This window comes from Aythya marila (genome assembly GCF_965140915.1).
Source record: "Aythya marila genome assembly, chromosome: 11".
Classification (NCBI taxonomy): domain Eukaryota; kingdom Metazoa; phylum Chordata; class Aves; order Anseriformes; family Anatidae; genus Aythya; species Aythya marila.
Genome location: NC_139052.1, coordinates 4,157,553 through 4,301,731, shown reverse-complemented (window position 1 = coordinate 4,301,731; position 144,179 = coordinate 4,157,553). Strand labels below are relative to the sequence as shown.

General features: G+C 39.7%; 2 protein-coding genes across 3 annotated transcripts; one reads left to right on the top strand and one right to left on the bottom strand.

The window, feature by feature from the left end:
• Positions 1–33,495: 33,495 nt before the first annotated feature.
• On the bottom strand, positions 33,496–63,884 carry AQP9 (aquaporin 9). Of its 2 annotated transcripts, XM_082768819.1 has the most exons (7): positions 63,568–63,674; positions 63,427–63,475; positions 50,288–50,414; positions 46,524–46,661; positions 44,811–44,929; positions 42,925–43,142; positions 33,496–38,288 (listed from the first exon to the last, which is right to left on the bottom strand). In XM_082768819.1, exons 3-7 carry the CDS (start codon positions 50,352–50,354, stop codon positions 38,132–38,134), a joined length of 699 nt encoding a protein of 232 aa, XP_082624945.1. In that variant the 5' UTR covers positions 50,355–50,414; positions 63,427–63,475; positions 63,568–63,674; the 3' UTR covers positions 33,496–38,131. The 2 variants fall into 2 exon arrangements, with proteins under 2 accessions (XP_082624945.1, XP_082624944.1); XM_082768818.1 differs by lacking the exon at positions 63,427–63,475 and having other exon boundaries at positions 33,497–38,288; positions 63,568–63,884.
• A 10,357-nt stretch (positions 63,885–74,241) lies between these two features.
• Positions 74,242–129,907, top strand: ALDH1A2 (aldehyde dehydrogenase 1 family member A2). Its single transcript, XM_082769363.1, has 13 exons — positions 74,242–74,393; positions 97,395–97,499; positions 97,735–97,875; positions 99,337–99,466; positions 105,141–105,202; positions 107,849–107,977; positions 108,108–108,221; positions 117,387–117,489; positions 120,450–120,634; positions 121,330–121,494; positions 121,898–122,055; positions 122,842–122,916; positions 127,636–129,907. Exons 1-13 carry the CDS (start codon positions 74,277–74,279, stop codon positions 127,706–127,708), a joined length of 1,557 nt encoding a protein of 518 aa, XP_082625489.1. The 5' UTR covers positions 74,242–74,276; the 3' UTR covers positions 127,709–129,907.
• Positions 129,908–144,179: the final 14,272 nt, after the last annotated feature.

The following is a 144,179-nucleotide window of genomic DNA, read 5'->3' as shown; positions in this document are numbered from 1 at the left end:
CTCACTGCCCACCAGCCTTCAGGCATATCTTTGCAGCTGTATGCCTACGGCTGAAAAGCAGCCGTGTCCCTGAAGCTCCAGACTACATCTTTATTGCATCTTTTAGTCTTTGAGTAAGGTCTTGGCCATTCTGGACTAACTTGGGGGGTTCATATTATCTTTAAATTGGTAGAAAGTATATGTTAACTTTTACCAAGCTCTATCTAAATAGCTATGAAGAAAACACTTGGTCTTTCTGTGAAAATCCCTTCCTAATCTCTATGAGTATACGTGACTGACTTTCTCTCAAGAGCATAAACTCCTTGCTGACTACATTGCATGCCGGAGGGTGGTGGGTGAACACCTTCATCCAATACTCCTGAAAGCAGGACCGTAAATCCTCGTAGTTGCCAATTCCTTTCCTTCTGTTGGATCTTGATGGACATTTTCATAAGACTCTTGATTCCACATGAGGCAGAAATAGAAATAATTAATCGCCTGGGATAACCCCAAATCATCTTAGAGCATCCAGAACCCCAGTCAGTCGTCAAATTAAAATTGCAAAGGATGCTTTTCTTTCTAATCTTTGTCTTGGTAAGCAAGTAGAAGTAAAAGCTCCTAGCAGATGTCTGATTTGCCCTGAAACAATTCAATAGAAAACTGTTGGTCTTCTTGGGCATAAGACAAGATTACTATTTTAAAACAAATTAAGGCTTTTCAGTGTACACAGGACAGTATAATGACTGTTGGTTTTTTTGTTTGTTTGTTTGTTTTTGCCATACATTTTTGCATGGGTTTTATAACTGAGGGATTGCAAGGCATTTAATACAGAAGGAAAAGAGATGTTGAGTGCAGAATCTTTGTTAAACAAAGAAGTAGAAAGAACTTATCGAAAAAGGCTCGGAGGCAAACCAGTTACAGACCCATTGGCAGCAAAATGACCTGCTCATTCATCTTTCAAATTAAAAACAAAACTTAGGTCCATGTAATTTGTGGCCATTTGAAACACTTGCATATTTTTTACTAAAGTCTGAATGCTGTTAATTTTGGTCTCCTGGCCAAACTCCAAACAGAGTGATTATTCTGCTTACTCCTTTCCTAAATTACAGCAACAGCTTCATAGGGAACAAATGCGATCATAATTTGCTGACCTAAACTGCTCTTATATTGCTATGCACTATTAACAGTTGCTGTATTTCAAGCTATGGGTGGCTGCATTGGCGTGGTGGATTAAATGACCTCTGGGCAAAGCATGTATATCTTTCATTTGTTTAAAGTGCTTTGGGACAAAAGGTGCTGTATATATAAATGCTATCATAAAAATCATTTTAGACCCAAAATGTGTGGGAGCTGAAATGTGTTCTCTGAACAGGAGAAGCTCTTGGCATTCAGCGATACAGCTGGATAAAGGAAAGAGACTACGACTATTTGGGAACAGAGAATGTATGCCCATGGGCTGGGAAGCTGGTGGCCAATGATTGTCATGGAAAGGTGCTTTCACTGAGAAGCATTGCAAAGTTGCAGAGCAAAATGGGAAACAAAAGGAGAATGGAGATTTACATGAAACAGGAAGCGCAGTGCTTTGGGGATACCTGCTCCTGTACAATGAGGCTAGCTGGCAGGCTGCGTTTTGTTTTCAGAAGTAGAGGAAAAAAAAGTTGAGAAACCTGGTAAACTTTTTCAGAGATTCAATGCATTGTTTCTTAAGGTTCTATATTTTCTTCTGATTGTGTTGCAACTTCTTTAAAAAAGATCCATACTCTGCCTGGAAGGTGAGAGAAAGACTGAGACAGCTTAAGGTATGAACAAGAGGCTTTTACCCACTTATTCTTCATACTACACTGAAAAACGGAATAGTCTATGCACAGACAGTGAAGTGAAAAAGTGATTTATGTAATCCTGTTCAAATTGTGGGAGAGCCACGTAACAAAAAAAGCATTCCTGGTAATCCACAGAATGGCTATAGCAGCAGCAGATTTTCACCTAAAGACCTTGCTTTCATTAACTTTTGTCTCTGTGTTGGGAGTAGAAGCACTGGCTGCACTGGCTGATCTTCTCATATAGCTGAAAGTAGAGATTGTAGTGGAGAGGTTTTTTTCTTGAGTAACTTGAGTTAAACAAGTAGAAGGCAGGGCTGGGTTCCCATTCTCCCATTCTGCTAAGTGTAAGCAGCTCCTTTCTCCTTCACTCAGTTGCAGGCTTATGGTCAGGAAAAAGCAGAAATTTATTCCAGCACCAAAGCTGCCACTGAAATATATTTTTAAATGGATAAAAGTCAGTTGAGTACTTAGCAAAACTAAGAAGATAGGACCTTCTCCAGAAAGCTGGTGAGGTCTTGACACAGTGCTGTAACCCAGTGGCACTGCCAGTACAGGGTCCTGGAACTGCAGTGAACAAAAAATCACACATCCTGTGCATTTTAGCAGTCAGGGAGACTGCAGAGCATTGTGGATGGTCTCCTATCCTTACCAGAACAAAAAGTGTGTTTAGAGAAATAAAAGTCATCTTTGAATAGGCTGCTATGAGTAAAACGGATTCACTTTTCAGCAGACTTTATTTGCTATGAATAATTTGACCAGCTTTGTTTAATTGGCAGACACAGCATTAACCAACCATATCACATTTCCCACAGGCTCTGAATCATGTTAGAAGCCTTTTGCACTGTTAAATGATCGCTAGTTTTCCTGTTTCAACAATTATTTTAGTTAATCTTGCCAAGTATCCGTCCATTGATAGCAGAACATAATGTTAAATATTTTAAATTACAAAATATCTTTAGGATGGTGCCTGAACAGCATTTACCTCTCTCTCATCTTGGACTTTATTACTTTATCTATCAGGAAAAAACTTCAAAAGAAAATATAGAAAACTCTTAGTAAACACAGTGAGTACATTACTAACAATTTCAGCAGAATTACAGATTCTCATTTTGATTTTCAATAGAATGTAGACATCTTAATCACACAGGAAAATCAGCAAACCCTGCAATATTTGGGTCTGAGAGTGAGTCAATTGTTGATTGTTGACTTGAAGGACTGAACCTGGAAATTAAAACTAACAGTAGATTCCTAAGCCTCTCACGTGAACCAATTTGTGTTTTCACAAATATTCTCAGTCATATGTGACAAGGAATCTTATAATAAGGAATCTAATTTTAAGCTTTAATTTCTAATATCTCTGTTAAAAAAGCAGCTCAATAAACCAACAAGTCTGAACAGCATCCAGACCACCAGGTATTTCTCATTACATTAAAAAAAAAAAAAAAAGTGCTTACCTTGTGCCTTACTTGATGATATGTTCCACTTTAACATAAGATTTTTTTGTAAGACGAAAGTTGAAAAAAGACTTTAATGAAGATTCACTCCTCGGGAACAGTGAGTAGGTATCACAAGCTAACATTTCTCTGTCGTATGTCCTTTTCAACAGAAGACGCAACTCTCTGACATATTTGAGTGCTTGGTTTTGCAAAACTGGCATGTTCTTAAAAACGTTGCTAAATAAGATCATTGTGTACTACATTCATGTGCCAAAATACACATCCCCTATATAAATAAGACACATACGCATTTAGGCATCCAGGACAGGGTCTCAGAATTGGCTTTTAAACTTTAAAAATACAGGCCACTATTATGAGCTAAATGCTATTCTCTCTATAAGACAACCATAACATTTGTGTACCCAAAATCAGCAGAACTGGTTCTCTCAAATTATAGCAAACTATCAGAGACAGAAGACAGAAAAGATTTAGGCCCAAATCCTGGCCATTTATAAGTCAAAGGCTGATTTGTCATTCCTTTAAAAGAGACTGGTATTTTGCCCTGTAACAACCAATTACTTCGAAGCTGACTTTAGAGCAGAGTACAGGAACTGTGTATGAGATAGATCAGATTTCCTGTTATGACCACAGGTGCATTAGCTGGTATGCAGATCAAATATGCACAGTAGTCTTCTGTATACTGGAACTCATACGGTAAAACAGGTCCATGTAATCAGGTAGGAATTTGGAAGGATGCAAAAATAAAAATGAAGTCCTAACATGGGATTTAATTGATTGGATATAGGGGCAGGTACAAAACCACTGCTCAAGGAAAGGCTTAGACAGTATGCAGAAACAGTTGGAGTGGTCTTTGTTGCCTTAGCATCAATTGTGACTGAGAATATTGTAAGGCTATTTTGCAGGATCTCATGAAGGAATACCCTGAAAAGCATAATTCTGTGGAAGAAATGTTCTACCACATTAATTTTCTTGCTTTCTTAGAGGATACAGTGTCACAGCTGTGGCTAGCAAGGACGATACAGGGGATGTAATGCAGAGCATGTTGAAATAAAAGAATACAATTCTCTGCTTTAGTAAGAATTGCACAGCAGGAGAAAAAGCATGTAATGGATAAAAATCCATCTTTGAACAGGATGCTGAGTGTGATGATTAGAAAATGGGACATTTCCTTAAGGATCTGAGAGAGCTCTTCCATTTATCACTGCATCTAATTGTATGTGATGGAAATATCAATTTTAAAATAATCAATTGCTTATGAAACCAACATCGAATATAAAGAAATTGTGGAATATTGTGAATATATCCTAGGAGATTTATCTTTTAAAGATGATAGTGGAGCAAGGTGATCAGTGAATTCCAATACAAACTTAAATTAGGACTCCTGAGTTTGTGTAAATACATACTGCATGTATTAAGAACATGTCCAGAGTAAAACCAAACTAGAGGATTTTAAAAATTCTGTCTGCTTTCATCTTAAAAAAAAAAAGCACTTGAACAGCTGTCCCAGTGATTTAGAGGAATGAACCCTATTGAGGGTTTGAGGGGGAAAAGGGCTTAGCTGAGAGGTACTGAAAAATATGTTTCCTAGTCTAGGGAAATAATGCAAAAATGATGCTTGGCTAACACACAGTCATTGCTCTTGTTTGCTTTCTGAGGGGATTTTGCATTTTTGGTTTATATGATGGAAATCATGAGTGTTTAACCACAGTCCTGGAGACTTTGCTCCAGCACAAAATGTTCACCCCTCAAACTGCGGGCGTGGCATATCACTTTCCACATCTCATACAGTTTTTCTCCTGTTGGGAGCCCAATCACTGTGTATTTGCAAAGCAAAGTGCACCAAAGTCTCAGTCTCTAAAGCGCTTCAGAGCTACAGCTCTAGCAGAGAGATTCATGCAGGTGGGAAGGAAATAAAAAGTAAGGAGGGAGAAAAGACAGAGGAAAAGAGAGGAGGCTGAATGGAAATATTTATCTGGACTTAGTGGGATAAATACGGGCCACTTTGCTAAGTAGAAACTGTTCTATCTCTCCAGATTTCATGACAAGAAAGGAAACTCAGGTTTATTAAATTCCTATCTGTGGACTTTACTTCCCCCCTGTACTGCCCCCGTGTGGCCTTAGTTCCAGGTTAGAGGCGTAAAAAATGACACCAAGGGGTTTGGAGCAGGGTGAAGTCGGTGGCGTCAGATTTTGGACATTTGGATTCAGGTGATAATTTGGGGTATTTTAACCAATGCTGCTGCTCTTCTGGGCTAAAATCTCTTGCCGAAGATTAGAATCTGTTGCAGTTTGATCCGAACGGTAAGTCTGATCCTCAGCCCGGGTGCCCTGCCAGCAGGCCATACTGGCAGCTAAACGCCAGTGGCTTGCCCTGTGCCTCAGCCTGGGGATTTGTACCCTGGTTACTCTTGTGTGGCTTGTGTGAAATGAGCTGGTGGCTCCTGTCCAGCACAGGAGCCGGGCGTTTGTGTCACTGAGATCAGTAACTCCAAGCAAATGGCACGGCTGGCACAATTAGATTGCTGTCAAACAGCGAGCAGAGAGCTGAGGGCTTTGGGGCACTGGGGCTGCGCCGCTTCCAGGCATGCCTCCTACACCGTGGTGAAGTTAAACCCCCCCTAATTACAGACAATGCTGAATATATTTCACTGACCTAGAGAAGATTTTTTGTCTCCAACACTCATCTCCTTGCACAGCTCTAAACTTTCAAGAAGCACAAAAATAAATAAATAAATAAATAAAATAAAAAATCCCACACTCGTGGCTGGCAGGAGCCAGCTGTTTATTTTATCATTGTCGGTCACCATGGGGTGACTGTGCCCACGCCCTGGGCTGTGTCTGAACAACATCTGACTACAGCCACTTGGAGCCAACTGGTTGTGGCTGTGTGTGGTGCTGCAGACCATTTTCCTCTCTCGACCAGGCAGGGTTACCTGACTCAAAGTCACCTGTCCTTCCTGCCTCGTGCTCTTCAGTGTACTGCACCAGACCGCTGCCAAGGTACGGACCTGGCTTTCCAAGAATAATTGCTTGGGGTATCGGCAAATGTCACTCTAATAAAGTCGATGGCAATGCATTGGCTTACACTGAATTGTGCCCTGTAAATATTTCTACATCAGTGATTTGCTGGGCAGTGTTTTATTTTAACCACTGCCTTAACTAATACCAAAATGCAGCACGGAGAGGGCAAACAGCCAGAGCTCTGGGTTCTCTTCCTGGCTCAGCCGTGGTGACACTCTGTCTGTTTTGCTGTCTGTGACATGGGAATAATAATACTAAAATTGCTTCATAAAGTGCTTATATAGCTACAATGCACTATATAAGAATTAACTGTTATTACTGTAGACTTTGGGAGCCAGATTTTGAACTTTCCATGCGCTGATGGGTCATCAAATTACCATAAGCCTATCTGGAGAAATAATTTTAGAAGTGGACTGTAGCAGAGCACAGACTGCCAGAAAAACCTTACATTGCATGGCAAATTGAAGGCTGTTCTCCCACCATCAAAACATAACAGGAGGGAACAGACCCAGACCGCAGCAGGTCACAGCAGCCATTTCGTACCGACCTCTGCTGGGAGAAGTGAACTGGGGAGAGTTCATCTGCATATGGTCTGAAGAAAAACCTCAGGAGAAACAATGGATAAAAGAAACAAGTGTTGTGAAACTGAAATAGGATGACGCCAGTCAGGCCACATGACCTTGGATGCTTCCTTGTGTCCTTTCCTGCTTGTTTGTGAATGCCTTTTTCCTCCAGCTCAGGCACTCTTCTGTTTCGGCTAACACAAATGACAGCCTTCTACTTTCGGTCTGAGGGAACAACAAAGAAAACAGAAAGAACAAATGTAACTTTCTGTGAGCAACCAGTCTGATCTTTACCAGGCTGTAGCAGCTCGGAACAAAAGGGCTAATGCCTCTGTGACCAGGCTGAGTGCTTCCAGCTTTCCAGGAAGGAAAAGGCACAGCGAGCTTGTGGCCACACACCCCATGCTCTGACTTCCAGGTTCTTCTTGAGAAAAGGCAAAAGGTGCTGGTAGAATTTCCCTAGACATCAGTAACAGAATGTGAAAAAATAGATATCCCTTTTATCTAAGAGTCATGATTTTTCAACAGTGCATTCATTCTAGAATAAAATACTACCCAGCATGCCCTGATTACAGTATGCAGGCCTAATTAATCACTGAGGAAACATCTTCACAGTCATAAAAATGAATCTGCAATTATTTGACTGTGATCTGATAACGACTGTTTTGTGGAAAGAAGCTTAGATTTTGGCACCTCCCTCCCAGAAGATTTCCAACCTGGAAAGAATATGATTTGCAAATAACAATGATCTATACCTTCCAAATGTGTCAGAAAAGAAGACATCTGACATGCCTGGCTATTAAAGGAGAGATTTTACAGCTCTTCTTCTCTTTGTTCCCTCTAATTTTTGCAAATTTCTCATTTCCTATATTAGAAGCAGTGCTTTCCATTGTTGGCCCCCGTCCCCTTTTCCACTAGTGCTCTCAGATGTTCAATACAGCCTCCTGTGCTAAATTTTATGCAGATTGCCTTAGGTGCTTCTAACGTCCTTGATCACAGTGATTATGAGCAAATAAGAAAGCGGATTAGCAAAGGTTAACAATTAACTGAACACAGAAACATATGGAGAGAGCTGGTTAAAGAATATCTGCTCTGCTCAGTGAAAGAAGGTATATGGACAGATTCATGAGCTTTTGCAGAGATAAAAGTATGCAATGAATAAGTTATCATTGCAGAAGGTACAATTCATTCATCACTCGTGGCAATAATCTGGTGGCAGGATGATGAAAAATCTGCCATACATTTTCGTGTTACCTAGAATTTGTAGGTACTTGTGGATTCTTTTTGCTTTGTGCCTTAGCTTCTTAGGAAAGGCATGGAAGTGTGTATGTACCTCTCCTCCTTAGAGGTGGCCATTATTCTCGCTCCTCTCCTCCTTCCAACAAGCCACAATCAATGAAAAGAGTCGGTTCTAATGAAGGAACTCAACTATGGTGTGTGAATTTTAGATGGAACCTTAGCTACACAGGCAAGTTAAATCTGTTGATCCAGTGTGCATATTAACATTGTGCTAAAGCCCATAGTCAGCGTATCTGGACACTGTTTCATGCTCTAAGAACTCTGCCAGCAAAATTTTGACTAACTCCACAGCAAAGCTCAGTTTAGCTCTCAACAATCTGATCTCCGATATCTGGTTGGACTGTTCCTTTGGGTTCCGCTAAGTTTTACTTGGTCCTAAATTAAAGATCAGACTGGAAATGAGAATTTAAGAAAAGAAGTGCAAAGAAAGATTAGTATTTATTCATACCAGAAGGCATTTAACTCTGTGCTCAGAAAGGGAAGAGCCCAGTTTTAAATCCATCCTTTCAAGACACAGCTTTCCATGTTATTTTAAATTTGGATAGTACTTCGGTGCATGCCTAGGACAGGCCATCCCCCGTGTCTGAAGGAACGGTAAATTGCTGCGTCACATTTGGGCTCTGCAGGAGAAAGCTCTTCTGATTCTCTGTCCCAGTCCTTCAGCAAATTACAAGCTAAGGGACAAAGTCACCCTAAGCTGCTGACTGCTACAGTCCCTTTTGCTGTCCTCCAAAGCAGACTCCATTGTGGGCTGGGGTTTAGTGAACATGTAGCCCCAGTAACTCATTTTGCAGCAGCTACATGATGATTTTACAGGACAGAAAATATTCCCAGACAATTTTACCTTTTGGACTTTGGGCCAGATGCTGCTTCATTTCCCTGGTGTGAGTCAGAAATGGCTCAGTTACAACAGGATAAATTGGATAAGCCCATTGGCCTCAGTGGGACAACTGAGTTTGGCCCATTGGATTAGGCCCCTCACCTTATTAAAAGTCAGTCTTCTGGCTGCAAGGAAAGTTAAAAAAATAAAATAAAATAAAATTGAAATTCACATCAGTTGAGATGTGGTCTGGATGGGGTCGTAACAGGATAGAATATGAGATTTAATCCTGTTTTGTTCTACAGTACTGAACATATGTGTGGCAGAAAAAGTGGCCTCTCATTATTCTCGGTGCGTTTTGCAGCACACCAGGGCATCTGGGCAAGGAGACTCTCAGAACCATGGCAGGGCTGGAAAAAATTGCCTGAAATGAGGTGTAAAGATGAATAAAGAATGATTTCCTTGTTTTAGTTTGAAGAAGATTTTTTTTTTTTTTTCAAAAAGCAGAAAGATAAATTAGAAAGATTTGCATTTAATGTGAATGGTCTGTGTATCTCCAATTAACAGAAAAAAACTATGTAAAAATGTATGATGAATGATGCATCTGCTCAGTCCTTTTCTCATTATATATACATCTGAAGTGGAACCAATGCCATTTGCGAATAATTTAATTAAAATAATGGCAAGTATTATTTTTGTAGCATACAAAACAGTAAACATTAATTTAATAAGGCTGAGAATCATGAAATGCAATCTTAATTACTAGAAACTGGAATAATCAGCTGAACTGCGGCACGCAAGACAATTAACTTTTTAGAACAGAGTTTACAGCTGCTAGGGTGGAACTAACATACTAGGAGAGTTAGCAGTCATTGCTTTGAAGTGCATAATGTTTCAGAATAAACCATAAAAGCAACATAAGATCTCTTCATTCTGCATGTCTTTTAACTATTCTGAAGCCCTTGGAGTTTCTCACGATATTTTATGTTTCTGTTGTCTGCCAGCCCCAGGGCTTAACACTAATCTCTGCGCCAGCTCTCCTTCATAGGCATGGCTAAGCTGTCACCCAGTGAGAGTACAGACTAGAGAGGATACCCCTGGGTCAGCGCAGACATTTGTCTTGTGTTAGCCCTCTCCTACCTACACCTACTGTACCAGTCTGCCTTATAATGAGTTAAGTTTCTTGCATCTTGAACTCTCCCGGGAGGCTGATACAGATTTTCACTGTATCATTTAAAAACCTCCTGATTTCCAGCTCCTTTTTGTTGGGAACATTTTATAGCTTATTCTCTGCTCAGTTTTTTCCTGCTCACCCTGATATATTTATAGAAAGCTAGCATACTAGCTGGACAAGCAAGGAAGCTGTTAGAGGCTCCTCTTGTAAATGGACTCATGCTTCCCCTGATTATTATTTCTGGTTTGATAGCAGCTTTCCTTAATACCGGTACCAAAACTGCAAAGCTTTCCATTTGGCTGTAGAGGAGAACCATTTTCAAACTGGGTCACACTCAGCAGTGGTGAACTTTTAGTCCAAGTTTAAAGTCAAAAGCATCAGAAAGCTGAGAGTTATCACCTTTGGGATAAAATACATGGAGCTTTTAAGCCATAAACACTGTGCCTGACAGCCTCTTTGTTACTTGCAGTAGGCCAAATTATACCATCTGCTCTGCAAGTGACACTGCTTTTTTTCTCAGTGTGTTCATTTCTCTGCTTTTCATTCTCCACTGCATCATTTCTGACTCATCGTATGAACTGAGCAAGAGAAAAATGGGAACCGGTAGCTCAGGCTTCATGTTTTTCATTCAAAGTCACCACACGATCGCAATCTGTCAGTGCCGCCTGCCCATGCCAAGGGCCCGGTGTTTTCCAGTCCTGCCATTTTCTAAGTTGCGACAGAATTACAAAACAAAGCAAAAGTGATTTTGTAGGGCTAGAATACTGGTCCCAAACTGCAAATGTGGTAGCCAAATTTAGATGACATTTACACTTTCCTGAATAAAGGGAATGATTTCACCTTTTTTTTTTTTTTTTTTTTTTTTTTTTCCCTTCAATTTGCCACTGTGTTTTGAGAGCTCAGATTTGGGAATATGGAATAATAATCACTATTAAATTAGATAAAATATTCATCAGCATTACCGGTTCATTTAAAAAGGAAAACGATTTAAAAAGGGGATAAAATTAAGAGGTTGTGTGCTATAAGGAATAAAGCCCACAGACTTGAAAAATAATCTTAATAAAGTGACACCTAGTGGCTACAGAGAGACATGGCTAAAACCCTGGGAGAAGTTTGCCTGAGATCACGACTGTGTACGGCCTTGAGGAGAACCTGGATTCACAGAGGGAAAATAGCTACAATTTATAACAAGGAGAAGCTGGTTTTGTTGTTGGGTTGGGTTGCATTGGTTGTTTTGTGCCTTCTGACTGTTTTGGCTGAGCTTTCCAAAAAATCATTGATAAGCCCTTTACATGAGCCTTAGCCTCGACCTCTTCCTCTACAGATTTACTGCAGCATTAAAACATCCGTGCTCCTCGTTCTCTTCACCATCACTTCAAAGTCACCAGTCAATGATTTCAACTTTCCAAGACCTTTGTTGTGACTTGCTCTGTGAACATTGAAATAGCCAGCATAAATGTGGGTCAAACTGTATTGATTTGCATTTCTAGTTACACTACAACTGAATGTACAGAAGAGGTATGGTTGCACTTTTTTGTGTTCATTTTTAGTATTTTGCACACTTCCTCTGCCTTGTCTGTGCATTCTTCCTTTTGAACCAGATGGGTAAACATCTACTAGAAAAAAGCCTTTGGCCATAACATCTGTACTTTACATCTAAGCCAGTCTGGGACCGAGGAGATGCAGTTAAGATGCAGTTACGTTGCTGTGTTTGCCCCTGTGCACTAGTACTGATCTGTAGGAATACTTCATAGAAAGGATCCTGGGTCTGTAGTTCTTGGGGTATTTGAAGTTATTATTTGTCAGTTCAAGCCAATACAGCTACAATAATAAAAGCAAATATTATGTCATTTTGAAAGAAAAATATCTGAACATGGCTTTTTAAAAGCTCTGCTCTTTTCAAACACTTCTCTGTTAGAGCATAATGCATCCTTGGAGCACAGGGCAAATCCTGTTTTAATATGCTAAGTGGGTCCTGTTGCAGTCAGTGAAATATTAAAACTGACTTCAATGAGCAAGGATTTTTTGACCCCAGATTTTAATTCCAGGGTTAACGCTGCCCAACTGTGTGATCTAACTCCTCTTGGCTTCTGTTTATCTGCAAACTAGAGACAACACAGGGAAAAAACTGTTTCAGCATGGCTTTCTGGCAGCGTTTTATTAGGTCTGTTCTTACCAAATGTTTTGCTATTTTCAGATGGAGAATTCTACTAAAGAGTTTAATATTGTAATGCTTTTTGAAAAGTGTTTTCTAATGGCAGGTAATTGAATTGACCGTGCACAGGAAATGGAGAAGCTTGTATGCTGCTCTGATTAAAGGGGAAGAAAATGAAGACAGGTATTATAACAGCCTCATTTCTTCTTTCTCTCTCAGAAGTGATGGATTTGGAAAACTTTAGAGGGAAGAATTTTGATTTCACCACTGTCCCATGTGCACAAAGGGTATTGGTCAGCCAACACATCTCACCTTTAGAAGCTGACACACCTGTGTTGTGTAGCCTTTTTTTCTAAATCAGAATAGCCAGGTATCTTGCTCCATAACTTGACTGAAATGACAAGCATGCAGGAGTGAAAGCATTTAATGCACCGTGTACCAGCACAATAGAGCTATGCTATGCTACAGACAGTGACTATTGCCAAAGTCCAGTTTGCACAAGTTCCATGGTTATACACATTAGGAACAGCACCCAGCAGATCTGATCAGTCAGGACCACGGCAACTGTACACATCAACTGACACAGCTATTCTGAAAGACACGTGGGATGTTAGTGCTGCTTCTCTCACCAAATGTGCAGAACAGTTTGATGCTGCCAGGAAGGGGAAGACTTCCCATTTGTGTGTTCTGCTGAAAACTTCTTCTCCTAGGTTTATTAAAAATCTATAATTTGGTTTGGTTTAACATAAATTTTGCTACTCATGACATTTGTTGGGTGTATCAAAGTTTCCTTCCCTTTTTCATTTTGTATTTTTGTAAATTTTGTATTTTTGTAACAATAGTGGGTTTTTTTGGTTTTTTTGTTTGTTTGTTTGTTTTTTGTTTTGTTTTTGTTTTTTTTTTTTTCTAATGCATGTCCAACTGGAGGGCATATAACAGCAAGTAAAATTTGGGTGGTATGATATGCTGAAATAGTACACATTTCAACAATATATGAAACGTTTGGTGCTCCTTAGTTGGATGTACAGTGTCTTTAATCAGTTTGATGTCTTTCTGTGTGCATTCATCAGCTTTGTGTGTCTTCAGAAATGGCATCTTATTATTAGTAAGTTGCATTTGCCAGGAATACTGAAATTTCTTTTGCTAAGAGCAGTTTAATGCAGGGCTCTTAAAAATAGTCAGCTAAAAATATGGCTGTAGCTTACTAAATTTGCCAAACGTATATAACAGAACTGTTTTTATCTTGAAAAATTTTGGAGGTAGTTTCTATAAGAAAACCCATATATTTTTTTCCTAGACAGCACAATATTGTTAAACAAGCTTGCACACTAAGGATTAGATCTTTATTTCTGCTGGCTTCATGCATCTCTTACTTTAAAAACTTTAAAGACTTTACTTACTTTAAACAGTAAGTTTCAATGAGAATTGGTAAGATTTGGTAATAAGTAAGCTCTAATGGTAGAAAATGGAATTGTGTCTGTATATAGACAGACAACTGATTTCCTGATAGAAAAAAAAAAAAAAAAAAAGCTGATGACACTTCAGAACTGGCTGACTGGCTGATGGGGCTGTGTTTATACAGGATTAATCTATGTTGAATTACATAATTAATTTCAGACTTTGACTCAGGTTGAAGTGTTTTGTGCAGCTGTGAATCCATGGGGTTTTAGAGAGAACATTGTAGGAACCAGGAAATTTAGCAGGGCAGGAAGCATCCTCTTCAGAGCAATGAGAACCCAAGCTGCTTTGAATTTGTCTTCAAGTGTGAGTCTGAGACACACATTGGTTTTCATCTTCCCCAGCTCCTCCTATTTCATTCAGTTCTGATCATAAACAGAAACAAAGGCTTCATGTTGGGCCTATGCAGACGCATCCAGTTCTTCAAGTCTGGGTCAGGATTATGCTGCGTGGTTCTGGCCCAGTGCTTGATACGTTGGGGTGCTAGCTGAGTCGTTCCCTTTTAATCAGTGTTATGAAAATAGGGCAGGGGAATCAGTTTGTACAGCTTACATACAGAATATGCTGTAGTGGTGGCCAGGGAATTACTTAATGCTGGAAAACACAAAAGAGTAAGATTTAAAAGACTTGTGGTAAGCTGAGAACTTTCTATAAACCAGAAGACCAACGACTCAGTTTTCACTATCCTTCATAAATGGGAATGACCAATTTATTGCATTCAGTCTTTAGACAAATATTCAGTTCTCAGATATAACAGTACTGAGTATTTTATTGAAATTTGTAGACATCAGCTGGCACTCTCCTTATGTTCAGGGTTTTACAAGCTGTTTCCATTACCAGAAGAAATCAGTGCTGAAGCCAGATATTGGTTAAATCCTTTTCATTGACCAAAAAATGTAGGCAAAACACAGTTCCCCTCAATACAGCAAGGAGATCCCTTGTTTCTGCTTCTAAACCTGCTTTTCCAGACACCACTCTGTTTATAAAGCTTTCCCTGAGGAATATGATTCTCTCAGTCTCTCTTTATTTTTTTATCTTTCTGTTTTTTGTTTTTGTTTTGTTTTGTTTTGTTTTGTTTTGTTTCAGTTGCACTTCATTCATTATGACACGAGTGTTTTTCAGACATTCCAAACTTCTAAATCTATCCCTTTAAAAGACCAGTTCATTTCTGCTGTCTTCTGTGAAAAATTTCCTCAGTAGTGTATACTTTGCGTGGAACACTAGTTATTGCTGCTTATCACGGATCAGTAGAAAGCATAACATCCACTCTTTGTATAATTAGTGCAAGAGTTTGAAAGTTGCTGTAAATAGAAGATTATGGTCATGCTTTTCTTTCTTCAGGATGAGTAAGACTGGGCAAAACACTTCTCCATCCACAGGCAAAACGGTAAGATAGAACATGCTTCACAGAGTGATAGGTGTTATCAATGAATTTTATAGCAGGAGAAGCTGTCTGGAATGAAAGGTTCAGGACGCTAGTTGGGCCAGCTGCGAACTCTTCAGGCAGAAATCGCCCCAAGAATTATTCAGGTTTTCACATCAGTCATAGGTCTGCTGAAAGAGACTAAATTTTAGGTACACGAATAAGCTATACACAGGTGAATTTACGTTAACTGGTACTGAAAGTCAATGTTCAAGTTATTTTCATGGATTTTGGTGGCATCAGCTCGCCTAAATGGAAGCTGAACCAGTGGAAGAGAACTGGGAGCTCGCAGTGATCTTCCCAACATCTCATTCTGGACTGTGATGGTAACGTGCAGCATGAATGGTTGGCTACATTGCAGATAGGAGCTTTGACTATAGCACACACAAGCTTTCTGCACGGCAAACTCAGGAATTGTGAGGCTTTTACACAGGTTAGCCACTTGAGTTGCTGGGCTTCCCAAACGGCTTGCAGGGCCTGTGCCACTCGTACTATCAGCATCTGAGACAACTGATTTAACAGCTAGATGGCAAGTGCTGCAGCCACTCCCCGTGTTGGCACTGTGTAGGTACCCAGCTGGAACAGCTGCTGCTTACCTACCCTTCCCAAACACCGAGTGCTGCATCTCAGAGTGCTTATTAGTAACTGCTGGGAGAGAGGAACAGGAGATCCAGCAAATTAAGCATGATTTTAAGTGTGCTATGTCTGTCATAATTCTTTCCCCTGCCCTAAAATTAGAACAGCCTTACGTGTGAAAAGCCACCTCTGGGGGAACAAACATAAAACACCTCATTAATGATCACAGGGGTTTAATTACTATTATGGATAAGTTAATTTTAGTTCTAAACAAAAAAAGTAAGTCCATCTTGTTTGACTTTTCAGGGCTTTATAGCCAGCAGAGTTTGAAGTGACTAGTGATTTCTTTGCTTGTACTTTTGTTCTCCAAAGCGCAGATCAGAGCCTGCTCTGTGAAGTGGGGCAGGCCAAAGCCACGCTGCCGACAACGTTCCTGTCTCAAGCCCTTTTTATAAAGAACTCCCTGAACACTTTATCTCATCTTTCAGCATGCATGGTGAACCCTTTATCTGAAATACAAAGCATGTATTTCCCGTTCTGGTGAGCAGTGTCTCCTCTCCTTAAGATCACCTGGGAAGGTCAGCTCTGCCAGTTTTGCAGCTGTAACTCTGCCTTGCGAAATCTGACAAAATAAGTACTACGGTGCTCTTAACCACTCTGGCACTAGAGCTTTGTTTTATTTTTTAAAGCAGTACCTGATGCTCAAGGTAATCTAGATTCTATGTAAGATACATTTTGCTAATTAAAAATAGACTGTGAGATTTCCCTAGCTTGCTGTTAAGAAATCCATTTATCAGGCTAAAATGGTTGCAGAACTGTCTTAAAATTTAGGGACAGCAGAATGCACTTCAGTAAACAGAATTTCAAGTAATTCTTTAAAAGAAAAAAGGCAATTCAGAGGGTACAGTCATTCCTTGAACCTCTCCTGGAAAGTTCTTTGCATCACCCTTCAGCTGATTGATGCTGTGTGGGAGGAAGGGTTTTATTTAGAAAGGTGCAGCTGAAGGCTCAGCTCCCTTGCTGTTAGGTGTGTGCAATTTTATTTAAGTGAATGGAGTGCTGTGCAGGGAGCAAGCTTTTAGGCAACTGTAGCTTATGACATTTCCCAGTGCCTACAGAAACCCCTCCATCTTCCGGCCTCTATGTGAATTACAGAACAAACAGGGAGAGCAAACAAAAGGTACCTTTGACTCTCCAAATACAGCCAGCACTTGTTTGCAATAGGAGATGGCCTGCTCCAAGTCACATAGGCAAAAATAGGTAGTACCCAGTCCTTCAGAAGAGACCTGCCACTGGCTGGGCTGCACTGATTATCCACGAGAGGCCATACTGAATCAGATTTTCTTACTTCATTTGTTTAATTGAAGTGGAAAACTTTTTTTTTTTTTTTTTTTGTAATGGGATTGAGTGTTTACATTTGTCTTGATTTCAATGGTCTTTAAATCAGGAGCTCATTGTGTAATCAAACATGGAGGGAGGATGAGAAGATACATGTTGAATACAATGATTTGGGCTATAACACAAAGAATGAATTATGTTTTAAAAGAGAATCTGTTTAGCAGTTATGTTAGGTTATTTTATGTTTGCTTCTGACTTGGGAACAGAGAAGAGCTTGGCAAGGAAATTTTTAATTCCAAACCCTGGCAAGCATGGGCATACACCAAAAATATTGTTTTGTTTGCTTCTCTTTTTTCTGAATTCTGCAGACATCAGAAAATACCCATATGTGTTTGTGGACATTTATTCTGTTATAAGAATATAGATGATTGCGTGGAGATGAAATCAGAGAATTAAAAAACTAAGTATCACAGATCCTCCACACCTACATGGCACATACTTAAAGCTTTCTCAGTAAATAATCAGAAGAGAAAAATACCAAATTAAGTAGAAATCTTGCCTTGATTTTCCATTCACTTACATTAGTATTATACTAGTGCAACCTTAATGCCTTCATTGGGCTTACCCCTGGTTTACCACATTGCAAATGAAAACAAGATCAGGTCTATATGCTTTTGTGGACTTTCACTATTTTTGGTATGTCAGTGATTTAGTTGGAGAACCATAATCTCAGAAAAATAGGAAATGATCGCTGTGAAAACATCTCAACTTCCTGCAGACATTTTTCATAACTTATTTGGCACCTTGACCGATTTCAGTATATCTGGCTTTCTGTCCACTAGTACAACTGATCTATAAAGAGCTGGAACTGAGGTTTTATTAGAAACTTGAAACTGTATTTACTAAAGGTAATTTTCTTAATTGTCTTTGCAAATGCAGCAAGAGCCTGGTAATAGTAAAAGTTTGCAATGCCATCGTTTCCTACAGGACCTTTTTCTAGGATGTACTGAATTGGAGGGATTTTGTCTCTCTTTTTTTTTTCTTTCTTTGAGCACCTGAAGCAAAAATTAGTGAGAATGCCTCGTGATCCATGTTTACATAAACATCTTTAAACACCTGTCTATTGCTCCCTGAGGGAAAAACTGGCTCCAAGAATATAGCATTAAAATGATCCAAACAGGTATTTTTAAAGTAGCAGTACTTTCTGTGCATTATATGTACATTTTTATGTTTTCATATGTCTTACCCTGCAGAGAAACTCCACATTCATTTTATATTGGAGGTTGAAAGAAACTTACAGTTCCATCAGAATCAGTGCAAAACTTGAGAAAAAAATAAATAATCTTCATTAGAATGTTCATAGTTTCACATCTTAACATTGTTTGGGGGAGCTCAGATGTAGCTTAGGTTGTTCAAGGGATCTGAGCTCTCAACAAGCTAAAAACATCCTTTTAAGGTGGATTTAGTGCATGTCTCAACTGACCTGGCTGAGGGGAGCAGTAAGGTCATGGAGTCCGTGTCTCCACTTTACCATTTGAGTTGCAAGAGCGATTGCAGTATATTTCATTTCAGGGGACGGTGAATAATTCTGTTCTCTGTGAGAGAACTCTGTCTCTACTTTACCTTTGTAGTGATTTTGTAGTGGGGAATGTCCCACCTTTAGCATCTGACACAGAGCAATGAAAATGCTATGTGTGAGTATTTCAACAGCTTGTATAGCAGCTGGCAAACAATGTGTAGGAAGGTTTGTTCTCTTGTCTGTGTGTGTGCTAAATATTTACTGGTTCCCACGTTTTAGATGTGAAATACTCAATAATGAAAGTTAGTAGTAGAAGTTCTTAGGGATAATATGCTTGTATGTAATACACGTACATGCCTCATATTTCATTATGCAATGAGGATACACCCAAAATACTGGGACAGGACTTAAAATTTAATCTTCACTCCCACACTAAACATTAACTTGGACTGTGTGTGAATCCAAGCACATTCATTGAAATCAATCACCAAACATATTTAGAAAACTGTTGGCTGGCCAGCTGTCTGTAATTAGCAAAGGAACTGAATAATGTTTCAGTAGTAATGAAAACCCTATCAAATATTTGTATAAACAAACTGTAAACCTCAGCAAGTAAAAAATCCTGTAGATGGAAATTCTAACAATTATTTTCTACCACGTGGACTAAACTGGAATGATGAAAACAAGTTGTAGCACATGGGTTGAATAGGGCCAGTAAGATATGTAGGCAATGTAGTAAAGAGAAGAAAGAACAATCAGAGAAACCATATCTTTACATTACATTTATGACGAAATTATTCTGTATGAGAATAATCTCTCACATGTTTCTGAAGGGAAGAAGAAAGGTGCTGAAAGAACTGGCGGAGGAGCTGGCCAAGCCGCTTTCCATCGTTTATCAGCAGTCCTGGCTACTGGGGGAGGTCCCAGTCAACTGGTGACTAGCAAATGTGACACCCATCTACAAGAAGGGCTGGAAGGTAGACCTGAGAAACTACAGGCCTGTCAGTTTGACCTCAGTGCCAGGGAAGCTCATGGAGCAGATTATCTTGAGTGTCATCACGCAGCACTTGCAGGGCAAGCAGGCGATCAGGCCCAGTCAGCATGGGTTTATGAAAGGCAGGTCCTGCTTGACGAACCTGATCTCTTTCTATGATAAAGTGACGCGCTGGGTGGATGAGGGAAAGGCTGTGGATGTGGTCTACCTTGACTTCAGCAAGGCTTTTGACACCGTTTCCCACAGCATTCTCCTCAAGAAACTGGCTGCTTGTGGCTTGGACTGGTGTACACTTCGTTGGGTTAGAAACTGGCTGGATAGCCGGGCCCAAAGAGTCGTGGTAAATGGAGACAAGTCCAGCTGGAGGCCAGTCACTAGTGGCGTCCCCCAGGGCTCGGTGCTGGGGCCGGTCCTCTTTAATATCTTCATTGATGATCTGGACGAGGGCATCGAGTGCACCCTCAGTAAGTTCGCAGATGACACCAAGTTAGGTGTGTGTCGATCTGCTTGAGGGTAGGAAAGCTCTGCAGGAGGATCTGGATAGGCTGCACCGATGGGCTGAGGTCAACTGCATGAAGTTCAACAAGGCCTAGTGCCGGGTCCTGCACCTGGGGCACAATAACCCCAAGCAGAGCTACAGGCTGGGAGAGGAATGGTTGGAGAGCTGCCAGGCAGAGAAGGACCTGGGAGTGATGGTGGATAGTCGGCTGAATATGAGCCAGCAGTGTGCTCAGGTGGCCAAGAAGGCCAACGGCATCCTGGCTTGTATAAGAAGCAGTGTGGCCAGCAGGGCTAGGGAGGTGATCGTCCCCCTGTACTCGGCTCTGGTGAGGCCGCACCTCGAGTACTGTGTTCAGTTTTGGGCCCCTCACTACAAGAAGGACATGGAGGTGCTTGAGCGGGTGCAGAGAAGGGCGACGAAGCTGGTGAGGGGCCTGGAGAACAAGTCCTACGAGGAGCGGCTGAGGGAGCTGGGCTTGTTCAGCCTGGAGAAGAGGAGGCTCAGGGGCGACCTTATCGCTCTCTACAGGTACCTCAAGGGAGGCTGTAGCGAGGTGGGGGTTGGTCTGTTCTCCCACGTGCCTGGTGAGGGGGAATGGGCTAAAGTTGCACCAGGAGAGGTTTAGGTTAGATGTTAGGAAGAACTTCTTTACCAAAAGGGTTGTGAGGCATTGGAATGGGCTGCCCAGGGAAGTGGTGGAGTCCTCCAGTGGCTGGAGATCTTTAAAAGACATTTAGATGTAGAGCTCAGTGATATGGCTTAGTGGAGGACTTATTAGTGTTAGGTCAGAGGTTGGACTTGGTGATCTTGGAGGTCTCTTCCAACCTAGATGATTCTGTGATTCTGTTTTACCTAAATGCAACCGTTAAGTAAATCTCCTTTAATGGATTATAAATGGAAAATTATGAAACAAACATTTCACAATTTCTCATGTTACAAATCTATAAGGATTCACCATTTGTTTAGGGATACAGATTTCCTATTTAGTTGTTTGTTTGTTTGCTTGTGTTACAAAACAGTGAATGCTGATATTATTCAATGAGGGTGCTTCCTACTAGAAATGTCCCTGACAGAGTTACACCAGGTAGATGTAACTTTCAAACCCAGTTCCCTGGTGTTCCTAAATTCTTATTTGGGTTTCCTGCATTGACTCTGGACACGACTTTCTACCTTGGCTTTGTCTGATGTTTGCTGTGGTGTTGACACACCCAGCTGCTCTCCCAGCCCTTCTCTGCTTGCCCTAACCAGGTGCCATGGGTCACGGTCTGTGGTTGCTCACAGCTTCCCTCAGCAAACAGCCCTGCTCCCTGACAGTCACTTCAGGAAAGGATGGAAAGATCCCTATAAAGGAACAGGGGTGCTTAATAGAAAACTAAAAAAATATATATATTAATGAAAAATATATATGAATATATATGAAAATAATGAAAAAACATTCCTGAAAAGTGAGGGGAAAAGTACTAGAAAGTATAAGAAACATCCCCAGACAGCCTCTGTGAATTCCTAGGATGCTTTGTGAGAGTTCCACAAACAGGTAGGAAGAACATAAAAAGTATCAGGAATATTTCTAGAGTGTAGATGGGGAAGCCCTAGAAAGCTGTAGGGAAATTACTATAAGGCGGGGAACTAATTGCTGGAAAGCAGAAGACGAATTTCTAGAAAGCATTGGGAAAATTCCTGGGAAGCATGGATTTTTTTTTTTACTTTCTTTTTTTACTTTTTTTTTTTTTTTTTTTTTTTTCTAGAATTGCTAGAATGTAGCACGTGTTCCTAGAAAGTTTCAGGAATATTGCTAAACCACAGCAGAGGAACTCCTAGAAAGCTCTGGGAGAAAGAGAAATGGGAGTTCTTGAAAATTTCCAGAGGAAGGAATTCCCAGTAAGCTGCAGAAAAAGTCCTTGGAAGTGTCAGAAAATTTCTGCATTGGTTAAAGATCCTTTAAAAAAAAAAAAAATCCATAAAATGTAATATTTATACCTTTAAGTGCAATATTTTACTTTGTTTGAAAATTTGCTGCTTCATTCCAGCATAAGACATTTTTCCTTTTAATTGTTGTATTGCAAATGTTCTCTCTTTCATCATGAGGAGCTGAGATTTCACAGCCAGCAGCTTGAGATTTCAGATGAAGGAGAAGCAATTGGAACTAATGAACCTCAAGGAAAAAAAAAAAAAAAAAAGCACAAAACTGCCGTCATGCAGATGTTCTTAATAAATGGAGAACAGGGAAGCAGGAAAAAAGAACATAGGCTTTAAGCAGGCTCAGTAAGATTGTTTTGCATGACAAGTAACTGGTTCTTAATTACATGAATTCATTAAAAATACACTGCCACTTCTTCAGTGTATCCAGATACCTCCTGATATTCCATGCAAAACACAGGCCTAGTCTGATTTGAAATAATTTAAGAGGTGCCAAAATGGTAATCACATACAGAGACGTGAAGGGAAAGATGAATCTTCAAAGCAACCCCTGCCTAAACCTGCCTATTTGTGCCCATCAGTATGAAAATTCAGCACCTCTTCTGCCCTCTGAAGTCCCGTTGAGTGAAATACGCCTCCCCCTGTCCTTGTGTGGCAGCGTGATCCCGCAGCTCAGGGCCCGACAGCTTCTCTGCCAGGCCCTGCTCTTGCTGGTGACCCTCCGAGTATAAATGTTACCAACTCAGCTTACGTCTGTGGGTGCTTTCCCATTTCCCACCAAGCACTGTGAGGTTTGTGAGGGAAAAGCATGATGTGAATACTCGGTGGCTACCTACAGAGAAAGAAACCTCATTCAGAAATAATTCTGCTCGCACCAGTAGACTGTGCCTGAGCAGGCCCTGCAGGATATGCTAATGCGAACATTTAATATATACATGTTCCTTGGGGAACCTAATAACCAGGTTTTCATACCAATGACTGATGGAGGTACCATAGGGCTTGACCTGGCTAAGGGCACTTAAAATATTGGCCATGTTGAATAGTTACAAGCCGCCATATGAATCTCTTGGGGCGTATTCCTTCTAGATAGGAAGTTCGTCATTGTAAATGGTTTCCCTGCTTTAAGGCAACAGACTTTTAATTCAGCCTTTATTGCAAATGCATCTGGTTAATGTTAAATTAAAACACCCCGGGAAATCTGTACTTTTCACTGTATTTGTTATTTATGTAAATCTTTGGACAGCATCCATTGCTCCAAAATCAAGTTAATTAGAAACATAGAAACTCTGCTGGGACTGTGTTCACGCCTGTTTCTCTGTGTCTGAGGTCAAGGTATTTCAAACCTGATACTGAACTTTTATTCTTTGTAATTCTTCTAAGACATTCTCCAGATTTCCAGCCTGTGAAATCTTCAGGTGGTAGGTAAGGGCTCAATCTTTTATGCTAAGCCTGAGGACAAATCCTATTCAGCAAATAATTGTAAGTAAACATTTTAAGTCAGGTTGATGTAAAGTTGAAACTATACTTTGTTGACTTGAAGCTTTGGCCAGATTTTTGAGTAGATTCAGAGGCCAGAATCCACATCGAATGCTGCAGATACTGTGCTGATTTACTTGCCTCTGGCCTGTGGAATGTGATTCTTTGAAGGAATGACAATCCACCATGCAGACCTGCTGCCTCTGCGATGTTTCAGTGATGTCTGACACAAGGCTTTGTAGACTGCTCCCAGGTTTTGTAATAGGACAGCTCCCTTTTGCACAGTGTGTATGGTTTTCCCCACTGCAGATATGCAAAGCTTTGACAAAGCATTTCTCTGCTTGGCACTTACATTCAGCATAATGCAGCCCAGCATCTTTGCCCAGAAAGTGGCACAGCAGCATCAGGAAGTAACCATGGCTAGGGATACAGAGGATTTAGAAACTACCACTTGCCTGTGTTTACTTCGCCTCTGATGAAATGCTTTGGGTGAAATAGCTTATTCTACATTGACATACTTTTGCCAGCTACTTGCATCAATTTGAAGTTTAACAGTTCGCATATTATTTGCCTGCATGGTCAGGCAACAAAAGCTCTAATGGATGTGCACTTTAACCAAAGTGATAACCAACTTCCTATGCGATGAGACTGGTAGGTAGCATCATGTTTTGATCAAGTGATATTCGGACAGAACAAGCCACTGCAAGTGGATTTGGGGGACTGAGCTGCCCCACGTGTAATGTCCCGTTCCAATAGCAGAATTGCTTGAGACTCACAGGATTCCCTGAGACAACAAGACTGAGGTCCTAAGTTAGTGTTTGTATCATAACATTCCTCTTAAATAGGCCATGTGATGGCAGCAAGGAAGGAGGGTTGTTCTTTGATTGCAGGCACTGCCATGGCCGTCTGCAGATGTTAGTTTTCAGGGAAGGAAACTTCCATGGAAATGAGCTAAGCTTGCTGAGAGGGCATTTGCTCTCTGATCCTGGTTGTGATACGGGTGCACAGCTGAGAAGTGCGATATGCCAGAGGACAGTAATTAGGGTTAAGCCTTCAGTTGCTTTATCAAGAATTAGAAATAGTAGCAACAAGCAACAGCGTGTTTTTACTTCTTGAACACAAAAGTTACCTCAGGGTAGCCCAGCCCCCAAAGTGGGGCAAAGCAGTGGTGTCAGCATGGTGTTCCACCTTGGCCAATTAACTTCAGCATCAGGTGAAGTTAATGAGCCCCCACTGAAGCCTCATTAATGTGTCTGTATGCCTTCTAGGGCTCCCCCACTGCTATCTTGTATTAGATGCATGAAAGTGTGATCTTTGGAGAACTGCAGCTTCCTAAGGTAACAAATCCTGATCAACTGTTCTAGGACGCAGGAGCCTGTGTCAACTACTCAAAGTCTCTAGCAGAGCTACTTTAGAGGTTTTTTTTTTTTGTGTGTGTGTTTGATTTTTCTTTCCTTTCTTCAAATCATACAGTTGTTTCAAATCCTTTTGGTCAACAGCTCATCTTCCTTTCTTTGCCTTTTGGTACACGTGGCTGATCAGCTCTAAAAGAGCTGAGAGGAGGTCTCCTGTATTCATCAAACAGTTGCCAAATCTGATGAGGGCATCTGCAATGCTTTGTGTTTCCCTGTATTTGTATGCTCTAAGAGCTTTTCCAAAATACAGGGCAGCTTTTGGGTTCCATTTCATCATAAGTAATCACAATTTGAGTGATCACCGTCTCTCTCCGCTATTCCTGTGGACTTTCACTTTCTGAGGCATGCATCCTTGTTGTGACTTGCCTACCAGGATATGGGCAGCCCCAAGACTGAAGAGACATCTGTGATTTCTTCTTGGATGTGCTGTCAGATAAAAGGTATGCCTTTTGAAAAATAATCAGCACCTGGACTACTTCGTTGTTATTTAAAGACCTGATCCCAGTTTTTGATGAATTTTTCATTTTAAAGGCAGTAGGCTTTTGGTGGCCTAGATTTTAGAGGAATTTGAGAGTAGACAACAGGCTATTTTTATTTTTTTTTGTAATGAAATTCAAACTGTGAAAGGAAATACGAATTTTTATCACTTGTATCTCAAAACTGAATTGCCAAGATTTTATAATATATGTGCATCTTTTGTTTTTGTGCTCGTAAGGAGCTGAACATTATAATGAAATTACAATCTTGAGAGTATTGGGTATTTTTCCAGATGGGGGAAGATGAATATGGTATTTGAAAGTGTCTTGGAGGAGATCAAGTATGGTTTACATATATATGAGGGAATAAGAAACCTGTGTCAAGATTATTTGCAACATGTTTCACTGAGAATAAATACACCAAGTCACCAAATCTTTATGGATTAATGTTTATTTTAAAAGTATAAATTATTTTCAGAAAGAGTGCTATCTGCTAAGGGTTAGCTGGTAAAGAATGTCTACCTTTGTTTATAATTTTCTAAATATGGATTGTTAATAGAAGTGCAGGCAACTCCTTCAAATAGCGGACAACTCCAAATAGTTTGACCGAAGCACGTTATTCTAATGGCCTATTTACTGCTGATAGTGTTGGTTATTATTGTGAAATAAAAACATTAAATATTGACTATGTATGACATAATTATTGATGACAACATGTATGGCCAAATCAAAATAATCTAGTGTGAAATGATTGATTACTCACCCATGAAACATGTGAATCCCTCAGAAAATGCAGTTATCCTGGTAAGTATTGAGACGGAGAAAGGAGATACGTACATTTAGCTGTGCCCCTAGAGAAAACCTGAGCCCAAACTCACTGAATTCAGAGGGCTCACTTTCAGGGGGAATCAAGGCCTAAATTAATGCACTGCTTTACTTCCTCTAGTGAGACTGGACCTCATCAATTAATCATGACAGCAGTTCAAAACCACAACCACCTGACAGGTTCCAAATGAATGGGGAGATTTTTAGGAATTAAAATTCCAATTTATGTTTTGGATTTGGAAATATGCTCAGTCCATTTGGTATGACTCAAGATTTAGAGCATTTTGAAGTATGTTTTCATTTTCTTCTGGGAACTTCAAACAGTGGATAAGTTTATTTTTATACATTTACAGAGTTTAGGGAATTTTGGAGTATGTTTTCATACTCTTACGTGTACTTCATACCATGAATATGTTTGCTTTCACTCACTGTTATTAAAGCTGAGATGGATTTGTGTGAGCATGATTTGATTTGAGTTTTAAGCCTTTCTCTGAACATTATGCAAAGCAAAAAGAACTTCTGGAACACAAATATGCAGATTGTATTTTAATATTATTTTCAGCTATCCTGGGAACTCATTAATTTCTCGTTATATCTTTGGTCTAAACATAATTTTATATTAAGTAATTAAGCAATGAACTTGCTATCCTGTTTCTCATAATGACGTGCTTATGTATACATAATTTTATATTGGTAAATGCTACTGTGCAAACATTGCTCTGATTAAAATTCATTAGTTGATAAAAGAAATTACAATGACAAGAAATTTGTGGTCCCATAAGATCAAATGTTGTTTTGTAGCATCGCTAGGCAATGTACTAACACTATACATTTTATGGATCTTTCACTATTTGTCTTTCCAATTAGCCTATTTTTGATTGTAGGGTAATCAACACTTTTGATAAGTTTTCATTTTCATAGTGCTCCTAACAGTGTTCTCTACCAGGGTAGAGAACATACAGCCCAAGTTATCTCTTCATATTACCTAGGTCTCACATAACTTTTATTTTATTTGATCTCTCCAAGTTATTGTCTTTTGCTTGGTCAAGATATTCAATTCTTTGTCTCCTGAATTTGCTTTTTGAAACTTTTTGTCCTCAATGATGTACTGTTCACATTTTCTTCTTCTGTCGCAAAACTTCTTCAATATTGAGAAGATACAGAAATGATAAATGGAAAAAATACTAAATTAAGGAAAAGGTTAAAAAACTGTGTGGTATCCCTCTCTCCTCACCTTCCCCTCCCCCCTCCCCCCCCCCCCCCCCCCCCAAAAAAAAAAAAAAAAAAAAAGAAGAAAAGAGGAGAAAAGTCAAAGTTGTCACACTTAAAGTATTCTATTTTTGAAAATTGAATAGGAAAATACTCTGTTTTCATCCTGGAACTTTCTAATAAATCAGAAAATGTTATTTTAGATGAAGATCCAGTTTTAACACACATCGTCTAGTCGATGCCAAAATTTTAGCATAAATATCATTTTAGCAGTCATTTGTCCATATACTTCAATCATGCCAACAGCTTGTTTTATACCTGCAAAGCTTCCTTACTATTTTATATCTATTTCTGAGTATGGACACACATATAAACATCACCCAGTGTTCATAATAAAATGTTTTTGTTGTTGTTGTTTTTCGAATAAATATCTTGAGGAAAAGAGTTGTGTCTAGGCTTCCAGAACTTGAATGCTAAAATCAGAATGTCTTTGCAATTTGTCTGCAATTATTACATATTGCCTAACCCTCACTGCTATGGCCTGCACCTTTCTCCACCCTGTTGTGGAGAGCTTGTTTTTGTATTATTCAGGACACTGAAGTCATTTTAAGGGGCTACTCTGTTTTGTTTTGTTTTGTTTGAGCAAATCCCTCTCTTTAATATTTTAGCTTCTAACACTGCAGCAGGGGAAAAAAATAGTTATCCCTTAGGAAAGTCTCAGACATTGACTAAGGAGTAAGCTGCTACATCAGATCCTTGCTGACATGAGATATTCCAACCTGTTATTTCAATAATAAGCAGTTCCTTTGTAGCTCCAGCAGCTGGCAGCTTGTGCTGTAATGGAAGCACCCTGCTCCCCCTGCAGCCTTTCACATAAAAAGGTAGCTGTTATTTCCTATCTTAAAAAATCCTCCAGAACTGGTGACACATTTTTTTTTTTTTAAATAAGTACAACAAATAACCTAAAAATAGAACTGTAGATGGAATGTGAGCTACTTAGGATGGATTAATGTGTTTATTAAAAATCTAGGGATTTGGGATAGTCTTGTGAGATACACATGACCTTTCTATGATACTCCCCAGAGATACTAGTCATACTGTCTGAGAGTAGTATAAAGTCATTCTGCCTCATGCAAAAAATATAATTTAGGGCACTTGGAGTCTGGTAATGGAATATGGACATAGAAGTCCTGCTCAAAACGTTGTTTCACATATTCCACAGCTGTCAAATACTGCAGTTATTGATATAATTATTGCAAGGGACTTCTCCCTTTGGATACAAATAAGTTTTGTGCTTTCATTGCTAAATATAAATAATTCATTTCTGCTTTTGATAAGTTTGTGCTGAATTTCTCTCTGCACAAAAAAGGACCAGAATCTGCCTCTGAAACTCTGTGCATGGAGTATGGTGATCTCAGTTACTAGAAACATATCTCGTCATAAAAAGCAGCCACCAGTCTCAGCATTCATTGGATTATTGCATTATTAGCAGTCTCAGCAGAGAGGTCAAGGATTGCAGAAATGGTGTAGGGGAAGCTATCTCCCCCTACAATAAAAGCTTCTGAATTCATGGTTGAGGCCTGTTGCAGAGCAGCATGGAGAAGGTGCACTTCATATTATCATCTCCAGTACTACAGGGACTCATCGTTGTGCTTGGCATCATACAAACACCGAACAAAAAAAGTCTGTGCCTAGACCTTAAGGTCTAATAACCGTGTTCCATCTGGGCAGAGAGGATCTAAGTGCTCTAAATCTGGCATCTCCTATCTGCCTCACATTTGCTTGCTTTGTTTCAGACTTACACTGCTGCTGACTACAGAAGCCACCTCTGTAAAAACAGTGGAATCAAGTGATCTTGCTCTTACAAATTAATTCTTAACAAGCTGTTAACATTTGAAAAATGTTCAAATTAGGACAAGCAAACAGCTTAATAAAGTCAGATATGGTCCATGTATTTCAAGATCAGGCAGCTAAATAATATTTCTTAAAAATATATTGTGATCTTGACATACTCACACACTTACTGTGTATATTTTACATCAAGATAATATACATGTATATCTGCAGCACTTAGATCGCTGTGTCAATGTCTTCAAAAATTATATAGTAAATAATAGTAAGAAAGAGCTTCCTATACAAATAAAACGTGTTTTAAATATAAACTTTTTTTTTTTTTTTTTAAATCCACCGGTGAGTATAGGACTGGTTATTGAAATTTAGAAGAGCTGTGGCTTTTGATACACAACTGGCAAAGTATTCCAGGTGCTGTTGCAGTGCTGATGTTCTGAAAAAGAATGGGCTCTTCAAAGTGTGGCCTTCTGCCAGGAACTGCTCTTTGCCAGGTAAATGCTTATGGCAGCAGCCTCAGCAACTTCCATTCACCTCAGCCCTGCATTTGGAACTTGCCTTGGTCAAAGGTGCTCAGCAGAGGAATCATGTTCCTGAAGTACCTCCTTATGCATCGCTGCTGTCATCAGCAATGTTATATTTGCTATAACAGATTTTTTTTTTTCTGCCTCAGCTTTTATCTGACCCTTATTGCAGAACAACTGGACACTGCAAGCCTCTTAGGTGGGCTGGCCATCCTCTTCCTTTCCCAGCAGTGAAGCTGAGGTACCATTATGGCCTTTATGTTAGGCTTTTTTGCTTCTGTTAAAGCTGTCCTACAGAATATAGGGCTGTTCTGGCAGGGAAAATCTTCCCCAAACCACTGAAGCAGTAGGAAGGCTTGTGAGATCAAGCCTTCAGGATCTTCCTTAACAGAGCAGCTGCAGTTTTCCAGAAGCCCCGTGCATAATGGGTTGCTCGTCTGTGGTTAGACACCATATGCATGGAATCAGGAGCTTCCATGTATACACCAAAGCTGCTTTTTATTTAAAAATAAAAAATAAATCAGAAGATCTGGAACTTCAACACATCTAGAAGCACCAAGAAAAGTGATGACAGAAACAAAAATCTATAACGAGAGGCTGAGATGTTACAAAGCCATTAAGGAAAAAATAAGTTTTTAAAGCAAAGCAAACTGTAAAGCAAAAAATACTTAAGTATTTTTGAGCATGGTTATTTTGGTCATGATAATGTTTAAACGCTTTCAAAAAGGCTTAGATCATAGGGCTTCTCTTACAACTTTTCTATAAACTGTACCCGTTCCCTCCTTGGGGATGGAGTAAAGTTTCTATATCTGAAGATACATTTTTTCACAATGGCTGTGCCCCAAAAATTGCTTTTTATAATTTATATGGGATATATGTTTGTCTCTAGCTTTCCATTTTCTAGTGAAAATACCTGAAATAAGATGTACAAATAAGAACTGTGCTAGCCTTAAACACTTTCAGTGCAGCACCTGGAACACAAGCTGGTTCTTACCGATTTATGCATCCTATCCTGTGGCAGAGACTGCAGTCAGAGTGTAGCTAACTCCAGTTTCTCAGGGTCCATCCTCTATACTAAATAACAATCCACCAACACCGGTGTAGGTCTCTTGTTCTAGGGACTACCCTGGGGGACGTCCAGACCTATGTACTTCTGATGTTCCTTAGGGAGATGATTACTGCCCTGTCAGGTTGCTGTACGCAACGTGGCTGATCAAAGAGAGGGAAAAAGAGTGTCACTGAAAAGAGTGTCACTGCCAGATGAGTTGCTGAAAGCCCAATGTACGTTTGGAACTTGCATGGAACTGTCTGCATTTTGAAATATACCTGAAATCCCTCCTCCCCAATTTTTTTTCATTCTTCTTCATGGAAACAGAACATTGTGGGTAAGGGCTGATGCTCAAGGGGTACAAAAGACTGGTGGCACACAGTTGAGACAGGAGCCATGGAGAGAGAAAAAGAGGCCTGCAGCCAGTTGTATTAATAAAAAACAGATTAAAGACTTGGAGGAAGAAGAAAAGGATACAGCTCTACTTGCAGGCAGGATAACTATTTTAGGTAGATTTTTGTCCTTTGTTTTAAAGCTGTACTGTTTAGTTTCTTATGTGCTATAATTTCAAGGAACCACCTGCAATAGCAAATGAGGTTTATACTGGCTTCCAGCGTCCCATAGCTTTTAGCATTGTCTTGTGACAGAGCGGATTGAAATGTCTGTGTTCACATCCTTATTTTGTTCAGCCATAATATTTTCATTTCTGTTTTCTTGGATTGGGAGCTTTAGAAGTGCTAGTGGTGTTTGCATATGCATTTATAAATGGCCCGTGTCTTTGAAGTATTCTTCTGTGAGCAGCCTGGAGGTGTGAAGACTTTGCTTCTGAGTCAAGGTTTGTGTCTGTCATTCTTGAAGACTTGCAAGAGCAGCCCTTGCACTTGCTTTATCCCCTGGGATTACGTGGCAGTCTGGCACCTGGATTCACATCTCCTCGTTTACTTGTGTTTGATAGCTGTTCTTCACTGCCTGTATCTTCAAAAACCTGTGTTGTTTCTACCGCCTGAAAAACATAAAACCACTGGGGATTTACACATACATGAGATGAAATGCTGCACTGTAGCCAAACGGGCTTTCTTCCTTAGATGTCAGAATGGTTATGTAAAAGAAGTTTTCTGCAGTGTATAGGCGTCAGTTGCCAATATTTTGAACATCTGAAACAGCAGCACTCAAAATGCTGTCATCTGCCTGATGGAAATGAAGATAGAACAATCTTGGGTTTGGTACTGTGCAGTTCTAATGCAGAGAGCCTTACTGCCTCTTTTGAGGGGTTGGAGCAGAGTTCACAGAGCTGGAAATTAATTCAGGGAAGTTACTATTTCCCTCTCTCCCACTGAGATTTGTTTTTTGTTTGTTTGTATTTTTGTTGTTGTTGTTGATGTTTTTTCACTAACCTGAAAATGTTCAAATACATTTTGCTCCTTTACTATGGAAAACAACATGGTTACAGTTCAGTCCTTTTCTCAAATATCATATTTCTGAAGTCCATTTAATAGGTATTGATGAAACACCCGACCCTAATTTAGTAGTGTTTGCTGCCAACCACATGCTGCTTCTTTGGCTTTATGTTTGTTATTCGATGCCTCGGTCATGCCATGGAAAGTGTTGCATCTGTTCTGTTTTGGTTGATACTGGTCAGTTCCTTCCATTTCAGTGCTGACTTCCCAAATCTTAATATATTCCTTGCTTTGTTGCTTGTTCATTCAGAACTCTGTTAACATGTGGAAGGCAGGCAAGGTTTCATGAGAAGAGTCAACCACTGAAAGAGAGTACTGTTATTTCCAAGGATACGGAAAATATTCTTCACCTGTTAGGCTATTATGTGTCAAATGCTGAGAAAATAATAGTATTAATGAGTCCAAAATGGTCCTTCTGATAATACTGAGAATGTCTGAATTTCTGTTCAATTTCTATTCAAGATAGACCCAAGTTTTCTGATAGGTGAACAAAGAGACAATCTTCTGATCTTCACACTGTGGTTGCCTCTTTCCTTTGGTGTTCCCCAGTAAAATCTTCAGTATTTCCTGAAGTAACCAGGCTTTACGAGCCTTTTGGATGATCTTTCCCCAAAAGGGCTTGCTTTGTTTCACCAGCTTTTGAACTTCTATTATCCCTTTATTATCCCTTTATTGGTTGGTGTAGTGCCTAATTGAATCCTCCCTCTTGATTTCTGGATGGTTGGAGCAATGTTTGTAAAGCTCGATTTCCAACAATTTAAAGCAGGGTGCTCAGCCCCTAGGCAGGTCAGAGGGACAGCACTAATCTGTCCTCCCGTCGTGGGAAAGGATCTAGCTGGGTCATCTGGCTGGAAGCTTTAAGGGGATGGCTTAAGGTGCTGTAATATTTACATTCCCTCTCTTAGTAACATCAGGAAGCTGGGGTTCAGAAAAGAGAGAAAAAATGACATACATGTCTAATGTCTAGCTTTATACCACATGGATTTCTTTACTATTTGATCTAAATATATAAAGAAACACCAATGGCTATTTATCTACTACCTCTCCTCTGATGCTATGCCCTAAGAGTGTGCAAATAAGCAGAAATACACTCACAGTGCAGTAAGTGTAAATTTTTATAACAAGATGCAGGTGCAAACTAGAAGATAAAAAAAAAAAAAAAAAAAAAAAAAAATCCAAACTTTTAACTGCTTTGCAGAGAATATTTATTTCCTGGATGATCTTGTACAATTTTTAAAGCCTTCTTCTTTCAAAGTGCTCTTAAAAATAGCGCGTTTGAAACAAATGATCTATTATGTAATAACAATTGTGCTAAACAGAAAAAGAGCAGCTGTTACTGGAAGTTGCACTTAATTGTTGTATTTTCCAGCATAAGGTTGCTTGGTGGGAACAGTGTGGGGGAAAAATGCAAGCAATTGCCAAAAACCAAGCACGTGAGGTGAAACTTGAATTTGCTCTCATGAGAACTTCCTAAGATTCGTAAGTGGCTGAGAGAAGCATGCTGTATTTAAATCTCTGGAGATTACTGTATAGAGAGAGAGCAGAGCAGGCAGTGTTGGCCAGAAAAAGAGAGGAGAATGTAGAAAATCAGAAGGACTGTTGGGAAGGTAAGAGCCATCAGGATGGACGGAGGATAAAATGCCTGTTGCCACTTCATTTTTTTTTTTCTTTTGTGGCTTCCTGAGTAAATTTGAAGCTCCTTAATTGTTCTCTCACCTTTCATCCCCACAGAACAGCTTTATTTTTATTATTATTTTATTTTTAAATGAAAGGAGCAAAGCACATCTCTGTAACAAATATTAATCTTTGCAGAGTAGAAATCAGATAAATTAACTTGGGGCATTTTGTAAACAGTGTAGGCGAAATTTTGGTGTGATATATGCGTGCCTTAAAAGCAGTCTCCAAAGTAGGACTTAAGCAAAATAGCCCCCTAGGCTCTGGCTGTCCTCAGACTGCTGGGAAAGCCGTGGCAGAGGGCACCCCCAGGCAGGAGCAGGAGAAGGTCCAGAGGCGAGGGCTTGCATGGGTGCCTCCTGGCCCAGCGGTGGCCATTACTCACTCGTGAGCATTTCTGTGCTTTGGCACTGCTCTGACCCACAAAATCTGCCACAGGGAGTCCGTGCACTGGGAACGCAGCTTGTTAGTCAATGTGTTCTTGCAGCACGAGGCTGTAAAACATTGTGGGTTGTAACAGGCAGCTATTTATTTCTTAATATGTCCTTAGATGCCAGAGGGGAGATTTTTTATTTATTTATTTATTTGGTTACGAAAATAAAAATAGTACTGGAATGTATTTATTAGGGAATGACTGTATTTATTTTGAACACCACCACATTCATCCAAATCCACAGTCAAAACTACAAGAAAGTACAGTTTCCACAATGCTCCAAGCTTGATTCTCCAAACACCTATATTGCCCCCCGTTGTGAATAATTCCACTGGCTTCTGTGAAAAAGCATGCAGTAGCCAACCTTTCACCCAGTGCTATTTGCAGGATCACTCTCCAAATTACTTCAGTACTAAGTTTAGCTCCAGAGAACAAACACATTGCCCAAAAAAGAACAAATGCAAACTGAAAATTGAGCAAAGCTCTGAAAATGATTTTTTTCAACATTAGTATGATCAAGTTTGATTACTATTAATTCATTAACCACCATATATTACATCTGGAAAATCTGTTTCTTGTTGCCAACTGTGTTACATTGGTTCAGTATGAGTGTGACCACTGAATATCAGTTGATATTAGAAAATTGTACAGTTTATGCAAATTAACAATCATTTTGTTCTTTGCACAAAACCGATCTTGATGTCTGCAAAAGCTTAGAGTATGAGATGATAATTGTTCCCATTTTATTATGGAGATACTGGTCATGGCTCCATAGTTAAGACTCAGCTGAGTTTCGTCCCTGAAGCAGGAATTCATCCGTGTTGCTAAAAATGAAAATCACCACCTCTGAGGTAGATCTGTAACACCTTCCTGAATAAACTTCTGGCCTTTGTGAAGGCAAGACGAACTGCAGTATTGGTACCATGCATTTTCAAATAATTTTTGAACATATGTGATGATAAATTAAAGTTTTAAAATGAGTTCTTTAAGCAAACACAATTGACAACAACTTGATCGGAGCATATTTTTGATACTGCTGTGCTGTCATACCAATGTGTCACCACTTACAACTGGCATGTTGATCATTTTAGACAAGTAGATGTAATTTATACAGTAATTTGCAGCATAGGAATGGCCTAAGTAGGAGAAACAAGATTTAATGTTGATTTACAGGCAGAACCTGTTCTAATCAGAAGGACTTTGAGAAAACGTAGACCTTGTATACCTCGGCCAACAGCCACACAGCAAGTGTGGGCTGGTCACTCGGTGTGTCGTATAACCAAACCGTCCCTTTCTCATTCCTGACCTGTACTGTGCATGTGAAGCCTACTGACTGCAAAATTCTCACACAGTAAGTGATAAAACCTGCCTCTACCATTTTGGATAAAAAACAACGTCGGCAGTTTCTTCTGGTTAATTGGCTATTTGTCTCTTTGTATTTTCATGCACAGATATTTCATGTGAGGTGTTGGCATTAGTGGAAGAGCAAGGGCCTTTCAGATCCAGGGCAGCCTCTGCCTGTTCCTACCTTCATAAACTCTGCTCAGACACAGGTGGCTGGCAGTCACTTAGGGCAGCTACTGTCAGACACCACCAACACACAAGAGTGCCCTCTGCAATGGGGAGTAAAAGGAGTTTCAGTCTGCAACAGAACAGGTCAGAATCACTTTTACACACCAATTGGTTTTACGTAGTGCAGTGTATAGAGGAGAGATGAACCTGCTTGTATGTGCTGTCAATATAAAGCCTACAGTTATGAATAACTGCGACATTGTCTTGATTCTCCGGTGTGATCTCCTCAGATAAACAGAGAACTGATTCTGTGGACCTTCCTCTTTTGTTATCATGGTTCTCCAAATAATCCTACCTTTTCATATTCAGCTGCATTATATAGCTATATAAATTTTTAACCCATGTCAGAGAAAGGGTAAATCAAATCAGCATTTTGCACAAGGTTGGTACAGTGTCTGGGAAACCTAAATTCATTACAGTTCTGCAAGTTTTCTTCAAAAACACCATTAAAACGGGAATTATACTCCCTGAAGTATATAGCATCATCTGACTTAGAGATGCAGCAAGCAAAGCTTTGCCTGACCTGCTAATTCTATCCCTCTGCTGCCATGAATTCAGTGTGGCACACGAGGGAGCGTGATAAAGACACACAGTGACACAGGCATGACCTGCCCAAACGCTACGGCTAATTCTGACAACAATATTCTTCCAAATCACTTCTGTGGATACCTCACTGAATTGCACAGGCTGTTACTGACAACACGAAGGGTTCCTTCCTTCAGGAGTGAGATCAGAAAACAGTGTGGAATTCTAGGGAGCAGAGCTGTAGGAATCCAAAGGGAATAGGACCTAAAATGAGTGCATTGAAGAGTTACCTTGAAGTTTTGCCTTGAAAATAGCTCAGGAGCATCATTGACTAGGATGTCTATTTATTCATGATCACCACCACCAACCATGCACATGTATATACGTATATATGTAGGTATGTATATTAGAAATGAACTTTGAATTTATTGGATGCATTCAATTCACAATGCTTAAGCAGAAATAATTTCATTTTTCAAAGTTGAAGCTTGACTACAGTCCTGAAATAGCATCAGCTAAGTATTTAGGAAGTGGCATATGCCCAACTACTTCCGTTTAGCCAGAGAGAACCCATGCTTCAGAAATGTAATGTGGAGCTGACGCTTGATGAGGAATTCAGATCTAGGAATAGGTCTGAGACCAGTTTCTAATTTTAATTACTGCTACCTAAATAAAAATTATTCCCAGTAAGCAGATGAAATCCCCCCACGTAGATCAGCAGCAGCAGAGGGCCTCTTAAAAGCTTGTACAGACACAGTCCATGTGCTAACTTATACACAGCACAAGCCTCTGTTGCTGGCCCATCTCCACAGGAATGGAACTTAGAAAGCACAGCAGGAGAGACTCAGACTAATATTCTAGGTTAGGTTTTTAATATTGGATAACAAAAAGGTCAAGTAAATTGTTTTAAAATAACTGGATGTTATTGCCATGAAGAGCCTGTGCAGAAGTACAGCTTTATCTTTTTGGTGTTGAACTTGTAACACTTTTTTTTTTTTTTTTTTTTTTTTTTTTATCTTTCATGTTCATATTTTGAATTACTAAACCTCATCACTGATGAGCTAACTCCTTACTGTTCAACCAGTAGCAGCATAAAGATTTAGTAAAACTACTTCTATTGATGTTTAGGCAATTCAGGTATGGCTTTTTTTTTTTTTTTTTTTTCAGACAAGGCATTCTTAAATAATGGCTACAAGAAGTGAGATGTGCTCTTAATTCATTAATTCAGCACTGAACCAATTAACTACCTTTGCATGCAGTTTCATAACAATCTCATCTATTTTCAGTTAATTAGGCAGCATGATTAAGATCATCTGTGTTGAATTAACAGGTCAGTGTATCATCTCACTAAAATTTCATCTAGGAGATAACTGGATCTGAAAACTATGAAAGAAACAACAATTTATTCTTCCCTTCATAATTTAATTATCTGATTTGAATGTGATCGGCCCTATGTTTCATGAAAAGAAGTCAGTTTGTAACTTGTTTTCTACACAAATTTTCTGTTTTGAAATGTGAATATCTAATTGAGGCATATGGGTTTTATAAAATGGTCCAAACAATCATTTGCATAGAAAAATGATACAACATAACAAGAAAGAAAATTCTTAATTTCTTACTACATGTTTGTCAATTCAGTTTGTCAATTCATATTTATCGTATACATCATTTTCTTCTCCTGGATGAGTGTCTGAGTGATGAATTTCAATAAAAATGATATAGGTAATAGCTCCAAGTACTCCTCCCAGCATAGGTGCAACTATAGGGACCCACCACCAATTATTTCCAGCCCTGTAAGAAATAAACAAGAATTATCATTATCCATTACTCTAGTTAGTGCCCTACATTTTATTTGGCAATGAAGAAATATGTCATAGACCTTTCTGTTTTGTCTCAAATGTCTTTAAACGTGTGACATCCCTGTCTGTCCTGCCCATATTGTGAATGAAATACTAAGTAATAACGACCAGGGGCACAGGTCTAAGTACTGTACGTGCACCTTAGAAAATAAGGCCTCTTTACTGCATGGCTGTTTGGGGGACAGGTGATAATTTCTCCCTTGTGGAAAACAGACTTCGTTGACTTGCAATGAAATGAACTGGGATATATTTATTGCACAGCAATCCTGAATGATGCTATTGCCAGATGCTCATGAATGGGTTTTCAGAAGTGATTAATGCAATGCATGTTGCAGTAATGGGTTATCTCATCTGCATGGAGATCTGCACGTTCAGGCCTGCAATAGTATGTGCGGTGTTCCTCTTGGCAACCTATAATAGATTACACTTGATTCCAATGTGTTTGCCTTGAGGAATGTAATAAAATGCACAGACTGTAAAGTACTTGAAAAAAATACTTGACTAGAATGGTCAAGATTCAAATTTCATGATGTAGTGTCCTCTCTGTGTTTAAAATGTGGGATCGTTCGGTAAGAGGTAAACAAGTATTCACAAGTTTTATACACCTACAAATTGACTTTTCGTAAAACTGCTGTGCTCAGTTAAAAAGTCCAGCAGAATAATATTGGTTCCAATGAAATGTTTAAATTCACTTTGCACAATTGATAAGATTTATTTTAAAATGTGTAGAACCATTCTATGATTTAGAAACACTTTTTAAGAAAGAAGTCCACCATTAAAAGGTATAAAATCAATACATAACAGCCTCTTTCAACAAGCACAAGTCTCCTGCATAATTGCTCTCCCTTTCCTGGAGGCTGTCATTCAGACAGTAACTTGCTGACTAGTGCTTTTGGAGCACAGGCTTTCTTAACTGTACTGCTGCATGAAGGTGTTTTGATTCAATAGCATGCTGGATTAATTCAACGTCTGAGCCTGCAGTGAAAACCCAGCCACCTCAATTTCATGCACATTGAAAATGGAGAAGTGACTTTTTTTTTTCCTCCCAGAAATACCAAGGCACAAATTCATCTGTGAGAGGAACTCTACGGGAAGCTGCCAGGGAAATCTTGAAGCTGTACGGATAATTATATTGTGTAGATTTGTGCAGGAGTAAATGTGCTTGTTGCAATGCAAGAATAGAGCAGTGCTTATCTCACGGTGCTACTGATGGTATTATTATTCCTTGCATAAAAATGCCTTGTGTGCGTTTATGTGTGCGTATTTTGCCTTTAGAATTACTTAAATTTTGCCCTGCGGGTATAATGTAACTCGTGATATCGTTCTACCGAGTTTACAGATCTGTTTGGTGCTTAGTCATGACTGTTTGCCGAGCCCGAGTTTCTGGAACAAGCATGGACAAAGGTCTTACCGAATTAACCAGCGCAACACGCTGCACATCAGCTACCTGCGTATAATCCCTGTGTATGCGTGTACGTGTGGGCGTGTAATGAAGGTGTTTCTCAGCAGGTTTCTCTCTGTGCTTGTGCCACGGCCCGACTTGTGCCGTGCTGGCTCCTGCCTGACCTGCGGACCCCGGCCTAGGCTTGCAGCAGCTGCTCCCAGCTGCGCTCCAGCCATCCTCTGCTAAGGCGGCGGCCGCAAAGCCTTTGCAGAGCGCGATGCCAAAGCTGCAGCGAGCTGGGGGCACGGCTGAGCTACGAGTTTCCGCGACCCTCAGCCCTCCTTCGCTGCAAACAGGCGCAGGAGCTCCCTGCGGCCGGCACGGGGAGCAGCGAGCGGCGCTCCCTGGCGCAGCGCCGCCGGCCGCGAGGTGTCAGCGTTCCCGCGCCCCGCCGCCTCACAGGGCCCGGCCGCGCTCCGCCTTCCTCAGCGGCCGCGGCTTCGCGCCCACCGCCACGGCGGCTCCGTCGCGATAGTCGAGGCTGCGCTAACCACACGTGGGGTTTTTCTGAGCGTATTGAAGTGTTAGGGTAAGGAAGGCCGCTGTCTGTCTTCGTGGTCACGGGGCAAATCGCTAGAAACGTCCCCAAAGCCGGCCGTTGCCTCCCATGACAGGGACTCCTCAGGTGCTTCTGAGGCGGCCCGCTGTGCTGAGCTCTGCAGGCACCATGCAGATACCCGCACCCAGCCAGGTGCAGCCGGCCAGAACAGCTTCGTGGGAGCCTCTAACCAAAGCTAGGCTGGTCCCACTGCCTAGGGAAACCACGCCACAGCCTGTGTCACAACCCGGGAGCAGGTCTTGGGGAAACTGCTCCTTCAGGTGCGTGCCAGTAACAGCAACGCTTACAGACCCCACCTCAGCTGCCTCTCAAAGCCCTGGACAACACCGTGGTCCAGTGGGAGAACTCCCTCAGGTGTACTCACAGCTCGCTGCCAGATAAAAGTAGAATTTACTGCTCTGGTAAGCATGAAGAAGGGTAAAGTGGGCTTTCCTTGTGAGCACTGATTATCTCAATGTATGGAGCACAGCGTCAGAGAGTCTCAGCCTTCTCTAACCTAGTCCAAAGGGATGCTTTCGTGGTGGTCCCTGGCTGCTCTGTACACACCACTGAGCATTCACTGACCTGGACAGAGCGACTCAGTCACCCTGTGAAATGCTTCCAGGCAGAGTTTAATGTCTCTTCAGTATTTCCTATTGCTCAGTTTGTGCAACACTTCCCTCATGCCTCAGAAGAGGCTTCATGCTTAGGTCTCAGTTCCTGCCTTTTACCAAAGAGCTTAAACACCTGTCTCAAGGCTGTGAATCCTGGTTAGGCCAAGACATCCAAGGTTTAGTTACCAACTTTGGCTGTATCACTTAAGTTCCCTGTACATATGTGATGCCAGCAGAGTACAGGGAGGCTCAGGATCCCAGCTACGATTGTACAGACTTCTCATGTGGCCTCTAGCTGATCCAAGGCACCTAACAAAGCTCAAGTTCTTCCTAAGTCCCATACGGGTTTGCTCTGTAAATGGATGAGAAAATATTCATGTTGTACCACCCCCTTGAACTTAGTTATAGCTGTAGGATTCTAACTGAAGGTAGAGAGGAAAACTTCTTCCTCAGTTTATACTTCCCTGAGACTGCTGGAAGTTTGTTCTGGCCATGACCAGAGATACCATATCTCGCTTATTATGTTCCCATTTTTAGATTTCTTAGTATGGTTTTTACAGTGGGAATACATTTCTGCCTTGCATATAAATCCTAAAACTAATTTAGGGAAGAGCCCATGTTGGTACAGATGTAGACTTTCCTTGTAATTTCTTAAGTATCGTAAATTGTAAAGTCATATGATGTTACTTTAGGAGAGGAGTGCAGTTCACAGGTATTTTGTGACTAGATCACAGTACAATCAGGCTTTCAAACTTTTCAGCAATGTAATATCAAACTTCATAATATGTTACAGATTCTAACATGTAATGCTATAGTTAATATTATAGTAAACAACTATTAAGAGGTATTGGATGCTAGGTATGGGATATCACTCTGCAGGCTGCCATTCTAAGAAGTGCAGTCTAATGGCACAGTGGTCAGAGCTGCTGAGGAGGAAAATTTCAGAGGTAACTGGGCTAGAGAGCAGATTTCAGCCTCGGGCTCACAGAAGCTGTGTTATATCCCAGCCTTGGAGCTGGCCCGGGGCATGACTTTGTGCCTGTTTCCTCTGTTCGCAGTGTCTTGCTCTTTTGTATGAGAAAAGCCTTGCTACTGTACTCCTCTACCAAGGCACTTGATTTGTGTAGATGGAAGTCATACTACGTAAATACAGATTATTTGTACTTAGTGAAGTAGCTAAAATGAAATCTCTATTAGCTAGGGTTCTGTAGCAATCTACAGTACTTCTGGGGATTCCTACTTGTAAATAACCGGAAAAACAAAGCATACAAAAATAAACCAGAAGATTCAACTACTGATGACAGATTACTCTCACTTAGACTTCCTGGAGTGGTTTTACACTAGATATGTGTAAACTGTGGATTTGATGTTCAACTAATTAGCTGTGTGTTTGGCCAGCCAAGAGTGTGTGTGTGCCTGTGCACACATGCACAGGGATTTGAGAGTGTGCTCTGAAACGTGGGGAAATGAAGGGAGCTTTCTTTCATTTACTCCTTCACTCCCAGCCAGGAAATCAGGCTTTTAGGTTGTTGTATATTTCTGCAATAAGTCAGTAGTAATAACAGATTAAATCAGTCTGATACATCTATGTTTTTATAGCACACAGTATATATTCCCACCTAACTCTCTCATGATTTCTTTTTTTCACAAAAGCTGCAGTAGAAGAGAAGAAAGCACTTATTTTATATTTTCAGTGACCTCTAAGAATTTCTAATATTTTGGGAAGGGTCTGCTTGAAGCAATGATTGATATTAGAGATAATGTGTGTTTGATTTGCCCTAGAAGCAGGAAATCCTTTTTAAAGCCCAGTACCTAGAGCATGTCTGACAAAGTGCATGAGTAGTTTCTGGTATGCAAGGAATTACCTATATGTATATAAAGGATGACTTGGTACCATGTTGGATCAGGATCCTACTTTCCTAGGAAGCAATTTGAGCCAAAAGCATTTCACTTCATATCCAGGCTTACTTACGTGAATACTTCCATTCCCCATCCTGCAATGGCTGTGAAGAGCCTTGGGCCGAGGTCCCTGGCTGGGTTCATGGCACAGCCACTGTTCATTCCCAGGGAGCAAGTAAGAACTATTATAAGAAGTCCAACTGCAATTGGCTCCAGGCCCTTTGGTACTCTGTTATTTCTGGTGTCAAAAATAGCAAATATAGCCAGAAGAAGAACAGCTGTTGACATCACCTGGCCAATGCAAAGAAAAGAATATTGAATAAATATGTGCAGGTTGCTTCTAATAATGAAAAGAAGAGCTACAACATCTCTATGGATTGTGGTGGCTTAAAGCTGGTATTTAGATCTATCCCACTATACAAAGTATCACAGTTTGAACCCCAGTGTCTCTCTAGTTCACAGTAAGGAGGAATTTAGATATATGTGATGAAAGAAAAGAACAAGAAATGTGCTGAGTACACAGCAAAAACTCTGCAACAACCTGGTGTGGAAAAAATAGAGGATTTAAAAGGTATTTCCTGTGTGAGGTCTAATGCTTTGTTTCCACATCTTTTTTTCTGTTCAGTTCAACAGTTTGTTTTGTTTTGTTTTTTGTAGTTCTGCTCTGCCACTACACTGATAAAAAAGTGCTTTATGTGACAGTAGCTTATTCTAATAAATTACCAGACTAAATATGCACCTCTTTATCCAGACACTTCACAGCACAGGGGAAAAAAGTGAAGTCCACAACATCCAAACTGAGCAGCTAAAAACTTACCCAAATCACCTGAATTAAGGTTGCATGTGTAACTGTAACATGATCTCATGATCTCTCTATTGCATATACTAATTGAGCTGGTGAAAGAAATTTTCTTGGAATGACTTTCTGATGGAAGTGCTGCTCTGCTTAAATCAAATGTTTTGTAAATGCTGATTTTGCTAATAATTAACTTTATGGAAAAACAGAAAGAAGTTTCAGCAATGTCAAAACATACAATTTTTACATTGATTTTAAAGTGACAAGTTTGGGCTTTCTTTTGATTTGATTTTATTTTTTTTTGTTTGATTTGTTTTCTTTTTTACTTCATCTGGTTTTGATTTTAAAATATCCATTGGCAAAAGGATCTTAATGGAAAGAAAAATCTGCTGCCTGCTCCAAAACAAAATTCAGAACTTGTCACAAAAAGTCACAACAAAGGTGTTAAGGTTTGTTTTTGATTGTTTTTGTTCAGATTTCACAATTGTCCTGCCCTTTACACGAGGAATTGCTGTGCTCTAGCAATCCCTGGTTTTTCATAGCTCAGTTGCACAGTATTTGTTTCATGTATGCCTGAACAGGTAAATTGGTGAGAAGTAGTGAGGAGATATGAAACTGCATTTTTCACTGTTGGGTAAGTGGGACTAGAAGATACAGATGGAAATGAAGTAGAGAATTTTGGAGATTCAGTGATTTGAAAGAATAACAAATATCACAAATCTATTTGCAAAGAGAAGGTTGGAGAGGAGGTTTATGGTAGCAGAAAACTCTGGTGTTACACTGGCTGTTTAAGCATTTCTTAAAGAATCACAAAATGAGCTGCTTTTTGATGCAAATAGACATAATGCTGCTGAAGTTTATGGAGAAACACTGATTTATGCCAGGGAGAACCTCTTACACAAATCGCATTAAACACATGTAGAGTGCAACAATTAATATGATGTATGTGGAAAGAACAACTTGAAATTAACGTGCTTGTAAAATATGGCTAAAATGTAACCCCCGCAAACAGCATTGCATTCCCATTGCTGTTGTACGTAGTGATGTATGACCAAAATGGTGAGAGTCATCAGACCCGTTAAAGAGCTATGTATTTTTTATTGCCTAGTTTTATAGTTTTCAGTATGTTTAATTTGTAGAGTCGAGACAGCAAGTGCACTTACCTGATCTGCAAATCCATTTATGAGGGATAGGTATGGAGCTGGATATGTTGCAAAGATATGTGCTGTGGCATTAGGTCCTGTGACTTCAAGTGTTCCGTTGCTGTACTCCATAAAGGCGTCTGTAGAAAACAGCAATTACCTGGTTGCACTTCTCCATAAGCATTAGGTTTGCTTGGACTAGGATATATATGATAGACGTGTGCACTTCACATGCTCATCTGAAAATGCTTATTTTATCTGGGAGCATAGTTAATGGATTTGAGGTGATGCGCTCATTCCCTCCCGTCTCACCTCTCCTCCTGTGCATTGAAGGACTTGGTTTATGTATCACAGCCTTCAAAATGGGGCTTTTTTTTTTTTTTCCCTGCAAGGGAGAGTTTTCTGATTCTGAGCACATTTGCATTATTCTGTAAGAGGTGCAATATTTGGCACGATGCCCTGAGAAATGCATAGCATCCTGACTGTACTTTGTAAACTTTTGGAATTCCCAGCCAGGAGGAATTACTGCTATTCTCTTTGACAGTTGTGCAATGACTTGTTCTGGGTATGAGCTCTCCTGAGAGACCTCCTCTTCTAAACAAGTTTGAATTTTTCACTCTGCATGAGCTTAACAGCCAACTGCTATGCTGGTCATCCACAAGGGGAAGGGAAGTAGCCCAAAACTTCACTTCATAGTTTATTTAAGTTACTGTATTTGTAAATCCACATACATCTATGTTAGTATATTTTAAGTCTATTTTAAGTAGTGTAATATGACTTCTGCATCAGAATAATTTGATTGCAAGCCCTGAAGTTCCCAAACTCTAACACTAACCTTAAACAAACAAAACCAAAACCAAACAATCAAATAAAAAATACCACCAAGCCCAAAATAGTAACCACAGTCCCTAACTCTAACTTTTTTTTTTTTTTCTGCTCCTGATTTCTATTGGTACTGAGCACCTAACTGATTTACAGTAGGCATTTCCTTATTTTTTTATTTTCTTGCATCCAGACCCAGCATAGCTGGGGCAGAAGCAGAATTTTGGAGAAGGTGATTAAAGGAACTGATCTGACTGCATGGATTCATCAACTCAGGGACACCTGTGTATGTAAGTCAAAGATTTACCGAGTTGTTTTTCCCTTTGTGGCACACTATAAAATAGAAACATGCCTTAAGGATAGGGGTAATCTCTCCCTCCTCCCCCAGTATGTGACCCCTTCATCACTACCTGGAGTTCATTGCCTTGGAGAGTTCTCTGTCTAGGGTGGTCTGCAGTTTAGTCAGGAGGGACTTGATCTCATATCCTGTAACCTCAATGAATGGCATTGGTGATACTAGCCTACAGGCACTTGGATCACGTCTTTAATGTTTCTAATTTGCCTGGAAGATGAATAGCCCTATATCCTGGCTATTAAGTAATTTAAAATCCTTACTGAGAAATACATGATCTCAGAGTATCTGATTTCCCATGAATAATTTTTCTAAATTTCAGAACATTTCCTGCAGTATTAGTGTTTCAGAAAAGTTGTAGGATATCTGGAATGTTTGAGCCTTTTTTTTCCTTCAAATTCTTTATACTTTTTCCCTTTTTCTTTATGGTTTCAGCCTCAGTCCTGCCATTAGCTCTGTGTTAACAGTCCTCTGCCTGCTTGGCATTTATTGAAAAACTGGGGCCTTAGAGACAGCCTGACCTCTAGTTTGTCCCATGACCATGTCTAAGGTGTACTCACCGTAATAAATCCCAAAGACAGCTGCTGCTCCAACAAATGCTCCCAGGAGTTGTGCTAATATGTAAATTGGTAATTTGGTCCATTTTAATCTTCCAGTCACGCACATGGCTAATGAAACGGCTGGGTTTATGTGACCACCTGAAAAATAAATCACAAATTAAGTCATATGAATGACTCAGATACATGAGAATAGGTGGAGGATTTGTAAAAATGTGGGCACTTTTGAGCATGAGACTATGTACATGGTTTCCCAGAGGTTATTTCGTGACTAAATGCTGTTTGCAATTAAACTGAAATAAGTTGGATGAAACTGGGGAGGAGGAGGAGGAGGGAGCCAGTATCCACCAAGATGCACTAAGAACTTCCCTACTGATGTTCGCAGACTGTGCTATGTATCAGAATGCTGCCCTGCAGTATATAATCTATGAATCTGCAGATAACTTTTCTAGAAAAATCCTGAATCTGTCCTATTGGTTGTGATGGGAGGGTCCATCACTCTGCAGGTATTCTCTCTCCTCAATGACTTTAGCTTTTTATTCATTTTTAAGGGAGGACTGGAGCAGCAAAACATCGATTCAATTTAACAGTCATGTATTCAAAGTAAGGACTATTTCTGACTTGATCATATTCTGAATCTTGAGCTAGACCCTGACTACACTCAAGAGAAATGGATTTCAGTCATGTTCATGTCCCTCTCTTCAGCAAGGGGTTACCTCTGAGCTCTGTTTTCATGAACATAAAATAACATTAGGGTTGCCCAATTTCACGCTGACTGCTGGTGAACCATGCCCAATGGGAGAGGGGAAAGCAGTGCATAATTCTTTATCACACATTTTCATCAAGCTCTTATACCCTGCAGGAGGGTCCACAATGAGGGAACTGATAAGGCACCTGTACCAAATCAGAGAATTCCTGTGCAATTTCCCTCCTTCACTTTTAGGAGTAGCTTTACCTGAACTCACACATAGGAGACTTTGGCAACACTGGAAGTCTTTGTGATGGTTTTAATTTCTGAAATGCATTTATTATCATACTACATGCTAGTAACTTTCATCAATACCTTTTATCAACATAGGGAAAAAAAAGAAAAGAAAAAAAAAAAAAAAGCATTGAATGCCTTTGGAAAACTTCAGTTTTCACAAATACGTAGTTGATACTTAAGAAATCCAATTTTCTTGCCAAATAAATAAACAGATGTATTCCATGGTAAAAATACAGTAAAACGCAAGCCTTGCATGGATGTAGCAGGTCCATTGCTTACCTTCCAGGCAAAGTCACATTTCAGCCCATAGTGCTATCAGAAAAAATGGCCTTTGTCTTTAATAAAATAAATAAAAAGAGAGTGACCTTTGTCTGTCAAAGGATAGTGTTGGAGACAGGGCCTCTATGTACAGTTTCTGTGTTTGCTTGCACTTCAGGTCACTGAGTCATTATCTTTTGAAATCCAGGCACCTTTGATACATAAAGAACTGACAAACACAGATAACAAGCTGGATAAAACCTTCTTTGTATCATTTCCAAAACTCTGACCTGGTAGCATCAGTCTTGAATTAATTTTGAATTCCTCACTGTGTTTCAAATTCTTCAGTGCAGAGCAGATAGATGGATGGCACCTTGTTTAACAGCCCTTCATGTGAATTTTGATAAATTGTTGTCTTGTCTTTTGTTCTTTACTCTGGCTGGAATGAATCATTTTACTTTCTTTCAACACCTGATACTGTTCCCCACCTGTATATAATACAGGGTGATTATGATGGTCAGGACAAGTCATATTAATATTAGCAGTCTGATTAACATTAAATCTGCGAAGGAAAAGTCTTGTTGAAGGTTCTCATGCTGACATAGGGGACGTAAAAGATTCTTGGTTCCTGTGCCACTGGCAGTCTCATGATTTAAAAAATAAATAAAGTCTGCTTTGGAAACTTCCCCATTTTTTCTAGTTACAGTGAACACAACGAGTTTGACTGAAATGCTAAAGTTGAAAAAATGGTGGGAAATTATATAGAGATTGAGGAAAATGAGATGGAAAAAAAGCATGGAAGGGAATTTACCTAGATAAAAGAACTCAAGTTCACCAGGTGAAGACAATAAATTTTGTGTTACTGTGAATTTAGAATTCCACAAAGAGTTGATGCAAAATATTTTAGCGATATGTAAACATGAGACTTCATGGCCAAAGAGCCATGGAATTTGCTAACAAGGATATATGGGAACTGATATTCTAAAATGTCTACCAGTAATCAGATGTTGTCCCAGCCTATTGAAGTGTTTGTTTCTATTCTTTAATAGAGAAAATGCACTGCATGCAGAATCCTTTGTCGTGGGAAAAAACCTCAGGAAGCACAATACTGCAACCTCTGCAACCACTGTGACCTGCTGGAATTGAACTCTAATTTTCTGTATAATGGAGATGAATGCCCCTAGAGATGCCAATATAGGAAAGGTTAGTGTGCTTACAGGGTATTTTCATGATACTGTATTAGAAGGTTTTATCTGCCTGTGTGTAAACCAAGAGCTGCAGCTTAAAGTTGTTCAGATAATAGGAACATACTGCTGAACTAACTTTGCATTTTATCAATGCACCATTCTACTCACTTTCAGTGACAGTAGCAAGACTGTTTTGCATGTTTTGTAGTACCTCAAGCACTTTCTAATAGGAACTTAGAAACCTCCTCATGCCTGCTGTTTTGTAAAATAAAATGTAATCTCTTTAGAAGAGAGATTGCCGCAGTAGTTTCTGCTGTGGCAGCTATTTATTGATCCAGTTATACGTCCCTACAGATACCTGCCCAGATGAACTTTACCCCCGTCCTGAATGGTCAGAAATTCATCCATGACAACTGGAGTACAAGGGAACCATTTGCTGTAAGAGCAATATAAACTCCACATACAACATGGAGTATTATGTATTATAGTACATAGACCATGTATTATTACAACTCATGAGTTTCTGTTTTACAGGGAGGATTAAAATCTTAAAGCAGTTATACCAATGTTCCTGATATGAAGTGGGTCAAATTGAACAGTAGAGGTAGTACAGAATAGTAGAGAAGCAAGGCACGGCAAATGTAGCACACAAAGACATCTGTGGCTTAGCCATTCTTACGATTCCAACCCAATATATAGAGGAAACATTAAAGCAGAAACAAAGGGACAATGGCAGTACACTGATAGTGCATCACAGAATGTATCTCAAGTACTGAATCTTTTTGCTGTTTCTGCTTTCTCTGATCTGTTTTTTCTGAGAACAAACAAAGCGAGTTTCTTTTAAAATTTGGGGCAAGGAGAGGACTTGCTTGTTATAAAACATGGCAAGTTGAATTGTACTCCCTAAAGCAAACTCTGCTGCTTATACCCTTTCATGGGTTGTCCTGCCTCCTACCTGGCTGGCAACCATTTTCGTTGGTGAATGCAGGATTCTCTAATCTTTTCCTGGTTATTATTGACAGAATTCTCAAAGCAACACCAAGTAGATTTCTGGTTTGCTCAGATCACTGCTCATAAAGGCCAGAGGTGTGCCAAGGGTGCGAACTACCACATTGTAGTTTGGATTAGAATTTGTTGGAAGTGTTTATCAAACAGAAAAATAGAAGGAAACAAGAACACAAAATAATTACTAGCAAAACTCTGATGCAGATTCTGCTGTAATGGTGTTTGTTACTGATAGATACATCACTGTTTATTCCATGAATTGGAAATAATATAATAAGGTAGCCTTAAAATTGTGGCAATAAATGCTATATCAGAAAACAGAAGTCACTTACCAGAAATCCCCCCAGACACATACACTGCTATGGTGACTGCCATTGCAAATCCAACAGAGACTGTCATGGGCCCGCCATGTGCTCCTCGGCTAAGGACAGCCTGCGCCACACACCCACATCCAAGTGCCTGTATTTTAAAAGAAAAATGTGAAATCTTAAGCATGTCTGTCAAATGTTATTGGTTAGTTTGCAGCTCTTGCTGATGTCCAGGTATAGCTGAAAATGTTGTTTAAGTATTGAAAAAATGCTAGAATTTGCCATTAGTGGCATGGGTACCATTGTCACCTTTACCACAAGGAACATTTACTCTTATTTTCCCCTGTTTTGTGACCAGAAAGAATGTCTGGTAGTAAGAACCCCTCTGTCTCTCTACAGAAAACACTTTGCAACTATAATGGGGTTATACAACTCTGAATTTGGAGCCTATCTCACAGTCTCCACAACAAATCCCTGAATCTGAAAGTGAAGAGGGAATTATTTCTTTGTGGTAAGTTTCCAATTCCAGATTGTAGTTATAAGCAATGACACAAAAACAAACAAACAAACAGAAACACTATAAAATACTTTTACTATAAAAGTCATGAAAAATAGTCCAAAAATGCTTTATGTTTAATACTGAAACTCCTGAATGAGACAGCTGTCTGAAGATTAGAGTGTGTGTTACTCTTACGCTGCCTTGATGTCGTATATTGCTCTGTCAAAACATGAACTGCTAGACCTTACTGTCAGTGATTTTAAAATGAAGACAATAAATGAGGAAGAAAGCCAGAACAGGTAGTATGACTCTGAGCCATGCAAGAAGATTCAAGACTAAGGGCAAGAGAGATGAAAATCTAAGAGCTGTTATGGACCAAGGCAAAGAAAAGACAAGTTAGGGCAAATCATAGTGAAATCAGACAAATAACGTTTGTAGCATCATAGTTCAGACAGACTTAAAAGTAAGTGGTTACTTATACTCCTGAGGTATAATTTTTCCCCTTGCTGTGCTCAGCTAGCTTTCTGCGAATGCTGAGTGCAGGGTATGTTGTAGGGAAAGGGAGAGGAGCTCTGGCTGTGGAGCACAGTGAAAGTCTGGATCTGGCTGGTTCAGTGCTGTTCTAGGATGTACAGGAGTCAAGAAGCTTCAGGGTATTTCATGGGCTTTCCCATTTGAACAGTTAATTCAAGTGGGGATACCTGAATAGTACACGTTGGAGTATACTCAAGAGATTTAAACTAACTTCAATTTTATGCTGGTTCTTCCCAGAATGAAATTCGGCAAAACATTTAAATGTATGCTTAAGATAATCTTTATTCAGTTCTAAAAACCGTGCTTAGCTTCAAGTATGTATTTAAGTCCTATTGAGGTCAATAGGAAATATTTTCAAAGGTACAAAAGGCCTTTAGCTTAGGATGGACTAGGTGGTCTGTGTTTGCTAGAAATCAATTTGTCTCTTTGAAAAATCTCTTTTTTAAATATATGCCTAAGTATTTCTGAATAAGGACCCACCATTTAATGGAAGATACCACATAATATCTGTAATCTAAAGTCTTTTGCTCCTCTGCAGGTATAAGCAATCTGAATCATAACATTTCTGGGATGTGACGAGATTTATCTTGAGCAACATTAATTAATTTGATGTTAAATTAGATATTTATTTTCCTCCTTTTATGGTACATGGGAATCTGTTTGTTTTTTTTTTCCTTCTCATAGAAGTATTGCATCTTACCCAAGGCAGTTGCTTTGGATATCTCCTTGCTTCACTTTAGCATTCTGCCATTACTGCACGTCACCCATGACCATGTTGTAAATGACCTTCCTAACTATGCATATTTGAATACCTGAAATATAATTGTTGGAGAAAGGCTTGCTTTTAGTTGCAAGGCAGTTCCATTCAGAAATGTGTAATGAGAAACAATGTAATGGGAAAATCTCTCCTGCCTTAGAAACAGACTATACCAAAAAGATTTGGTGATTGAAGTTTAACAAGCAAGTCCTGCCAGAATAGATGGAATTTAAACAGGCAAACTCAAACTTTTGTTTCCATTATTTCCCCAAGGTTTTAACTAATTCCAAAATGCGATAGAGAAAACTCTCAGTAAAATTACTCTCAACCAGCTTTGCAATGCAGACAGAGTTTGTTATAAAAGTGCCCCAAGAATGTGTCGTTATACCCAGGTGCAGTTCGTGCCTTGAGGTTATAATCATGCGAGCAAACAGAGCACTGTATGGTGCCAAAGTATTACAGCTGTCAGGATATGTGAGGGTAGGGTGGTGTTAGATAGCAGTAGTTTATTGGACTGTATAATTGGAAGTTACAAGACATTCAAAGCTGCAGTCAACTGCTGTGCAATGAATGGATGACATAGGACTACGTTATGCATTCTCTCATTTCTGTTCATATCTCATACCTCGCTATTCCAATGTTAAGCACAAATGCACATGCAGATATAAAAGCAAAACAAAAAACATTTCAGCTGTTCACAGTTGAAATTACATGGTTTTTTAAAACTTCATATGAGAATTCTACACATCATATATTTATATATTTAATGAATATGGAAAGAACGGGTGTGCTGAAATTTATAAAGTTTAAGATTATGGCACAAGGCTAGAGGAGGTGGAAGTAGCATGCTCCAGCATTCATTTTTCCAGACTTCTCAAAGGGAGTATTCCAGGAATTGCACCAAGGAAGATTTAGTGAAAGGTATGGCTCAGATATGGAGGAGTATGGGATGGTCTGCGGCCCTGTGTGAGCTGGGGTACAGTTTGCCTTTAGGGAAGTAGTTAGGTCTACAACTATGTACTTATGCTTTGAAATGGCATGGACAAAATTTAGCAAATTCAAAAGAAAAGGCCATTGTTTTGAAAATAGCAACCTTTTCTGTAAGGGTGATAAAAAAAAAAAAGAGAACAGGAATGGGAGAGATGGTTGTAGAAAAGGATAAGGGACAGTAACCACATCTATGTACCTCCACTACAAATTCACATGAAGAGGGAAGGAAATAACAGAGGATGGCTGTGGCCTCCCTTCCCTGATTACCACAACCAAGAAGAATCATAGAGAAACAGCTGTGTAGTCTTCTTGCATAACAGCTACTGTTATACTCATTACAGGGAAATATGCAACTGCAGATGCTCTATTTTTGTGCTAACCGGTCTCAGAAAACTGAATCTGCAAACAAGAACGCATACAAGCCAGCCTGAGCACAGCTGCACTGGCTTTGTGCTCAGTGGATGTCAGGGAGTGACCGCCTGCTCATGTATGACCAATGAGGCAGGCACGGTCCGTGTGTACCCATTTGGAGGTGAGGAAACTGGGGACTAAACCTGCAAATCTGAACCACGTCACAGAAATACTTTACCTGCTGTCATTTTAAGGAGGAGAGAAAGATATATTTTTCTCATGCTTACTACTACTAGGCTGACATAACTGGAAACTATCACCTAATCATGTAATTACATGAGCAGCAATTTAATACCCTGTGAATCTCTGCTTGGCTGAGTTAAGACCAACTTGATCATCAAGTTGTAACTAAATATTCTAAGTTTCTAGGCCAAGCTCAGCCACCAGTGCATCCACACAAACCCAAGCACACAAATTTGATGGGACTGTAATTTAGAGTAGAATATAGCCAGGTATCTTTATCTTATCTTGTGTTATGTTACCAGGTTTTCATCTTACCAGTTGTCTATCTCCTGATCTTAAATTTACTGAAGTAGTTTCAGTTCTGACTTTTTTGTTCACAAAGTAATTAGATTGCTGTCATAAATAATATGTCTGGGTGTGGAATAGCTGTCTGCAAACTCTGCCAAAAAAAGTTGCTTCATGGACATTAGATCCTTCCCATTGTCTTGGGTAAGAAGGCTAATGTTAAGAAAGGAAGACTACTGGCCTCTTGTGAGCATAATGTCTTGTTATTCTCTAGCAGCTTGCAGAACTTTATCCCACTCAGACTGAAGATCACAGTTCCTCTGTCTGCACTGTTTTCATTTTTTATTTCACAAATGTGTGAAATAGCAGTTTTCAATGTAAATAGGATCTCCTGCAAGATTGGAATCCAGAATTTTAGGAAATCTGTTTTTCTACATGGCCTGTAAAGCCTTAGACATCTTAGAGCATAAAGTTTATGGTAAAAAGACCCCTTCTTATTAAACGTATCTACTGGTAACATGCATTCATAGCCATACACTCTAACAGTAAAGAAGCAGCCAAGTCTCCTGCTTTGTATCAGTGTGGAGGCAAGGATGTGTGTTTTTTTCTATCTTGGACATCACCAGTTGCCAAGCTCTGGTGAGTTAAACTCCTTCAGTGGGGTACCACAGATGTTCGTGAAGGCAGAGTATGGCCTCAGTGGCTCCACAACTGATGACACTCTGCTATAATACAAGAAATCAGTGTGATACAGTGAATCCAGAGTCAGCTGTTACAATAATAATAATAATAATAATAATAATAATAACAACAACAATAATAATAATTTATTTCAAAGCTGTACTCTTTCAATAGAGAAATATTAGAAAAATTTCCATTTTAGTTAGTTTCAGAATTTCCATTTTAGTTAGTTTTCATGACATAGTTAAACAGCTACAGGTAATTATGAAGAATCTCCAACGACCTCTCCACCACTTCACAATTTTCTTTGTTCAGGAGAGGCGGTAACCCTGCCCTTTCCCATGCCACACTCCCCGTGTTCCCCAGACAGGCATTTCCTGCTAGTCAGAGCCTCGGCTGCTCCCCTTTTCCAGACTGGATGGGCCTGCAGCATTGCTCTGGGTCCTGCTGCAGGTGCTGGGTTCCTGCGCCATGCTGTGAAGGGGACAGGCTCGGGTGCTGTGCAGCATGTTAGGCTAAAGCTGTGTGCTTGCTGCAGGCACTCTTCTGCTATCCCAAAGTTACCTCTCCTGAGCCTGCAGAAGCACAGCAGTACTGCCGGGACACTCGAGGACACGAGAGCAAGCCCTGGCATTTCATTTCTAAGGGAGATTGCCACAGGTTCTCCACACAGCCAGGCTCAGCACCAGGCGTCTCGGCCCTTAAAACAGGAACACAGGAGAGGGCTGGGAGAAGTGGTTGCATTTCCCCTTCACATCAGGTAGGGATCTCCCTGGCCAAAACTGCCCATGAGAACATTAGAGGGTTGATTGTGATTTTCTGTAGTTTTATGCAGGTTTTTTTCTCTGGCCCCATTAATATTTCTATGCATGATCACCCAAAAGGGTGTTGCTTATTAGAGTAGTAAATAAACTTTTCAGATGAAAGTCCAATTACTAAATTGATGGTGTCCTTCTAAAGGGTTCTAATTCAGAGTGTATTTTAGAACTCACTTTCATTTGTACTCTCTTATTTACAAACCAATTCTGATTAAGAATTTATCTGTTTGCATTTCATAACAAGGTGTTTTATCATGGATTAGAAAATCTTTACATACAGAGACATGGTTTTGCTATGTTTGTGTATTATGTATAGCCTTGATTCAGCCTGGGCTCTTAAGCATTCTTTCAACAGAGATAATAATAACAGATAACAATAGAGATAACAGATAATAGAGATAACAAAAACAGAGATGCATTAGGTCTACTGAAATTCAGGGCATGAGCTCTGCAAGAATTCAAGTCAGAGGAAATTCCCATTCGTCCAGGAAAAAGCAATCTTCATCTCATTTCTTGTCTAATATTTGCCATCTTTTGTTAAATCAGATAGTACTTAAAAAGTTTAAGGTGAGATAAAAATAGAGCTTAACAGGCAAGTAATTTTAAAATAGCTTAAAAGCACATGCCTTTTATTTTATCATTAATTACATATTTTGGTGGGGGCAGGGGGATTTTTGTACATTACAATTTAATCAAACTTGGAGTAATAAAAAAATCACTACATCCGTTCTCCTGACGATCCCCTGGGACACGACCAATATCCTCTTAGGTTCAAATGGATTTCCCTTTATTTTTTTCAGACTTACTGTTTAATAAAATAAAGGTTTGAAAAAAAAATCATTTAGTTAATTAAATATTATAGACATAAGCCTTCAAATGATTACCATTTTGAAACTTTTTTTAATGACGGAAAGCATTACTACTCGGAGACATGAATGTAAATTTAATAAGGCTTTGGATGAAATGTGTACATAAAGCTTTTAAAACAAAGATTTGACTCAAATTGCTCTGTGGGAAAAAAATAGTGAAAATATTGAGGTACAGACCATGCTCCGTTATATAAATTGATGCCTTTAAATTTTTATTACTGCTTTTGCACATGCAATAGGAGACAAATAAAAGCTTGAAATCACTTGAAATGCAAAGGTCTGCATTCTCTCATATTTTATTATGATTAATATTGTATTCTTCATCCTGAAATGCTAAAATGCTTTTCTTTCCTAAATTATACAGGGTAACTGGCTTGAGTCAATTTCTTGAGAGAAGATTGTTTTTATTTTCTTACTAAGTTTTAGAAATTTAGGAGAGAAAGGAAATGAAACATTTCATATTTAGATGCAAACTCTCAGGAGTGAAACATGGCCCCTGACGAAGGGGCTAGGAAGCAAAGATGAGGCAAGGGAAGAAAACCTTACCTAGTAGCCTCATAAGAAAAGGAGTATATTCAGGTGCTGCTGCCCTCCCAGGTTACTCTTACTCTTGAGCTGAGGTGTGCTGTTCTGCTTTGCTTCCTACACCAACTGAAAAGATTACAATCTCTCTAAACTAGTATTAAATGTGTTTAGTCTTCGTAATGGTGCTTGGAGAATGCAGGAGCATGCTTTGACATTTCTGAGAAAGGAGGTTTTCTATCATCTCTTAACAATATAAGCGTACATATCTTTGACTCTCATTTGGTGCAGAAGCAGGGCAGCTGGGGCTTTGCTGTGCCCTCATGTTCGAGGGGCATGGTTACAGGTAAAGACTCGGTGTTTTATTTCTAAGTTCTTTTCTGTTGGGGAAAAAAAATGTTTCTTTGAGCTGAATGCTTCCTCTTTTTTAGTAAAGAAGCCTTTTAGGGATGGGTTAGAAGGAACTGAATCAAATTCTCCTTTAAACCAGACCATGGACTGGAGACCTCACTAGAATGCATTTTTAGCCAGAGTGGTTCATTCATCTGACGAGTTGAGATCACAGAGACATAAACTCACTGTATGGCATGAACTGAATCTGTTATCTCTTCCAACAGTTTATGAGAGTTTTAAAAAGTGAATAGTTTTATTACTATTTTTTAATTTGGCCAAAGTTTTTTGGGGAAAAAAAAAAAAAAAGCTTGTAAGTTCCTCTGTAAAACCTAAACTGACATTTTACACTCTCATTCCTTCAAAGATTTCAACTGTGAATCTTCTGTGAGGCTAAGGGAGAGTGCCTACACTTCAGTTCTATAGATGCAGACTTTCGGGGGGAGAAAAAGAAAAAGCATCTACAGAAAAACTCACAAAATCAGGTTCAATTTACTGGAACCTCTTGGTTGAACAAAGAGAAACGTTATATGTTAGGGCTGATATTGCAAAGTTCAAGATAACTCTCTTCTAAAACTTTCATGCAATACAGAACATCTGAGTCACCTGAAAGTTTAAAATGTCATATACTGGAAAAAAACAACCACAATTTTCGCAGTTCAGTTTGTACTGAAAACAAAGGATTTCCAGTGAATTTTCAGAATTATTTGCTGTAATGAACACTTCAGGGTAAAAGAATGGTTGGGTAACCTTCCTTTCAGTTCCTTCACATTGCTAACTATTTATCTGAATTAAAGAATGACTTCAGGGAGATCTAAGTGTTTTCTAGAAAGAAAAAAAAAAGTTATTTGATAATGTAAAATCACAGAAATAATAGGACTGTACAACAAGACCTCCTTACACTGAGCCCACCTGAGGATCTTTGTCACCACTTTGACTTCTGTTTAGAATGCTAATCTCGTACAGTTGCAAGAAGGTGGAAGAGTTTGCACATCTTCAACAGAATCAGTAGCAAAATGTAAGGTCTTAGAATATATACAACCAGTAACTGAAACAGAAAGGACTCTGAGTTTGGGATGACATGGAAAGGAAGCCTCTTATTCCCATAGAATGAGCGGTTTTGGTCTGGACGTTCAGGATTAAGTTCTGTGACGTCACATTCATGAGTGACTTCAATTATTTAGTGGTTGTACTATAATATTACTGCTAGAGACCCTAATTTATGGATCTCTGTGGAATATGAACCACTTTTCAGAGTACAACCGTGGCTGAGACTCATGGTATTTGTAGCATTGTATAATATTTAAAAATCTGTTGAGCGATATATCACAATTATAAATGTTTTAATAATCTTTTTTGTCTACCTTTGACAAACTTAAGTTCATTGTCTAACAGGCAATTATATAAGGTCCTGTACTGCAGGACAGTCAGTGCTAATCTCAAACAAATTTGTTAGAGATAACTCGTACTTACTATTGCTGTAAGCCATTTCATTCTATACAAAGTGTCCATTTCACAAAAATTTAGAACAAGAATTTATTTTATTTGTGTAAAAATTCTAAGTAATTATGTATTAAACACTAAACGCTTATCTAAAGAGTAAATGATGAAAAGCTAGATTTGCTTTAATGTAATAATATGTAATAAGGATTCTAATGCATGCTTGGAATAATGGATATATATTATTGTAGTGTTGTAAGTAACATGCACTGGAATCTATGGCTACAAAAAGAAAGATGTTGAACAGTTGCTTAAACTTTAATCTTCTAGGCTGAACAAATCCATGAAATGTCACACTTAAAAGTTTTCAGGCAAGACTGAACTCCCCAAGAAAGCAGAAATGATAACTTACATGATGAGGTGGTCAGAATATGTAAACAAGACAAAAAAATTTTGATGAGCAAAAGGTAAATAGCCATTCTTCTAATTAGTTGGATTGTTTGCAGCAGGCAATGTCATGCACTCAATTCGTGCACGTGCTGCTGCACTGCAGCCTATGCACACACAAACGTTTGCTTCAGTGGGAGTTTTGCAAGAGGCTCCCTGCTTCCAGCTGGGGTCTGGGCTTCAGAATAGAAAAGGAATCCTTCTCCCTGCTAGCTGGCTTTTGTGTCCCTGTTTACTCTGGGTGAGGCCGTGCACAGTGAGAACTGTTGGAACATTCATTTAGTTTTCCACTTGGTACAACAGTAACAACTGAGGATGATTTAATTTGCTCAGTGTTGGTCATACTCACTTACTTGACTGTGTCCTTAGAGAAGCAATAGATAGGGAAAGTTTGCAAATATGCTGCCTACTGGTCTTTGTATGCTAAATGGAAGCCTGTACACTGCTCTGGACTCAGGAGATACTGGCTCTTGTGCAGCTCCTTTCCGGGAAACTGTTTAGTAAGATGCTCTTCAGAGTGAAAATGAAATACAAACTATGTTAGGTGAGCAGTAGCTGGTAAAGGAAGCCACATGGCCCATTTGGCTTCTCTTTTTGGAACTATTCCAATTCAGATATACGTAATGGCATAAGCCAGAATAAATCCCATTTTGTTTGAGAGCAATGCAGCCAAGTCCCAAAGGGGAAATATGGAGAGAAACATGATTAAAAGCAGAGAGGCACTTGGCTAGTTGAGTTCCAGGCAGACTCACTGAAAAGTCACATAAGCCATCTATCTGATTCAGCATGGCTTCTTTGTGCTGATACCCAGCTGGTCCCTCCCACAGTAACCCACAGGAGCCCTGAGAGGAAACATACTGAACCAAGAGACATGCTGGAAAACAAAAAGCTCCCCAGAGTGCTCTTTCTCAAGGGAGGCCTCGGGACAGCCCCAACTACAGAAGGCTGAGGCTGAGACTGGGAAACGTGTGTATGCACTGGCCTCTGAGCCCACCGCACTGCAAAGGGGCTGGCATTCTCCCGCCTGCAGGACCTGTTGCACAGGTGTGGGATGGAGGGACCGGTCCCAGAAGTTGGTTCTAAACACATTATGCAAAAACTACAATACTCAGTATCCACTTCATAGAAAGCGTCTTCATTTTCAAATGTTTGTTCAAAACTTTATAGGCAGATTGTATATTTGTGAGGATATTCATTTTAAATTACAAATGGCACAATGAAACTTTGCAGGGCGGGGGTTTGCCGTGGGACATACCAAGGCAAATGCAAGGCATAGACAGGAGCTCACAAATAATGTGCAAACAGAAATACCAAGCCTAATGCACATTCCTCATTGCCTATGCTCCAAGTGTAACCTAGTTATATTAAAAATGCATCGCTATGTTTGTTGTTTTGTTTTGTGTTTAATAGAAAACACGTATGTGTTTAAGCACACCATTTTCTCAGCTTGATGGCACCTCATAAAGTGAATGTGATATAGTTCAAGACAGTAACCAAAAGCTCACTATAACCAAAACCACATGCAATTTGCATTTGGTTACGGACTGAAAAATGGATGTTTTCTACTGCTCCAATTCTTGTCCCAGAATGTAACTGGAGAAGCTGTGCTGTGCCTTAGGGAATAATTCACGGCCTGATACTGAAAGAAATATTGTTCCCCTGGAAGAATAGGTCTAAGAGTAAAGTAGCCTAATCGCCAACAGGATTACCCAGCCAGGCGATAACAGCAGCTGCTCTGTATACCATTGGATCTGCCTATACAGCAGAGGACTTCCAGATTTGTACAGTTTAGTGTTGTTCACTGAACCCTCAGAAAGCCTCAAGTCAGATGCTTTGGTAAGCAGAGAGAGGGGCTGGCAGCAGCTAGCCCATAGTACCAAGGCATGCTGTGCAATATAAGCAGATCTGTGAAGCAGCCAGTTTAGAGGACCCAACTATGGACGTCTCAGGGTGGGGATTGTTTAGCCATATCTTTAGTCTGATCCAGAGGCTGAGCAGCTATTAACGGTCAGCACATTTGCTGTGCTTCTGGAGCTCTCCTTCCACTTCAGTTTCATCTGAAAAGAATTCAGTTTGCAGGCTCTGAGACCATGCTGCAGGGCAAACCACAGCATATTAAGCAGGGATGACCAGGAGATGTTATCCAAACTCTACACCCAGGGACTTTTTCAAGGCTTGTTGTCTCAACTCTGTTCAGCTCTGCAGGTGGAGCCCTTCTCACCTCCAGGGGAAGGCTTGTTATTTGCCTGATGTTTTAGGTGTCCTGAAATTAATCTTACAGATTTTACACTTTACAGTTTGGAAAATAATATTGCAAGACTTGAGAGTTACTTAGGACGATAACTTAAGCTCTTAATAGTGCATAGTCTGTGACGTTCTCCAGAAGAAATAGAAATAGGTGATTTGGGGGGTGGAGTTTCACCCAGCTGGCTTCTAGAGGTACTGGGCTGATCACAGGTTTAGGTACCATCAGTTAACACTGACTTCCAGAGAGAGCCTGTGGATAATGGAAGGGCTCATCACTGCCCCGCTCCCTGGCACAGGTCCTCCGTACAAGCTGTAAAACCCATCCCAGTGGCAAAAACATGGCTTTCAGGAAAGATTCAAATGAGCGTGAACTCACTTTCAGTTTGTAACAGGAATAAAACATATTTGTAGTATAGTGGAAAAAAGCTATCACTTCTTTTGCATATATAGTCTGTTTTTCAAGGATTTCTGCCTCCTGACTTATCAGGGTGCCCCTTTGATTAGCTCCAATTTAAGTTAATAAGTTTAATATTTGTCTGCTCTTTAAGAGAAACAACTTACTAGCTGACAGAGCCTAAAAGCAGTAGCAATAAATAACAGCAGAAAAGTCCATTTCTTCCCAATAAACTTTGTACTGCTGCTAACTTGCACAGTCTAAAAATAAATCAAGGTATCTGAGCACTTTGAAAGCTTCAGTTTAATCCATGTGAGTATCTTCTCTGCTTTAAGCCAAGGCTAAAACTAGAAAGGGTAAAATAGAATTAAGAAATTCAGTCAGATTATCAACAACAATTTTAAAGCTTCATCTTCTATATTCATATGGGGAATATAATAGAAAATGGACTCCGTGTTTCCATTTCCTTCTAGTCGTGTGCAGCAGGACATTAAATAATAGCATTTGCAATCTAATCTGCACTTTAATACGTTTTCTTCACTTGCTTAATTGTATTAATGGACAGAGGAGGATGATCTTGTGGCGAGGACAGAGGACTGGAAGTCAGGTGATCTGGGTTATATTCAGAGTTCTGCAACAGGCTTCCTGTGCAGTCTGCTCTAATCAGGTTTGCTAATATGTAAAATGAAGATAATGACATTTCCCCTCCTTACCAGGGTGTTGTGACACTTAATTCATTAATGTTTGTAAAGTGCTTTGTGGTCCTTTCTTCTAAATGTGCTCCTTACTGTAATGTCTTATGGATCGTATTAAATTTGAGAATAATGTTACTTTAGTGCCTGTGCACTTCAGTTGGCTGAAGTGTAGTAAAGACCATTATTTTCATGTATTTTATGAGCTACTGGAATTTTTTAGATGGCTTACTTGAAATTTAGCTAATATAGTTACAGTTATAAAATATACTATGTCATTCCTCTGCCCGATTTTTATTTTTTCCTGCCCTTTCACTATGATGAAATATTTAGCAATAAGCTAGACTGTCTTGTTCAGACTAAGAAGAGGAAGAAAGAGTTTGGCATAAATATTCTAGCTGCTTGACTTCCAGCTCTGCTACTGAGCCTGCTCTCTACCCTGGTAAATCACCAGACAGCTCTGTTTCCCAGTGCAAAATGCACAGAAACCTTGAGCAAGAAATGAAGTTAAAAAGCTTTGCGGATACGAAAACGTGGAGCTTTGTTATTTACCTAATATTGTAACAGCACTACAGAACCAAGCAAATGTATAATTTATGTAATACAGTTGAAAACAAAACCAAAAATAGTTAGCTTACAAAATCTCTGAAGATTCAGCAGTGTAACTGCATAAATTCACTACGAGTCACATGGCTAAATCTCCATGTAGCACAGGAAAATAACTCAGCTAAAATACTTTTAAATGTGCAATACAATAGGTTTGTTAAAGCAAATGAAAGTTGTGCATACAACTGAAAGTAGAATAAAATGCTGAGTTTTTAAAAAACAAATGCAAGAGTATTGTTAGTATTCACTGTGTATATCTGGATGTTTTAAAACATAGTTGTTCAATGAAATTCTGCTCCTATAAAAATCAAACATTTATCCTTTGTAAGATATAAAGCTATGAGTTTTTAATAGCCAGTGATAATTACATCATGTGAAGAAAGGAATTATAAACTTACCAGAAATAGAAGCAATTCATTCAAGGGTGTGCAGGCAGTAACCACGCTGCTGGTATAGTACAAGAAAAAGCATACATGTCCCCTTACAAGCACTGTCCAACATTAAATTAGTAGGAAGGAAGGAAAGCAGCTGACACTTACTATCAATATAAAAGTTCCCAGGAATTCTGAAAGGGCTTCTTTAACCAAGCTGTTCTTCAAGGCAAATTTCTCCTTTAAACTCCTTTTGCTTTTCCGGCTCATTTTGGCTTCCTCTATTGCTCTGGTGCCCTAGTTACAAATACACACAAAATTTGCTCTGTAATCGTCCCTGCTTCAGCTGAACTTTGACACTTTTACTTATACATTGAAATATGAGATTTCATCCTGTACAGCCAGTGAAATCATCTGACTGCAGGCATTGACAGAACCAACACAACATGCCCTAACAATTCATCATGAGTTTTCCATCGTGTGCCTTGTCTGAGTATGCTTCTATTTATACTGGTTAGATAATACCAGTAAGTTTACAATCAGAACTTTTCTTTTTTCTTGCAGAATGGATTAATCATTACCTTTCTGGCTACATTACTTTTTTTTTTTTTTTTTTTTTTTTTTTCCTTCCTGGTAAAAATGAATAAAATGTTCCTGTCACCCTAATTGAGATGAAAGGCAAAAAGAGAAACCACAAAGTAAGGAAACAAAATATGGTTGAAAAATTCACTCTGACCTAAATTGAGATTTAAGCCATGCTACCACTGGCTGTCTGAAACCTTTTCAAGAGAAAGTTGTAAAAGAGAGTGAATACTTGTGAGGATGCTATGCTCTACCCTGTAAATAAAAGCTCCTACCTGGTTAGTCCTGAGAGATTTTAGTGGCTAATGAGGAGTCTTACCTTGGTTGTATGTTGAATTTGTATATTCACACACGATGCTCTTTTTGGACTCAATGCCTTGCTCTCGAGTGACCTGCCCTGTTTACAAAAGAGCAACGAGGCAGAATAAATTAGGAACATTTAATGAAATCTGCTTTGGTCCAGTGGCTCTCTATAATACAGTATAGGCAAATGAAGCTCTGAGAATGACTGTATGTTCCCAATTATATTCAGCTTAAAAGCGCATAGGTGCTATAATATGAAGCATTATATTATTATTGGCCATTATCTTAAGACCTGAAATTGGTGAATATCTCAAATAATTAGATTTCCTAGAGAAAAATATTACACTTTTAATCTTTTATGCATTGTGAATGCATTTATCAGTTATGATACTAACCTCACTGACATGTCATCTGGTTGATTTACAAATATTTTCTGTCATTTGACTTAACACCAAAGGCTTAGCCCAGTTGTGATAGGTTATTTTAGCATGTGTTGTAGATGTCCGGTGCCTCAGTTTGTATCTGTCCTCTTCCTTGTTTTACCTTCCTGGCAAATGTGTTTAGGTCTGTCAGTACTGCCCTATTCAGCTGTGAATAGGACAAAGACTTAGGGAACTGGGCAAATGGGTCACTTCTACAATCCCATCAGTGTTCGTCTTTTCCTCAGTCTAGGATTTGTTGAATGTTCACTACACCTGTAGCCTCTTTACCACCACCAGTTTCATCCCTCTTACCACCCAGTTTACCCTCACTGTCCAATTTTAATCCTTAAGCCTTTTTGCATGTTCTTTTCGCTATCTCTGCCTCAGCATTCAAACACCACTTCGCCGTTAGCCGCTTCAGAAAATGCTGGCCTCTGGAGAGCCACATAGGTGATGAGCTGCAAGAAGACTGCATCTGTCCTGGTGCTGCATGAGCTGGGGGTGCACCTATGCAGCAGCAGGCACACACAGATGCAGAGGTTTATTCCGTAGTGCAGGCCTGCACTTGCACAGAGATGGCTGAAGCTGCTTCTGGGAAGCCACAGAAAACAGCTTATGTACTGCAGTTTGAAAACCTTTACCCCATACGGCCGCAAAACAAAGATATTTTTCAAGACCTTAATTATCACAGGATGTTAAAGCATATGTTTATTATGTCTGTGAGAGAATTTGTCTTGCAGAATTATGGGTAGAGTAGAGCTGAGGGAGGATCCTGAGGAGGCCATTTATTACAGGAGGAATGAGATAAACTGCTTCCTCTCTTCCAGGAAAATGAGAAATAAATAAATACATTTATGAAAGCAATTTTTAGTTGTTTGTCCATAGCAGATCTTTCTCTTGTGCAGATGCAGGTCTCCCTCACAAAGTAGTATGCAACTACCTCTTAGTTTAGTCTCATAACAGGTGTGAAAGCATTAACTATTTTTCAACTAATGACATCAAAGTAACATGTCAGTGACAGAGACAGAATCCCCTACTCATTTGTCCAGATGATGTTGCCTTTCCCATATTTTTTTTTTCTTTACAGGGTGGAGAACCAGGTTCCTGACACAAGTATGTACCGTTTACACTTGCCTTCATCAGATTTTCTTCAATAATTTGGCAAATCTTTCCAGCTTTTGGCAAAATTTAAAGTCACTACTACACTTTTAAATATTTTTTATTCAAATGCAAAAAAGGGGCAACACATAAAATTTGAATTCAGTATATCCTTTCATTATATTCAAAATGAGATTCTAAAGACATTTCCCAAATGTAATAGATATTTACATGGCAGTATGTGAAAGTTGAGTGAAACGTAAAGATGAAAGAAATGCAGGAAACCTTTGACCTTAATTACTAATCCATGTTCCCTGATACTGCCTTTTTGTCACATACAATGCTTGGACAACCTGGCTGAACAATGGAAAGAAAATAGCACAATGATTCCTGTTCTCTCTGCCAAGCCCCCTCACCTGGGCCCTGCTCCCAGTGTCACAATGGTAAGGATAAGAGCTTTGCCACCAGTAAGTAGTAACAGCTGTGTAGTCTGAGGGAAGAAGTTGCAGACAACTTTCAAAAATGGAGGTCATATGTAAACAAGGATCACAGAAAACAGTACAAACTGTCATCTTAAATGTGGAATCACAACAGGTTACCAAAAAGATTTTAAGGAGCACCTGGACTAGAACGTAGGAGTCATACCAACTTTTTCAAATTTCTTCCACAGAGGAGTCCTGGAAGAAAGTAGGTAAAGCTATAGAGGATGAAAGTGTAGAAGAAGCATTTAAGCTGGTCAACTCAGCAGAAAAGCTAAAAGATTTGGTTTTGACTTGCTAAAGAACCAAACTTCGGGTGGGCTGAGCATGAGGAACTGTCCTAAAATGAATTCTTGGTAGGACAGAATATAGGAGAAATTGATATGTTAAACAGTGCCTAATTGCTGGAGCTGTGCAGAATTCCCTCAAGGAATTCCAATGTTCTGCTATTGAAGTGCTAGTACCAGGGAGTTGGTTTTTTGCTGAATCCGATCTTAAAGCCAGCAAACTGGAACATAGGACATTTAGCACCGATCCACTGGTCTCTTAAGAGAGGGCTCCAAGGATGATCATGGGAACTACAGAACTGTCAGTCTGACTTCCATACCAGGAAAGTTAGATGAACTGTAGTAAAGAAAAAAATCAATAGACACAGATAAAGCTATCTTTAGACAATAGACACAAGATAAAGCCCGTAGAAGCATCAAATGGTTTCTGTTAAGGGAGGTTATGCCTCACAGATCTATTGGCATTCTTTAAAGATGTCAAGAAGCATGTTGATATTATTGTTCATGCTTGAGTGTGTGACCTTAGATCAGAACACTGAGACCCTTAGGATCCTTACCCCCAAGGCAGTCTGAACTGAACTATTTCTTCTCCTCACCTGGATTTAAGTGGAGTAGGAATTCAAACAGTGTATATAACCTAACAATTTTTATGAGTAATCTTCACTCCTACAGAAATAGCAAAGTAGAGAATAATACACATAGCTCCCACAGTTTGAATCCCATGAGTAACAGGATATACTGTACTAAATTTTTAAAACTACATTATTCGGAGTATCGCATAAATTGTTGTTAGTGATGTAATAAAACCTAAACCAACACAGCTGGGGACACCAAGGCTATAAATATAACGCTTTTTTTTGTACCATAATAATATGTGCCAAATTATTTTTGTCTAAATCTGCTGATTTTAGTTGAATTGGATAAAATCTGAATGAGTATGTCCACTATAATACATGTTCCTTTACAAATGCCTTTGCCTAATTTATATTTATATTTATATTTATTTTTTCTACAGAAACTGCTGTGTGGTACTTACAGGACATTTTCTGTTTTATTTATTGATCCTGCTGCTGGGGAACTCAAAAAATGTAAGTGAGCATGATCTGAACGTACTGCAATTCAGCATTCTAATGTTTTTGAGTACAGAAAAAAAAAAACAACATTTCTTTAGTTCCTATGCTTTCTGATCATCTTCTGTCTCTGGTCTAGTCCCTGGTGAGTAAGTGCTCACAGAAGCAAGCATCTGCAATGTGAAGCTCAGGTTTAGCTGGGCCCACCTTGGAGGGAGCGGTAGGGCACACAAGGTGACCCATTGAGAATTTCTTTGTATTTTCTTCTCTGTTTCTGTATTCTCAGCGTCCAGATAAAATATTTTGTCCAGATCATGAATATGAGATCAAATAGGCACCACATGTGTGTTTCAAACTTTCTGCCAGTAATGTGTGAGGCCTCCTTCAAAGCTTATTGAAGTCCACTGTAACTGATGTTGATTTCAGTGAGAATTAAACTGGTCTTTCTCTAAAGCAGGGCCTAAAACTTTTCTTTGTTCTTGATTGGCTGGGCACACTATCACACCTCAGTGCATAACTGATATGTTGCACAAGTATACGTTACATATATTTGTACATAATTGATGATAGTAAATTTCAACAGTTTTGTGAAAAAATCAAAAAAACTGTACAGACATGTCTGTGTATAACAGGCCCTGAGTTTCCTCGTTGGTTGAATCTCTGCAATAGCTGTGTGATGCACTGCTGCACTGTGGAGTCCTGCTGGCACCGTGGGAACAGATAACATGCCCCACTGAATGGCTCTGGGATAGGACTGTCAGTGCTGCCAAACGGGAAAGCGTTAGGGACATGCTGCACGGGTGGTTACATGCACTGATGTTACCTGCTGCACTAGGCTGTGCTTCCCTCTGCACGTACTGGATATGGTTCTAGCATAAGCTTCTCTGGCAGGTGACAGTATGGGCAGGTCTGACTTTCTGAATGCATCTGGGAGAAAGCTATTTCAATACAAGAAAAATACTGCCTTTGGAGAATAGACCAATTTAGGACAGGCACTTCATTATAGCCTATATAGGCACTTCGTTATAGCCCTATGTTCCCTGCTCTTTTTTCCTGCGCTTTCCCTTTTTTGGAGCAGTTAATGTACATGGAAAGTAAATGCAAGGAAAGGTGATTGACAGCATGTACTTTTTAGAATAACTTTTTCTACATCATGTTTCTTTATAAAAAGCCCTCAAAATTAATATTGAATTTTTAAATTCAGCTTTGCTTTTAAAAATAATAGATATCTTGGTAACTGTACCCATGCTGTATGAAGAAAAGCTCAATGTACATCCTATGGGCTTTCATTGATCTAAGCCCTATGTTTTCTTAACATGGGATACATTGCCAAAACCTTTGCCCTTTCTACAGGGCACACATTCCCTATAGCAGCAGACACCCTGTGACTTACCATGGCTACCAGTAGAGCTGTAGGGTTGTGAAAAGCAGATCTGAACCTACCTAAATAATAAAAAAGATATATAAAAGTCAATGGTAATTACAGATTTGACTCCATTGGCATAAAGACAAAATAATATTTGGCAAACAAAGAAATGTAGCTAAGTATGACAGCAGATTCATGGTTCTGAACAACAGGAAAATGACTGTTTCCTTCCTCTGACTTGCCCTCCCACTCCAAGTGCACCCCCCAGCTTCATTGCCATCTAGCCACATTTCCACACTCCATTACAGAAGTGTTTTCTGTAAGAGATGCTGGTCCTGGTGCTTTCTTGCCTCAGTCCCACAAGGAGAGTATTTGTCTTGCCTCCATGTTATAAACATTCATCCCTTGTCCTTTAGTAAGTGAGGTGCTGTTCTGCTTGTTTTTCATTATTTTAATTCCCTTTCAGTCAGAATGACTCACTTTTGAATGTTTAAATCCTCTTTGCAGAAATGTAAGCTTTGCTTCTGGGATTGTCTTTTCATAAGAAATGCTAACAATATAGATGATAAAACCGTCTCGGGCCCCTGTATAGGAATGTTGGATTGTCAGGCCCAATTCCTTTGGAATTCCCCAGCCAAATTTTTTTAAATAAAAATAATAATAACGTAATAATAGAAAAAATTGTTCTGAGGTTCAGAGCATGCCTGTTATAGAGTGTACTTAGAAGCACATCCTAGCAGCAATCTTTTGGTACTTCTGTGCTGTATCCATATTCATTAAGTTAATTAAGCTATTAATTGAATATGTAAGTTCAGGTAATTAAATATAAGACTTATTTCTTTAGTGTAAAGGGTAATAATAAAAAATTTAAACTTGCAAACTAGATCACACATTTAGTGATGATAAATGTGACCTGGAAAGTGCAATAGTCCAATATGAATTAGCTAATTGCATCCATTCATTAGGTAATGTACATTAGCAGAAGGTCAATCCATTTGAGGCTTGGTGTGTTTTACAAATAATAAATTCAAACAGGTAAATTGAAGAGAAATTCACAATAGGAGGGTGTGTTATGTATTTAGACTCAGGACAGCGTTCCTACAGCTCAGAAGCATGTTGCGTGTTATCTTCCCGGTTATTGGTGAGTGTTCTTTACACTGCCCTGAGGCACAGCCCCTCACCACCTGCCTGCTCTGTGGGAAAAGACGGGTGCTGCTTTGCAGAGCGGGTGGTGAGCTGCTGCATGGTGACCAGCCAAGCACTGTGGGCTGGATGGGCTCAGGAGGACTTCAGACTTGAGGAGCCGCATCTTGGGTTTACTCCATGACAGACAAAACGGGCCTGCACAACTGTCTGATGTGGGACATGCTGCATTTCAAGTGTGGACTTAAACCGTAATATTAATTTTTGAAATGGACTCATTTCTAAAAATGAGCCAAACACTGACAGTCTTTCCAAGCACATTCTGTTTCATCATCGTCGCTGTAAATGAATTATGTGTGGCTTGCTTAAATCCAAGTTTAAATTTAGGACTGAATTTACCATAGCAGCAATTTACAGTTCTACTGGTATAAAATAGCCAATATCACAGGACAGAAAACTGATCTGTTGGATTTATTTTTAGTAAAAACTACATTAAATCAAGTTTTCTTCACTGGCCATTCCTAGATTTTAAGTAATAAAAAATGGTTGTTCTTGATATCAGCTTTTACTTTTTTTTTTTTTTTTTTTTTTAATGTTAGGTGTAATGTAGAAATAAAGAAAATAAAAGTAGATTTTAGAACATAAAATATATCCAGACCCATTATTAACCAATTATTAACAAGACTTATAATATTAAGGCAATGAATTAATTGGGATATTTGCAACATTTCTGTCATAATATCTTTATAGGTTCATTCTAGCATTACGGGTGCTACTTTACAGATGATGTTGCTTATATGTATTACTTTTTACCTTCTATGTATAAAATACCTCTATCTGGAGCAAGGACTGATACCACTCTGTGCACAATTCAAGGGCCATAATTCTTAAAAGATTTCAAACAGTGAACCTCTTTCAAATGATCAGGCTTAGAGACATTTAGAGAATTGATTCAATTAACTTAGAGGAAAAAAAGTGCTATAATGTGTGATTTATATTTGCAGATAAATTAAAATACAAGTATCTCCTGAAGAGCATTTGCTGCCATCATAGTCAGTAATGAAAATAGCAGGCAATTAAAATGGGACACCTGAGGCTGAAGCTTTTACTGTATATATCAGAACAAGAAGTTCAGATTTCAAAAGTGCAAATCTGAGCTGAAAAATAAGTTAGTGGAAGTTTTTCTTTGGCCCCTATTTTTCCCCCAGAATTGATTTCTAAAGCACACAGGAAATGGGAGGGACATTTACTGATGCATACGGCAAAGGGTAAAGAGGAGTAGGCTCTCTCAATCAGTACTGAATTTGTATGAGGAGCCACAGATAATGCTGCTAAACACCAGAAAGACAGCTGAGAGAGAACTATGTATAAAATAAAACGTAGGGGTCAGATCAAAATCACTGGGGGGCAGGTTTTGAAGTTGATCTAGAAATGAGTCACTAGAAGTGTCTGACAGAAGATGTGATTCAGTTCCTTTGTGTCTGTCAGTGCTTAGAAAGAGTCTGGAGCTCACTAAGGAGCATAAGAAATATTAATGGAGCAAGGAACTGAAGTAGTGAGAGAGAATACCTCTGTAATTTTGGGGTCATTGTATCCACTGTCCATTTCAGTGGTGTTTTTTCTTCCACAAATTAGATCATTTTACCCCTGTATTCATTGTTATTACTAAGTTATTGTCCTAATGTCCAAGGCAATAGTGGTAGCAAACCCTCCTACAAAGAAATTGCATTAAATATTAATAATTAACCATTAACTTGCACGATCTGAAGCCATATCTCAATTTGCTATCATATAGAAGCCAGGGTAGTGTTGCAGGGCTGAACCAGCTCACCAGGCTGGATTCCCAGTGTGTCCCACACCGTGCCACAGACCTCGCTCCAAGTGCAGTTTGGCAAAGCTGCTGTTGCACTTGATGAGAACCCAATTGCAATCTTGGCTCTAAGGCCTACAGCGTTTGTCTTTCCAGGTGGAGGCAGAGAAACCCCAGTTGGACACCCGCTGTTGGGAAGAGTGAAGGCAGGTGTCTGCCACGTTCTGCTGGCTGTAGACCAGGAGCTGCAGCACGGTAAGTGCAGTGCCATTCGCCACTCGGGGAACGCTGGTGGGGTTTAGGTGGCAGTTAGTCTGCAGGTGAGTGAGCTGTGAGATCTTTTGCAGTCTGAATTGCTTTCAGGCGTAAGAGAAGCATGGTTTGTACAACAAAGAGTCGCTGGGGACTCAGGATATCAAGAAACAGATAGAGTCACAGGAGCTTCGTGACAATTAGGAGCTTACACTGCTAATTACGTGGGTTTGAACTGCATCTCCAGATGCACTAGAATCCAGTCTCACCAAAATCTCCTGCAAACTTCATTGTCTCAGTTTAAGAATGAAACTGTTGCACAGTTCTCTGGTTCCTCAAACCTGTTTAATGCAGTCCGTTTTTGAAGGAACACATCCCCACTCTGATTTATTTTAAAACAGCTTTTAGAATGTGTCATCCTTGTGATGAAGTGTTAGGTCTTGTTGCCAGGGTGCCATTAGAAACTGAATTTCTGACGTTTAAAAGTCTCACTTATCCCAAGTGTCACAATTTGACAGCTCTGCGTGTCACATTACAGCACAGCGTTTTGGATCCATTTCCTCTGTTGGGGGGGGGGGAAGAACTATGAAAAATGACAGAAAGCAAAATCTGCAGTTTCCTTCTTCATTATTGAGCTGGAGATTTACAGAGGTACACGTTAACGCTGAAATGCCTTAAAGGGCACTCTGGATCCTGCGCTACATGCCTGTGCAGGAGCAATCTTTGTCCCGTGCTCCTGTGCAAACACTCAGGGTGCGCTGCCTGCCTTTCTAATCCTCTGTGCGCCACTAACCAAGGAGCAATGAATATCCAGGGACTCAGCATAAAGGATATTGTAACAAAATCAAAACGTGGCCAGATCCTCTTGTTTATTCTGGACTAAGTCAGTAAAAAGGTCGTGTGGCGTATTTCTTCTTGCTTTGTTTGTGCCAGCCTGGGACAGCTGCACGCTTGGGTGTCCTTTCTCTGTTTATCTACCTGCAACGTTATAACTGCAAACACACGGTCTGCAAACACGGGATCCGATCGCTTTCAAAACCTTGGGCGTGTTTGCAGCAGGAAAGCGAACTTGGTGATTTTGCCCGAAGTGCCAAAAATCGCGGGCACCTCGCGTATTTTCTGCCTGGAAGTTCCGACCAGAGAGAGCGTCGGGCTTCGGCCGCACGGTGCCGACACCCATCACCCCGCCGGGGCACGGGCTGCGGCCGCCCGCTGCTGCACCCAGCGAGCTGGGCCGGGGGCCTCGGGGGTGGCCGGGGCACCGCGGGAGGGGAGCGAGCCCCGGGGCCCCCCCGGGCGGCAGCGGCGTGCGGGCGGCGGGGGCCCCCTGCCGTAGCGGCGGGCGGCGGGGGGCGCGCGGCCGGCAGGGGGCAGCAGCGGGACGGGGACCGCGAGCGGCAGCGGCCGGGCCCGGCGGGGCGGCGGGGCGGCAGGTAGGGCGGGCAGCGCCGGGCAGCGCCGGGGAGCGGACAGCAGCCGGGCTCGGCACTCCCCTCCCCTCCCCTCCCCTCCCGGCCGGCGCGGAGGGGCCGCGGCCCGCGGGGAGAGCGGCGGGAGGCCGGGGGCGGCCGCCAGCCACGACCGGGGGGGGCGGCTCGGAGCCCGAGGGGACGCGGCAGCCACGGGGAGCGGCCCCGGCGCCGTGCCCGCGGGATGCCCCGGGCCGGCTGCTCCCGGCGAGCGGGGAAACCGAGCCTCGGGGCTCCCCCCGCGGCGTCTCCCGGCCCCCGCTCCTCTGGAGAAGCCCCCGGCGGGCGGTGCGGGGCCGGCGGGACCCCGGCACCCGGCGGAGTCTGCGGGGAGCGGCGGCTGCGCCGCGCGTGTGAGCGGGGCTGTGCCGCTCTCGCCCTAGGTAGGACGGACCTGCCCCCCTGCCTCTGCCCCCATGTCCAATAAGAGCAGCCCCGCCGTGACACCTGCCTATATACAGCGGCCGGCAGCAGCATCTTCAGCGCCGGGCTCTCGAGGCGGGGGGGGGGGGGGGGGGTACAACCCAAAGCACAACACAACATCAGGGCAGAGCGGGGGGCTCGGCTGTACTATAACCCCCCCCCCCCCCAAGACTATGACTTCCAGTAAAATTGAGATGCCAGGGGAGGTGAAGGCAGATCCTGCAGCTCTGATGGCATCTCTGCATCTGCTGCCTTCTCCCACTCTCAACCTTGAAATCAAATACACCAAGGTAAGTTGTGTTCATTTGTTCTGGCAGGGAGATTCATGGCTTTCCCTCCAAAGAAGGGATTTTGCTTAAAATCAATTTCAGTCTGCCCTAACCAACTTCAGCTCTGAGATCAACAAACAAACAAACAAATAATAATAATAATAAAAGGCAAGGAAACAAACAAACAATATATATATATGTATAAAGACTGCCTTGAATCTGTAATATGGGAAACAGATTTTTAGCCCTCTAATCATCTGAAAAAGCACAGGATAATAGAAAATCAAATGAGATCTGTTGGGACTGGCTTTGCCACTTCTCTTTAAATGTAGCGTTTTCTACAGAGCTGTTGGGCTTTTTTTTCACAGTGCAAAATCACAGGTCCTCTAATGTTTTGGTTGCTTTTGATGTAATTCAGAGGAAGTTGCTATACGTACCCATATTTCTCAATCAGAAAATAAAAATGTTTTCTTTCTTGAATTAGCCTGTGTACCCAAGGGACTCTTTTACAATTCCTCGAGGACTCTTAACACTGCCAGGTTGTTACAGCACTGGAACAGGTCTCTTTACTAACTTCCTGAATAAACCTTGAACAGTATTGCGAGAGGGGATATTTTTTCCTACTAACATTTCAGAGTAATTTTCATGAAGAGGGGGTTAACAATCAACCCATTGGGTCAATGTAGAAAAATCTGCTGCTTTTCTATGTTATATTATGGGACTACATTGATTTTGTAGATTAAAATGGACTTTAACAATGGTCATTTGTTTGTCAATGCAATTTGAATGTATAAATTTGTTTTTATGTTTTGAATCTTTGCATCTTCAGTACCTTTAATTAAAGAATAATTTCATTTCTATTGGAGAAGTTTCAAATGTGTGAACAGGTTACATTGTGTCAGACTTTGTTTCTAATTGCTGAGAAACTTAAAATAAAGCACATCAGCCCTGGGAAAAGGTGACAACATTTTTATCTACTGGAAATACAACTTCAGGAGCTTTAAAACTGATAGGAAATTCATTTTGACCAAGGTAGTGTATTTTTTGTCTTCCTTATCATCACTTGGAAAGCTTTTCATCTTTTCTCTTTTTTTAAGTGGGTGCCAAAATTAATTTGTCTTCTAATTTGTTACAGCTATATCATGTTCTAGAAGCATGTTTCAGAGGAAAATCAACTCTTAGATTTCGTTACATTTTAATGAGAACTGCAATATGCAAATTTAAAGATGCAGGTTTTCTTGCATATAATTTATTTGAAAATGGTTTAAATAAATTAGGAATGTAGTTATTTGAGGTTGTGTGGTGTTACACTTTGGGAACGATGATATTATGCAAACAGTACTTGGCATTAATTTTATTTATTGCTGGTTTCAGTTTAAAATAAGCCTCAGTGGGTAATATCTGCTAGTAGTATCACAGTCGGTTTGCACAGAAAGTGTACTTGCATTTCTTCATTTTAAAACTAGAGAATTCGTTCAAAAATCTTTCAAAATCAGAGCAGTCATTAACAGCCATATCTTCTTTGTGAGGATGTAAGCTGGACAGTAACCTTTAATAATTCATTGTATATACTGCCATCATCTCAGAAATATGTAAGTTGTTACACATCTTATCCTACTGGAACAAGTAAAAAAAAAGTTATTTGTTTTCAATATTAAACCAAAAACAGCAGCAACACGTTTCTTCTAGACTTAGTTTTGAGGTATCAGGTAATTCCTTCCTGCTTATGAGAGAATGGGGTTTAGGACAGGTATTGAATATTTCACTTGGTATATCCTCTGTCTCTGTTTTTCTGTCTCTTTCTTCCCTCCTTTTTCTCTGCAGGAAACACAAGTGATTTATAGATAATAGGAGTCTTCAGTTTGGAGTCTTGTCTTGGGCAGGACTTTTATCCAGGATCCCCTTTCCCACCTATTACAAAGAAAAACAATCAAAAATGAAATAATGGATTGTAACTTGATTCTTTCATTTGGGGGAGTGGTCACTTCATGTCTTAAATGCCAAACAACTGCCATAAACAATAAATAACATTAGACTAAAGAAATTTACCAAAAACAAAACCAAAAAACCTCAAACCTTTTAAAATCAGACATCTGTAAGCATTCCTAGCGGCCTCTCTCCTGCTTGTTAGCTGAGAATTTTAAATACACACCCAGGACCCAGAATTCTTGAACTCTTTATTACAGCTGTCTCTGAATGTAAAATCTTAGCCATTTGGGATATAATTCCTTTAAAAAAATAGAGGTACCTGTGGACATTGAAACAAAGTAAAGTAATTTTAAAAATATGCTTTGCTAATTAAATGCAATTTTTGAAATTCTAAAATTGGAAAATAGTTAAGACAATTTTGTTAGGACAGAACGTATTAAAGTTCCAGGAATCCCTAAACAAGATTTGTTGAGATGTGTAATGTACAGTGGAAAAAAAATAAGACTACTCATTAACCTTTACAATATTGCAATATCCTTGCAAAGACTATGACAGTTTATTTCAAGAACACAGATGGAATACTTCCCATGTATTTGCAGTTTTCATGTATTCGATTATTTAGCAGAATTAATGGAACTTCTGTGATATTCCTCTGGGCTTTCTGAAATGAGCAGAAAACTGTGTTAAGTCCTTCTGATCTGTTATACCTGATGTAGGACACCAAGGCAATGTAGTTTTTCATTGGTCAGAAAAAATGTATCCAATTAGTGATGAAAATTACATGATGCCTGTTTTTATATTAATATGTGCAGCACGCTGTTGTGACTTCAATATTGGGAGTCAGTCTGTGCTTCTTTAAAAAATGAGACACTGGAAATATTTTTCCCACATTTTAATACTTTGGCATGGTCTCTGATAAATAATGCATTTTAGATGTGCATAATAATAATTGTTGAATACGATATGCAAAGCCACATTCTGCACAGGCGTGAAGATCAGTGTTCTGACACACAGTTAAGTTTTTCTGTGTGGCTGACAAGTACTAAAACTGATACATGCAAGATTCTCTCCTCTTCATTGTGATGACTCTTTAATTCTTTACTTCTTAGTATTAATATCTGCAGAGGAATTGCTTCTACAGTACAGAGGATCTTCAGTATTGTATGGAAATAGATTATTGCACAGCCTTGTGGCACACTGAGCCCCTCTTCAGACCTGTCAGGAGCTTGTTGGCAGTGCTGTGCTCCATAAAGTGTAGGTAGGAAGGCTTGCAAGGGGGATACAGCCCTCTCCCTGGCAGCAAATTATACTGCTACAAGTATCAACTTTGTGCCAAAAACTCTCCCAGAATGGGCTGCTTCAGAATTATCAGCTGGGTGAGATCCACCACAGCCTGAAATCCAGCAAGGACAGCTACTGGCATGTTCTGTACAGCAAGCCCTCTTCTGAATTGATGGCTCTGAGAACCTCCTGGCTTCTGAGGGAGATCAGAGGGTTCCAAGCTTAGCATTATATTGTTGCCCTGCTCCTTCATGTTCTTACGAAACTCCATTCTGAGACTTGAATGTGTCCCATGTGTCAGACAGTAGACATGGAACCACTCCTATGGCTAGAGCCCTTTGCAGTGTTTTCTTCCCCTAAATTCCTCCTACCTCCAGAGGCAAGAGGTGTTTTTGCACGATGTGGCTATCCTTCCAGTCTGACGGTATATTCAAATCTGCTTTATAAAGTACTTTCTTAATAGTTTTAATAAGTGATACTGACTTTAAAAGACAGCTAGTATAAAGTGAGGACCTTGTGGTTCTGTTGTGTTCCTAGCTCTGTCACTACTTCATCTAACTCAGTGAACAAACACACTCAGCTTGCTTCATGTTGGGGACACTAATCCAGCTGGGTATTTTAAGTTTTGTTTCTTCCTTGCCAACTGATCTAGGCCTGAGAAAAAATACCTGAAGAATTTTAGCGTAAGGAAAAGTTTAAGAATTGCAGTCTTTGAGAGCATTTTGTAAAAAGTGCTCTAAAGTGATGAAGTTACAGCGCTGTGGCAGTAAAGAGGTACAGACCTGTTTGTATACTAATAACCTGTGAGATGATTGACAGCCGTATTTTCTGACCAGTGTAAAAGGGTTTGCCTCTACTCTTACACCATCGGCTGAAACCAGTTCAGTTTCTAAACACAGAGCAGGTAAACTAGCCAGACTGTCAGCTTACCCAGTGCTGAAACTAACAGTAGACAGCAGTTTGCATTAAGTGTAGGCAAACTGATCCTGAGTAAACAAGAACTAACAAATACATTTCAAATTCTTGTATAATAAGCATTATGGTTTGACCTGTTTTGTTACTAAGTTTCTGTTTTCATTCTCATTGTGCTTTATTGGCATTGCCAAGAAATGAATGTTATAAAACATTGCAAATCCTTTTCACCAAAATTTCCTGCATGTGTTTCCCAGATAAAATTCTAGGCTGACATTAAGATAGGTGGTGAGAAATCTGCCTCATTAAAAAAAATGTGCAGAATCTTTTTCATTTTCTGAACTGGAGACAAGTTTTGGCAAAACTTATTTAAGTAACTGATGAATATGCACTATTTCCACCTGTCTTTCCCTGAAAAAGCTCACTATTTGAATGCTTTTCTTTTGAAGACAAATTCAGTGAGTGATAGTTGAAGAAATTAGCTAGCTTTCTGGTTAGCTCGGTGAGCACTGTCCGGTTACAAGAGAAGCACAGAAAATTAGAGATGGTTGTATAAAAAGTAATCAAATAGAATAGCTACTTCCTTCACTTTGTGGAGCATTTCAGCACCTATGCTGACACTATGTGTCTCTCTGTATTGTAATATGTTAAGTTTTATTGTATATACTGTATTTTCATTTACCATTGTTTATGGCTTAAATTTCTCTTGTAGTGTGTGTGTACTTTGTGGTTGGTATTACAACACATCAATCCATACAGCGATTGCACACTACTTATGCACTTCATTCCAATTAACAGACTGAATATAGGACTCTCTCTTTCCTCCCCACACTACTGTAGATAACTAGTATATTATTGAGTAGGTAGCTGTTGTAGCAGTGGCCTCTCACTGTGCTGAATATTAAGGAAAGATTGAATCTTCAAAGAAAATGCATACTGGTTCAATGCATCAAGCTGTACCGGACAACACTGCTGGCTAGGGGAAATTATCTTCTCTTTGTCCCGGGGATAATGTCAAATGACACACTGAAAGATAAGAGCTATGTAGTAGGTGTTTTTCTAATGTTTGCAAAAATGTTTATAATTTCAAATCTCCCAATACAGAAGTTGTATATATTTATTTGCACACCAAAGCCAGGAGGTCAGTAATAATGAAAACACATGTCTGAGTTGAAGAAGAGCCAAATTCATACCTCTTTTCTGAAGCGAACATAGCAGAAACTTGAGTATGGATCCCTACTTTCTGACTGTAGGCAGGTCCCAGCTTTGGCTCTGTCCATCCTTGGGAAGAGTCTCTCATTCTCTCCTGTTGGATAATCCACTTGTAATTACTTATTAGGATGGAACTTGGCAGCCCAGTGGGCAGGACAGTCATGCAGGAAAAGCAGAATTCAGGTCTCTGCTCCCGGGATACTCTTGATGTCAGACAGAGCAAGGATTTGATCTAAAATCTATAGATATGTATAGATTGGACTACTGAGTTGGAATAAAGTGTCTTGAACACACAGTTTAATTCTGATAAAAATTATCCATTCCACTCTGTCTTTCAGAAACTTTTCCCACAGAGCTTCATGAAGCGTGATACATTTCCATATTCAATTTCTGTCTTGATGTGTCTGCATTTTCTGATTTAAAAAAGTCCCAACAGTCCCAGAATTCCTGATAATCTGGGCTCAGCTAGCCCATCTCTTTGTCAGTGCGAGACTGTTCCCTGCAGACCTTAGTGGGCTCTGCCAGTTTGAAGTTATTTGCTATCATAAATTGCTTGTTCCTGCAAGCACCATACACTGGAACCACTCTTACCTATTCCTCTTCCCTTCTTTACAATGCATGTTAACAGTTGCCTTCAATAAGCGAAGTGTAGACATTGCAGCTCATTGGGAGCATATCACCATCTAAAAGTAATACGAACCCTTCCTTCCAACACACTCTGCCTTGCACTTAGTACCTCTGGCAAATTTTATCTACCCCCAAGTTGTCCAAATAGCTTTTAATTTCAGTACTAGCAGTCCTCTCTTCGGTACTCAGATTAGTCTGAGTATTTTTATCCACAAGCTACGTACCTTACTATTAATGATCTGCTAAAGCAGGTGAACCATGATATCGATTGCTAGTCACAGTAATGAAGGGGCACCTTGCTATTAACCTCTTTCCAGGGAGAATTACCCATTTATTTCCAGTCTTTTTATCTTATCTCTTAACCGCTTTTTAATCCATGGCAGAACTTTATCTTTCACCATATGGTTACTAACTTTCCTTAATAGCCTCTTGCTAAGGACTTTATCATCAAAAGCCTTTTTAAAGTCTAAATAAATTATACCTGCTGATTCATCTCTGCTCCTCATTTAACTAACTATCTTCCAAGAAATCTCACAGGTTTACAGAGATAAATGACAAAAGATGAGTTCATTGGTCCATATAATAAATTCTTTGTCAGATCCTACATGAAGTCACATTTCTTCTATTATAGTTTTGCAGCTATCTTTCTGCTAAGACTGAACTGTACTATTTTGCTATTTATTTTTTTGCAAATTGTTTGATTCTCTCAATTTCTAAAAAACACAACTTTTTATCTTTTTTTTTTTTTTTTTTTTTAAAGAGTAGAACTTACTCTCTGAAACAAGTAACCAAAACATCAGCTTTAGTTCATCGGAAAGAAATGCATTCATAAAATGGATTTACACAGAGACAGCATTTTAAGGAAGCTATGTAAATGTAAACATAAGTATGTTTATGTTTATAGATATGAAAAATGTTCAGAAAGTTATCATTTTGTCCAAGATTTCTGAGGATTCTGCTGAGGAATCCTCAGACAAGTGCTAGCATCCCTATTCAAACACAAATAAGTACATAAATAGCTATGTGAAGACTTATTACCAAACATATATATGTATATATACATAAAGAAAGATGAGGTTTAAAAATTATTGCCATCTAAGGACCCAATCATTCATTACTTTTATTATTATTTAAATGAATTGATGAATTCCTGTTTGGACTGCATACATGTATTTGCAGTTGGTGTTTGTGGTTTTTTTTGTTTTGTTTTGTTTTGTTTTCCAAAACACAAGTTCTGCGTTTCAGAGTTTGTCTAAAAACATATTTCTAACAACCAGCATTGTCTGTTACTTTTAACAGAAATCTACCTCCACGATGTAAACGTGACACATCAATTTTAAGTTATACAGTGTAACTAAGCTTTAAATATAGGAACGTTTCATCATGAGAAGTATGATACAGGAAGCCACATCAAAGTGTTGGGCAATATCATTGCTCCAACTGTCAAAAGAAAAAAAAAGGACTCAGTTCTCGTTCACTTGAAATCAGTTCCTCTCCCAGAGAGCCTAGTGAATTAGATTTTTACCTTATGACTTGAAACACAATGCATTCCAGCTTTGCTGGACTGAAGTGGGAAAACATTTCAGAGCAGAGAACTATCTACATCAAATTCTGTGACCCACGTGAAAATTTTTAAGGTCAGTTCAATCTCAGTTGACCACAGCTGGAGGTTAAAACACACGGACTGCGCTGACCGCTCAAGTATATAGACCTTCATCTGTGAGGGATTCGTGGGTAATCAATACTTTGAATTGTACCCAGAACCTAAAGGGAAGCCGGTGGCACAGCTGTGCAGAGGCCAACAGCAGGTGTTGTGGTTACAGAAAGGATATACTTTGCTAATTTCCATGTGGATTTCCAATATGCCCCCAATTTAAAAGAAGTGAGTTACTAAAATTCATTTGGACAGTTGAAAAGACATAGGAAGTGGTGCATGGAAGAACAGGCTGCGGCCTCAGATGGAAGCAGGATGCCAGGAAGACACTATCCTCATGTTGTGCTTTGGTCATCTAGCAATGATTACACAAAACCCCTCAGTTTTGACTCTAGTTCTTAGAAGTGCTTTTCCTTATTGAAATTTAAACACACATATTTACACAGGCAAAGGCTGCACTCTAAAGTGAAACTGATTTATTTCCAAAGCAGAACTATTTACTTGTTTTTCAGGTAAATGGAGGTGTTATTTAACAGTCATATAGAAGCTAATCCTATCCTCATGTGAATAGGTCAGCTAGCCTTAAATGTGGCTTCAAGTGATTAGACACGGTCAGGTCTGATGGTCTACGTTTCATCTGAAATAGGGCCTCTGCACACAGAAGGACCTCTCAGGTCTGTGCTGTAGCATTGCTCTCTCATGCTTCAGTGGGAAGAACACCACTTAATACACCATCACCATCACCCTGGGATATCTTTGGTGGCTTTCACGCAATTCCTGATGCCTTAGCCTTGTAAAGTGGAAGAATTGAGATGAATTGGCATTTGGGATTTCTTTAAGGAACTGAAATTTGACTCTGCAGCACACTTGAGACTGAAGCACCCTGATCTTGGGCATGGTCTTCGGTGTATTGTTGTTGTTAGATTTTTAGTAAAGATGCATTCCCAGAACAAGCATTTTACCTGTCATCTGTGTACAAACTCGTGGTTCTGCTTGTCTTCCCTTGGCCATACAACTCATCAAATTCCAGCCAGAATAATCATCTACGTATAGATGATATACGTATTATATTTGGCTACGAATAGCCAAATTAGGACACTCCAAATGAGCAGCAATTTCTGGAAATATTTTCAGTCTCCGTTCTTTTACCTTTCATAACCAGGTTGTTCTAAAAATCCAGCTGCTCTCCCACAGACTGAATTTACTTATTTGTTAAACGTAGTCTTCTCTTGGCTGTTTAATTGTGTTATCTTTTTTGTATATTTTTCTTCAGTATATTTAGTAACAATTTTTCATTTTCAGTTTGTACTTTGCAGCCTTTTAAAGTTAGCACTTTCTTTCTGTCTTTCTTTTGGCCTGCATTTCCTCTGGTATCTTTCTGCTTAGCCACCCCATTTGTTTTCTTGCTTCTGCTTCCCACTTTTAGTCTTGGGAATGCAAATCTTTGACTCTTTCACATTCTTAAGCCTCCATGCTGATTCTATGGATTTTAATTTCCTAGCTTCAAGCAGGGAGTTTCTAAGTTACTTCCTTTAAAAAAACCTCCCCTTCTTGAAGTTTAGTATCCCAGACAGTAGGGCTTCTTCATGTGTTTCTCTCCTGCAATGAAGCTGAAATTATTTATGTGGTAACCATTTCTCAGGGGTTCAGACACAATTTTTAGTCCTTGACAGGACAATGTCAAATGTTGTTTAGATTAGGATATAGAGAACTGTATGCCCACTAGACACTCTCAATGCAGCTCTCACTGACCTAACATACAGTTACTGTTGCACTCATCTTTTATTGCCTTCCTGTTCTTTTTCCACTTCAGCGTCCCTTCAGTTGTTCTAATCCAGAAGTCAGTATTGGCTCCTGCTGTTATACTTCACGACCTATGCTGCCTCTACATCCATGGATGTATGTTATGTCTCTGGCTCCCAAATATTTCTGTTCCATAGAATATCCATGGAAATCCTTGCATACAGAGCTAATCCCCCCTCTACAGAGCCTGACTTGTCCTCTCTGCCTAAGTTTATAGCTAGAAATCGTGGTATGTCTCTGATAATTCGCATCCCCTTATGTTCAAAAAAGGCTATTTCTTTTTCCTCTCTGTGATACAGTCCAGACCACCCATTTTCACACTTAGGTTTCTTATGCCGGTTTATTGGCACTTGTGCTTTTATTTCATAACTGTAAGATGACCTAGATGAAAATTGTTATCTAGTTAGTTGAAAAACCCTGTAAAGTCTTTTCAGCCTAACCACTAAAGCACTTCCCATGACATTGCACCTCATTCTCATTTACCACTCTGCCAGTGTTAAAAGTCCTTAAAATAGAAATTACATTTAAACTAGCTTTAATACTTCTTTACACTGTCAAAGTCATATGAGGAAGCATTTATGTAACTGACAGTTGGATGCATAGAATTATTTTTTTAAGAACAATTTTGTTATTTGAAACTTATTTGGAGTTTATTTTAAATGTTCTTTGCATCCAGGCATAATAAAAGCATTGTCCTCATTCCAGTGAGTATTTTCAAAACTTACCAGTATACCATAACATACACTTTTTACATTTACTCGTGTGTCTTTTTGGTTGTAACAGAAGTAGTTTATTTTTGAGTAGTTAGAAACTATCAAGAAATTACCATCTGCCTTTCCAAATCAGGAGGTTTATTTTATTTTCTCCAGTTTCTTTGGTTGTGACATATGGTTGCAGCAGTCTTGTACCAGAATGGCCTGCACAGACCTTGAGAAACATGCACAGGTTTTTTTCAGGACATCTGGCTAAGCTTTCACATTTTCTATCAGTGTTGATGTTTTGTTGGTTTTCTTCTCTTTGTCTTTACCACACTTTTTTTACTACAGCTACCTAACGGCCTCTTCTGTCTTTTGTGATGTCTCTGGGATGCTGTTGTCCTAAGAGGTGATAATCAAGCTCTGTTTTTTCACTTGTCCTCTGAATCTGTGATATTAAATTAACACTAAATGTGCTAGCTGTGCTGCTGATGACCTCGTCTTGGTGTTCCAGCCCTTCGAGAGCAATTTTAAAGTCCATTTCTTACATTAGTAAAGACATTTTTAGCTAGCATCACACAACTGCAAACGTTAATATTCATCTCTTTCCGTCAAAGCTTTTAGAAAGCATGAATTGATTCAGTCTCACTGTAAAACTGGTGACGAAGTTTCTTCACGGATGGGGGAGTTTAAAATTGTGGGAGTGTAACCATGACCATCTGAGACAGTAGGTCAGTGGCAGAGGCAGGATCTCTTGCTAAACCAGCCAGACTACTAGAACAGAAAAACCTCTTTTTCTCTGTGCACTATTCTGGGGAAATGGAAATACAGGTGAATTTCAGAGGCAGTGTTTACACGTATACAATTATTATGCTCTTTTCTCTGCACTCACCTATGTATGTACACACAATATTGACAAAAAGATCTCTTCATGCTCTTTGCTCTCTTTCTTTGTCACTTGGAGCACTGGCTGTATCAGTTGTTGTCTCTCGTCATTCCCTTGAGTGTTATCTGGGAGGCAGAGTCGTCCTTGCTAGAAAATCTGCATTATGACTTGAGGTGAAGCTTGCGGCATTGCTTCCTTCTGTACTTTCCTCTTAGGAGAAGGATTTCCATCAGTGCAATGTGGAAAAAACACTGAAAGACCAGGTTGTTGCATCGGATTAGTTTCTTCTCACAGGTTTTGTTGCAGTAAAGCACTTCAACACAGAGAAAGAAGGCAGGCCCTGCTATTTAGATGACAATCGTGAGCCACGTGCAGAAGCTGCCCAGCAATTGGTGCAGCATAGCTCTCCCTGCCATCAGCCAAGACAATGGCTTTTAATGTTTGGATTCTTCTAGCTGAAACACAAGTGTGCTCATGCTCTTGCTCAGACTCATTTCATTTCTCTCCTTGAGGGAGCATTAGGACCAATCCTTGATAACTTATTTCCTGGTTAGAAGCCTTTACTTGCTTTCCTAGAGTGATTCCCTGTGACTGGGAACCTCTGTAGTCAGCTCTTCCAGCTGTTTGCCTAAATGGTCTTCAGGGAGACTAAAAGCAGTGAACCTGGAATAACAACATTTGACTTCAGCTAGGTCCCATGAGAATTTAGTTATTACTTAATGGATTGAATTGGTGACATATCTTATACCAGATAACTGCCAGAGGTTGCATGAAATTAACCTTTAACAAATTGCTAGTTATTGGTATACTCTTTACAGAAAGCTGGGTGACTTATGTTTGCAGTCATTAATACTGTTTTTCGTACCTGTACATGCCAACAGTATTTGCAATGTCTGGGTGAAAAATATCTCAGGTTTAAGTCCTGATGGTGGTTTTTAGCCATGTGTCATTGTGTTCACTACACTGAGCATAAATCCTGTCTTGTAAACAGCAGGGAGACTAATGAGATTTGCCCACATTCTGGTATCATTACAAGGGGCTCCAGCAGAGAAAAAGGGAATTTGGTTCGAAAGGAGAAGAGAACCACAAATTTTAAAGGAAATGGGGAAAAAAAAATCTCAGAACTATGTATATGAACATTGTTTTTAAGGAAGGCTTTTTATTGACAAGACTTATAACTTACTTTGCTCATTTAAGGAAATCTCTGTGTAGTTAGACTTTGTTTTTGCCTTAGTCCATGTTTTTAATGCTTCATGTTTGGCAAAAGGTGAGGGTCGTGTTTTTAATTTACATGCTCAGAGTTACTGGTCTGCTTCTATTTAAAGATAAGTAGATCTCATTTTTCATGCAGGCCTACATTTCTATATGGAATAGCTTTCCAACCATATATAAAAATGTGAAACTCTATTAAATACTGGCATTATTTTGCTACACCCTGAAGTGGTTTATTTGCTTGGGACTGTAAGGACACATCCCATTTTAGTCTTAGCACCACAGTGTACTTTAGGGTGTAAATTTGTCAGGTACCCAAGCACAGCAGGATACTTTGACAGCTTAAGCCCGGTTCTCTCCAATCAGTCTTATGAATAATAAAAAGTAGAACAGCCTATTCCAGTTCTGTATGTGTAAAGTCAGTGTCTAATCAGCAGAAAGAACTGCAGAAGAAATAAGAACTGAACTCTGAAGCAAAGGAATCTAGTTAAAGACTGCTTCTCTCCAGAGGAATATCCTCCAGTAAATAAATCAAGATTTCCCAAGCCTTTTTATTGAAAAGAATTTACAGCCTGAGAGATTTCATTGCAGTATTGAATAAGAGGAGAGGTGTAGTGTTCCTTTGCATCTTCTTGAAGAGCAAAAAGGTTTATAAATCAGACTTCTGGGAATTGTTATCTCACAGCTTCTTCTAACAAACACAACAATTTGTTTTAAAGGCTTTCACCAGAGATGTCATAAGTGGTAATCCCTGTGTTGTAAGTAGGTACTTAATGTGATTTAACTTAATGCTGATGATGCAAAGCTATTCTCCCCCAAAAGCCCATTAAGAACATCCAATTTTCTGGTAGACTAACACTCCTGCTCACTATCCTTGAGATAAGTGACTGTTTAACCAGGATAATAAGGAATAGTTTCAAACTGAGGCTGCAAGACTTGAGCAACATCTGGTCTTTGTGAAAGTTTAGACTTGAACACAAACTTCACAAGACAGATTTTTATTCTTTTAGGAGTAATTTGAAGTTATATGTACAGACGTGCATCCAGGCACTTACAATCACCTCAACGAGTGCAGTAGTAAATACAGTTATTTATGATACCTATTGGTAAACATGGTTTAGACAGAAAAGGGACACTGCAAACCATTTATGTAAACCAAATACATTGATGAGTACAGAGTTTGATTTCATGTAGCCTGAAGCGCAGGTTATCCAAGACAATGCTTCTCATAGTGCTTGGTTATTTGTTTGTTTGACTTTTTGTGGATTCTGTATGTGCAGAATGACATGAAAGGAAATGTCATTGGCATCATTTAACAAAGCATTCTAACAGTAGTATTTGAAAATATTCAGGATGCAAAGTACAAGTGAAGGCAAACTTACCAGGAGCTTATGGCTGCTCACTTGGGTCTAATATAGAGTTAGCACTTTGCAGGTCAGTGGCTCTGCTATTTGTCTCTGACCTAACAGATCTGGAGTTCTTCACATCAAAACCAAGTCTTGCTGAGCTGAGATCAAACGTGTTAAGGTAAGGATCTTGCCAGTGATTTATCGTGCCAGGGAGGGTGATCAGGCCATAAGGGGCCACTGCAAATGAAGTTGACATTCCAGCAATTTCTCATGTGTAAGGTAATTTTCTCAGATGGAGCTTTTAGGTTGAAAAGTATTTGTCCATTGTATTTTTCTGTGTTGCCTATAGTGTGAAATCCTAGGAGGAGTATATATTTACACAGCATAGCTGATTTCTAAGACCTTGTTCTTTGGTGATGAGCATTTAAAGGCAAACAGTTACCTAGAAATAATCTGCTACATTCTTTTAAATGGCAGAACGTCTCCCATGTACAAATAAAAAGATTGCCTTGTTTTATGTTGCACATAGTGAGCACACAACACCTGCAATGCACAAACAATGCAAAACACAGGAATACTACAGACTAATATTAACCTTGTTTATACAAACCCCTCATTCCCACAGTCTTAAATGAGTGCTTGTGGAAGGGTTTCCAGGATCAAGTTCTTAATAGTCACAACTTCATTAAAGTCCAGTGACAGCTCAATAATTGATTCTGTAAACAAATACTCCCTCCCCTTCTCTCCTGGTTTAATGGATTTGTAGAAATCTTTCATTATTTCATTTTTAAGTTGCAGTAAGTGCCACCAAATATCATATACTGCATAAAAGCACCACCATCCTTACCCATGTTGTTCAGTGATGGCTTTTCTTTGTTATCAGTAGAAAACCAGAGCATATACAATTTTTTAGGCATCTTATCTTCAGGAAAAAAAAAAAATAAATCTGATACAGCACAGAGCAAGACAGTATATGTTTTTCTTCAGCAATTAAGGAAAACCCCACAAGTGAAAGGATGAGTGAAGCTTGGGAGCTTAGTTTCTTAGGAATGCATAAAATATTACCTGAGCTACAGGAAACTGTAATTGCTTCTGTATTTTGCTACTAACAGTACAAAAAATTCTTCCTTAACTGAAAAAGAAAAAAAAAATTACTTTGAAGTTACTTTGAAAAGTAAAAATTACTTTACTTACAGTCTTTATGTGCTGTAAATAGGGCTGTGTTTTGTGGTTTTGTTTGTTTTGTGTTTTTGGTTTTTTTTTTTTTTCTTCCCACAAGTCTTAAGAAGACAGCCAAAATGAATGAAATGTTTGTGGTGGGTATAGTTCAACAAAAAATACAATCTGAAGTTTCTTCTCTTTAGGCTAATTTCCTCAAACAACCGGATGCAAAGTAGTCCCTTCAATGAGACTAAATTGAAATAATGGATGCTACATCAGTGTGGCACAGTGAGAAACTAAAATAGAAAAGGATATCATCACTGTTTGGTAGCCTGAGTTTTGTGCAGGACATACTTATGGGGAAAGAAAAAAAAAAAAAGAAAAGCCAAGTAAGCATGCTACTGCATGTTGTAAAGACTTATTTAATCTCCTCAACTAATTACTCAAACTTCCTAATTCAAAATCATACAAACAAAAACGTTTAGATAAGCCATGAGTCTTTTTCAAATGGGTGCCCCCTACAGCTTAGAAAACAAACATGACAGGTTTCCCCTGTCTGATGTGCTGCCATTTGCAAAAGAACAGACTCAACTCCCAGAAAGACAGAAGACTAATTAAGGCAGGAAGATAGGCAGATCAAACATTTGGTGTGAGGGACTTGGGACACAGAGGAGAAAAAAAATCATGTTACATTCCACTTTCACAGCAGACTGACAGGAAGTTTCGAGCCTTTTCTGATTCCATTTGCTGCACAGTGAACCTGCATTGCCCCACATTTCTCCTCCCACTCACACCCGGTTCCTAGCATACCGTTCCCAAAACATACACCAACTGTGAGTGGCTGGGGGCACCTGCGTATTTGTCCTTAAACACCTAAACAAAATGTCTGGATTAGCGGGCCAGCGCAACAATTGCAGTCCTTGGGGAATGCCTCCCTCTCCTCCTGCCCCGCAGGGACAGCAAAGAGCCAGAACTTCCACAGCAAGTGCCATCAGGTGCTAGACCATACGAATCCTCCAGCTTTGTGTCTGAGTTCATTTACACATGCTGAAATGTCTTGAGCTTGATGCAGTCACCTATTTTAAATACTCAGCTTCTGATCCAAACTCTGCTGATGTCAAGGACTGTTTGTCAAGGACTGATTTCAGTAGGCTTGGCTCAGGCATTGTTACTTGGAAGTTATATCCAGAGAAGATGAACACCCCATCTTCTCATCCAGACATGTACCCAGGGCACAGGACTCAGGTTGCATAGACATAATTCTGCCACACTGCAAAATACCTCTGCACTGACAGTGAAACCAGAGCAGCCTCGTTCGCTTTTGTGTTTCCTGTCCACTTCTGCTTTTTTGATCCTCCTGCTGTAGTATGTTTGTAAATGTTTAAAGTTCTCCAGGCATCTCAGTACACTCTGAATTTTAGACTTTCTTAAGTGAAATTTCTAGCTTCAGTTTATGAAGGAAACCTTCATTTATAGCAGACCATGTGTAGAGGCTATTGCATGGTCCTTCTGACTCCGGGCACCAAATGAGTTAAAAGATACAATCATGACAAATCCCCAAATACACACAGTTTTAGAAAAGAACTCTCTTTTGAGGGCAGGTGAGGTAGAGAGAGGGAAAGAGCCACGATGAACTAGAATGTCAGCAAAGAAACAGAAACGGGCAAAGAAGAATAAAAATCAGTCTGTTCTGGTTTTGTTTGGCCTTTGCAGACCTCACAGGCTCTGGAGTGGGTGTCAATTCTCCAGTGAAATAGCTTTGTCTCTGAGTATAAACACCCCTCCGCAGGCTGTTGCTGTTGCTTGATCCAGCTCCCACTGAAACCAGTTGGAGGTTTCCTGTTGATTAATGAGGAACGGATTGGACCTTTAATAGCTGAAAACCAGCTATAGCCATAGCAGAGTGCTTGCCAGAATTAAACTTAGTGCAAAGGTCATTGTTATTCATGTTCACTGTTACTCCTCTCAAAATAATTATAATTCCTCTACATTTGAACAGTATCTCATTACAAGAACCAAAGCCTGGGTCACTATTGCAGGAGCGATATTGCTCTGTGGTAACTGAAATGCAAACCATGATAACCATTTGTGGTTGTGTGCTCAAGCCAGAGTAAGCCTTAATATAAGCAGGAAAGTGATGCAGTCTTTGGCACTGCCCGATGAAAGGCTCGCGTGCTGACTGCCTTACGAAGCAGGACTCAGCACTGACACATTTGGGAAGGGCTGGCTTCCGAGTCCAATTTGTGAACTGCATGGCAAAGAGCATCTCAGTCCTACTGTTGACCTGAACGATCCCCTTCTAAACAGAGCACTGCTGCTATTCAATTGCTGACCAGTCCTCAGTCAGTCTGCTTCAGTTGGCTTTTGCTTTCCTAATGCTTGTTTATAAACCAGGTTTTGCTGGTTCTGTAGCCAGCTGTTGGTTTCCAGTCAATCCCAAGAGTGCCCCACAAAATGCTCTGGCTAGAAAGTAAGAGATTTGTTGTATCAAGACAGCCATAAAAGTGGAGGAAAACAAAGCCTGAGAAAATAAACAATCTGCACCTCTGATTGGCAATCCCTTCTACTTCATTCCCTTGCAATTGTACTAATCATTAGGGCTCCTGAATTGTTTCCAAAGGAGAGGAAATGAAATTGCTGTGATGGGAAAGGATATGAAATTTCCTGACCAGACTGAGGCACAGGTGCCCGGTATCTGTGATGTTATGAAGTATTTACCAAGGGAAATGCTGCTGCTGGATTTTTTGCATGCCTCTAAAATGGTTGTATGTCCCCCACCCCATCACACACACACACAAAAAAAAGCCTTTATATGTATTTTTTAATGCCTCCAGCTATGAGAAGATGCTGAAGGCTGAACAGCTGTGATTCTTTTATAAAGTACTTTGGCATCTGATGCCCCCTCCCCCATCCTCGCAGATTTAATGTCAAAGGCTCTCTAAGGAGGAAGCCACATATGAAAAAAAGATCTTTGATGGAATGAAACTATAACCAGCTACTAAATCAATTGAGTTAGGAAATTCCCATTCATTCCTCCATTCATCCAGAACCATATCTCCTGTGGGAAGCCATTATTATTTGGATGTTAAAATCTTCTTCCTGTACCAAAAAAACATTTCTGGAGCTGCAACAGTACAAAAACATTGTTTATTAAATTCATGGGAAAATAATTCCACCTCTAAAGAGCTGAAGGCTAGGCCACTGTCTGTCCACTGGCTGCAGTTCTTACTTATACAGCTGGAGAGTCTGAAGAAAATGTCTGGTGACATCATCACTAAGCAATATCAAATTAAGAATGCAGATCATCATTTCATTTGCACATCATTTGAGAATATTTTCAAGGAAGGAAATGAAAAGTTACATTGTTGCCACCTGTGTTGATTGCTCTTCTGACTTAAAGTAACCCAAATTACTTTTTTTTCCTATGTTGTTAGAGATGATACAAAAAAAGAGAGCAAGCAGGACTCCTCAATGAATTTAAGAATCAGCCCCCCCTTTCCAAATCCAGGGCTAGCCCCTGGGTGAATATAAGATGGAATTTGTAGTGCCAGAAAACCAAGCTAAGAGCTGTAAAGGTGGTATTATTTCTGTGCTGCATTTTAATTCTGTATTTATACACACACACGAAATGATTGTTGTATTGTACTTCCTCACTGGTAAATAGTGATGAAAACATAAAATCCTGCATATTTCCTCCCTGCTGTAAATTTTGCTACTACGGCATTGCAGATGTTTTGTACAAATCCCTTTCTCTTTGACTGTTTATCACTCCTATTTAGAAATGAATTACCTCCATAGTTTGAAATGAACACTAAGTTGCTAACCGTTAGCAAGCCAACTGGGTCAGATGGCTACTTATACAAGATAATGTATTTGCTTATTTGCAAAGCTTTATTTGCTTTGCTTTAAACTAAAGACACCTACTCGCGGCTTGATTTCAAAGATGATGATCGTACAACAATGCTATTGAATTCAATGCCCAGTGCTTTTTAAATGCAGGTCTTACTCAAAGTACAGTATATGATTTCCTTCCAACTACATTTCATCAGAGTCTCAAGTAACTTGAATTTTTACATGGTAATTCTAAATGTTCTTTTTCCTTTGTACACAGGTTTGTATGTTACGGTATCTCGTAAGCTCTGAACAGTCATGTACCCTATATGATGAGCCAGAATGCTTCCTTGGTTAGTCAAGTGCATCTCTTAAAGGAATCAGCAGTGGCTGTATATAAGTAACCATGGGCAGAATTTGAATCTAGCAATTACGTGGTGGCACCATTATCTTGCAAAGTTCTAAATACCAAAAAGTCTATGTAAGGCATGTGCGTATGAGGAAGAGGTTATTAGAGCCTGGGAGACAGTGCCTGTTCTTTTAGGAAAAGCCACATCCTCTCTACCTTTCATTTGGAGGGGAACAGAAATTACCAAGATACCTTTAGGATGGGTTACCTGTTGTGCTGTGAGGTACCTGCCTGCTAGGCTTGCCCATCCTGTGCACATACACACCCACCCATCCACTACCCCAGCTACTGCCCTGTCTTGCAGGGTGCCTCAGGCTGCACTGCTGGTGAAGAAACAGTGGTTACCCTCCTCTCTAGACTACTGGACACCAGCTACATCCAGATTCCTCATTTACAGGAGGCAGCGTCTCTCTGCCTGTTGGGTTTGTTCTTAGCCAAATGCCTGTGCTGACGGGGACACCTCAACAAAGCAGAAGGGTTGCCTTTTCTCTTACTGGTTGGACATTACTGCAGTTATTGGCTCTTCTGAGAGGAGATGGCAAACTCCATGTTCCTGTGTTCCAAAAGTTTTCAAGCGTTTCCTTCTTCCCTTTCCATTTTGGCAAAGTTTTGTTGATAGCACCCAACAGGCCAGATTATTTAACTACTCACAATACCGCATAGCAAATACATGACATACTATACACTTTTTCTTTTCCCTACTGCAAACCACAAAAGGTAACACTAGGACTCAAACAAAAACAAATTACCTCAGTAACTCCTGGAAAACTCAAGTGGTTAATCAGTTACCTTTTATTTACATATATATGCTTAATGCTGAATTAAGTTGTAAAAACCAAAGGCTGATTTATAGCCCCAGTCAGCCTTAATTAACATTGATTCCAGGGGAATAGTAAATGTGAATAGCCTTCACAATTGAGGTTGAACAATGAACTCACTGGGTGTTGTCCAATTTGTAGCATGATTTACATGGAAGCAAGCCCTTCTTTTTTCTGGGGTTATCCTTTTTTCATCTGGTGTTTTGGATGGGTTATATATAATCCATAGATAGGAACATTTGCTGTCAAATATTCTCTCTGATTTAGAGTTAGCCTTTACCACGGTCACTATAAATAAGGGAGGAAAAAAAACAATTTGAGGCTTTGCAGGGATTCCTTGTTCTTGCAATGTGTCATCGCTTGTCCATTTCATGGCATTTTTACGAAGTGGCCATAATGAAAGTCAGATTAAATGTACAGGATATATATGTTTAATCAACAGCCATTGGAGCCAGTAGTGCTGGAAGAGTTATAAAAGCCCCTGTGAATGCAAATTTATTGCAAAAGAATCTAAGTCTTGGTGGTAGGAATATCTGCTGAATGGTACTACCTGACACAGAACACCTAAAACTTTCAAAAGTGAATTATTTAAGTGTAAGGTTTTGCTTGTAAAGCCGCCAGCTGCTGGATTTCAAGACTTGAAACCATTCCAAAACATGGGACTAGGTACTTTATATGTGCACTAGAGTAAATACTCTGATTTTACTGCCAATTTAAATGTGCTCAGTTTACAGTAATGAGCTTGTATAGGCAATACCTTGTTTATAGAAAGTGGAACAGGAAGAAACTAACATTAACCATTAACAGTAGCAATTTCTCTTGCCTTCAACTCTAACTTTATGCCAAGTAGATCTTTCCCATGTCCTATCTGAAATATTTGCTATTGCTATTCTTTTTCTAAGCCTGTGGGATAAACGGAGTATTCAATAAAATATAGTTCCAGTCAACTTGCATTGCAACACTCTTGTGCAATTCCAAGGCACTATTTCTTATTTCTATGGTAAAATCTACTTCAAGAACCTAAACATGTCCTTTGTACAGGCAAACCTGATGATCAGGTGTTCATCTCAGCAGAATGTAGTTAACATTTATAAATCTCTTTAAAAAAGAGCAGATCACTTCTGTATAGGAAGAGCAGTAAATTGCAGTTGCCTTCACTTAGGTTGTTTCACTCAACCTGTTTTATTCTTTCAAGACAAGAATCTATTTCAAGAGATCACACAAGAAACCTATGTGTTTATGTACATAATGTAACCTTAAACAAACATCTTTACATCTCTTTTGGCCATCTGCTCCTGAAGCTGCAAGCTCTTCTCCCTTCCCCTCCCTCCTCAGTGTACTCCCCTACCATGCCTGTGTAGTAAACTCCACTGAACTCCACAGAAAGGATGTTGGTAAAAATCCTTCTTCCACGCAGGTCACAGATCTGAGTTCCTTTGTTTTCACTTACATATGATCTAAAAAATGATGGTGATACGCTGGAGGATTTTTGGCTTATGGTATTAGTCACTACAGATGACACCAATGATTCTTTTGTTGACTTATTTTGGCTGGTTGGCTCCAAAACTCATTTGTCTGGGTTAGCTCCATTGGTCTTATCAGGGACCAATACCTCAATTTGAAAAGCTGTGCAATCAATGAGCACAAAGACACTGCCCATAGTCCAAGGGGCTTACAGTTCAAGGACATGAACAGGTTCAAGGTAAATACAGTGTTCAAAGTAGGCAATAGATGGGAAATGATTCAGTGGGTCCTGGGTTCAATTACCTTCAAAAATACAAACAAAAAAGTAGAGGGAAGATGGAGGATAAGTTTACTTCAGATGGACTCTGAAATGGACAGAAGGACATACAGCAAAATGGTTGAGGTTAGAGGTACAGATACAGAAATGCAATGGAAATGTAACCATGCAAGTAAAAGTATGTCATCATTAGTTTCTGTGTGCAGTTGTTATATCTGCAAGGTTTTTCTGAGGCAGGCACAAGCTCCTTCTGTCCATGTCTTGAGTCCACTCTGAAGCGGAAGCTACATGTATGTCAATGCAGTTAGTGGGGCACCAAGCCTGAGCCCTGATAAGAACACAACTACATGGCTTCCATTTGGCTTGGAGCAGGCTTAACAAGCTCATGTCTCGTAACAGAAAACTCTACAAATGCATCTCTGGCTTCTCATGCAAATATGAGTGTGTAGCCTCTTCACTTTCTTTAAAATGCATGGGCACCCCCGTGTCTTCATCGTGATCTTTTATTTTACAGACTCATTGGTGTTGCAACTTTTTATCTTGGACTTTCTGACCATGTCTTCTTTAGTGGCAAAATTCCCATTGATATCAGTGAGGTCAGGGCTTCCCCTTCAGCATTTGAAGCTGTATTTCATGGCATGCAGCAAAACAACATCAATAGCTGAAATCCAAGGCAGCCGTATGGTTCCTGAACTATGTGAACAGGTTCATTCTTTCTCTTAGAAAGATTTCAAGGGCAGGAAGACTCTGAATACCAGGAAAACCTTTCACTTGGTCATTTTTCTAGAGTGCCTTATTTCATATTTGCTGATAAATAATTGCATCCTGTTCTTGAAAGTCATTCAGTAGAACACTTGTATGTCCGTAGTCACCAGTAAAAATCTACCGTAACTAAATTTGTCGTTACCTCTGCCAAGACAGCTGTTGTCATCACCATTAAAATTCAAATTTGGTTTGCCTATGACAATTAAAATGATGTCAACATGGAGGGAATTTAACCATTTCCATTGCTCCAAACAGATAAGCACATTAATTCTGTGCTGCAAACCATCACTGTAGCCATAATCAACTGACTGTGTATTGAAGAATGGTGATGTTTGAGATTATTCAGTCTTGACTGGTTTGTATCAATGACCAAATGTTTACTTACTGAGATGGGTATTGAATGATTACTCCAAACCCTTGTCTTCGCTCCAGCAGTTTCAAGGCTTTTTTCTCTAATACCAGTATTTCTTTCTTTAGTTTATTGCTTACAGTGCTTGAATTAAATTTTAATGTCAAACTAGTTATTTAGAGTTCAACGTTGCTTCTACAATGACACTACCACAGAATACAGAAAGGCATCATGGGCTGAGCCTGAACTCTTGAAAACTCTAATTCTCACAGTCATAAAGAAGCTTTAGCTCTTTTGTATTAGGATCTGCAGCCTTTCCCAGAGTTTGTTGTTGTATGCTTTACTGTTTGTTTATGCAGGGGGACTGATGACTTTTCTCCTTTTCTAGATTTTTATCAATAATGAGTGGCAAAATTCTGAAAGTGGGAGAATATTCCCAGTATATAATCCAGCAACAGGAGAGCAGATCTGCGAGATCCAGGAAGCTGACAAGGTAATGCATCCCATGAACTGGTATATATGTATACATGTATGTTGATATGTGTGTGTTTTTTAATATATATATATGTATGTATCATAGCAACAGTTCCAGACTACCACTGCTGGACAGTTCTTTTGTTAATCCCAGTTCAAAAAGCCATCATGTGACTAAGAGATTGTACAAATGCAAATTTCATAAGCCTAGTAATCTTATTTACCTTCATTTGTTATTTGTTCCTTCTTGACAGGTTGATACGGACAAAGCAGTGAGAGCTGCTCGCCTCGCTTTTTCTCTAGGCTCAGTTTGGAGGAGAATGGATGCATCGGAAAGAGGCCATCTTTTGGATAAGCTAGCAGACTTGGTCGAAAGAGACAGGGCAACTCTTGCTGTAAGTGGCACACAAAAATTAACAGTCAAATCACCTGTCAGTTTTACATTCTGAGAGCAAATTAACTCATAAATGTGTTAGCATGAATAATATTTGAATACTACAGTTAGCTTGATGACTGACTGGCTACTCAAGACCTAACCTGATCCAAAGCTCATAAAAAACAACAACCTTTCAATTAATTACGAGCTTTAAATTGGACGCAAGAGAAATGAATGGTTATGTGTCAATGTGCACGCACATATATGCCTGACATGGAAACTTGTGACTTTTATAAAAAATAAATAAAAATCGGAAGACTGAGTGATTTGTGCAGATATTAATGAAAAATCAGGTGTAATGTTTCATGATAACTGAACTGGTAACATGAATTCTGGGTATTGCGCTATTTAGCTCACATGTGAAGCCATCTAAACGGTGGCATTGTTAATGTTGTTTTCCGCATGTCAAGTGCTTTGAACTAAACTGCTGAACATCTTAATTCCAGCTTTGTCAACACTTAAATCATCTTACCACCAGTGTATACTGTAAAATCACCACAGGGAGAAGGAAGTGCACAGCAAATCAAGTTTACTCTGCTTGTCATTTGATTTGTATTTCCACAGCCAAGCTCTTTACTGAACTGCACCACAGGCAATGCCATTAATTGCTCGTGGGGATGTTAAGTCAGCACAGAATTAGGCTTCTATTCTTCTCTATTGAAATTCACTTGATGGTTGGTGTGTTACACATGGGCGTACTTCACCCATTCTTAATGATTTCTTTTAGGCAGCTATTGAGAGTCAGTTAAGCTACTCCACATCTTAGGACATTTTATTGCATTCTTTTTGCTAAATGATCTTACGGAACCCTGAGGATAGCTTATAAGATACTTTTAAAAATAGGAATATTAACTTAAAAATAAGGACATCAGGCTGTTAATTTATGAGCTTCCCTAGAGGAGAGTTTGTTTATTTGATGGCAATAAATAAACTGGCTGTACATTATAGATATCTCAGGCCTCAGCAGGAGTCTTGGCAGCCATATAGAGATTTTTTTATATTCACATCAATTATATGGAGGGATATGTCCATTCTTCTCTTTATGGATTCAAATCATTTATACGGGGTTACAAGGAGCCCCTTTTCAGCTGTTATCATTAACATAACAGAACCTAGTTTGACAGGCATTTTTATCTTGGCTCCTGATTAAAACAATTTAGTGTTTATATATCTGGACCAAACACAGTGGCTATTAGGTCGAAAATGCAAACGTGCATATCTACATGGATGTGGATACACGCACACAAGTACACAGGACAGACAGACACAGACACACATGGATGCACATGCTTAAAAATCATAGTCATTCTAGAGTAACTGGTTGGTCTTCATGATTGAAGAGCTGTTGGACAGTGAATACGGAAGTACAATAGACTAAAAATGCTACTGTATTTATATATTGACTTTTCTTGTTCTCTAGACTATGGAATCACTCAACAGTGGCAAACCTTTCTTGCAAGCTTTCTATGTAGACCTTCAAGGAGTCATAAAAACCCTGAGGTATTATGCTGGTTGGGCAGACAAAATCCATGGAATGACCATTCCTGTAGGTAAGAGAGATTACAGCATCGGTGTGCACCTAAACCTTCTGATTAAGGCCAAATGCCTTAATAGATTACTTCATTAAAGACAGAAGAGAAGCTTCTTTTACTGACTAAGATGAAATCAGATTGTTTTTTTCCAGTGTGTAGGATGCTGCTGAAGCAGATATCTGAAAGTTAACAAGGGCTGGGCCTGCTATTGTTCTGTCCTACATGCACATTGCAAAAAGTGTTTTGTTTTTTTTTTTGTATATGCCCATCTGAGAAGGAGATGGCTCAAAATCTGCAATGAAATACTGTAATACTTACAGAAATAGATGAGAACACCAAAAATATGGTGTTAACAGCCTGATTAAGAACCAGCGTGCTTACCTATGTATCTTGTTTATATATGTCTTCCTATTGCCTATGCAAATCATTTTACTTGAGACTAACACTGGACCCAAACTAATGTATACTTTGAGAGAGTTTGCAGTGTTACTGTAAAGAATTGTACATGTGTATCAGATATATTTTGTTACAAATGCTTCCTCAAATCATGTGGTGGGATGAGTTTTATACTTTATGTATGAGAGTAATCTTTATGACTGCTAAGAAACTAGTTATTCTGCTCTGATTTTTTTGGTACAACGATAACAGAAGAAATCCTCAATGTTATTTTTATTCAACATGTCTCTTCCTCCTCCTGCTCCTCCCTCCCAGCTGTTTAACAAATACAGGCTGAATTTTCTGTTGCAAAGAAATTCATTTACAGTCTGGACTAGATATACCAACTGCTATAATTATGCAAAATGGCACATGATAGCAAAGAATGATTTCATGCAGGTGCAGTCATTGAGATAAATGACTTATCTTTTACCTACATAAAGTGAATCTTTGGGAGAACGGTAAGGAAAACCAACATTTATTCTATGGATTTTCAGCTTCATGGTGCACACCGTTAATTGCACGTGCATGTTAATTACACATTACTGAAGGAGACCAAAAAAACCCACTCACAAGTAAATGAATTTGTCATTGTACAGTACCAATTTCTTTAAAACTACATAATGTAACCTGATAGCTGCAGTACAGTATTTTGTCTCTGTACAACAAATCACAAGATTACCAAAGCAGGGCAAACATCATAACTATCACAGTGTTAATCATCATGGTGTTCAGCTTATTAAAATGTCAGTGTGTACTGACTGATGTTTATCATCACTAGAATATATTCACCCAAGAAATGACAAAATTAGTATTTCTGGTGTAGCCTCTCCTGTAAGGACTCGTGAAGATTTCCATAGCTATTTAGGCTGAGATTCATAAATCCTGGTTTTGCTGCTTGCGTTTTCATATTTAAACATGCAGAAGTGCAGAGTGCACCATAAATTCATATATTCAGCAAATTTCCTGTTCCCTAATCCCTTTCTCCCTGGTCCATGAATACCTCCTTCTCACTTGTTAGCCCTGCAGGAACACAGAATTTAGGTTGGTCACCAAAAGGCACTGCCAGCTTAAGGAGAATAAATATTGTCCTCAAATGGTGAAACAGATGAAAACCCTGAATTTCTCAGTGTTGATGAGCTATGCAAGGGGAGAGGAAGCCACATTTTCAGCAGGCCTTCCTAAATGCAACAGTGCTAACACAGGTACCAGTGGTGTGCAATCATAAGTTATGATTTTTGATATTCACAGATTTTCAGGTTATCAGTTCTGAAGGCCAGTGTTAAACAATGTGCTCTTTACTTTCACTTACTATCAGCTTGTCAGAGGAAACCAAACAAGACAATAACAACAAAATAAAGCCCAGATAGATTTTCTTTCTGTTTAGTATGTTGATAAATCTGAAACCTCCTAATCTTTTATGTTCCTGTTGAAGGGTTCTTTTCCTATAAAATAAAAATAGGCAAGTGATAGACAAGTAGAAAATAGAGGAACAGTGGTTTTTACAGTCACATTCCTTTTGCTCCAAAAATTGCTAAAACCATCAGACTGCCCTTTGCTTGCTCCCATTCATAAAGGCTTGATAATTTAAATTAAAACATAAATGAGGTTAGACTAAAAACTGTTAAACTAATCAACTGAATGCAAGTGTAAAGGTATCTTCACATACAATATATATGGTATAATATAGCTTAAGGAACCAGCTCTGCTCTCACACACTAGTTTGCTGAGTGCTGCTGTATGAGGCATGTGGCTATACTACGATTGTTAGGCAAATAAAATATCTATTACAGAGAAATCTGATGGAAATCTCAGCAAACACATCTGTAGAATGTATTGCTGTCCCAAAGTAAGATCCCTGGATAAATGAGGCTTTCTGTTTAGAAATTACAAATCTCTGGACCAGGTGCTAAGCAGCTGCAAATTGATCAGGCTCTATTATTATCAATGAGGGCTAAAGAATGCCAATTTACGTCAGCTGAGAATGTTTAAAACAAACAAACAAACAAACAACAACAACAAAAAACTACAAACCTTTTAGAAAAAAATTTTAGATCAGACTGTCAAAACCTTCTCAGGCAATGTCCTTCTGGCTGCCAGCTAGCTAGCAGAAGGCTAAGAGTAACAAGAATCAGCAATAGCACCTTAGACTGTGTCATTAGCATGAGTTGTATACACAAATAAGAAGAGTTTTAGAAGTTCACTCTTCACTCATTTCATTGTGCTCCTTCATTTCATCCCTGTGCTCACTCATTTCATTTGTGAGCACAGGGAGCTTTCCATGCTGACTGTTCAGAAAAAAATGATTCACTTCCCCAACTTGAGTTATTTTGCCCTGTTAACAGCTTACTTTACCTTATGGACGAGGCAGCTCTTAGATAAATCTTTCACTTGTCCAGAGACATCTGAAGCTCCTGAATAACTTGAAGCTATGTTCACAAACGTAGTGTTAGAAAGCAATCTAAAAAAATCCTGTCTTAATAGTATCTGTGGATAATGAACTTTGGAAGTAGGTTTCAAAAAGAGCAACTGTCTACAGTCTAGTGGAAGAAAGCAGGACAAGCAACTCTGCATGGAATTAATTGCTCTAAGGAAAGAAAGTTCTGCCCACATTTGGTAGAATTAACCACGATTTGTCTGACTTGGCAACCAGGTTCAACTTATCTGTAACTTTATGCTATGAAGCACACAGACATGTGGCAATGATTATGGAGTGACAATCTGAAGTCAATACGGTGCTAACCTAACTGTGTTACTGTTATGTTGTCACCATCCTTCTGGCTGAGAATCCACCTCTCACAGTAATACCAATTACAAGCTGGTATTTTTAGCAGACTCTTTTATATGCCTCTTGAGCACTTAGACAATTTTGCCTGTATATGATTTTGACTTCTACTTTACTTCTGTCTGGTCTTATGAATCTTCTCATGGTATGTGAACCCTATCTGTGAAATATGAAAATCAAACTGATCATCTCTACTTGTGAAACAACTATGCTCATCTCCACAAGGAAGCTGTTAGGAATCATGAGATTGAAATAGTACAACGACATTTTGTCAATGCAGAGCAAACTGACGGACTGTTTTCTTGCCTGATGTGAAACTCCTTTCTGTTTCCTCTGTTGTGTCCCTTGTCTTGGTTATACAGTATTGGTACCTGTCTCATAACTGTTCTCTTTCTAGCCTCCAGCTGATGTATTGTTAGCTACTTTAGCTCAGATTTCTACTGAGAAAATTCTGTGGCGTAGAGGTACAGAAATGAGCAAACCTGAAAAGAAGTTATTTCTAATCAAACTCAATTTCAAGTCTGTACTTAAATGCAAGAAACTTTATAGATTAACCCATTTGCTGTCACCAGAAATACATTGTAGCAGGTTCCCAAAATGTACTCTCCACTGTGAAGTTAGGTTTTCACCCAATACTGAACAAGGCTGTCTGTAGCTCCAGACCTGGGTAGAGGCCACAAAGCTGCCCGGGTGCTCTCATGCCATGTGAAGGGAAGCACATGCACCTACCTGCACTGTGACAAGGGGAGCAAAAGCATTGTAACTGCTCCTCCTCCTATTCCCGTTCTCCCTCTGACCGTTTCCTGTCCTGGTAAATCCTCTTCTGTGATTGATCCCAGGTAACGTTCTCATTGTTCTCAAATGCTTTCTTAGTTGAAATGCTTTTTTTTGAAGTAAAGAGAGTCAAATTTATCAAGATGACCAAGCACTGTCAGCCTAGGCACACATTTGGGTTACACCTTTACTGTAACCCTTCCTTCAGCTGTAGCCTCACTGAAAAACATTTGACCTAAATTCAGAGGTAGTGTGTCTGGGCTAGTTTATACAGCTACAAGAATTGGTTTAGGTACAAAAGTGATTAATCTACTTTGCACAGAGGCAGGTCATGCACATTAACAAAGCTGATGGTTAGTCAATGCCTTCACCAGTCCCAGCACGCACATCAATTGAGAAGAAAGCTACATCACTACAGTATATATAATTGCAGCACGTACTCCTGGACCACAGGCAAGGGCTGAGGCAGCAGCCACCAGGCAGCTTTGTGAAGGAGTATGAACTCCATCAGCCCCTATACCAGCTGTGCAAAATGAGCCAGCAGAGACCTGCTGCTTTAAGCAGGCCAGGCCATGTGAAAGGTTTCCACAGACCACAGTTATGACCCCAAATCACAGATCTGTTTATTTCATGACCTGACTCAGGCTGCCCTGAGCTCAACAGTGTTTTCTTCAGTTACAGACTGCAGATCTAGCATAACAGCATGCGCTTTAATTAATGATACGTCTCACCTCTGGATATTGGTTTTTGCCATTTTTGTTTATCCCGACCTTAAAAATAATTACCTGGTCAGAAAGCTAAGTATTTTCCTCAAACCTCACACCATCCACACCTGTTCGTGGGTGTCCATTCTGCTTTTCCTGCATGTTTGTTGTTAGGATCTTTATTAGTCCATAATCTTACTTCTGTCAGAAGCCTGTGAGAAAAGCTCAGAATTTCCAAGTTTCCAGTGGCTTTATCCCTTCATTTATTTATCTACCTCTATCTGTCCAAAAGGTTGGTGAAAACTTTTCTTATTCTCTCATCATGTTTTCCAGCTGCATTCAGCTTTTCCCTGTCAACTTAAATTGACTGCCTGTTTAGCTTGAGGCCACCTCTGATCCAGGCCTTGTTCTCCAAGGCATGGCTATGTGATGACCCCATGTTCTCCACAGTGTTGAGTTCTGCAGTGAATTGTGCTCAGTTACACATCGGTCACAGGCTTACCACCTTCATTCCACATCTACGGACTCTGGTGTACCATTCCATTACTTTCAACTCCCCTTGTCTTCCATGGAAGATGAAGGAGACGTATGTCACTATTTTCCCATATCTGCTTGTATTATTTGCCTTTATATTACTTTATTCTAGTCCTTTCAGGAAATTGACTTTGCAACTCCTTTTTCTCTCATCCCCAAATCAGTAGAGGCCAGTAAGTGGTTTCCTTGCTGCTGCCCTTTTTTGTGCTGTACAGCTTGTCCTCCTTCCCCAGGAACAAAGCAGGCTACTTTCTGATGGGTTGCCTGCTCCCTTTGTTCTGCAGAAAGAACAATTAGGTTGCTCCTGAACCTAGGTTTCCCATGCTAGCTCATGAAAAAACATTTCCATGAGTTCTTTATTTCTTTTACTGCCATCAAAGGCTGATCCTTAGAGCTTTTTTTTTTGTTTGTTCTGCCAAGTCAAACTGCACTTGAGAGTAACCATGCTCATCTGTTTCAGATGGAGATTATTTTACGTTTACAAGACATGAACCCATCGGAGTGTGTGGACAGATCATCCCTGTGAGTATCTCTACCAGCGCCTTCTATTTATTTTCATTTAAACCAGCTCTCTTTAAAGACACATAAAACATGGTCCTCAGCTATGTGTGTTTTCCATTACGAAAAAAGCTGAGCTCATATTGTTGACATATCTTTAACAGCCTCCCTGCAAATGCTTATTTGAACATGCTAATAGGGTTTAGGCTCTGTTATTAGGAGTTAAGTTCTCAAGTCATAGAATTCTCATGATTAAAACAAGCAAAGCAAAACACAGTGTTAATATGCTGGCTGTGGTTATGGATGTTCACACAACTTATGGAAAATTGATGCTTTGCTGTGGCAGTCTTTTTATTTATTTAGTTTTTACTGTGATTTAACAGGCTCCTCAGTTCCTGGGAGAATGTGATGCATTTTAATTCTATTCTTTCCTGCTATTTCTTTTACAAGGCTGGAAGAGAAGAAGAAACTCCAGGAGACATATCATTACAATTAACATTGCGTAGCTAGTAAGAGACATTAAATGTTTATTTTATTTGTTATGAGAGAGGAACACAGTGTTTCATCAAATATAATATTGCCCCTACACTCCAATATACATCCTTAACACACTGTTGCTGAACGTGACATGGGAATTACACTGAAAAGCTAACTTTTTCAGAAGAACTAGTTAACTGGCTTTGGCAGAAATTTCAATGGGAGGCTCATATAGAGCTATTAAAATATTGTGTGGAAGCTTTTTTCCTTGACAAAGCATTGGGGAACTAATCAAGACATTCCTTGAAAATTTTGTTCATGTTATTTTGTTCATGTTAACCACAAACCCACTTAACAGCAACATGCAGCATTTCCATTAAATGAGGAGCAGCCAGAAAAGATTACTTCAACAATGCTAAGCCCGTTTTCCCTATTTATATTTGTTGTTATTTTATGCCTTTGTTAAGGCATAAAACGCTGCGGCTACAGCCATCCTGCAGACGTCTATGCATTATCCAATTCCATTCACAAGTCATCTTTATGATTTCACACCTTTGTGGCCGTTGTTCAATTCAGTACATGGATGCAAAATAGCAACCTCAACAGCTAACCCCGAAGTTGCTAGACATTTCTTTGGATTGTCTCATTGAGCTTAACTGACAAATCTTGTGAAGAAACCTTGGCCAAGGGCTGAAGCAGGATTTATTTAGTTTAGATCTGTAAAACTCTTTGTCTGGTGTACCCAGCCATCTACCACACTTGTTCATTCGCCCCCCCCCAGTTTCTACTTTGAAACTTCTACATGGCTGTCATACACATCTACTCTAACACTACTGCTAATCTGTTACATATTTCCTCCACAGCTACCAGTCACAGAGTAAAGCCCCAGGGCCGCTGCATGCACTCAGCCATTACACTACCAAATATATTATTACAAAAATAAAATTAAACAGCAAGCCTAGCACTAAACTCCTCGTCTTCGTTCACATCCTAGCTTCCATCAAAACATACTCTCTTTGGCAGCTTTGTAGCATAAACAGGGCTACGTACTTCCCTATAAAACTCGTCAAAGCTCTCCTTGCAATACCATTACAAGTGCAGGCTGTCAGCACGCTGTTGGCCCAATAGCTCCCCTCCTAGGTTTATATACTAGAGATGGAATTAAAACATCACTTTGTCTCCGGAGTTTATAAACAACTGAGGGAGTAAAAAATTGGGTGTTCGGTGAAGAAAAGACAGTTGTGTATTTTTTCAAGCTAGCCAGGGGCTAGAGAGATGTCTATGAGAGTGGCAGCTGATATGCATCAGGCAGTAACATGTTCTGGCCAGTGGCTGACTGATAGTTTCTATTTTCTTTCCAAAGGAGATTATTCTATGCCTTTATGAGAGTGCCTTTATTTTATTATGCTAGTATTTTCACCAAAATCACTGGAACTATCCACTTAACCTGTTGTTAGGATCAGACCTGGATGCATAAAGCCAAAGACTTGTTACACTTATCTTTACCCACAACTTGTTTATACACCAAATTAATACAACCCACTACATTTTCTGCTGCAGTTACATGAAGTTGAAATTAATGGTGGTGCAGAATTTTTATTTAAGCAATTTTTGTCAACTTTGCACTGTCCTTTTCATACCTTTCATATAAACTTCAGGGTAAGAAATTTTTGAGAAAAGATACCAATGAAATGCTTTCACCTAATATTGACATTTATAGAAGAGTTTTACTGTAATTTCATCATTTAGTGATTATATAATTTGAGTATAAATCTTCTGTCTTAAGATGTATTCTAAGAATGGAAATGTACATCTACAAATGCTTCAGCATGAACCGTTCATTCTGAATGTATCAGTAGTAAGAACCATTTGTCGTGAGAGTTAAAAGTGACAACTGCAAAACAGTAAATGAAAAAAAAGCTGTGAGTAAAAAAATTAACAGATAGCAGAAGATTCTTTTATAAAGACTGCGGGTCAGGTCTTTATTTCTTTGAACTGAAGAAAAAAAACTGAAAGGTCACTGTTCTCACTTTCTTAACGGCAGCAATTAAAAAAAAAAATCCTTGCTTTGTGCTGGGCAAGATTTATGTTGAGGATAGGCCTGAGAAGTAAATGAGGTAGCAGCTTGACATCTTGAAATCAAAACACCACTGCAATATTTTTCCATCTATCAACTTTTATTTTTTCCTACAGTGGAACTTCCCCCTGCTGATGTTTGCATGGAAGATTGCTCCAGCTCTGTGCTGTGGCAATACAGTAGTTATTAAACCTGCGGAACAAACACCACTCAGCGCTCTCTATATGGGAGCCCTCATCAAGGAGGTAAGAATAATTGACAGGAATAATGTCCATCTCTCCTTATGGAGAAGGAACTACCAGCACATGACTTGTTTAACATGCTCTGTCAGTTTTCAGAAATCATGCTTCCCTGCATTCATTCCTATTTTGACAGGCTGGCTTTCCACCAGGAGTTGTCAATATTTTGCCAGGATTTGGTCCAATTGTTGGTGCAGCTATAGCATCTCATGTTGGCATTGATAAAATTGCATTTACTGGATCTACTGAGGTAAGTGTTTCCAGATAAATACTTAGGGAGATAGAATTAAGTCCTTGCATTACATTTTTTACTGACACTGAATAAAAGAGATGCATTTCTGTACCACCGGTCTGTCCCTCCCAGCTAAGCTTATATACTGTAGCACTATCACAGCATAAGTGGCTCTTTTCCTCCAGCTCCTGCTGTGCCCAGCACCTCAGTACAGCAGATATGGCTAGAAAAATATTGCTGGGATTTCCTGTGGGCTTAAGAGGATGTGAATCACACGCAAGTAAGCAGAACATCCAGTTTATATCACAGCATACATAAATTCTGCTTTAGCATTCATAATTTGTGTATCTTGGCATACTTGGGGAAAAGGGGAGAGGAATGGGGCAAACTGGGGCAAATACACTTCAGCTTTGATGCTGCTTTCAAGTATACTGAGGAGGAGGAGGAGGTCTAGAAAGGAAAGATTGCAGGAAGGAAATTGTCCAAGGTGTCTGTTCCCAGAATGATGGAAAGACGCTGGCCAGAAGATGACGGAGACAATGGTCTCCTGGATGCCAGAATATCTTGCAGTGATTCGATGATGCAGACGTTACAGAGGAAGTTAGGACTGAAGAGTAAGGCTGTCATCTGCAGAAAGAGAAACGAATCCCTCAAGTCAGATTGTGCAAAGCCAGCTGTTATCAGGGTTGGGTGGGAGGGGGGAGGATGATAGAGTTACTCCAGACTGAAGTCACAGGAGAAGGAGCCTTATCTCATCCTCTGAAGGCAGACAGAAAGGAATCTCCATGGGAGTTTCAGGGCTGGTTATATTTAGAGGGTGCTAAAAACAGGCCCTTTTCAATTCAAAATCTGTCAAGCTATTGTATGGAGGGAGCTCAACCCCAGGGATCCAGTCTGTCTTTGATATGCTTGACTCCCACTCGTGGCAGTTGCAGGCCGTATGCATCCCAGGGATGCTGCACTTCACACTGAGTCAAGTTTGTTGAGTCAATAAATAGACTGACCAGACAGCCCTACTAGATCTGTGTGTGTACAGCCATGGTGTGCCCAGGGATTGCAGACACTAGGATTAACTCTTTCAAATAAATCTAATATTGGTGGAATTATCCTGTAATTGTTTGAGGTTACCACATGAGCCTAAATTATCAGTAAAATGTAGTTGTATGGCTAATTTGCATACACAATTGTCTTCTAATTAATATATGCACATGAATTTTTATGTCAATTTCAGATTGTAACATACACTGGTTATGTACTAAGTCAATGGCACCACCAGATTTCAGATGATTCTGAGGAATTACTGTAGTCTTTACATCTCCTGTAACTAATTTATATTAGCATCCTAGAGTACTGAAAACCTTAATATGAGCTGATTACCCCCCATAAATTAAGTTGAAACAATTGTTTTCATAAAGATATGTGGTCTCTGTTTAAGATAAATATTCTATTATACAGGATGTTGCACTGTTTGGAGGAGGAAAAATACAGATGGGTTAGGTTTCAAAGTTGTCTTTTGTAGCCAAAATAAATTTTTATTGTAGCTCCAGACAGCTTTAGTTTTAATAGGCGTTTAAACTCAAAAGCTGTGGGTTTTATACTAACTCAGTGCCTACCTTTAAAAGCCTTACTAATAGGAAGTGAAAAGCATTACAGAGATGAAAAAGACATTCTCTAAGAACCTAAAGCAAGAACAGATGGAACGTTTTAATGCAGGGTTAGTGTAAACTATTCCATATTGTTTCTGATTTCCTGTAACACTGATTTTTTGTAAGAGCAAGTCAACATTGAAACATTCTGTGATTTTAAACACAATGCTGTGATATGAGCTGAACAATAGAGTGTGTGACTTTTCCAAAACAGTTTTCCATTTCTAATGAAATAATAATGGAAATATTTTGTCTCTCTAGTCCTGAGGCATGTCAATTGTACATTTCAGTGATGTGGACTTCTGATAGCCATCAGATATGTAAATGGCAAGATAGCAACTTCCATTCCCGCCTTTCATCCAGGTGCTAGTTAAGGCAGTTAATACTTTCAACGTGAGCAAGTTAATAGTAAAACCAATCAATACAATAGCAAACATCTTCAAGTTTAGATACCTGAGGCATGTTTTCTTCTCAAATTTCTACCATGGAGTTCTTTGATAGAAAAATATAAATGGTTTACCTTTCAAATGTATACTTCTGCCTATTGAAAACTTTCTATTTGCCTGTAAAAATCTCACATACACACACGCAGAAAAGGCTATTGCTACCTATTTCCTGCAAAGTTATTTTTTTTTTAAAGAAAGCAGCAGAAATCAGGTTGCTCTTCCAACAAATAATTTTAATTCTAACATTTTGTAAAATTTATAGACTCCACTCCACAGACAAAAGAAACAAGAGCAAGAAGGCCAAGTTCATGACCTTATCTCAATAAAGTCTGACATAGCCACACCAAAGATCCATCCAGCCTAGTACCTTATCTTGCAACATGACCAGTAACAGATTGCTTACAGAAGAACAGAGCATGTGTGATCCTTTCCCTGCTGTAGCCTCACAACCTCTGGGAGTTGACAATTTAAATACTTCCTGAGCCTAAAGATGTGAGTGGACGATTGTATTGTGTTTAATATAGTGACCGATGGCCATGTCATCCTTGCAGTCTCCTCAAGATTTGCCTTCACATTATTGTAGCAAGGAATGGAAAGTTTTGCGGTTTTGGAACAGTGTGCGCTTAGTTTGTGTTTCCAACATTGATGGGAACTGTTTGCTTCTAAGGAGTTCAGTAAGTCCAAGGAGAAGCTTAACTCTGAGCAGGAAAAAGAAAAGTCACGCTTGGGGACAGTATTTTTCATTTTTCAGGTTCTCTAGTGCTTTCAAAATTAAGTACTATTTACTTTTCAAACACTCTCAAGTAATATATGAAAAATCATCTAGAAAGACCTATTTTCTTGTGGTACCATCACTGTTAAATTCCACTTCTTTTTTTCTGACCCTTCTTTTTACGGGTTAGTTTATGCAGAAGAACAGTAGTCTTCCAGCTCTTTCTTCCCTTTGAGTACTTCTTGTGGAATACCCTCCCATGGATCACTTCCTCTCTCAGTCCCATAGGACATGGCTCTCAAAACTCTTCCCTCTAAAGCTCAGAAGGAAGGGCTCTGCAGACACCCAGTGGGCTATGAATTTCACGTTGACAACTGTTGCACTCAAAGAACAAAAATCATACTAAGAAAGCAAGCTTAAAAATGCTGTGTCTCCTTAAGTTCCAGCAGCTTTCTTGGCTTCTCTGCTTTCTTTGGTTCATACTCTTCAGCAGCTTTTTAACAGAAGTGTTTATTTTTACCGTGTTGTTTTTAGTGAACCAGAGCTGATCCATAGACTCCATAATTATGGCCATCTCCTCTAAGGCTTCACTGACACGTTTTTTCCTCATCTTCCACAATCACTGAACTTAAACTGCCAAAAATAATCTTTCCCGAACTAATCTGACCATGTCAACACTTGTTCCCTTTCCTACCTTCCCTTGAAAGATCACAAGCCTTTTAAGCATCCCATTACATTTTACAGTATTTCTCCTTGATCTTTCTGGTCTCTAGTTGAAGGGAACTGGTTTAGTTCTGTTTAACAATTAAATTTTCCTGTAGGACTTACTACCAACAATTTAATTAAAATTCAGTCCATTTTATTTTCTGAGTTTCAGAACAGATCCACACTCTGGATGTCTGGTTCACCCGTGTAATTGCGCTGCAGAGCTCAGAAGTACAGGAGAGGTTATATAAGTCGCCTCCCCTACAGTTAAATCAGCAGCAGACCGTATTGATTTCCAAGACAACTGCTGATGAGGAGACAATTTTTACATGTACTAACTCAAGCAGTGTGGTTCTTCACCTTCCAGTTACCTTCTTATTGTCCAAAAGAACTTTTGCAAAGTAGTGAAAAGTAAAAGATCAACAAATAGTATAGAAAAACAGCCATAAAGAAGCTGCTTTACTCTTCTTATGCCTTTATTTTCACACAGGATTGTGAATACGAAGTGACTGCAAATACAGCTATATTTTGACTGCTGTGAGCTGTCTGGCTGTGCCTGTATGTGTGCTCCATTTGAACTGGAACAGGGTACCTCTAAGTTCCTGGTGCACATGGAATAGTTAGGCACAGTCTGTTTTGGACTTAAGATTAGAGATGATTATGGAGAGTAAGAAGCTATGCATCTAAGCAAATGAGCATCTAAAGGACTGGCTGGATTAAAAATCTTGTTTGCTGCAAAAGTGTAATGAGTGCTAATAGCAAATGCGTTACCTCCAAATCAGAGTGGCTTACAACTCTCTCCAGCTGTCAGATGCTCTCGAGATGAGAATCATAGATAGTACACAAAATATTTGAAGCCTTGGCCAACTAGAAATTTATCCTAAGTGACTGCTTTCCACTTTGTTCAAACTATGACCCATTAAAAGGCAGACAGATTAAAGATAGGATTCAGGTCTATGTCCATGCAGTTCTATGGAGTAACCCAAATAAATATCCAATAAATTGTTCTGGATGCCTGGGTAAATGAAGGGTCTATAAACAACTTCAAAAAAAAATAACAGAAGAGTCTGCATTTTGCTTGGCAGAATGTTTGCTTTATGCACTTAGATTAACAAACCATGATCTCATCATTAGTCAACAAGATACTAGAGAGACCATCAAAGCAAACTACAGGAGCGTTGAGGTTGATTCATGCCAAACAAATGTTTGTAGCTAACAGCTGTATTACCACTGATTCTAATTTACTCAGCAGGATTCGCCTTTCATTTCCAAAGTGATATGAATGTCACAATGCATGATGTAGACAGAATGTCTACCTACTGCACTAGTAATGAGTTGTGTCAGTTCTCCTGGATCATGCTGGTTTTGGACATCAGGAATTACATCCTAACATTTTCCACTTCAACAACAAGAATCCTAAAGGTGATTTGTCTGTTCTGAGACATCTGTTAGCTTACAGTGCTACTGACATGCCCTGTTCAAAGTAAGAATAGTTTAGGCAGGCAATATTATCATTTATTCATTCTATTCTGTACTAATTCTATATTATATTAATTCTTGCTTCTGCTTAACCCGTTAGATTATATCTTGGACAACTACGTTTCCTGAATTAAAAGTTGTTCTTTCCTTTTTCCCTCCTTGGTAATTTTGGAGGAATTTAGGGAACTGCCCTTGGATGACTGTGGCCTACAACAATTATTATGTCAAAGGGATGTACCTTTTTAAAACTGAAACAAATGGGGTTACGTACAAACCCTTTCAGTCGGTAAGAGTTTAGCTGCAGACTTCCACAGGGCCAGTATTTACCCAAGGAACAAATAAGCCATTTATATCTTAGGATTCTCTCCAGGGATTTCTGTTTGGGATTCCCTTTTCGCATGCTGAACGATTCTCTGTGCTTTCTTCAGTGCTGGTCCTCACACAGGGCATTGCACAGTCAAATTAAGCTGCTATTCTTCATGCCAACATTTTAAAATACACTTGTCTCTGCTGAATCTGGGGACATGTCCCAAACATCCTTGTCCCAAAATGTTACATTTTCATATAATCTGGATTTAAAATTAATCATAATAATACAAACATCATAGACTAAGTAGAAGCATGGGTTTTAAAGTTTTGCCAAAACACTGATGACTTTCTGCCAGAAAACAGAGGAATTTTTGTACCTTATCATACCATCTCCTAGAAGTTTATCGATCTCTTGTAATTTACAACACTTACCATTTTTCAGACACCTCCCCAATAACCCAAGAACACTATAATAGCAAAAACAGGTAGGCCAGTTACTTAAAATGTCTACGCAGCTGATGATGTATGTTTCTTCCATCAGTTTTTGCACTGTTCATGGAATCTTAATTTACAAAGCAAACCCTTCACAGTCTTGTCTATGGTAGAGTGCAATAAAATTATCTGCCATTCGTCTAAGCTGCTATTCCCTTTGATTCAGGTGTTCCCCAATAGCTTAACATGTATCTGTGACGAAAGGAGGCTCAGAGCAGAGGAAAAGCTGGAGATTCTGACAAAGATATAGAGGAAGTATCACAAACCTTGGAGGTTTGCTTTTGAATTGTGAGACTTCCAGTGCTTTGAAAGGCAAAAACACCTGTACCATTTAGATACTGTTTACTGTCTGAAAACAGAAAATTAAGAGAACACAAAAGGCAATAGACTTTTTTTTGAATTTCTGCACAGAAGTATTTAAGATGACTTCACCGGCATCCTCTTGAAAGAGATGTTAAACTTCCAACACAGAATGTACAAATAATGTACAAATAAGCAACAAGCAAGTGTTGTTTATCACAGTATACTCTCAATTCCTAACATCCTACAGTTCACAGTCCAGAAACTATTCTTCAAGAAGCTGTTTTGCACAGGGGTGTTCCAAAATGTTTCTTTAATCTTTTGTTGTTGTTGTTGTTCTGAGTAACAGATTGTTTTCTTTGAGATGGGCCAAATTACATCTGCCTCACCCTCCATGCAGCTTACAAGGTTATGGTACTTCACAAGCTATCCAGGGATACTCCTGATATCAATCTTGAAGCCTATTCAAAACAAGGATGGGGAGTCAGGGGTTTCTCTGCCAACATTCCTGCTGAATAAATGCACAACTCCATTATCTGTGGGGGAGTCCTCTCTTCCAGTGCTCCCTTGCAAGTCTGCACTGCCTATTGGGAGCGCACAGATATATCTGAGAGACACCCCAGGAAGCATGTACTGAAAGACCATACAGATTGGAGCACTATCACTTATCCCTTTCATGCTGTCTTTCTCCATAAAGAGAGGGTCGGTTACAAAAGGCTGTCTTTGCCATTAAATAATCACAGCTCCGGTGCCCTCCCTAAGACTTTTCTCAACCTGTGTATGTAGGGCACAAAAGGAGCACAGTGAAGAAAAATGCTGAGCAGCATGAGCCCTACCAACCTCATGTCTATGCTGATTTCTGATGGGAAGGATACAGTGAGGCTGTTAGGTTTATACTTGCAAAATCGACAATAACCTCCCTCTATAGCAGTACTCTGGGCACATTTTTTCAAATTAACACCATTGTCTCCAAGCCTCACGGACTTCAGTATTCACCATTCGTAGTATTTGGACTTGCATATTTGCCAATCACTTCTTTGCATATAGTTCTTTTGAAGTCTGTATTTACAGACAGAACAGTTTTGACATTGAAGTGGTAGAATGGAAGGGGGGGCAGGATGGAGGGCTGAACACCTTGCTCTGGTTTCTTCAGTCTGTTCTGCTCTTTGTGGATTTTTGTGGGGAAAGAGGTGATTGTTGTTCTTTGAGAGAGGGAGGTTCAAGGCAGTGAGGGTGTGAATGGCATTGGCTGGCACTGGCTATAAACACAGCACTCTCACTGGTTTAGTGTACGTTTCCAGCACAGTTTGAGAGGTTGGAATTTGCAGATGACGTGCTTGATACAAGTAGTGGGAGTAGAGGGCAGGAAAGGTCCTTCTTTTTCATGTTCACTTCTGGCTGTCAGTCAAACACAGCAATAAAATCAGTTCCAATTAAGGGGCTATGTAAGGAATTTCATGATAATGTCAACACTCCATTCCATCAATACAGGGGTAAAGAAAAGAAGCTAATGTTAATTTCTTTAAAATAAATAAATAAATAAAAAGCCTCTCATAGACGACTGTGGTATCACCAGATACACAGTTAATCACAATGGTACATGAAGTCATTCACAATTCCCCCCTGTGGGGGGATTTCTTTTTTTTTTTCTTTTTTTTTTTTTCTTTTCCCTGTGGGGGCCCTGGTTTCTATTTCATTTGCTTTCTGATTACTCCAGTGCTGACTTAACTTTCCCAGCAGACTGACTTCAGTTCTCTAGTAGGTTTGGATTCTCATCAATTAACCCCGTACTGCTAGGAATCCCACTCACCTGACCTTAGAAATAGAAAACTGAGAAATCTCATCAGCTGGAGACTATACTAGACTCTATAGTATGTAGACTATACTAGAGAAAGAAGTCGAACTGCAGCCTCACTCAGATCTCACTTCACATCTAACTTTCTGTGTGATCTTAAAAGATGTCCCACTTGAAAGAAAGTACTTATGAAAGTTCTCAAGTTTATCAGTAGTAAACAGACACTTAATCCTGTGCTTTACTGTGTGTGGTCTTAAATCTACCTGTGATAATTCCTTAGTATGGGCACAGTTACATTTCAACAGTACAGAATCTTGATTTATTTTTCATTCATTGATCCAGGGAGGGGTGAATTTCCAGAGAGTACAGCTGCCTCTCTATATGCCATGCCCCCTCTGTACAGGGTACACAGAACATGTCAAATACGTAGCTGTCAGATACAACTCCATCGATCCTCATGTTCCTTGGTGAGATCTGCAACTTGAGGCTGCTCCAATTTCCTCATTGGGCTGCATTCTGCTCCAGCTGGCTCCACAATCTACAAAGATATTTAGAGGTGCTTTTGACCTCCTCAACCCATATTAAGATTATCTGTGGTGCAGCTGAGGGTCAGATCTGGGATGGTGCATTTCTAACTGCTTGGTATTCGCCTGTATGCTGCTAATCCCACAGAAAAGGCTGAATATTTCCTCAGAATCTGATGTATTCTCAATCATGATTTCAGTGTCAAATTACTTAAAACTTTAAATGCTGAAAAATAAATTTTGAAGCAAACAAGTGCCCTCCCACAGTTTGGCTAACACTCTAGAAACTGTAAGTAATAAGAGTGAAATAAATTCTACTAACACTCATCACTTGGGATAACTAATGCCTGGACTATATAAAGAAGCATGATAACAGTTATTACTAATGAACAGTAGTAAGCTTAGTACAGACTTAATACATACTGTGTTATCAGATCTGTTTTGTACCACATGGAAGTGATTCTAGCTATGCCAATTTCAGATTTTTAATTCAGCCCTCCTAAAGCACTCTAAAATAAATCCTACAGCATGTTAGCATAGACACAAAGGGGTGAAGGGTACAAACACCTTGTGTTGTGCCTTGTCCCCTCTCCGATTCTAAAAAAAAAAAAAAAAAAAAGAGAACTGGAAAGCTGTCCACTGATGATGAGAATCTGTTTAGACTGAAGAACCTGCTGGATTATTTAAGGCTCAGTTCCAGCGATGTCCAGCATTGGCTGTTAAAGTGAACTGTATGACTACATTGCCTGTAAAACGTGTCTCCATTTCCTTTCAGGTTGGGAAGCTGATCCAAGAAGCAGCTGGAAGGAGTAATTTGAAGAGAGTTACACTGGAGCTGGGTGGGAAAAGCCCAAACATTATTTTTGCAGATGCGGATTGTAAGTCAGCACTTCCACATTTTTCTTAAATGTTTGTGTGGCTTTTCTATTTTCATCTTAGGGCTTATCTTTTAGATAAAGTGAAATGGACCAATATAGAAGTAACCAACTGCACTTTTCAATATTACAGAAACAGCCTGGAGTGTGATGGTTTTATAAAAAGACAACATTTGTACCCAGAGATTCACAGAGGAAAAAATAATAATAATAATAATAATAAAAACAATTAAAACCAAGCATGTGGATATGGTGTTAATCAAAATCATGGTCCCATATGTATTTTTTCTAAACTCTGCAGCAAGGTGGCCTAGTGCTTTAAATATGGAAAATCTGTGATAGATTCATAGCAATCATAAAAAGGGAGGGCTCTGATTTAAACTTGAGGAGCTGATCTACTCAGTGCACTACTTTTTTAAGCTGTTTTGATGGTAGCTATAAATGGAGAGTCTTCCATTTTAAAAATCTTCACAATTGCACAACTGTGTATTGAAATGTCCTCAATGACATTGTCAGCAGGGAGCTGAAGATTTTGGCAACTGAATGACGTGCAGCTGGGATTTTTGGCACCTGAAGGTACAGGACAGAAGTTCAGAATAGGATAAAACACAAACTGGAAGTTTCTGCTTACATGATAAGCAATGAAATAGTTAACAATGTTGATATTTAAATCGTCAGCGGGAGGTTTTGAAGTTAACACCCCATTAAGATGAATGGGACAGTTCACACCTTGCCTTGACCTATTGTTTCAGGCTGTGTGCAGGCACACTGTACTTACTGCATTTTCTGAGAATTTACTTTGTAACCCAAAGAAATAGGCATTTAAGATTTGGTCTTTTAGTTTCAAAAATCGAAACTGAACAGAAGAATGATCTGAACAGCATGAATTACAAGAGCTGGTTAAAATCCCATATTCAGTTTCAGAATTTATCAATGTTGAAACACTAGGAAAAGCCTAAGAATTCTCTTAAGTTGAAGTCATTTCTACTTAGGAAAGTTTTATCAAGCTGGGAGGCTAAATTGCAGTCATAGCCACCCCGGTAAACCAAAAAAGGCTCCTGTCAACCAAAGTCAGGTGCAGATGTTACAGCCCTGTACTCCGGTTACCCATCTCCATCTCCCACCAGAAATCACCACATCTCAAATATCCTTTACCTACTAGCTCAGATTGGATCACCTGAACACTTCTAGTAGAGTAACATATGCTGGGGGCAGGTCTGTGTTGTCCCTTTCCACAGAGGAAGGACAAACACTCCTAGCTGCCACACAGAGGTACAGTTTATCTGTGACCTGAATCTGCCAAATAAGGTTGGTGAGAAGTTGCAGGCAACAAGGGAATAACAGGGCACAGAGAAGAGCGAAGTCTTCCCCAGGACCGTCTGTTCCACAGTGTAACATACTAAAGCTCTCTGGCTTCCCATAATTAAAACCACTAGCACTTGACCTGAAATTCAGTCTTCAAAGCTCTGATTATTTAAGAACAGCAGACAATTTGCTCACAGTTCCAAAGGAGCTGTTTGTTCTGTTTGAGGAACACTGTGTGCCAAAAGTTAGCAGAAAGCATGACAAAGCTGTTGAAGTTTAGTGCGCATGCACACACATGCACACAGAGAAAAATGGTTAGAGCCCCTCCATGGTGCCTAACTTTGCTAAGAGAAAGAAACATCAGTTAATCAGTTCTAGCCACTATTGTTTTTAGTCTCCATGGAGCTGTCTGGGAAAACTTGAATGTGGTCCAGGGAATACCCCACATCATTTTTTTCCGTGGCCATGCCGAACACAGAATAAGACACTGCTGTTAGATGGAGTTGTTTAGGCCATGCTGGAAGTAAAGCATCATTGCTTTGTTTATGCCATGAAAGATTATACTTTAAACAATGTTCTGAATTGTGACAGCTGATAACAGGTATTGCAGTGCTGCAGGTCATCACTTTTTGATGATAAATTCAGTGCCACATGGCCCAAATGCTTTTCTAGTCAGCTGTTATATGCCGTGGGAGATTTTGGCTCTCATTGTCTAAATATGGCTGTTTTTCCCTTTCCTGCTTGAATATTGGATGTGTTGGTTGCACCTCCGAAGTTGGAACAGGAATCAGGGATTGATTGTTCCATAATTAGCCTGTATTTTTAAAGCCTCACCTAGTCACTTCTATAGGCCAAGAAGATATTTCTGTCTTGCAGAAAAATAACCTGTCTTTGGGAAGGATAACTCTTGCCATTATCAAAGTTAAATTCTCTCAAGTACTTGCTTGATTGTAATCCTCACATATGCAGGATTAAATCAACTGCAAGTATAAGAGGATAAACAATTTTTCCCCTCCCCTACTGACTTTAAGTCAGAAAGACTTCTATAGCATGGGGCACAACCCACTTCCTAGGGTCCTCTTAAGAGTTTTTGTTAATACATGTAAATGACATGTTGTTGATGTGCAAGGCATTGCTGAAGCTGTTTTGCATGTCCTACTTGTATTGACTGCTACAACTGTAGCTTGATTTAATTTTTGCAGTGGGATCTTAAGCTGTATTTGTGGCTTGCGTCAAGGGATGGCATGTAGAATGTATTATCTACAGACACTTCTTTAACTTGATGGTGCTTGAACTCCCAAGTGGTCTCTTGCAAACTGGTGCTTTTGAAACAGTTGTAGTGCTCCTAATATCCCCCTAGTATAGCTCAGTCCAGGCTGGCATAAATGACAAAAAAAAAAAAATCAAATTCAGACATGTTAAAATGTACTAAAACTTCCTATTCTCACAGGTATTAAAACAAAAAAATGAAATTAATCACCTTCACTTACGGCCTGGCACAACAATAATGTATTGTTCAGTGTTTTGGTGTTTTTAACCAAATTCTACTTCTGCTTTGAAGTTTTGGGAATGTGATGCTATGTCATACCATAACATTGGTGCAACAGCAGATGTGTCTATGATGTTTCAGAGCAACTCATGTTGTCTTGGTTTTGTAGTGGACTATGCTGTGGAACAAGCTCACCAAGGAGTCTTCTTCAATCAAGGTCAATGCTGCACTGCAGGCTCACGGATTTATGTGGAAGAATCAATCTATGAAGAGTTTGTAAGAAGAAGTGTAGAACGTGCAAAGAGGAGAGTAGTGGGGAGTCCTTTTGACCCAACTACAGAACAAGGTCCACAGGTAAATGAACAGTGCTTCAGCTCTGCAGCCCAGAAGGTGCCCAGATGCCCAGAAGCATTTAAACTCTAACACAACAGAGTCCAGTCAGTGCATATTCACTTGAAATCAGAGATGTTTTCTGTTTAGTGAGAACTCTCATCCTAAATATCAGAAAGTTCACCCCACAGTTTTAACAGCAAGATTCTGCACTTCAGCTCCCAAGACGTGAATTGCATAGTGCTACCATTGATAGGAGAAAGGCTCACAAAAGTCTTTTTGCAGGCACTTATTGTCAAGAATTGTCTACAACTGTAACTGTGCTTGTAGAGACAAGAACAAGAACTGTAAGCAAAAGATGGTCAAAATTACAAATATATCTTTAAAAGATATTCCTGATACTAATAACCAGCTGGGCTATACCACTGTCAAGAAGTTAATTTTGGCCAAGAAAATAATGCCCTGCTTTGTTTGTTCTTATAAACCATCTCCCTTAGCAACAATGTGAGTTGAGCCACATACATACAGGGACACATTCTTAAGAAGACTGAGCCCCAGGTTGCCGTCAGCAGCTATCTGTAGATCTTTGGCCTCTCAAGCTCAAACAGTGAAAATATGCATGAGTCTACTCTCTGGGACGACTTGCCTAAAAAAATTATTTTGGTTTAATTATCTAAAGTGCATGGCCTGCAAGTCAAACAGCTTCTTCTCTCTTTCAGATTGATAAAAAACAATACAACAAGATCTTGGAACTGATTCAAAGTGGCATTACCGAAGGAGCAAAACTTGAATGTGGGGGTAAAGGGCTAGGAAGAAAGGGCTTCTTCATTGAACCTACGGTGTTTTCCAATGTAACAGATGACATGCGGATTGCCAAGGAGGAGGTACATGGGCAAGATCATTTTAGAATGTCCTAAACATGATTTTGTTTCTTTTGTTTACTTCTTGAGACAAAAGCTTTAGAGTGAAAACGACCATTATAACAAAAAAAAAAAAAAGTTAAAATCTTCTCAGAACTTAGTCACAGAGCAACTGACAGCATCAGTTTGGGTAAAAAAGCTTAATTTTTGTCATTTGCTTTAGAGTCTCAGACTCTAAAGAAGAAATGAATTATGTTTCACTATGATGACAGCTTTGGGAAATTCATGCTTTTTTACAGACAGCTATTACTACTAATAAAATCTGTAAAGAGTAAAACAGGAGAGGCCATTTATAAAGCAGAACAGAACAGGAATAAATGCCTCTGTGTGAGCTGTTTTTCAAATTAATGATTAATCTTTGTTGCAGATTTTTGGGCCTGTTCAAGAAATACTGAGGTTTAAAACCATGGATGAAGTTATAGAGAGAGCCAACAATTCTGACTTTGGGCTGGTAGCTGCTGTCTTTACAAATGACATAAACAAAGCCCTGACGGTCTCTTCAGCAATGCAGGCTGGGACAGTCTGGTAAGGCAGAAGTTATCACACTCCTGCTCTCAGAGATAAAGAGTTTAGCTCATTATCATTACATTACCTCGGTTTTGCACCCTTTGTCTTTGTGTTTATCTAGATCATCCTAGTGGTGAATCACTAACCAAGATACAGAACAGCTGTTGGGGAATGTAGTCAGTCTGCTCACTGCAGCTGAATGCTATTGAAAGTGGAAAGTGCCTTGCTTTCTGTTAGCATGACCTTCCAGTTACACCGCTGAACAGCATTGCTGAAAACAAAACAGTGTAAATTATCCTTTCCGTGGAGCAGAGGAAGCCTGTGAGGTTTCTGCTGAAGGCATAAGAAATCGTGTATTTTCTACAACCTTAAGGAACCAAAGGGACGCCTATTTCTCTTGTATTTAGATGTAGGAAGTGACACTTCTAAAGTTTAATAGCTTGCAATTTGATATGTCAAGCCTGGATACACTAAAGATCCACGAGAAATCAGGTGGAAAAAGGACAAATTCAAACCTAATAGCTCTGTGTTATAAACTGGCACTGAAATTTGTCAGCAGATTAACAGTCCATTACTGAAGCATCCAGGTGTTCAGTGCCCTCCTCCAGTCCTCACAAGCTAAATCCCACTCTCTTTAAAGCAAGGAGTAGAAGCTTGCTTAAGTCCCTCCTTTCTTTTCAACAAGAGACCATTTTGTTAGTACTAAGAGCTATACAGTATCCTTAGCTCCATGAGTTTCAGTATCTCCTGAGTTGTCCAAATGTCTGACAGTGCAATTGGACTTAATGCCTTTTCCTGTTACAGGATAAACTGCTACAATGCCTTAAATGCCCAAAGTCCTTTTGGAGGATTCAAAATGTCTGGCAATGGGAGAGAGATGTAAGTATTACACTGCTGTCTTCTAAACTATTTTGAGCTCTACAACTTAACAAACATTAGTGAACCCTTCCATGCAAATTAAGATCAGGACATATTCCCATCAGAGGATCAGGGCATAGTGAAAAATGACTCATAACCACTGCCAGCTCTAAATGCAAACGATTTATATGGTAAAACCATTTCTTTCTTTCCTTATTTATTTATTTATTTATTTTAACACAACAAAATGAGTTACAAGAAGTCCCTTCTTATTCTGAAAGATACTGAAAATTTCTGAGTATTTTTTTCAAACTGCAACCTGTGTTTTCCAAGTTTTCCTTCTCCATATTAATCAGCAATTTTCCAGAAAGATTCTATTTCATATCTTGCTTTATGCTTGTTGACTCATTTGTTGTACTTGTTTCAGAGTTGTTTTGCCATGTATTTTGCTTTCTTACATTTTTTTTCCTTTCTGTTCCTTTTGCTACATTTATCAGTATAGGATCATCTGAATTTAATTAAAAAGGTGTCTGTCTTTTCCAGAATTATAAACAATGTTAGACGAAATCAGGCCTACAGAACAATACACAAATGTGTTTATATCCCTTAGAAAGAATCACCTTCCATTACAAAGCTTTCTGTCTTATTCCGTTTAGAACAAAGTCACAAATATTTTGAAACGGAGCTACCTTCTAAAATGCTGTCCCATGTACCTAACTGAAAGTGTTAGCAGTTTTTAGTTCTCATTACAATCACAAAAATGTTTAGCAATTGCGTCAGCCCCAGATTGGTTGTGCATACAAAGGATTCAATTAATTTCTGTGCAGGAGGCATGTATACCAGATATGTCTCACCTAAGATTTCAAAATAGCTAATGGCTAATGGCAAACTCAGCAGTAAAACTAAACTAAGGTCAAACTCTTTAAAACTTTAAATATGTTGAAGTATACAACTTGATCTATAAAATGAGCTCTATGTAGTCTGAAATATTTTCCCTCATTAGGGAGTACTTTGAATAACACATTCATACTATTCTCCACATTCATGAGTTATGAGGTGATCTCACACTGGCATAAATATGTCAGCTCATCTAACTCTTATCATTGTGAAAATATTCTAAAACTACTAAGCTCGAAAGAGCACATGAGTAACCTGACACCCAAGAGTGACCCCACTGACTTCAGGGAGGTTAACTGTGCAAGCAAAATACTCACATATTAGTATTGTAGAGTTTTGCAAAAGAAAGTGGGGGGGGGGGGGGGGAGAGGAGGGGGGAAGGAGAGGCAGAATCAGGCAGCACCCCAACTCCCAAGGAAAAATCTGTGATAGCTGTACACTTGATTCACATCCACAGCTTTGACAATACTCACCATAAACAGGCAATGTTTGGAATGGCAATCATCTCTCTCACACCAAGATGCCTGAAAACCTGCTTATGAGTAATTATTTTACTCCCTTCACAACCTCTTTGATCAGATATCACCTTCTAATTCACCCCCCCAATTTATATCTGCATACATTTTATTAAAATGCCAAGGTTTCTTAGATCCCTGTGTTTAAGTGATACGTTTTACAGCATAAATAATATTGAGTCTGGTAATTAAAGAACAAAAAACAAGACAAGAAAGTGTTCATACATATCTGTGCCATTGCTAAGCTAATACGATGTTTTAGCCAGATTGTAATTCTGCCACTGTGATATTTGTGCTAGCAATGTATTATCTGGGACTTATTTTGTTCCTGCATTAAAATTCACAGATTTTTATCACACGTTGGGAAAATAGGAACCCAAAGTTGAGATGTGCTACGCTCATTTTACACTCCCACAAAATGTACCAGAGTATGTGCATACCAATAGAGAACCCAAACTCTTGTACAGAATGGAACTGATTTCTGTTTACCTTAAGGCTACAGTATTCTTTTATTCTTAAAGAAGTATAATATTATTTTATTCTAGAAGGAGTTTGAAGGAGCAATTCATTTACATTTACAGGTTTTTAAAGCTCCTTATCAGTAACTGAGTCGTGTAAAATTGAACCGAAAATCAGGCAAGTCCCCCAGAATTCTGGTCTCTGTCCAAATATCTTCAAGGGAAGGAGGTGCTATTCTACCTCAGACTTAACATTTACTGTCATGGGAATTATTATTCTCTGTATGACTCTGAGCTACAGCAGTGCATAGTTGCATTTCCAAAAAGAAGTGCAAGTAGGCAAAGGCCTTGGAGTTGTAATTCTTTTTTTCTACCATTCTTCTCTTTGCTTGAGGAAGGGAGGAGGGTATGTAATATCATTTATTTTTGGAGAGCAATTTGTTCCCCTTCCCTCACACCTCCACAACCAAAGGATAGCATCATGCAAACTTGACCTCTGGGCTCCTCCCTCTCACAGACACAAACCTTGTTCTCACCCTGATACCAAACTGCAATTCAAACAGACACAAAGTTGCCATACAACAGGATGTTATTGCTCCCTGCCTCCCTGTATTAGGCTGTGGGGACAACCAAGCCCTTTGAACATGCACTGACTCATCTGCTCTGATGGTCTGGAATTACCCTTCATCCTATTCAGCATGAAAACTTTTTTAACTTTAGAAAAACAGTTGGTTTAGAATTCATCACAACTGCCCGCTTCCAAACTTTCAGACAGAATACAAATGCACAAGGCCCTGAAGCCTTGAGATGAAGAATTAGACCAATAAATACAACTAATTTTGTTTGCCAGACCAAGGTAAAACAAAACAAAACAAAACAAAACAAAAAAACAACAAAACAACTGGCAGTTGGAACATACACAAAGGCACTGGATACTGTGAGGCAGGTTACATAGTGACTTGCAAAAATGCGTTCATCAGATGTCTGGAGCCAAGCTGCATCACTACCAAATCAAGCAGAAACTTTCATGCAGAGAGACTTACTAGTTTTAGTTTTTGGGTTCCATGCAGCTCCTGGTGACGGCTTCTAGTATGCCATAAAGGAATGGTTTTGTGTCTCAGCTAAGTCTGATAAATAACTAAGTGTTTTGATCATCCTTTTGGAAACAAATCTAAGATGTTCCCCTGAAAGCTGGGGGTGAGGTGGTCCAACTCAATCAGATCTGTTCTCATGCTAAAGAATCTTTACTAATATATTTCCTTGCTTGTACTTAGGCTCTTGTGCATCTTAAAATGCTTAGTAAAATGCTTAGTAAAACACCAGCCTTAGTGAGTTAGACATCAACTACGTGTAAGGCTTACCAAGCTGAAGTGTGTTGGCAACTTTTCAAAACTGCATGTAGGGTGAAATGGGATGGTAAATGCTGTATTTCTGCACAAATTCATTAACTTTCCAGGGAAAGTCACAGGACTCCTCCCCCAACATTACATTTTGTGTAAACCATACAGTATAGAAGGAAACACAAAGGAGGCTATGCAACACTGGGGACTGACTGAAGGGTTTAATTGCTTTGAACAGTGGCTCCTCACTCCATTCTGAAAACAACATTTACTAGACTGGGATTCTGAGGAACTCCCCTGAAATATTCTTTATGGTATAGCTGGGATTTTAAATTCTGCATAGCTGGATCCAGGGGGAAGGCAGTGTCAAACGCTAAACATGCTAATATGATAATGCACGTGTCAGCACTTTTTAGTTTTAATGTAAGTAAGAGAACGGTACTGGGTGTGTTTTATGGATGGGGATAAGAATTTAACCAAGAAGCAAATGACTCTAAGTGCTTGTGCAAAAGAATCCTCATATAAGTTCATATAGAAGAGAACCTCCATTCATGGACTTGGACTGTGCATGTTTTGAGGTGGGGACTTTGCTTTACATACACAGCAGCCAGCAGAACATAACTTGTGACTTGACTAGAACACACATCTCCATCACCCAAAATATGCACAGCAAAGTGCAAGTATCTATACCTAAGAGGAGATAGGCAAAACGTCCAAGAAGCCATGCCATAGCTGCTCTGTGCCTCAGCAGAGTTGTCTACGAGATGAGCCAGGCCAGAGCTGACTACAAGAAAATCTACAAAGCACTCAGAAACACATTTCTTGAGCATCACTTACACAAAGGAGAACATGTATCCCACAGAGTCACGTGTCAGATGACTGGGACCTAGTAAGTGACTAGCTTCTAAAAGTATGTAGGATCTTAGATAAGAAGCTGTGCCAGGACAAAAACAGGTTTTCTCGTTACCTAGTGGAAATATGAGCAGGCTGAGTTCTCTTTCACAGTAAGTGCAAATGTTGATTTCTGCTGCTGAACATTTTGTCAGGGAAAAAAGACCAGTGGGTTAGGAGTCATTGTTACCTTTATCCAAAGTTGTGAGCAGTTCGTTTTCCATAGTACTGTTTAGACGTTCTTTTTCTTGGGTGCAAATAACAAGCAGTAAATTCACTGGTCAGTAGTGTAGGTCTTGGTATTTGAACATTTTCAGGATCTGGAAAGGACAGAGTGCATCAGTTCACTTCCAATAGTTCCATCAAGGGACAGTAACTATTTCTGGGTTTAATATCATTCTGTATCTCCTTATCAAATGCTGGAGCCATCCACTGGTCTTATGACTAGCCTGCAACTTCATATTCAGGTTTTCTGAAAGACATCACGAAAGGAAAACCAGTACAAAATCACTGTACAACAGAAACCTATGCCTAGAAATGTAGGTTGTATCTTAACTTCATCAAAGAATCACTTTACAAGTTTTTGCTGAATACAGAATTAATTTTTGGTCTAAGATGAACCTGCATTTTGTTTTCTAGGGGTGAAAGTGGATTGAGAGAATATTCTGAAGTTAAAACTGTGACAATAAAGATCCCTCAGAAGAATTCCTAAAATGATGGAAGACCATGTTGTGCAGAAGAGCACATGATGCCACCCTCTGTATTCTTTATGGAGACCAGCACTCAGGAATAAAAAGTGTTACACAAAATGTATTTAAGAAATTAAGTTGCAGCATATATACTGGGCACATAATTGCATAAGGAATGCAAACCAACTCTGCATGCTTTCATGAAACTCTCTTGAGAGTTACATCTTTATAAAACTTACCATAACAAGATAAAGTTGCTATTGGACATCATTTAATAACAGTTCTAGCTATAAAACTGTTAAATTCAAATGCATGCATACACACATTTATCTCTTCTTTAAATAAACAAAGTAAGTCTTACTGCTTTCAAGTTGCCTTCTCAAGCAGACCTGCCTTCTTCTGACATTCTTGTTTCATAAAGGGCTTTACAAGCCAAATTTACCCAAAATGCTAGGATCAAACAACATAATCAAGTACCATTCATGTTTTGAAAAAAATGTAAGACTGTGAACTGTAACCAGCCCAAAATTGGTATATTGGCAACTTTCCAATTAGCATGCTCACATAAAGAGGTTAAACTGGGGAAGGTACTAAATCATTATATGGACAATGAAATCCAAATACCATGAGATTTGGCTTTCATGACCCAGAGTGTTTTGGTTTTCAAAGCTTATTTTAATAATTATTTTATGGCTTGTTACAAGCAGAAATCCTCCCTCACTTACAGGGACTTAAAAGGTTTTACCTGCCAAAAGAGCATGGCCAGACAGGGTGGAAGAGTGCTAAGGAGAACAGGAACAGATCCCAAGGCTTCACAGAATATTTCAACTTTCATTGCCTGCTTAGTTTTGTTGTTGTTGCTGTCACTGTTGTTGTTTTCACTTTTTCTTTTTTTAAACAAGTATATGCACACACAGACTCCATTTATTTGTCTGCTAGTAAACTGCTTGTGATTACACTGAGAATCATTAAGTATTCATTACCACAGGAAGAACCTAGTGAAAGCCCACCTGTCAAGAAGTTAGCTTGATTTTATTTTCTTATTAAATTATGCCTTGCCATCCTCGCCATGCTTGGGAGCCTTAGGTGAACTTACTGGCTAGTACTGTATTTTCATTGTTGTCTGCTTTTTGTTGAGCCCAGGACAAAAATATGAACATGATCTTTTAGAAGTAAGATGTTTAAAACCTGACATGCTATTCCTGCTGCCTACAGAATCTCTTCCAACTTGCAATTAACAAACTAAACATTATCCCCGTCTTCTTTCTAGATGTAGAGCTCCCCAGACATTTTTTTTAAGGTTTCACTTTAAGTTTTAACTTAGAATTAAGACAATGTATTTTAGAAGTACAGTAAATCATCTACTGTAGCTACATTCTGTGGGGTGTAAGGACAGAGTTATGGCCTCAGGTGTAACAGTTCCGGCTGCAGAGTGTGTACTACGAACTGTTGAAAACTCCAGACCTGATTTAGCAAATTGTTTCCACACGTACTTAACTTTACTCTCTGAGCAATTCCTCGTAGATTTGAACTTGTGTGTGCCCTTAAATACACTGCAGGACCAGGACAACAGTATACAGCACTTGGTAGTGTTGTAGCCCTCAATATTTTCTACTTCTAACTCACGTCAATCTGCATATCGTGTTTTCAAAGCAATATGTATACACAATGTTATTCAGAAATGACAGTGCATTCACAGACATGGAAATGAATCCAAATATTCCTGAGTTGTTAAATGCAGATGCCATATACTTCTACTGTGTATGTCAGAGTTAAGAAAAACAAAATACAGCAAATAATTAGTTACCTTTTAAACTGCAATATAAAATGTGAAAAAGGAGATTTTACTTCCTTTCTCCTATTTACCTAAAAAAAAAAAAAAAAAAAAGAGAGAGATTTCCTGTGGTAACAGCATTTACACTGTGTACTCTTTTGTATTCTTTCTGTGTGTTTTGTATGTCTGTGCTCTATTCCCTGTACATTCAGGTAAATAATATAGAGTTGCCATTTTTTCAACCTTGTCACTGCAGCTCCATTTGATGTACATGGATTTGTAAAATCCTTTTTTAAATGTACCATCTGCATGGATCCAACAAAACATTTTTCCTGTCCCTGCAGCTTTTTGTTACAGTTTTTAATCATGTATATAGTTATATGTTATTAAAAAAGTAAAAGGATATTTTCTATGAAGTTTTTTCCATTAAAAAGGTTTAGAGAAAGACTTTAGACTGTGAGACTCCTTTATTGTTGACAGAGCTATAAAAATATTAAAAAAAAATATTTTCTTAGCAAAAGATCTGCTCTCACAGTAGCTTTATTTTCATTTGCAGAAGTGAATGAAGTAAAAGGCCAATTACATTTTCTGGAATATTATTGCAGCTGTATGAAAAACACTTGTGAATTGCAGATCCAGGTCATAGCCAGAGTTCATCCTCACCCTTGTGGTCGTAAAGTTTAGCTATTGGGGAAGGTCTGAAATGACCAGAACCAGTGGGACACCCTTGCAAACTGCTGCATCACAGCTTGAGCTTTGGATAATGTTTAAAAAAAAATTACCATGTCTTTTCTTCCTCCAGTACATGAGTCAGAGAGATGATTAAATTAACACTCAGATCTTTTTATGTTAATTTCAAAATGCTGAAACAGGGGAAAAGAACAGACCGAATGCTAATTTGACAGCCAGTAAAATTCACACGGCCAGGTACTACACAACTGCCCCTCAAGCAATCCCTTAATTCCAGGGTTACTTTCACTGCTAGGAACAGAATTCCTCTTTTGAAATGGTGCCTACTTAGATAAAGTAACTACTCAGTTAATAGCTCCGAGCTACTTCATTGTATGGCAAGCACTGGTTATACCTCAGTGTCACAGAATAATGCTGTTGGCTTAATCAACACTCTACAGGCAATCACTGAAGATAAAGTAACTTGACTAAAACAGATTGGATAGCAGAGAACAAAAATTAACACTAGAAGTGAAATTGTATTCTCAAAAAGGAGTACTATTCCAGAAAGTCTGGGTTGTCAGGAATATATTAAGCAAAATTTCTCTTCTACTTGCCTTAACTAGTGGCACGCACAACACTGTCATGGGACTGTGAGTGGACAACGAGCACTTTCCATATCCCCTCCCTTCTGTCTCTGACCTAGTTGCAAGCCTTCTCACCACCCCACGCAGTTACAGAAGCACACGCAAAGGAATACTTTTCTAAAAGAGAACTGAAGGAAGGAAGGTTGTTCTGGAACCCACTGAAAACACAGTTTTGTCATCTAAGGAAGGAAGCAAAACTCACTCCATAGTGAATAAGTGGTTACTTATTCATGGACCCCCAACCAGTGAGAATTAATGTATCAATAAATGTGTATACAGGTATAGTAAAGTGAGAGTTCAGAAATAAATGTGCATTGCTTCTGGAAAAAGGCTATGTACAAAGGCAAACAGAATTTCAGTTTCATGGCTTTCAGACAAAGTGATGGATATGGATACTACTTGAATAGCACTAACATATTTATTTGTTCCCATTTACAAAGAGCACTCCTCCTCCTGGAAAAACAAAACAACACTGAATTCAGGACACCAACACAGCTCTCCACATGGTTACACCACAAGCTCTGGAAAGCTGCATTTACAACCACGTTTCATTTGTATCCATATACCTCCACTTACTGCATGCTACGTCTATCAGCACAGGAAGTGGTTTTTCTTCTAACATCCTTATACTGCAAGGACTGACACTCACAGTGCTGTACAACTACAGCGCTCTGTAGCAGGAATCAGGAAAGGTATCTGTAGCTATTAGATGCCATCAGCATTGCCAAGCAATTCAGACAGACTTCTGTGAGCACATTACACTATAGCTGCATAAAATGCATCTTTTATCCTTTTCCTTATTAAATGTAGTTTATTAACTTGCTCTGTATCTTCTTTGTCCACTGGCAGCACACAGGTACCAAGGAACTATGTGTGGCTTTGCCAGAAAACTTGGAGAATTCTGAAGCAAAGCAGGGGACTGCAGCATTTTTGAAGTGGGCCGTTTGGAAGAATGAGTTAGGGTGATGTGAGAGTAGTGGTACTATTTCATGGGACTAAGGTGCAGCTAGAATACGCTACTACTAGGTGTTGCAGTCCCACTTTCGTCTTCCACACTGCACAATGTGGAGTGCTAGGATGCTGGTTTCCATAACCACTTACCCGTTTTTTTACAGAGGACCAGAACTGACACCCTGGAATTCAAGGGCAACATAAGCAACAGATTATTTCATCTGGCTGCAGTGCAAGCTCAGCTGTTTTAGTGGTGAAGAGCAGGCCGAACCGTCTGTGCAGCCAGAGCTGCTCTGTCGGGGCACTGCTTAGCACCATGTGCTTGGGTAGGTAAGACCAAGACCTAGAGGCTACATACACCTATGACTGAGAAGCTGCCCCAAAGAACATATTGTCAAGGAACACAGGCACAAAGATGACTTGCCTCTTGGTACAACTGGCTGAAGGCAGCAGAGCTGTTGCCTGGTGTCCCTAATCCCCTTAGTTTACTGTCAGAGGAACAGAAAAAGCACATCCACGTATTGCTGCTTCCTAAGAATGGTTAACTCCTAAGCAGTTCAGCCAGCTGAGTTTAAATCATGAACCCTCATAAAAGCCAAGCTCTCCCCTGCCTCCAGCACAGGTACAATGAAGCCTGTTTACACTGTAAAGACCCCAGCCACCTTTTTCTGGTATTGATAAATTTAAAACCACTCAAGCCACTACTGACAAGGACTGCACCCATGAGCCACTGCTTCTGCACAGTGAGCATTTCCACGGTCTTACAGGATGAGTTCCATCAAACAGTGAGGGGCTGCCCCGCGCTGCATACAGTGCGGCTATTTATGGCTGCACCTGCAGTTCCAGAAAGCACTCCAGAGAACATTGTTTTGCCCAATTTCAGGTGACATTTATGAACATGTGATGGAGGACCCTTGCCATCAGATGTAATGCCCAGATGTTTCAGACACACAGGAAGGCTGGGACATCTGTTCCGAGAACCTGGCTTAACATTAATTCTATTGACATTTAATCCCAGTATCTGTCATCCACTACTACGATTCCATGCTAGTTTTGAGGTGGTTTTATTTGCCTGGTGTCTCTTGGTGAGACCTGCTAAATGAACCTGGATTGTGCAACCATCACGGCAATCCACTGTAAGAAAAGCTCAAGCTGCAGAGGTTGCCAAGGAGGCTGCGCATACAGCGTGCTGAAGTAACCCAAAAGGGTGCTTGTGAAATGTTTGTGCTGCTGGCAGGCAGCACATTGCCAGGACAGATCACACATCATGCATTTGCACATCAAATGAAGCTGCACTGGTCTGAGAGCATGGGAAAGGCCTGTCTTGAACGGCATGTGTCCTACTTCCTAAACATGTATATTTTACATTTTACACTTGGTTATTGTCCAGACTGAAAGTACCGCAAGTTCCCCAAAGCTTGTCGTCTTGCCTTTGAAGTGGAACTGTTTGGATAATGTTTCCTTTGGCAATTTATCTATGTAAGAAAGCAAGAACTTAGCTACATTGGCCTCTCAACAATCCATGGCTAGCTTTTGTCAAAGAACTCAAGCACATACACGCACACAATTTGATCATTTTTAGTGACCTGGTTTAGCCACTCTCTTTCTCCTCATGATGAGGCTGGTGTAACTTGTACAAATATCAACTTGTTTCACTTGGGATTTTTCCCCGCTCTTTGTATGCATGGCTGAGTTCCTATTTCCTACAGCAGTGAGACATTTGCATGCAGCTCACTGTCACTGCCAAACAAAAATCAAATGTTTGCACTGCCTCCCCTGGCAAAAGGGCTCCAGCTCTCAGTCCACTGGTTTTCTCAGACTCTCCTGGGACCACAAGCCGGGACATCGAGCAGGATCTCTTCTGAAGTTTCTGCTGTTTCCTGCTTTCTATTGGTCCAAAACCTCTCCCAGGCTTTGGCACCTGACATACAATCCCAAAGCAGTCTGTGTCTGGCAAGAGAAGCCTCCTTCAAGTTTTTAATTCAGAACTTCGCAAGTACTTAGGTTTCTGGGACTCTGAATGGGAAGGTACTCCTCGCCCTCACCAAGAAACTGCAGAATAGCAATGATGGCTAAAGCACTCCCCTTGCATCTTGACAGTCACAACTCCCAGCTTCTTCATTCACAGTGTAAGGACGGCTCTCCCATGGGGTTGGACAGTGGGATACCCTATCCCCAGGCTGTACCGCTGTGGGGACTAACCAGACAGCCTTTATTCAAATCAAGCATTTGAAAAAGTCCATGAAAACCGCCAAATTCTCTTTGGCCTTATTATTCCAGTGTCATGTGCTTTTAAAGACAACCTGGCAGTTCAACTCAGGAGAAAAACACCTTGTCTCCAAAGAACCACACATTCCTAGAGCTACCAACCCATGGCTGCTGAGCAGTACGCTAAGATGCCGTAGGATGCCACGCTGCAGCAGGCCTGCCTCATCACAGGGGCTTGCAAACAGCCAGTGCAGGGGAGGGGGTAAGTCTGGTGAGGCTGCTGAGAGCACTGTGTCCTTTCTGTCCTGGCATCAAACCCAGCTGGGGCAATGGACTCTGCTCTGAGAATCCATCCCAGGTTTCTCCACAGTGTGTACGCACACCTGAGGCCACAGGGAGCCACTGCTAGAGAGCTCCTGGGGACTGATAAATTGTCCGACTCTGTGATCCCATCACCACAGACAGAAATACTTACTCCCATAATGAAACTGCAGCAGAACCCTCTGCAGTCCCTGCTCTGCCTTTGCCGCAGGCCCGGCTCTCTACAAGTCTTACAGCATTTGCCTTCCAAGGACAAACACCGTTTGCCAAATATTTATGGGAAAAAATGCCAAGGAAATGCCACTGGTAAAATGGACTTTTAAAGGAGCTTCCTTGGGGAATGCTGTACATTTGACCCTCTCCACAACTGCCATTAGATTCCTTTTTGTGAACCCCTCTGATTACCACCATTTCAGATTGCTCTGCTGGGAAAATGACAGTAGACTCCAGCTGCCCAATGCCTTTCATAAAGGCCCAGAAATATGCTCCCATCTCCTGCATCTGTAGCAGTTTTATAGCCAAGGCTCTGGGCCAAATGTTTTAAGTTAATTTCATATTCCAATAGACATAAAAACATGATAAAATCACCACGAATACTGCTTCTCAACCTGGTTTCTCCCTTACAGTGATCTGCAAATGTATTATAGAAGGGCTGGTGCACAGCTCTGCTAAAATACAGAGCTGCTGGATGATTTCTGTTTTAAAAACACAAAGAACATTCTGAGCTCTTTCTCAGGGTTTTGGAGTGGAGACTTTTTACTGTGTTCTTAGGTAGAACAGCAACAAATGGCTTGATGATTTGTTTTTACAATGTCCACTCTAGGAAGACTAATTACCAGCTAGCCTTCTAGCATACAGTTTCAAACATTTGGGGCCCCCCCATTCTTTCTCATGCAAAATTCATACTGTGGACTGCAGAATCTGCTTGGGTAGGGGCACTTTGCTGAAAGTTTCTAAAAGTTTAAGATTATGGGCCAAGAGATTTCACGATGCTTCTAGAACTTTGAAAGCCTAAGTAGGAAAAAAAAAACAAACATGCTTTGCTCTATTGTTCTTAGCCTTTTTTTGGAGGAGCAATTTAAGTCACCACACCAAGGTCTCTGCAAATGCTGTTCTCAGCATTTTCTACACAAAGCTAAGAAGACTGAAGGTAGATTTCATGCTTTAGTTGTGAAAGTTGTGCTCAGCAGCAAGAACCACGTTGCACAGAGCAGTACAGCATGTTGAACCACCAGCCTGACAAAGGAGAATAAACTGATGGGATTCTTCCAATTTGTCTTCTTTTTATATAGGACAATCAACTTTTCTTCCTCATTATTCTCCCTAGCTGACTTATTTTTCCTTAATTTTTACTCCTCTTGGAGTAATTGGTGCCTCTTCAGAGGGTCTAACTGTGTAAAGCACTGGATGTTTAACTGTGCATATAGTCTCTGCTAGTATTTTCCACCTCTGCCATTAACACCGGGCAAGCTGGGCAGCAGCTTCTCATCAATCTCTGCTCCTGGGTAATTTCGACTGCAGGGCCCAAGGCAGCAAACATAACTGACCGTCAGGACTCGGTCACAATGGGCAGTGCTCAGTAAGTCATCATTAGTTTTGCCTGCAAAAAACTATGTTAAAGAACTGGAAATGGCCAGTACAACATACCTCTTACAGCAAGTGATTCTGTAATCTGTTTTTATCAGGAAAGTAAGCAGCAGCAAAGGTACTATATGGCCAGAACTCATTGTTCAAACATGTTTTTATAACCTTTAAATTATTAAATAAATAACCACAAAGACATCCTAGGCTTCCATCCATAATTTAGAATTTCCCTGCTGAAGGTTACTAAAGCTCTGGAAGACATGCTTGCTTACTTTAGCTTGAGTCACAATCCATCTCCCATTACCGTCATGGGCTAATTAGTAGCTGCAGGTATTCCTGAGCAGAGAGAACAACTGATAAACCAGGATAAATTACGGAAAGGGAAAGGAAGCAGGAATGGGTGGCTTAAATAGACTTTCACCTCCTCTTTTCCCCCCAGTCCTTGGCATACCTTGTATGGCCTCATGCCTTGATTCTGGTCATGCACTTGGTTACACCTCCTGCGTGCCTCTTCTACAACCTGCTGTGAGTGTCTTTTAAGACATCGTAATGTTAGAAATCTAGATGGAAAGGCTCCTCTATGCACAACAAATCAAGCTACATAAGCCTCACATAATATTCAAAACTTCCAGACCCCAGATAGAATCAAAATCAACAGATTTGGTTCAGTTTGCTCATTTAGGTCAGGGCTGCTCATGAGATTCAGATCTGGAAAGAAACTTGTCCTCTCTTCACAGAAGTACAGATATGGACACTCCTTATGAAACATATTTACAGTACAAATAGGTTTTGGATGGTAACAAACCAATGTTACAAGGAGTGGGAATCAAAGTTGCAAGGTAAGCATTCATTTTTGACAGTTCTAATAAAATTAAGTTGTTTCAGCTGCAGTGGCCTGCAGGGACAACAATATTTGTTTTCTTTTGCATCATCTTTGTCAATGTTCTGTGCACATCATGGCACAAAAAAAAAAGGGGGGGTGTTAATTGATCACCTTATTATTTATATGCAGTCAATCAAAACCATGGCCCTACTGTCCTCTACAAACATTGTGAACAGGGAAAAAAAATAAAATAATTATTATCGCCATTTTACAGACAAGGATCTCCCTGAGAAAAACAAATGCAGCAACTCATCCCAAGATTACAGAGGAAAATCTGCCTCAAAGGCTGTAACCAAACAAAGATCTCCTGACTCCCGGCTCTGTTGTCCTCCTTTCCTGAGCCATGTTCCTTGCATATAAACACTGTAACCATACTATTATAAAGAAAAAAAATAATACGTGCAAACACATACACTGAGGACTGATAAGACTTACAAGAAGAATTGTGTTTGCCTAAAGATCTGTGGGAGCAGAACTGAAAAATTTTTCACTTCTGACATGCTTGAGCTGGAGAAAGCACTTGAAATTCTTAGGAACTAATGATCTTTTAAGACCTTAAGTAGGGGGTCTGATTTTTCTTGTTACAAATAGCCACACCAGCCATTCATTTATACATATTTATACTCAGTGCAGGATCTCTCAGCTAATAAATAATACCGTCAACTTTCACCAGGGCTTGACTGTAGACAAATGAGCTTTCTCAGTGCTTGTATCAGTTTACTGCAGTTTTGGTGTATTGTTTCCCATTTCTCCACAGCCACATGGCAAGTTCAATACATATATACGATGGTAAGTTATTTATTTATTTATACGCACGCACACACACATGCTCAGGCTACATTTTTTTCCTTGGGATGCACGGAGTTCAATCCCTTGCCTTCCCCTTCTCTCCCCATTTCTGCATTCGCTCACCACTACAAGGAGGTGAGCTTGCAGAGGACATTGTGCTGTTTTGTCCCTGTCAAGCTCACTGGGAACTGACAATGTTCAGCACCTCTGAAAACCTAGGGCATTATGGCATCTGCAAGGCTTTAGCTCAGGGAAGCAATTGCATTTAGGTATCAATTTGTGTCTGTGCTTGACAACAATTTGCCCATCTAGAAACCTTTGAAAAGTTGAGTCTAGAGAGGGCCCATTGGGTGGGATCTCTGATAGAGGTCCAGCCAGCACAAGTGGTGGCATTCAGGACAGAGCTCTAGGCTGAGATGAATTTTCTCTGGCTCTAGCCTGCTGACCCTTTTGACCAGCTCTCTAGAGACGCGATGGAAGATTGGGCCCATAGCTTAGATGCCAATACCTCTGGCACAGACATTTAGGGTGTGATTCATCTTGACCAGGTTCCTAACTTAGGAATCTTACTAGAAAACTACATCCTTACCAAGATCAATAGAAATTTTATTCAACGTTTCACTTTTTAATCTCAAAACTATTGATGATTTGATGTCAAAGTTACATAAATATGTATGCAACTTGCTGGGTTACCCTGGATTAGAACCTCTTACTAATTTTGTTGTGGAGTTCAGGTGATTCACAACATCAGGGTGGCAAGATACAACAGCACTGTAACACAGGTGCAACAGGGCTTTGACAATGTCAAAACTATTTAAAAAAAATAGGAAAGCATGAAGTAAAAGAAAGCTGTAATTATAGAGAAAACAAACTTATGTAGTCACAACCAAAGTCCTTTTGAGTTATGCTGTTCTACCCTGCTCTTTTATCACTAGTCTCAGTACTGGTTTTGCTGCCTAATACTGAACAATACTGCACATAGTCACACCAGCTGCTTGATCTTGCAATTAGTTCCTGGTATTTTCTTTTTGTAGTACAGTTGTTATCCTAGAAGGTAGCAGGCACAACAGACAATTCAGCTGCCTTCACAACTACAATAATGTATCTGAGCCAGTGCAAACAAGTGATGCAATGCAAGCTGTGCTTTTCCCGAGGGTGGGAAGCATCCCCCAGCCGGGCTTGCAACTTGTTTCTTCCCAAGGAGAACAATTTGCAAGGTCAGTCTTGAACCTTCACTTCCCATGAGGTGGCCACAGTCTGCCCAGCAGAGCTAAGGGAAAAGAAAATGAGTCTCTGGTCTTAATTCATATACTAAGTACAAGAACTAGCACATATAGTGATACTTAACACTAATTAATTGCAGCTTCACTTGCAAGGATTGAAAGATTCTCCTAAATAATCTGAAAAGGTACACAACTAGTACTGAACTCATGTGACTTTATCTGGAAGTTTGAATTAGATGCTGGCATATCAATGTATAAGTCAGGTACCATTTCCAAGTGCATGAGCCTCAATTATTTTCTTGTTGTTTCTACAAGAGTTGCTGATGAGTCCCATGCAAATCTATCATCCAGAAATTGGCTTAACTAGAAGAAAAACACACTCCCTAAACAGATTATAACTTCCATAATTTTTACTCTTTAAAGTATTATGGAAATAGAGAACACTAGAATATAAGTAGCGTAACAAAAGATTTGACGGGATTAGTATTGTAACAATTCTTCAGAGTAGTTATTGATAAGGTTTATTTGCATGACCATCACCGTGTGACCACCTCGTATCTACATTTGCTGCTCTGATTTGCATAAATAGCATTTTTAGATTACTACTCTCTTCTTTGAACAGCCAAACTATGTCTTTGTCGGCCATCAAGAGGATTTAGACTTCTGTAGTTTTTCAAAATAGTGTGGATTTTAAGGAAAGATTAGGCAAACAAAAGTCAATCCATATTTAAAATATATAACTAGGCATAAGTGGAAAAGCAGTTAGAAGACATTAAGAAATAGTTTGAACTTTTCCAAAAAGTTGAGTATCGCTGAACTCTCATCAAGGCTTAATGTCCAAATACATGTCTTTTCCTGTTCATTCCCATTTCACTCACGTTCTGAATCTGTCTCATAGTTCAGCGCACCAAGTAACTTTTTCTTGTCATGCCTGTCTCAGTCCAGCTGACTCTGTTTAAATTCTGTTCTTGTGGCAGCACAACCCACTCTCACAGCAAAGAAAGGCGGTAAGCTACCAGACTTCTTAATGACCAGGCCAATGTTGTTTCTGGTCCTTTTAGACATCACTTGCTCATGGCACAAAGGACTTTAATACCAGCCTTTTGCAATGAAATCAAAGTTCTTTCCAAACAACGCAAATAACCTCACAAACTTCATAATCTTTTGCCCTTTATGTGTACACACAAATATGAACAAATTCCAAACCAGAATACATCACTGTATGTACAAGTAGACATGAGAATACACACAACAGATGCTAGCTGTTTTTCACTACTGGAAGCTTCTCAAACTGTACATGGTCTGAAACAGTCTGTAGGGAGACTTTCACACCACCAGCAAAGCACGGCGGCTGCAGGATTTTGTAGCGTCACACAAAGCAGACAACCAGCACCCGCAGTGCTATGACAGGCCATGCTTGGGGCAACTTGCACTGGACAGGACAGAAATTCTGCTGCTACTATAAACAATAAGTCTTCTTGTACAGTGTAACATGTCCTACTTAAATTTCCATCACAATGCGTATTTTGCCCATTTCATTCCATAGAATCTGTAGGAATTACCAACCAAAGGTCAAAGCCTCTAACAGGTGATATCTATTGTCCCAAAGATGTGTTCCCTTAAAAGTAAGGACATATTAAAGAAAACATGTGACATTGGTAAATAAATAAAAAAACAAGAGGAGGGGAGAAGGTGGGAGAAAAGACAAGAAATGATATGAATTCAATTTTTTTGAGCAGGGCAGAACAAATGTTTGACTGAAAAGCTTCAGGTCTAGCTGGGAGAAGGCCAAGACTAATTTAACCTTTGGTCAAATGGTTGGGAGTTAGCTAGTTTCCTTTTTCCTCTTACATCACTCCCAGAGATTTCGACAAAAATAATATGGTCCCGATTACATGACATTACAGGCTCTCAAAATGCACTTGGGAGGATAGTGTTGAAACCCCATGGAGACAAATTAATCCCAGCAAAGCAACAGCTGTAAAATTGCTATAAACAGGGAAAACAACTACAGTGTTTGCATCATGTACTTATATGATTTTAATAACTTATTAAGGGGATTAGACTATCAGACTTAACAGGTCTGACACCCCCGTATCATCATTAAAATATCAGCTGTCAGGCTGTGTGTAGTTGCTATGAAGAAGCTTAACTGCTCAGTGCATGCTTAAAAAAAAATAATAAAGCAGCCCCAGGTATGATTTATCTTGCTTTTTCTGCTGAGCCCCCGCTCTGGCTGTAGCCCCCTCAGAAGGACGAGCTGCCCCGCTGCCCGCCCCGCTGCCCGCCCCACACAACCCTCCGGGGTTTCGGGGCTCCCGCCGGGGCTGAGGCTCCCCTGAGGCCATGCCCACCCTGCCGGCCCCCCGAAGGGCAGCGCAGCGGCCTGCCAGCTGCCCACCCCACCGCCACGGTGCCCACCTGCACGTCCTGTGCCGCAGAGCTCCATGCCAGGTCCCCCCCACTCCCAGGCTGGCCAGGTGCTCCCCTCAGGAGCCCCGCCGCTTCTGGAACCTTCGGGGCCCTTCTGGAACCTTCGCCCCTGGCTCCGCGCCTCAGCGCTCACCTTGTGGGGGGAAAGCAGCAAAAACCAACCCCGCACACACAAAAAAACAAAACCCACACTCGTACGGAGGAGTATTTTTGGGTGCTGTGTGCTGCTGCCTTGAGAACAGGAGCTGCCTGGGTTTTAGTTTGCCTTCCTTGGTTTGCGTTTCATTTCTGCTTTCCAGCTTGGAAAAATAAAGATAGATGCTCGTGGTAACTGCAATATGGTGACGATACATTCATTTTTAAGAACTTTTTATATATAGTAAACTTAATTTTACCAGATTAAATTCAACTTGCAATGCTTTGTTTAACAGATTGTAGCTAATAACATAACCACAATTATATAACAAATAGTCTATATACACAAATATTGCTGTTAAATTGAACGTTTATAGTAACATAACTTTCAAATAAACACTTTTTCACTTAAATTCAGGTGAGACAAGATTTGACTGGATATGCTGTTACGTTCCTGTATGTTTATACCCATTTTCTGTGTATACCTAATGAAAATGCAGGGATTTCAGGTTTTAGGAGTACCTTACAGGGACCATACCTTCCTAGACTCCCTATCACTACATTGTATTTAGAAATCCTTAGTTTTGTTTTTGTTTTTGTTTTTTTTTCTTACCGAAATTTTTACATAATGTGCAAACATGGGAACGAGGAATTCATACAACCAAGGAAAGCGTGCACATTACATTGAAAACTCAACACTACCCACAGCCTCAAAAACTGCCAGCACACGTGCCCCTGGCTGTGCAGCCCATCGGAGGCCTGCCACGGTGTGCCAGAGCCTGGTGTTTTCCCCCGATGGCTCAGGCAGGGTTCCTGTAACCCTGATTTTTCACTAGGCTCGGCTTGCTGTGCTAGCTGGGAGCTGCGGGCTGGCCGGCAGGGCCTTACCGCGTTTCACAGGGTTGGAGAGAGCTGGCTGGAGCGGGCACAGAGTTTGCAGGAGGTCAGATAAGCAATTACGTGTGTTCTTGTGGAGAGCATAGCTGTCACTTCTTGGGAGATGCAAAGTATGTCTCAAAGACAAGGGGCTCTACTGCTATGCAAGGTATGCTTTGATGTTATTCCTCTGAATGATCTTTCAAGATCTACTGAAATGGAAAGGCATCTCTACATATGGTGGAAGAAACAATAAGACCTGTCAAGTAACAGGGCCATACTAGAGCACTTTCCTTGAAATTCAATTGTTCTGCATGTATGCAAAAGATATACAAGTCTGCTGGAAAGTAAACAGGGTTTTGCAAGGATCATGCCAAACCTAGGAAGGAAGAATGCTCTTTCTTCATGGATGCAAGAGCATCCTTATTAACTCTATAATTTCATGCATTTTCTAAAAAAAGTTTACATTCTATTTAAAGTATGTGGCCTGTGCTGGGGGGAAGGGGAGGATAAAATAATAATTAAAAAAAAAAAAGAAAAGACCTAAATGTTATAGTATTACATTCTTCTTATTGTGCTGTGAGAAATACTATGGAATATGCATCACAGACTCTATGCATGCCTTGCAGAGTTACGCCATCTTTTCAGTGCTGCATTATGAGAACTGTAATCTCAAGCAGGCACAAGGTAAATGAGACAAGCTCATTTACACGTGGCTCATTGTGCAGTAATTGCAGCTCTTTGGCCTGAAATTGACCTAGTAGCCTGTTACTGTGAAGGGGAAGATCTCGGCTATCCATCAGCATCTGAGCAAAGAAGTACCGTTTGATCAGCTTTGCTCTCAGATGGCGAGTAAGAGATTGACCTGTTTTGGCACAAGGTAAGGCATGCAGGTTGGCAGCAAGGAGACTGCTAAATTAACCTGCAGCATAACAGACAATCTACATGGATATCAACCCACACTGACACTGCTCTGAAAAGTCAATATTTTCAAAAGAGACACTAGAATATGCACACTGTCCTGCCAATTAGCATGAAAAAAAAAAAAAAAAAAAAAAAAAAAACCAACAAACTTGCATATTTTGGTTATTAATAACCAAAAGCCTTTGTCAAAATGTCAGCACATGGATGAATACTGAATACCGTATAGAAAGGCCAGGGTGTGGCTGAGAGCTCAAGTCACAAAAAATGAAGTAAGGTTTCCATGGAAAGTAGCAGCTTCCAGCTGCCATGTATTCAGCTCCACGTGGAGTTGCCGTGCCATCCATCAGCTGGCGCATCTGGAAATCAGCAGGAGCTGGAAGCACTGCCTCAATAAAAGAAAGGTGTAGCAGCGAGCTCTGATCTACTTGCATGCTTCACCTCTAACTTTGGAAGGGAATACCCAGTTTGTCACTTGACACCAAAATGGAGTACTGGCCACTCATAATATGCTTCTGATCCCGACAGTGTAACACATTGCTAAGCCAGATCCTCAGCCTGACAGAGTAATTTTGGTTAAGTTGCTTGTTAAAATATTGGGACCAGGCTTTTTGAGTAATTGCTTGAAGAAACTTGTAGGGCTCTTTACAGGATAGCCTGGTAAGGGGAAACAAACCAACACAATCAATGTAGATGAGCATTGAGATTGAGTTTGTGGCACTGTTCTATGTTTGCCTTACTAATGGTTACAATAAGGAAAGAAGTTTCTTCCTAGAACTAACGAGGCAGGGTCTGCTGGGTGGAGGAACGAGGAGATAGGACAGGTTGCTCTCCTGAATGTCTGCAGTAAGAGCCCCAAGTTATGATGCTGTTTTTAATAGAAAATTCTAAAAATTGAAATCAACAGTTTATTAAAGTCCAGATGCAGCCTCACTGCATAGAAATGCACACGATGCATGCGTACATGCACATTATTGAAAGATAGATTTTTATTTAACCTATGAATATATAGAGCTATGCTGGCAGGCAGATTTCTCAAATGTATTCCATTTCATGGTACACTTTTATGGTGGGAAGTTA

What these genes read in the sequence shown, in the direction of transcription:
- AQP9 (XM_082768818.1), bottom strand. Translation starts at nt 63,669, where the DNA reads ATGAGCCGGAAAAGCAAAAGGAGTTTAAAGGAGAAATTTGCCTTGAAG. An exon ending in TGTGTCTGGGGGGATTTCTG is followed by an intron (nt 46,662 to 50,287) that starts GTAAGTGACTTC and finishes TTTATTTTTCAG; the next exon opens with GTGGTCACATAAACCCAGCC. An exon ending in TGGGGAATGGAAGTATTCAC is followed by an intron (nt 38,289 to 42,924) that starts GTAAGTAAGCCT and finishes TATTTCTTACAG; the next exon opens with GGCTGGAAATAATTGGTGGT.
- ALDH1A2 (XM_082769363.1), top strand. Translation starts at nt 74,277, where the DNA reads ATGACTTCCAGTAAAATTGAGATGCCAGGGGAGGTGAAGGCAGATCCT. An exon ending in CATTTACTGGATCTACTGAG is followed by an intron (nt 108,222 to 117,386) that starts GTAAGTGTTTCC and finishes ATTTCCTTTCAG; the next exon opens with GTTGGGAAGCTGATCCAAGA. An exon ending in TCTGGCAATGGGAGAGAGAT is followed by an intron (nt 122,917 to 127,635) that starts GTAAGTATTACA and finishes TTTGTTTTCTAG; the next exon opens with GGGTGAAAGTGGATTGAGAG.